Genomic DNA, 144,179 nt, shown 5'->3' with positions numbered 1-144,179 from the left:
GTAATATAATATTAGTCTTCACCATACGGCGTGTTGCACCTCCGCTCGGTGCCTTTGATGTGGCGGAGATTGTCGCGGTTTGGTGTCTGAACTTTGCTGCGATATAGAGTATATAACTAGTATTTTTGACTCGTCACTCGCAGGGAGGCTAGGTGGTGTGGATTTCTCTGCAGGGCACCCCTCTCTTCCCTGCTAGTACTTCCATCGCATTGGGGGATACTGGTGCAGTAAATGCTACCCTACAAGTGATAGAGGGCTTGATTCATGTTTGTAAGTAAAGCAAATTATCAAGCAGCTGGGCAAAACCATGCTGCACTGCAGGTGGGGCAGATGTAACATGTGCAGAGAGAGTTAGATTTGGGTGGGGTGTGTTCAAACTGAAATCTAACTTGCAGTGTAACAATAAAGCAGCCAGTATTTACCCTGCACAGAAACAATATAACCCACCCAAATCTCTTTGCACATGTTACATCTGCCCCACGTGCAGTGCAAAATGGTTTTGCCTAGTTGCTTGATAATTTGCTGTACTTACAAACATGACTTGGGCCCAGAGTGAGATAATATTTTGTCCATGGATTGTTCCACTTATCGCACCAAAATAAGTAATCCACCACATGTACAGTAGCAATTTTTTACTTCACTGTATCCATTTCTTTCACTGTATCATTCAAACCCTCCTCCTGTGCCCCACTGGGGCTCAGTCTACCCACGAGATGACAGTGCAAAGCGTCGGCGCTCTCCATGCACATACATCCTGCAAATAGGCACCAGCCGCCTGCATGACATTGCTCAGTTTTAAAACATATTTCTGGAATTAATTAGAAACCTCTAAATAGCAGCAATGACCTCATGTTAAGCCGCAAACAAACACAGTAACGCGAGTTGCAGACACACAGATACATTATAATGAAGTATACGGGCGGTTTGCAGAAGCAGTTTGTGATCTGAGCATTTGATATATTGTCACCAGTGCAGATAATGACTTACTCCCTGCTAGAGTGTTTATAAGCACAGGCGATGACTGCCCAGTCTCTTCTGGAAAGAAAGCCATTTATTTCTAAGCTAAATATGTTCTGCCGCTGACATTTCTACTAGATCTCGCCGCTCAGCCACTGATCAGGCTGTTAGAACGGAGCAATGTCACTCTTAGAAGCATCTTTGTACTACTGCCATAGATGTGAGAGACCATACTATGATCTTTTCAAAAACACTGGATACATAACACGCGTCAACAGGTTTTTATTCCACCGGACACCAGAACGCATTTGATTCAGGGTATTTAGCTAGTTAGTTTCATTTGAAATGCTACAAAACAATTGCTCAAATAAAAAAAAAACCTTAAACCATAAATAGCTGTTGTTTGCACATTTTGCTGTAAAACGCGTCAGTGCATAAAACCACTTTCATGCCAGTAGCCTTTGCAAAAAACACAACACAAAAAACCAGATAGTGGCAGTTAACACCCTTTTGCCTCCCCCCATATTGTGCGTGGTATGCTAGTGACAAAAAGCCCACTGCAGAAACCTACGCGTTTCACATCATTAGTATGGCTCAAAAGCAGTTTGCAAAGACCAGTGTTGACCTTGGAAGGTAACGGGTGCTGATGCCTTGCTCACTGCTCATTTGTCATATTTACAATCAGTCAGGATGTCACTTGTACTAATTGCTTCACACCAATTCCCCACAGGCAGATGGCACATGAAAACTCCTGAAACTAAGCATTTTGCAGATTTACACTTTGAAGTTTATTTATGCAGCAACAATTAGCATGCATCCTTCATCAACCTCATTCTCACTTCTATTCTGCTTGTTCTTACACGCAAAGCGCATTAATTAACCTTCCGATATTCCTTTCTTCCCCCAGTTTGCAGAACCTTCAGAGCTTGCTTAAATCCTGTTTACACTGGTGTGAGCTTGACTAATGAAGGCAGCAGTGTTTCTCATTGATCGCTATACGTCTTAACTTCACTAGGACACATTTTGCAGGGCGAGCGTAGAGTTTATAAGAACAAGCGCGGTACTTCACGGAAATGAAAGGCAATTTATGAGCCTTGTTTGGCAACAAAATCCCCTAAGGCTGGTTACTGCAATATGCTAAACTCCGGATATCTGTTTAGTCCTATCCCTGCATAAGATATCGGGAAATTGCTTCTTTGTGACCCCCGGATTATACAGTTACTCACAGCAGGACTATGGAAATATGTGTATGGTGAAGGAACTTCTTGGGCTATGTTCCCGTCTGGTTCCCACAGGTGGTCCCAGTGTGGCTTTTACAGCAGCAATCACCCATCCAGCAATTGTTTAACAGGTGGGACTTTCATATAACTAGGGATGTGCGCTGGCCCAAATCATGGGCTTTGGTATTGTATATGTATCTTCTTCATGTTTTGGATCTGTATTGGTTTTGCCCCAACCACCCTTGTGGGTTTTGGTTTTGGATCTGTATTTTTTTAGAAAAAATCATAAAAACAGCTAAAATTACAGAATTTTGGCCTGCTTTTGTTCCTACAGTATTACTAACCTCAAAGACATTCATTTCCAGTCAATTTTGACCACCTCACATCTCACAATATTGTTTTCATTGATTTTAGGCCAAAGGCTGCAGCAAGCTGGCTGGTTACTAACCGACAGAGCAGCGGCACAAACTTACGGCAGTTTATAGCACATCTATGAAACATTGCCACACAGCAGTGCAGATATGAAATGTGGTGCAAGATGGAATTGTCCTTGGACCCTCCCTCCCACCCTTATGTTGGTTATTAAAAAGGACATGCACAGTGTAACAAACCAAATACTTCATGTGAAAGGGACTGACACTTTTGTGGCTGAAGTGCTTGCTTTGTTTGGGCACCCACAAAACAATTTTTTGGAAGGACTACTGCCAATCACTAATGAGGAGGTTGATGATGATGTTGTTAATTACATTATAATCTTGTAAAATAAATGTCATGAATTTGATGCAAATGATGAAACATGGAGGAGGTGCCTAGATGGCTTCGTTCCTACCTCTACTAACTTTGTAGATGACATTGACGGACTTGTGTTGTCATGACTGGTGGCAGCAGCTGCAGCACTAGTATGTGCTTCCTGCTCTCCCTTCAGTTGTTAGTCCACCATATCTATCAAGTATCAACAAACACGAATGATGTGGGGTACAGCACACACCACAATTTGTACAGAAAATGTACCACCTACAGTGTCACAATATGTGTATGAGTCAGATATAGTAATCAAACACTGGGGTTTAATTTCACCAACAGTGTCGCACAATACGTGTATGAGTATGAAATAAAATATATTACTATGGTACCATCTTCACCCACAGTGTCGCACAATACGTGCATGAGTATGAAAATATTTTACTATGGTACCACTTTCACCCACAGTGTCGTACAATACGTGTATAAGTATGAAATAATAATATACTGCGATCTGACCGGCAGTGTCACAGTACTTATGAAAATAAAATAAAAATTGTATAGTACACTGGGGTACAGCACAAACACACAAAAATTGCGCCAATCACTAGGACCTTTATAGAATACAAACCCCACAAAAATCCAACAGCGGGATGATGACGTTTTCCCTCATTTTGGGATCCGAGTTAGGCGGGGAAACCCGAGCCGGACTTAGATCCTGGCACGTATCGGGAAGTTCAGGTGGGTCCGGTAATCGGAGAATTATAATATTGGGTGATACATTCATACACTTTACTTGCTGGACTCTCAAATGAGTCATTAGGAAATAAAGTTGTAACTTCTAATGGCTGCACTCACAGATCCTTGCATCACATTTACTACCGCAGAGGAAATCAATACATAAAGCTATTTGCCATTCTCGCCCAAACATCACTGAGCAGAAAATAATGACAGAAGGCCCTAATGTTATACTTTCCATAAGAGTATTAGGGGTACATTTACTAAGCAGTGATAAGAACGGAGAAGTGAACCAGTGGAGAAGTTGCCCCTGGCAACCAATCAGCACTGAAGTAACAGCTATAATTTGCATACTATAAAATGATACAGAGCTGCTGATTGGTTGATGGGGAAACTTCTCCACTGGCTCACTTCTCCGCTCTTATCACTGCTTAGTAAATGCCCCCCTTAGTGCCATATTTATGAAAGTTATTTGGGGGGAAACGACTGCTTTCTGGGGGTTCGCAGCAACAGCTAAGTAAATCCCGAATGTGGCAAACAGGGACCAGGTATATATCATACCTCCCAACTGTCCCGAATACAGTCAGTGGCGTAACTACTGCCCCCGCAGCCCTCGCGGTGGCTTGGAGGTGCAGGGCTGTGGAAGCCGCTGAGTGTGTTGGGAAGGCGGAGAAACGCGTTTTCGAAGGGACCTACTGGCAGTGACAATCACCTCCTGTTTGTTTATACGATCACCGGCTTCTGGCTACGATAAAACAGCCAGTCTACCTGCAATTGCGGTTAGCCACCAGCAGAGGGAGCCGGAGCACTGTGGACGGATTCCCGTGGATATTGTCTCTAGATATTCTGCAGTTAATGGACAAGCACCAGCAGAGGGAGTCTTTCCAATTGGGATGGTCCTAACAGATTGATCCAAAGAGGTGTATCAAAAGCCTATCGCTTATGGTAATTATCCATTCAAAAGCAATATATGTGTGCACACATTTTTTCGGGACATTAATTAATTGAAGACACATTTATGCAAGCAGTGTCCGTAAATGCCGAACTCATTGGTCTATTATTCAATCAAGTGGACAGTGTGAAAACTGTTTATTAAAATCCAAGCCTCAGATAATTAACGTATTTAAGTATATACATTTGTGTATGTGGAGCATTTACATTAAAAGCATCCACTATACACAATATGCATTTTTATGTATGTCAATTTTGCTGCAGCAATACATGTTAATAAAGTATGATTTATGTATTTTAATCTTAATAGCAATTTGCAATTTTAGTTATTTTTGATTGTCTCCGATAAATGGTGAGGACAGCGCTTCTGATTTTCCACAGAGGGTCACACCTGTGTGGGTAGTTTGTGTTTCTGTGGGAGCGCTGCCACTGATTTAGCGCAGATTGACATGCGGACGAGCGTCCACATGTCAATCTGCTGTGTCCCTCCTTCCCTAGCCGCTGCTGTAAGGGGGGACACGGAGGGCACAGCGCGCGCCTCTCCTGTGTCCCTCCTGCGTCTCCGGCGGGTCTATTGAATGAAGTGCCCGTTCGTGAGCTCTGATTGGCTCAGGAACCGTCACTTAATTTAACAGACACGCCGGAGACGCAGGAGGGACACAGGAGAGGCGCGCGCTGTGCCCTCCGTGTCCTCCTTCACAAAACAGCGGGGGGGGGGGGGGAGCTGTACCTGGACCTTGGGGACCATATGTGGCACTGGGGGAGGGGGAGCATATTTGGCACTTGGGGGGGCATATGTGGCACTGAGGGGGCATGTGTGACACTGGGGGGTATATGTGTACCTGGCACTTGGGGGGGGGCATATTTGGCATTGGGGCCATGTGTGTACCTGGCACTGTGGGGGAATATCTGGCACTGGGGGCATATGTAGCACTGGGAGCACAGCCCTAGCACCAAGCATTACCCCCTAGCAAGGAGCATGACACCCAGTGCATGAATCCCCTGGCAACGAGCATGACACCCAGTGCATGAAACCCCTGGCAACGAGCATGACACCCAGTGCATGAAACCCCTGGCAGCGAGCATGACACCCTGAGCATGAAAACCCCTGGCACCGTGCATGGAACCAAGAGCATGAAACCCCTGGCAACGAGCAGGTAATTTAAAAGTAATTAGAAGCCTTACTGTAGGACTTAATGTGTAATGGGCATTGCGGTGTGTGGCATAATGTATCACGGACATTGCGGTGTGTGGCATAATGTGTCACAGGCATTACGGTGTGTGGCATACTATATCACGGGCATTGTGGTATGTGGTATAATGTCTCAGGGGCATTGCGGTGTGTGGCATAATGTATAACGGGCATTGCGGTGTGTGTCATAATGTGTCACAGGCATTACGATGTGTGGCATACTATATCACGGGCATTGTGGTATGTGGTATAATGTGTCAGGGACATTGCATTGTGGCATAATGTATAACGGGCATTGCGGTGTGTGGCATAGGGTATAACGGGCATTGCGATATGTGTCACAGGCATTACGGTGTGTGGTATACTATATCACGGGCATTGTGGTATGTGGTATAATGTCTCAGGGTCATTGCAGTGTGTGTCATAATCTGTCACAGGCATTTTATGTGCTATAATGTATCAGGGGCATTGCAGACTAGTGTGTAGCATAATGTATAACGGGCATTGCGATTCCTGTCATAATGTGTCACAGGCATTACGGTGTGTGGCATAATGTGTCGGGGGCATTATGGTGTGTGCATATTGTGTCATGGGCATTATTGTGTGTGGCATAATGTCTAAGGGCCATTGCAGTATGTGGAATAATGTATACTGGGCATTACTATAAGGAGGAAAAATGACAAATAATGTAAGGGGCATGAATCAGGATTATGTTTTTTTTCCTGTGGTGGCCAACGTCTGGGCGTGCAGGTTGCAAAACTGGGGTATAAGGTAGTCTTTTCCTGCAACGCCACGCTTCTTTATGCGAAGCCATGCCCATTTCAACAAAGCCACGCCCCTTTGTTTGCGGCGCGCGGCGAAGGCGCGCGCAGGTTTATTCCTTTACTAGTGCCAATTATGGGGGATGGGGGGGGGAGCGCCGGAGAATTTTTTAGCTTGGGGGAGAAAAATTTCTAGTTACGCCACTGGAGACAGTCCCGCTAATTGGACACAGTCCCGCTGTACCTCCCGCAGGCATGACCAGACCATTTCCAAGCAAGTCCAAAAAAAAAGATGGTGCCGGACCACCTGCAGCGCAGCCAAGCTGCGCAGGCAGGGGTCATCCTCTGATCGATGAATTGCAAACGCAACGCGGGGGGGCGCAACACACATGCTGGGCAGCCTTGCCCTGTGCTGGGGGCAACCCCCAGCGTGTCAGTAGATGGACGCTGATCTGGCTGCGGAAGTAAGATCTGCGTCCATCTCTGAATAGCCTCCAATATACGCAATAGTCCGAAGCAGAGGGCACATTCTTTAGAAATTTAAAGTTAGGCTGAGGGAGGGAAGGGGAAGGCTGCAGGGATGGATGGTCAGCGTTAGGCTGCAGTGGAAGGGTTATATACTATGGTGAGGGTTATGGTTAGGCTGCAGGAGGGGAGGGTTAGGGATATACACTATGGTGAGGGTTATGGTTAGGCTGCAGGAGGGGAGGGTTAGGGTTATACACTATGGTGAGGGTTATGGTTAGGCTGCAGGAGGGGAGGGTTAGGGTTATACACTATGGTGAGGGTTATGGTTAGGCTGTAGTGGAAGGGTTAGGGTTATACACTATGGTGAGGGTTATGGTTAGGCTGCAGGAGGGGAGGGTTAGGGTTATACACTATGGTGAGGGTTATGGTTAGGCTGCAGTGGAAGGGTTAGGGTTATACACTATGGTGAGGGTTATGGTTAGGCTGCAGGTGGGGAGGGTTCGGGTTATACACTATGGTGAGGGTTATGGTTAGGCTGCAGGAGAGGAGGGTTAGGGTTATACACTATGGTGAGGGTTATGGTTAGGCTGCAGTGAGAGGGTTAGGGTTATACACTATGGTGAGGGTTATGGTTAGGCTGCAGTGGGAGGGTTAGGGTTATACACTATGGTGAGGGTTATGGTTAGGCTGCAGGAGGGGAGGGTTAGGGTTATACACTATGATGAGGGTTATGGTTAGGCTGCAGTGGAAGGGTTAGGGTTATACACTATGGTGAGGGTTATGGTTAGGCTGCAGTGGAAGGGTTAGGGTTATACAGTATGGTGAGGGTTATGGTTAGGCTGCAGTGAGAGGGTTAGGGTTATACACTATGGTGAGGGTTATGGTTAGGCTGCAGTGGAAGGGTTAGGGTTATACACTATGGTGAGGGTTATGGTTAGGCTGCAGGAGGGGATGGTTAGGGTTATACACTTTGGTGAGGGTTATGGTTAGGCTGCAGTGAGAGGGTTAGGGTTATACACTATGGTGAGGGTTATGGTTAGGCTGCAGTGGAAGGGTTAGGGTTATACACTATGGTGAGGGTTATGGTTAGGCTGCAGGGGGGAGGGTTAGGGTTATACACTATGGTGAGGTTTATGGTTAGGCTGCAGTGGAAGGGTTAGGGTTATACACTATGGTGAGGGTTATGGTTAGGCTGCAGTGGAAGGGTTAGGGTTATACACTATGGTGAGGGTTATGGTTAGGCTGCAGTGAGAGGGTTAGGGTTATACACTATGGTGAGGGTTATGGTTAGGCTGCAGTGGAAGGGTTAGGGTTATACACTATGGTGAGGGTTATGGTTAGGCTGCAGTGGAAGGGTTAGGGTTATACACTATGGTGAGGGTTATGGTTAGGCTGCAGGGGGGAGGGTTAGGGTTATACACTATGGTGAGGTTTATGGTTAGGCTGCAGGTGGGGAGGGTTAGGGTTATACACTATGGTGAGGGTTATGGTTAGGCTGCAGGTGGGGAGGGTTAGGGTTATACACTATGGTGAGGGCTATGGTTAGGCTGCAGTGGAAGGGTTAGGGTTATACACTATGTTGAGGGTTATGGTTAGGCTGCAGGTGGGGAGGGTTAGGGTTATACACTATGGTGAGGGCTATGGTTAGGCTGCAGTGGGAGGGTTAGGGTTTGGCACTATTATAAGGGTTAGACACTAGGGGAAGGGTTAGGCACTAGGGCAGAGGTTCCCAAACGTGGTCCTCAAGGCACCCAACAGTCCAGGTTTTAGGTATATCCATGGCTCAGCACAGATTGTTAAATCAAATTGACTAAGGTGCTAATTAAGTCACCTGTGGTCAAGCATGGATACATTTAAAACCAGGACCATTGGGGTGCCTTGAGGACCGCGTTTGGGAACCTCTACACTAGGGGAAGGGTTAGGCACTAGGAGAAGGGTTAAGCACTAGGGGAAGGGTTAGGCACTAGGAGAAGGGTTAGACACTAGGGGGAGGGTTATGGTTAGGCTGCAGGAGGGGAGGGTTAGGCAGCAGTGGGAGGGTTAGGGTTATGCACTAGGGGAGGGTTATGCTGAGGAAGAGAGGGTTAGGGTTTGGCACTATTGGAGAGGTTAGGGTTAAGGCACTAGGGGAAAGGCCAGGGTTAGGCACTAGAGGAAGGGTTAGACACTAGGGGAAGGGTTGGGCACTAGGGGAAGGGTTAGGCACTAGGAGAATGGTTAAGCACTAGGGAAAAGGTTAGGCACTAGGGAAAAGGTCAGGCACTAGGGGAAGGGTCAGACACTGGGGGGAGGGTAAGGCACTCGGGGAAGGGTTAGACACTGGGGGAGGGTTAGGCTGCGGGAGGGAGGGTATGGGTTTCACACATGGGGAGGGCTAGAATTAGGCTGTAGGAGGGTTAGGCTGCGGGAGGGATGGATTAAGGTTAGGCTGCATGGATGGGTGGTTAGGGTTAGGCTGCAGTGGGAGGGTTAGAGTTATGACTATTGTGAGGGTTAGGGTTAGGCTGTGGAATTGGAGAGATAGGCGGCAGTGGGATGATAAGGATTATCCACTAGGGGAGGGTTAGGCTGAGGAGGAGAGGGTTAGGGTTTGGCACTAGGGATAGGAATTAAAGGAAGGGTTAAGGGTTAGGCTGTGGAAGGGGAGGATTAGGGTTAGGCACTAGGCGAAGGGTAGGGGTTGGGTTAGGCACTAGGGGAAGGGTCAGGCACTAGAGGGAGGGTTAGGCTATGGGAGGAAGAGTTAGGGGTTGGCACTAGGGGGAGGGCTAGGACTAGGCTGCGGGATTGTTAGGGTTCTGCACTAGGGGGGTGGCTAGTATTAGGCTGCGGGACAGAGGACTAGGCTGCAGAAGGACCACAACACACTGACCACTGAACCACAAAACACCACCAAATCTACCAGAGTAGGTAAATGAAGCCGCTGTACCACAAGGCTGTTTTGTGGACATTCTAATATGTCAACATTTCATCAGTGTCGACATGGTTGTCATCATGCGCATACTGCATGTTGACATTAGAATAGTCTCATGTCGACTTCATGAATGTCGACAAAACAAAACAAAGCCCTTTGCATCAGCTCCATTATATGTTATTAAATGATTGCTCAGATGCATTCACCACATCATCTACAAAGAAAGGACAGGTCTGCAACTAGCAACACCTAGGAGAGCTGTGTGCTGATTGGACAATACATGGTCCAACCAGCACAAAGGTCTGCAACTAGGAACACCTAGGAGAGCTGTGTGCTGATTGGACGATGCATGGTCCAACCAGTTGACTGCAATAAAGTACTAACCAATCAGCTCCTAACTGCCATGTTACAGGCTGCAGTGGTGGATTTCCCTATAGGCACGTGAGGCACGGGCCTAGAGGCAGCACTTGCTGTGGGGCGGTACACCAGACTGATGAGGCAGGGTGATTTTTTTTATTTTTTATTTTATTTTGTCATTACACCTTTTATTATATATTTTATTTTGCAAGGTATAGTAGTGGGACAATGGGCAGCAAATGTTTTCAGAGAGGTGGTAGTAGGGCCGCTTTGTTGGTGGTCTCTAGGCTTCCGTACTGACCCCTAAATGAAGGGAGCAGTGACGTGATGGGGGTGGGGCGGCCAATAATGTGCTTAGAGATGGCCTGACCCCTAAATCAGCCCCTGACGGGCTGTCCTGGGATTATTTCCATTAACAATTCTAATAGTTTAACAGAAAATTATACCATGCATAAAAAGCTAAGCGGCAATAAGTACTTGATGTTAAGAGTATAAACGTGGGATCTGTAGCCCATGAAGCTTGCAGTCTATGTCACATCGGTTAAGGTGGCCGAGTGGGGCCGCAGTGACCAGATGAGAGGGACAGCTAGACCTGTGAGATTATTGGTAAAGTCATATACGTTATATCTAGCTGCAGGATGACTCTCCAGAGGTCACAAAGACACAATCATTATTGTCAATTGCAAAACCATGTCTCTATCATGTCCTGTCAGGCAGCAGGAGACCGGGCCCTCGGGACACTGTCAGGCAGAACCTGTGTGAGTAATTGGAGAGATCTGAAATGACACCTCTATGGTACAAGCCTTATGAGTGACACTACCTGCAACATCTAAGTGATCTTTCACTGGTAGCTCATCGTATATCTCAGGTATCATCACCTTACTGAAGCACTTATTCTTCAATATATAAAGTCCCTCGACTCGAAACATATTCTAATGACACTATGGTAATTTAATGTCTGGGAAGGAGCTGCAGTGAAGACATTGCGCAAAAAAAAAAAAAAATTAGTTGATGTCTGGTGCAATAGCGCCGCCTTGTGGTAGAAATAGCTAAATGCTGTCAGAAAATAAGTTTTTGGGTATAACTTCTTTAGGTGTTAAGGAAGCCTATGTTACTCCAACTGTTAGAGAAGTGCTAAGAATTAAAATTATTCCCAGGTGCTGAGAAGGAAAAAAATATAAATATTAGGCTATTCGTGGATATAAGAAGTTAAGGGCCTAATTCAGCATGAATTGCTATTCAGAGAAAGTGCAGTTGTCTGCGAGTAGAAAAGCGCCGCCCCGACAGGAAGAAAAAACGCCCCGTGCAAAATTGTGAATGCATCGCAGATCGCTATCCATATGCAGACGCATACTGAGATGGCCCGGAAGCGGTCTGCGCTGATGTCAGAGACCCTCACAAACACGCCTAGGCAAGCCTGCGTTTTTTCTGACACACCCAAAAAACATCAGGTTTCCGCCCAGAAATGCCAGCTTCCTGTCAGTCAAACAGCGGCTGCATTGCGATTACGATCTGTACGCATGTTCTGTTGCTTTTTAGGCCCTTAGAAGAGAATATCAGCTGCTGGATGGAGGTGTCACCATCTCTGTGGCCCATCCGACATCTGGGATTCCAGGAGCTTTCAGCAAGTGTTACTACTGCCAGAATATTAGCAGAGCTGTGAGTATAATTAAACAGCCAATGGAGATTTCTTTGAGAGCAGGTACACAGCGACAATTAACACATCTAGAATAGATCATAAAAGGGAAAGAGTGAGCTATAATAAGAAGACTGCTCCTCTTATATCCTGGGATGAATAGTTATAAAAAGAGCCAAATGCATATAGGTTTTAGGATTTGGGAGATTTCTTCATTCATCACCACTGACGTTGTTACTAGGAACATTTTCCTAAAATCCTATGAAGTGATATAGCTACATTTGCTCCAGCATAAGGGAGAACCAATACACTGGAGGAAAGTGGTAGAAATGTATAATTTGCTAACTTCCTCCAAGAGGACAGATAGGTCCGCACAAATCCGGGTTTGACATCCCTACATGTGCACCAACATGACATCCCCACATGTGCACCAACAAAGGCCGTCCCACCCTGAGCTAGGACCAAGTATTCTTACTTGTGATGGTCCCTGAGTCAGCGTAATAGGATAAAGTTTAGTATTAATGTAGTTCTAATACTTGAATAATTTAAGAGCTGCAGCCAGTTATACGGCAGAAAATGGTGTGGCTGTCTGCATCAATACGAAGCTGTCTCAGAGAGTTTTAAGATTTTCATTGGTCCTCTGCTCACAACCATCTCAGTATTCCTGGTGAACGCTGACACCCCCGGCTAACTGGGAGCATTGCTTTATAGCAGGTTCACATACATAGGTGCAGATTCAATTAAGCACAGAAGCCACTGACACGACACACGTTAAGTGACAGAAGGCTGATTCTGAACACATGAAGGTGTGAACAGAATCAACTCACCATAAATGTACTGCGCATGTGTATGGATCGTAGTACACATGCGCGAGGCCAAACAGCGAAAAAAAACATCAACTTTTTTGATCGCTAGCTGTATGCAAGCTGACAGGTAACAGGCATTTGGGGGTGGTAACTGGACGTTTTCTGGGAGGGTCAGGAAAAACGCAGGCATGGCTAAGTGTTTTCAGGGCTGGTGTGTGACGTCAGCTCCGGCCCGATCAGCCTGTTTGTATGGAGGAGTACTGCAGGAGTAGGTCCTGGGCTATGCATAGACTGACTATGGTGAGTGAGTTTCGAACGGATTTGTCGCTGCACGGCAATCGCCGAGATTTTCGCAAAGGTGTACGCAGACTTGCACTGGGCGGGTTTTCACTCTGTCTGGGTGTCGGCTATCTGATCTCAGACCCCTGCAAATTCGTAGAGGAGCGATCAAGTCGGAATAACCCCCTATGTCCAAACGAGCTAGTAATCTAAGTACCCCCAACAGGTCATGTTTTCTTTCTGTGAGAACAGGCGGGATAATTACTGAACCACAAAATAGATTAATTTACCTATGCGTGATTGAAGAAATCCAGAAAACATGACATGTTCAGAGTCCTTGAGATTTGGAGTTGAGAACCACTGGTCTAAGAGGTTGGGGGGATAATTAATGTGTACCTTAAATTAATGGAACAATTGTATCCGTTTGTGGGGACGCAGATACTGCGCTAGTTCCTGGCTTTGGGTAGTTGATAATCACGGACTGAGTCTTGTTCCGGCAGTCAGTAATTACAGGAACAGTGTTAGTTCCTGGCACTGAAGCTTATTATTTATAGCCAAATACTGATGGGTGTTTAGAATAAAACCAAAAATCCTTTCTCTGTCCCTCGAACAGGCAATATTACTCACATGTAATGTAATATTCCAAAAAGTTTCAAAAAGCAGAATATAGAAGTAAGTGTAATATCTGGATTTCTTTACCAGGGTTGGTAGTTTATTAGCCGATAGAATGTCGGTGGCATAATGTCAACCACAGAATGCTGACACAGTAGTAATGTTATTCTAAGCACTTTAACCGTGTTGACATTATAACTTTAAACCTGATATCATCTGTGTAAGGCTGTGTATTTGTGGTGCTCTTGAATACTGTGCAGATCTGGGTTGCTCTGCTTTGGCTACCGCTGTATTTATAAGACAGATTTGGAGGGTATTCAATTGCATTGCCAGAGCAATGAAATTACAAGGGATTGCCCTGCGTGGGAATCCCTGAAGTCTGCACAAAAATGGAAAATTGGGTTCATGTACGGGTAAAAAAAAAATAATTCTGCAGTTTTACGCAGAATCGGCGGGTTTCCGTGCCTGAATCCTGATTTTTAGAAGTGGGAAAAATGCTATTAAATTGAATAGCCTTTCCCCATGCTGTGGGGATTTTAGCCAGCAATTAGCTGCTGAGTAAACCCTGCGGCTAATTGCGGCCATATGTGTCGTATCTAAGAATAACACAATAATGAAAAAAATGCAAAAAGAAAGTATTCTGCACCTACTTATACGGCGACCTCTAAGTATGGAGGAAACTCGCAGACCTCTTAAGAATGACACATAAGACAAACGAGCTGCACTTAAGGGGAATTATCGGCTTCAAACAAACGACCGATTACATGTTCTACAATTAATTAATAAAAGTGTAAATGTTTGCAGTGAAAGTTAGCATGTATTAGAGCAAGCAATTAATTGTGTAGATATATATACATTTGCAAACAGTGTCCTGGTAACATTTAAGAGCTTAGGGGCCGTGTTCAGTGTCGCACGCAATCCGCACCTAAGGCCAATGTTCACGTAGTGGAGCGACTATTTGCAACTGCATATGTGCAAACATTTCTGATAACCTCTACGCTGCGTTACACATGGTGTGTGCACAAAGGTGCGTTTGCGACAGACGGCATCAGAAATTGGCCAGTACGGATGGTGTAATGGTTAGCATTACTGCCTCACAGCACTGAGGTCATGGGTTCGATTCCCAGCATGGCGCTAACTGTGTGGAGTTTGTACATTCTCCCCGTACTTGCGTGGGTTTCCTCCGGGTACTCCGGTTTCCTCCCACAATCCAAAAATATACTGGTAGGTTAATTGGCTCCCATGAAAAAAATTAACCCTAGCGTGAATGTGTGTGCGTGTATGAGATAGGTAATATAGGGGATCATTCCGAGTTGATCGCACGCTGCTGATTTTTGCTGCGATCAGGTCTCTACAGAGTATGCACCGCAATATGAACGTGCATCATACGGGTACAATGCGGATCATTGCTTAGCTATGGATTTAAGAAGAATCCATTCGCACAGCCGATCGCAAGAAGACTGACAGGAAGAGGGCGTTTATGGGTGGCAACTGACCATTTTCTGGGAGTGGTTGGAAAAACGCAGGCGTGTCCAAGAGTTTGCAGGGCGGGTGTGTGACATCAATTCCGGTACCGGACAGGCTGATGTGATCGCAAGGGCTGAGAATGTTCAGACCTACTCTGAAACTGCACAAAATGTTTTTGCAGAGCTCGGCTGCACAGGTGTTCGCACACTTGCAAAGCAAAAATACACTCCCCCGTGGGCGGCGACCATGTGTTTGCACGGCTGCTAAAATCAGCTAGCGTGCGATCAACTCGGAATGAGCCCCATAGAGCATACCGACGCCTGGATCCCGGCAGGGAGGGGCGAGTGCAGCAAGCCCCTTGCGGGCTCGCTGCGCTCGCCACGCTGCGGCCTCGGTGGCGACCATCGGGATAGTGAGGGGTCGGGATGCTGGTGGAGGTCATGTGACCGTCGGTCACCCGACCGCCGGTCACATGAATACCACCCATAAATAACTGGTAATAAATAAATAATAAATAAATAAATGTGACGGGCGGTGACTGGGAGGCGGCCAGTAGTGCACACAAATATGGGCCGCTCCGTGGGCGTATTATGGGAGGGCCGGGGGCGTGTCAGTGAAAGCGGCTGCGTACACAGGCGCACAGCCGCAGGCTTAGGAGGCCGTGGTCAGATAGAGAATCTGCACCTGTCCTAGAGCTGCTGCAGTGTAAATGGTGTGACCGATGGTGGCGTCTAGGGACGCATCAATCTGTATTACTGCACGGACGGGCGCTGACAGTTTGCGTCTCAGCCCCTGCACATTATACTGCATAGATGTACGCAAGGGGAGGAGTTTGCAGCTGCATTTGCATAAAGTCGCAGTCAGGCAATCACCAATAGTCGCTGCAAACGACTGAAGCAACTGCCTAGGGGCCTGATTCCAATATGTACAATAATGCCCAGTCGCAGGGAAGCAGCCGTGCATTACCGTCCAGCTAACAATCTAATGCACCCTGCGTGCATCTGCGATACGGGTCATGCATCCGAAGACACAACATCCGATCGATATCACGCCCATCGGTCGTGATGCTGCAGCCCTCTACCAGTCCGCGCAATCTGAAGCTTACTCAGACTGGCTGTCGGAACCAATTTGCCGGGTCCGGGATGTCTGCGTCACCATGGACTGACTTGCCTACAAAACAGGGACAGCACACCTCCATTTTGTATAATGGCCTCGGTCTATCATGCTGCGACTAAGCGGGGACTACAAGCCATCACGCAGAACTTGTCCTGCACATGCCGCGGTTCCCCCTGCATCGGATCTGTACCTAGACCATCGGGTTTTCCTTCTAAAACTGAATCAAGTCCCTAAGTCACATGAGGGTATTTAAAAACCATGAAATTAAAGTTGTCTGATGGTGGAAACCCTCCTTTAAACTTACTATATTATAACTGATGCCTAGAACATTAATTGCTATTAATACACTGGGTTACACCGCGCACTCAGCATGGATCCGGCCTGAGCCTAACCACTTCTGTCACCGTGCCTCCAGCAGGCTGACAGGTGATTGTGTTTCAGCCGTAGAGCAAAACATACGTCCCCGGCATTACATGATAATGGCGCGGTAATAATGGGCCCAAGCCACAAGCAATCACATAAACTGCCTGTATCGGCCGCCTGTGATTGATTCCACGCCGTTGTGCATTTGCATAACGAGTGTAACAGTTCAGCAACGCAGGAGCGAGAGAGAGAGAGTAAAGTTATTTTCTGCACAGCTCTCGGAGACTCCGTCTTACATTAAATGATGTGAGTGTTGGAAAGTCTGGTCCTGCATTTACATAATGGCTCCATCTCCCCCCAGCTCCCGGTGGGATCCCGACAGGCCTATTGAATCCAGTAACAAAGCCGTTATTGTATAGCCATTGCCGCTCGGCTGCCCTGCAATACAGCCGGTATGTGAATGGGTCTCTTACGTGTCTGTCTCAACTGGGGCCTGGTGTCCTGGTGCTATACCAGCGTCATGTTTACCCACTGCCAGCAAATTATTATTATTATTAATTATTATTATTATTTGGAAATGGGTTTTAAAATAAAACTTATGCTGAAGGAGGCTCAGCAGCGACGTTTCGGAGAAACCAACTCCTTTCTCAGCCTTTCTTATCGTAGTCACAGTTTTCCTTCAATGCTTGAGATCACACCCATTTTCATTTGACAAGCCAATCAACTTTAATTAACAATTAGATAAATATAAGATGAAAGGTAAAACAAATAGCAATCACAGATCGAACCATTCAGCCCAACTGTGGTGTTAGGTGCTGCCCTTTTCAAAATAAGATTATTATTACATTTTATTTATTGGGCGCCACAAGTGTTTCGCAGCGCCGTACAAAGGACAGTACAGGGAGACAAAACTTAGCATAACAGTAAATAAATAACAGAAATAGACTACAGGTAACAAGGAGCAGCACAATTCTCATACATAATACAGCTTAGATGTAAGTAGCGAGGGAGTAATCATTGTACTACTAGGGGCTGGCGGCCATATATGGAGATGAGCCTTTACCAGCAGGAGAAGAAGCGGGTAAAGATGGTCGCTGAGTAGGAGAGAGCTGCGAGTGAAATGTGTCGAGACGAGGGCTTAGATAACAAGTGGGAAGAGGGCCCTGCTCTGAAGAGCTAACAATCTAGTGGGGAGGGGCGACAGACAGATGACAGAGGTGTAAGCAAGCGGGAGGTAGCCTGATGGCAGGGTGTAAGCAAAGCAGAGATGTTCAAGGCATGAGGCAGGGGGATGGAGGAGCGGCCTCAGGACTAGGTTATGCATCGGAGGGGTACGCTTTGATGAATAGGTGGGTTTTCAGTACCCGTTTGTAGCTTTGCAAGGTCAGGGAGAGTCTAATGGAGCGGGGGAGCGCGTTCCACTGAAGGGGTGCAGCACAGGCAAAATCTTGAACTCGAGCATGGGAAGCAGTGACCAGGGTGGTGGAAAGTTGTCGGTCATTGGCCGGCCGTAGGGGGCAGGAGGGAATATGAAGGGAGAGGAGGTTGGAGATGTAGGGAGCAGTGGAATTAGAGATGGCCTTGTATGTGAGGGTGAGGAGTTTGAAGAGGATTCTGTAGGGGAACGGGAGCCAGGGTAGATTTTGTCGAAGGGGAGTGGCAGATGTGGAGCGGCGGGAGAGGAAGATAAGTCTAGCTGCGGAGTTCAGGACAGATTGGAGGGGAGCAAGATGGCAGCAAGCGAGGCCTGTGAGGAAAACATTGCAGATGGGTGTGATCTTAAGCATTTAAAGCAGGGATGGGGAACCTGCGGCCAGCATGCCCTGCAACCGTTTTAGCATGGCCAAATAGCAAAACTGTAGCAGGGCATGCTGGTATGTGAAGTTTAACAACAGCTGGAGGGGCAAAGGTTCCCCACCCCTGATTTAAAGTTTGTTAACTCTCTTTCTTCGAGGTCCATAGGGTCCACAGGGAGAACATCGGGTTATAGGTGGTAGGATCAGCTCCTGGGCACTCCTACTCAGCGACCATCTTTTCAGATATCCCAGGATGCTCCGGTCCCTCTCCCTATAACCCCTCCCCCTTGCTCAGGCAGGTCAGTTTTGGTAACAAGCCCAGAACAGGAAGCAGAGAGAAGGAAGACATGGTAGACATAAGAACACACTCTCACAGACAGGAGAAGGGAACCAGTGACCAAAGCCGCAAACCCATATAGGCCAGATGCGTCAGGGTGGGCACCCTGTGGACCTTGTAAAAAAAAGCAGCTTTTAGTTCCGCACTAGGTTAATGTTACAAACATGACCTCTCAGAGGGTATTTGTCTGATACCGACAATGGGTGAAATATACTGTGTTATACAGTGTATTATTCTGGTGTTGGTGGTGCTCCCAGAGTCAGTAGAGAATACACAAGAAAAAAAGAAAGACTCTTCGTTGGGGCACTCTTATGATGACCCTATGCACCTCAAAGAAAGAGAGTTAACAAAGGTAAGTCTAGCATAATTGTTCCATAGGGATCCACAGGGATAACATCGGGGATGTTCTAAAGCAGTACTTTAAGGGTGGAGACACGCCTAGTGGATAGTAGTACCCGGCGTCCAAATGAAGCATCCTGGGAGGCGAATGTATCAAAGGCATAGAACCTAAGAAAAGAGTGGATGGAAGACCACGTAGTCGCCTTGCAAAATTGTTCAGCAGACGTGCCACGGCACGCCACCAATGATGGTCCTACAGACCGAGTAGAATAAGCAGAGATAGAAGCTGGGACTTGAAGGTCAGCTTGAGAGTATGCTTGTGCGTTTGTCATTCTAATCCATCTGGTCAGAGTCTGTTTATTAACTGGCCAACCACATTTGTGAAAACCATAAAGGATGAAGAGGGAATCAGATCTCCTTAGTGAGCTGGTTCAGTCAACATAGATACGAAGGGCACGAACCGCGTCCAAAGAACGCTGTACATTTGAGAGGTCTGAGGAGATGAAGGCCGGAACCACAATTTCCTCATTCAAATTAAAATGGGAGACCACCTTAGGTAGGTAACCTGGTCTGGTATGAAGTACAGCTCTGTCCGGATAAAAAAAAATCATGAAAGGGGGGCAACAGGAGAGAGTGCCCAAGACATACACCCATCTGGCACATTCAATGGCCAGAAGGAATAAGGTCTTAGCTGTTAGCCATTTTTGGTCAACCGTTTCCAAAGGTTCAAAAGGATCCTGTTGCAGAGCGTCCAGAACCACAGACAGATCCCACAGAGTCACAGGAGGAACATAGAGAGGCTGAACCCGGATAAAACCTGGAGGAAGGTGTGGACAAGGCCGAAAAAAGTACTTTGAGAGAGGCCAGTTAAAGGCCGAGGCTCAATCCCCAATGTAGGAAGGCCAGTATTCTGGAAATCCGGTCATAGTGCTTGGAAGCACACCACTGGAAGTAAGTATTCCATATCCGGTAGTAGATGCAGGCAGAGGCTGGCTTACGGGCCTTAAGCATGGTTTGCACTACTGGGTGAGAAAAGCCTTTCGCCAAAGACAGGCGAGGTAGGTCCGGGTGCAGACGCGGTCCCTTAGACAAGAGGTCTTGGTGTAGTGGAAGTGGAACTTCCGCCTTGCAGGTCAGAGAATCAATGGCGTCTGGGCCACACTGGGGTTACCACAATGAGGTTGCCTCCTTTCTGTATGAATTTCCGTAGAACCAGTGGCAGAAGGGATACTGGAGGAAAGATGTATATGAGATGGAAGGTCCACTGGATGTAGAGAGCATCCACAAATGCTGCTTGTGGATCCCGTGATCGGGAGCCGTGCACCAGAACCTTGTGGTTGTGTCACGAGGCCATGAGGGTGATGTGTGGGAGTCCCCACTTGTCTACTAGAAGTTTGAAGACTTCTGGATGAAGGGACCATTCTCGCGCATGAACGTCCTGGTGAATGAGGAAGTCTGCTTCCCAGTTGAGGTTCCCTGGAATGTATATGGCAGAGATGGCTGGAAAGTGACGTACTGCCCACCTAAGAATGTGGGCCACTACCTGCATCGTCACCTGGCTGCGAGTACCACCCTGGTGATTGAGATAAGCCACAGATGTGGCATTGTTGGACTGAACCTGAACAGGTCTGCCATGAAGAACATTTGCGCCAGGGTGAAAGCTTTGTAGACAGCTCGAAGTTCCAGGACGTTGATTGGGAGATGGGACTCCGACAGCGCCCAACACCCCTGAAATAAGTGCTGTTCCATTACTGCCCCCAACCTCAGAGGCTTGCATCTGTGGTTAGCAGTAGCTAGTCCAGAATCCAAAAGGCTTGTGCTTTGTCCAAGTGGGTTGTGTGGAGCCACCAAGTGAGGGACAAGCAAACCCCCGGAGTGAGAACCAACATTTGAGATCTGATCAGATGAGGTTGACCATTCCACTTGACCAGGATCAGATGCTGTAGAGGACGAGAATGGAACTGAGCATACGCCACCATGTGGGGAACCTGCATGGCTGAGTGAATGTACACGCGGCACAGCTGGAGCAACTTGTGAATTCTGTGCTGTAGTTTGGATATTTTTTCTGTTGGCAGAAAGAGACGCTTACTCGCAGAGTCTAATAGGGTTCCCAAGTGTAACACCTGCTGGTACAGTGTGAGGGAGGACTTTTTCCAATTGATGAGCCATCCGTGTGACTGAAGGAAGGTCATTGTGAGTTGAAGATGTCTGTGCAATACTTCCTGTGAAGTAGCTAGAAGCAGTAAGTCATCCAGATAGGGAAGTATTCAGACTCCCTGACAATGCAGCCATGCTGCCATGACTGCCATAACTTTGGTAAAAATTCTGGGCCCTGCAGATAGTCCAAACGGCAGTGCCCAGAATTGATAATGCTGGTTGCCCATAGCAAAATGTAGCTATTGCTGGTGCGAGGGAGCAATAGGGATATGTAGGTAGGCATCCTGTATATCCAGGGACACCATAAAGTCCCTCAGTTCCATAGCAAGGACTGTGGATCGAAGGACAGAATTTGGGAACCTTGACAAATCTGTGGAGAGATTTGAGGTTGAAGATGGGTCGATGTGCCCCAAGGAAGTACAGATGGGTCCACCATTATCCTGAGTAGTTTTCGGTGTCTAGTCACAACATGACTTATTAGCATAAACCCTTCATCTATTGTTCTCAGCTGCAATACAATACAGAGAACAATACAGCAGGGGATTAAGTCATTACAGCAGGGGATTAAGTCTGACTGGCCAGTCACAGTTAATCCTATTAACGGTCAAGATAAATGTGGAACCATCTGTATAATAGCCCTTTCCGCGTTGAGACTGAGGAACCTGTATGATCACACCTGATTGCAGGAGTGATTGCACAACCTGTTACAGAATTAGAGCCTTTCGTGGGTCTAAAGAAAGACCTGTGCAAAGGAACTGCGGGGGGGAAAGGGGGGGGGGTGTCTTTTGAATGAGACGGCGTTCCCATGTGAGGCCATCTCTTTCACCAAGGCATCCGAGGTGGTCAGAGTCCAGACATACACAAAGTGAAGAAGTCTGCCTCTCACACTGGGGTCCCCCAGGAGAGGGCCTGTCCCTTCAGGCTGTGGGCTTGCCAGTTTTTGCTGAAGCTTGGCGTGCAGCCCAGAGATGCTTGGCCTTGGGCTTAACCTTAGTAGCAGAAGCTTGTCTGGGGAAAGCCCGTCCTTTCACTTTTCCTTGAGGACAAAAAGTATGAAAAGTAGAACTCCTAGCACACGAAGTTGGCATGGATGGTAGAAAAGCAGTCTTAGCTGCAGCCAATGCAGTGACAATTGTGTCCAATTCAGCCCCAAACTACACTTCACCAGTAAAGGGGAGAAATTCCAAAGTTTTCTTGGAATCAAGGTCAGCCTTCCAGGAATGAAGCCAGAGAATGCGCTGTGCCAGTATAGAGGTGGTAGACGCCTTAGATGCCAAGACTCCTGCATCAGATAAGGCCTTGCATATGTAAGCGGTTGCTTGTCGCATAAGAGCCAAGTATGATACGCAGACCTAAGGTATATCTGAAGGTAATTCCTCCTCTAGGGCCTGTAACCATGATTCAATGGTTTTCACAGCCCAGGAGGCTACCACAGTGCGTCTATTGATAGTACACGTGAGAGAGAAAATAGACTTCAGGCAATGTTCAATGCGTCTATTAGTGGGCCCATCCTGTACTACATCCTGCACAGTTAAGCCTGCAGAGCACAATCTACAGGGTGTCCCATAAGTCTGGAACCATAGGCTAAATCACTGGAACATGGAATGGCATATGGAATGATCGAATCATCGGTCCATTATTCTTTGCCAACACTGTGACCTGGAGAGAGATACCGGACGATGCTCCAGGAGGAAGTATTTCCCACAATACTCAACCCTGAAGGAGATTTGGGGACAGTTGAAGGCTATGGTTTATGCATAGAACATCCGAAGCCTGGCTCATCTGAGGGAACGTATCATGGCGTGATGTGCTGCCATTACTCCAGACATCTTTAATCGTGTCATGGAAAACTGGCAAAACCGTCTTGAATTATGCATAACAGTTAATGGAAGACATAGAGAACACATTTTGTGAGCCGGTCATAGCTGTGAGGATAGGTAGTCACCCACACACACAAGGGTGTGGCAGCCTGAATGTAATATGTGACAAAGGTTTGAGTAATATTACTGATGACTGTAAGAAACCCCTGAAAATACCTGATCACGGGGCTTGTAAGAGACAGGGACAGAAATAAACTGTGTATAGCTGAAAGGAGAAATTCAGACTGCAGAACTAGCACACAAAGCAGGAACTACAATAATATAACTGCAATGAGCATTTTATCAATTACTCCGCTTTGTTTGCCAGCAGGTAGGATAAAAGTGATGTAAAAACCTGGATCCTTGGAGATGTTTTTACAGGGAGACTGAACCCAGCGTTCCGGGAGACCTGTCTTACATGAGAGATGGCTGCCCGAGACTCTTAGGGTAGGAGGGTGTGAGGAAGCAGCTAAAAGGTGGGAAGTCTGTGGTGAACTGGTGATAAAAGCTTGGCGAGGGGCTGAAGGTTGGTGCTCCCTCAACCACCAGTACTGAGGGGCCCTTCATAGGGTATACCTGTGTCCCTATATGCCCTGGTGGTCAAGTAAAGTCCCTGATCAGGCGCGAGTATCCACAGCCAGTGCCGGCACCTGTCTCCTAAGATGCGCGGCGGACCGCAATTTAAGCGCGGGTCCCGGAAATTGGGGACTCTTAACTGCTTCCTCCGGTGATTGGCCATGCAGTCCAGGGGTTGCCCATCAACAGCGGTGCTTGTCGCAGTGTTGTGGACCACGCTGCATGTACACGTCTTGGCAGAGGCCATGCGGGAGTTTCGGCGCCAGTGGGGAGTGTCGGAGTCTGCAGTGCTGGAGACTGACAGACATCTAGTGATGACAAGCTCAGTGGAAAAGATAGAAAAAATAAATAAAATAAAAACAGTGAAAAAGCTTGTTGGGGCTGCAAAAGCAGAAACCTGTAAGAGGTGCATCCAGCTTTATGCTGGCACCATAAAAAAACTGACCTGCCTGAGCAAGGGGGAGGGGTTATAGGGAGAGGGACGGAGCATCCCGGGATATCTGAAAAGGCTTAACTGTATGGTGCCCAGGAGCTGATCCTACCCCCTATAACCCAATGTTATCCCTGTGGATCCCTATGGAACCTGAATAAGAAATGTCTCATATCTGGGTCTCAACAAGATCCTTAGCCATAGGGCGCAGTTCATTGCAATGCATCCTACCCCGCCTGTGTATTACCAATGATCTGCGCTGTATCTAACCAGGCATTACTTTGCTCCTGAGATCAAGTTAATTTTTTCTGCAGTTTTTACAAAGCAGAACTGTACAAATCAATAATTTGCAGAAGGCGCCGGATCTGTTCTTGTCGTCTGTGAAAATGACATTACAGGGAGAGAACTATTTATCACAGTCTCCTGCACAACAGTAAACTGCCGAGCTGGCAATACAACACCACAAACTAATTGTTCCTATTAAAACCGGTGGGATTTCATGTAACGCGCTGCCAGCAAAGCATTTCTACTCCTCTTTTTCTTTTTTTAGATAAATGTAGATTGTACAGTATTTCAGCAGAAAAATTATGTTTTGATCATTCATGTCTGTACACTACAATAAAACAGAATAAAACAGAAATTAAAAGTTTGAAATAACTTTTCTGGGTTTATTTAATGGAAGGAGAAAGCCTATTTCTAAGTTTCCGCTTCTCAGTATCCACTAAAGCCCCCACTCAGATATCGCCGGGACCCTCCAGTCATGGTTTAGCCATGCAAAGCATAGAGAAGCCTATTTAAGAAGGATTGTGGCAGGATATTTCAGGCAGATAATATCAGAGGATCATTACAAATCAAATGCTTTATCATTTAAATGTGTGGTAAGAGGGGTGGTCTCTCACCTGAATTGTCCACATTCTGGTGGGATCAGCTCCCTCCAAGGGAGAGGAAAACAAGACCGGCACATTCTGCAGCTGTTTGGAAAAAGTCTGGAATTCCAGGTTTTCTGTGCTGCACAGCACAAAGTGGAAATATGGAATTCCAGGTTTTCCAGATTGCCCAGAACCAGCAGGAAATCAGCAGTGGAGGAAGAGTTTAAAACTCTTATTCCCCTAGTCTTCCATGCACTGATGCCTGTTAGAGGTCAGATTGTTAGGTTCCTGGTGCTCAGAACAAGGGAGATGTTGCGTAGTGAGTCCCGAGCACCAGAACGTGACGCTGAAACGTGGTGTGGTGTGGAAATAGCCCCTAGCACCCTACCTCCGTTGTTTCACCCGTGTGATCCGTTCACGCCTGAGTGACTATGGTTTCTTGGGCCCACAGCAGCCGCGTTTGAAGGGCGGATTAGGTCTGCCCAACTCCGATGCCCCCAGGTCTTAGATTGAGACAAGGCGTGAACCGAGACAGGATAATAACAAGGGGACCTCTAGCTAAAACAAACAGAAGGCTAGGGGCTACTAACAACCCTAAACCTAAATATATGTGCGGCACGCCGCCAAAGGAAAAGAACAACAAAGGAAATGCTGTCCACTCGCCGACACAATACCGTTGTGTACCGGCGGTGACAGCACAAGCAGAACCCTCTACAAAACACCAGAAACAAATTATAACCAAAAGAATACTGCGGCCTGAGCCAACGGACGCGGCAAAGCCGCTACTCACGGAACCGGTACAAATACTGGCAAACGGACAGGAACCCCCAATGTAGCCGACACAGACTCTCAGAACTGGAGGACAGGCAGAATCCCAAACGACAGACCGGTGGATACCAAGAAGCCAGATATTCGACCAGGCACAGACAAAGCCACAGGACTCCTGGACAGGAACGCTTCACGGCAGGACACAGGATCAGATACTGGAATCGACACTGGAATCGACACAGGAACCGACACTCAAAGCAGCTAGACAGACACTGCTAGACAGGAGCTCAGGAACTGGCAGGGACTAGCTCAGAACTCAAGAACTCTGGAACCCAGGAAACCTAGAAATATCACCAGCGTCTGTGAATTGCACTGAGCCAGAATATAACAGAGTCTTAATTAATTATGTCGTGCAGCTTCCCTGCTGCACAACTGAGAGGTGCAATCAACAGACAGGTGAGGCCGAACACATGGGAACAAGCTGCAATCACACAGACTCACCACCGGCAGCAAACAAGAGTCTTCTAAAACCAGAGCAACGGGAAATCCTGGCCTGCAAGACAACTATAAACATAGAATAGGAATGAACCACTACCTGTGGTTCATAACAGTACCCTCTCCTTAAGGGTGAGCTACGAACACCCCATGACACCCACGGGGAACATAAACAGAAGTATAACATAAAATACATAACCAAAATGCAAAACAGGAATGAGCCACAGCCGTGGCTCATAACAGTACCCCCCCCCCCTTGAGGAGGGGCCAAAGGACCCCAAAATTCAGACTTTCCAAAACAAGGGATACAAAAAAAAAACTGACACACTGGTCTAACAGAAACAAGCTGTGGCAACAGCTTGTAACGGTGCCCCCCCCCCCTTGACGGTGGCCACTGGACACAAGACAAGGAAAAAAAATCTTTTTTTTTTTTTAATATACACCACAAGGCAAGAGTCAGCAATATTTCTTTTTCTTTTTCTTCTTTTTACCCTGTGCTTGCTTGGCGACACCAGGAAAGGAAGAAACCTCTGGCTCAAAAAATTCTTCAAAACATATAGGTCGAGCAATCAGATGCTTCTTCCGTCTCCTACCAGAGTGCCCCGGCATATAAGAAACCTCATCAGTTTCGGAATCTGAGAACAGACCATAGATTGGTTCCATTCCCCTAGGTACCGAAACTTTAGAAGATTTCCTGTAGGGAGAAGACAGGAAAGCACATCCAGTAGCAATGGTAATAGGCTGTGATCTTTGTGCCGAGTTTACGGTGGACTCTCAGCATATAAGACGGGTGACCTAGAGGAACCTGAACCAATTTCTTTGGAACCATATCTCTTAATAACTGCATCACTGAATGCCGGGGGATCCTGAAGAATGGGATCTTCAGCTTTCATTAGGCTGGTCGCCCACTCAAAAGGCTCTCCTCTAAAGGAATATATCAGATAGAGCACAAGGTTCTCTGAAGTGATGCCCAGAAATGGTCTAGACAACAAAATGGTGTAATAGTGTTTGTAAAGCGCCAGAAATTGGACTAAGTCCCCATCAAAGATTATAGATGTTGAGATATCAACAGAGTCAGGATCTGCTTCCTTCCCATCTGACTGACTAGAGTGCTTTGCTAGGACCTGGTCACTATTGACCTTACTCGAGGCTGAGACTTTCTGAACCCCACCTGGGGCAGTGACTTTCTGAACCCCACCTGGGGCAGTGGCCCTTGGAACCCCACCTGGGGCAGTGGCCCTCGGAACCCCACCCGGGGCAATGACTTTCTGAACCCCACCCAGGGCAGTGACTTTCTGAACCCCACCCGGGGCAGTGGCCTTCGGGAACCACGCTGGGGCAGTGGCCTTCGGGAACCCCGCTGGGGCAGTGGCCTTCGGGAACCCCGCTGGGGCAGTGGCCTTCGGGAACCCCGCTGGGGTCAGCACCTAGGATTCTTTTACTGGGACCGGGCCGTCGGCCTCCCTTTCTGGGGCCGGGCCGTCGGCCTCCCTCTGAGTCGATAATTATCGAAACTTCTCCCGGGACTATACTTCCGGGACTTTTGCTGAAGCTTTAACCTTCAGAACCTCCACTAACGCTATGCCTCTTAAGTTCTTTCCTGGGGAAGCGACCTCTAGACCCTTCTTTGGGGCTGCGTCTCTCGAGACCCCACTTGGGGATATTACTTCAAAGATCCCTTCTGGGGTTTTGCTTCTCGAGTTCCCTTCTAGAACTATGGTTTTAGATACCCTTTCTGGGGTTGCGCTTTTCAAGTCCCTACCTGGGGTAACAGCTTCTGAGACCCCTTTTGGTATTGACACCTGAGCTATAATATTCGATGTCCCTCTATAACCTAGAGCATCGGGTACCGCTCCAGGACTCTGGGCATCGGGTACCGCTCCAGGACTCTGGGCATCGGGTACCGCTCCAGGACTCTGGGCATCGGGTACCGCTCCAGGACTCTGGGCATCGGGTACCGCTCCAGGACTCTGGGCATCAGGTACCGCTCCAGGACCCTGGGCATCGGGCACCGCTCCAGGACCCTGGGCATCGGGCACCGCTCCAGGACCCCAGGCATCGGGCACCGCTCCAGAGGTTTGCAACTCTGCTTCAACAGGAAAATCAAGAGAGGAGAGAAACATTCTCCTTTGGTTCCTGAATCTATAATGGGGCTCCCTAGCCCAAGGACCCCAATTATAGGACAGAGTGCTTTTTAGTGTGGGTTGTGTGACAAGTACCTCTGCCACAGTAGAGACAGGAGTAGGTCTTGTATCCTGACTAAACTTGGCCAGAGGGCAGGACTTGTCGCCACACTTAGGCTTGCGCAACTCACAGGTCTGCAGATAGTGGCCTAAACCCCCACAATATAGTCATAAATCTAAGTTTCTGCGACGCAGACGCTCCTCTTCTGAGAGCCTGGGCCGCAGAAAACTTTCAAACTTTTTCTCTCTAATTAAACCTGAGGATTCACTTGTCACCATACTGTGAACAAGAGTCTCTCTAGAGAATGAACTCTCAACTACTTCTGGCAAAATAAGCAAAATTTTGGTCAGAAGGTTTTGCAGTTGCTTTAAGGATTGGTGCAAAACTTCCAGCCGCTCTGGTTTCAAAGCACTGAAAGCAGAGTTCAGGGCTGAGAGAGACGCCTGCAGGGCTTGCATAGTAGGCATAGGAGGATTTCAAACTAGACAAGACAAAACTAGACACGATTCTAAGACAAGATTCTAGACAAGATTCTTAGACAAGATTCTAGATACGATTCTAGACACGATTCTAAGACAAGATTCTAGACAAGATTCTTAGACAAGATTCTAGACAAGACTGGACTGGATTTTTAAACTAGACAAGACAAGACTGGACTGGATTTTTAAACACCGGACTGGATTCTGCACACTGAGTTCTAGACAGGACTGGATTCTAAACACCGGACTGGATTCTGCACACTGAGTTCTAGACAGGACTGGATTCTAAACACCGGACTGGATTCTGCACACTGAATTCTAGACAGGACTGGATTCTAAACACCGGACTGGATTCTGCACACTGAATTCTAGACAGGACTGGATTCTAAACACCGGATTGGATTCTGCACACTGAATTCTAGACAGGACTGGATTCTAAACACCGGACTGGATTCTGCACACTGAGTTCTAGACAGGACTGAATTCTTGACAGGACTGGATTCTAGACTAGACACTGGACCAAAAAAGAAAAAACTACTATTTAGCTTTGTTTCTTTTTTGTTGTATGGCTGGTGATGTTAGGTCCCTGGTGCTCAGAACAAGGGAGATGTTGCGTAGTGAGTCCTGAGCACCAGAACGTGACGCTGAAACGAGGTGTGGTGTGGAAATAGCCCCTAGCACCCTACCTCCGTTGTTTCACCCGTGTGGTCCGTTCACGCCTGAGTGACTATGGTTTCTTGGGCCCACGGGAGCCGCGTTTGAAGGGCGGATTAGGTCTGCCCAACTCCGATGCCCCCAGGGCTTAGATTGAGACAAGGCGTGAACCGAGACAGGATAATAACAAGGGGACCTCTAGCTAAAACAAACAGAAGGCTAGGGGCTACTAACAACCCTAAACCTAAATATATGTGCGGCACGCCGCCAAAGGAAAAGAACAACAAAGGAAATGCTGTCCACTCGCCGACACAATACCGTTGTGTACCGGCGGTGACAGCACAAGCAGAACCCTCTGCAAAACACCAGAAACAAATTATAACCAAAGAATACTGCGGCCTGAGCCGACGGACGCGGCAAAGCCGCTACTCACGGAACCGGTACAAATACTGGCAAACGGACAGGAACCCCCAATGTAGCCGACACAGACTCTCAGAACTAGAGGACAGGCAGAATCCCAAACGACAGACCGGTGGACACCAAGAAGCCAGATATTCGACCAGGCACAGACAAAGCCACAGGACTCCTGGACAGGAACGCTTCACGGCAGGACACAGGATCAGATACTGGAATCGACACTGGAATCGACACAGGAACCGACACTCAAAGCAGCTAGACAGACACTGTTAGACAGGAGCTCAGGAACTGGCAGGGACTAGCTCAGAACTCAAGAACTCTGGAACCCAGGAAACCTGGAAATCTGGAAATATCACCAGCGTCTGTGAATTGCACTGAGCCAGAATATAACAGTCTTAATTAATTATGTCGTGCAGCTGCCCTGCTGCACAACTGAGAGGTGCAATCAACAGACAGGTGAGGCTGAACACATGGGAACAAGCTGCAATCACACAGACTCACCACCGGCAGCAAACAAGAGTCTTCTAAAACCAGAGCAACGGGAAATCTTGGCCTGCAAGACAACTATAAACATAGAATAGGAATGAACCACTACCTGTGGTTTATAACACAGATAGTAGGGAAAGTGACTGTAGTGCCAGAGACCAAGGGCTATGCTGGGAGAGTATAGCCGATTGTGGCTGCAAGCCACTGCAGCGGACTGACTGCTGAGCATGAGGAGTGTTGGAACCCTTTTCATGTTTGTTTGTTTATTTATTGTTTGTTTATTTATTTTAGGTATGTACCTGTGTTTCCAGGCCTAAGCTGCCAGTAAAAAGACACTGTGTATTCACCAGAAGTCTGCCTGCAGAGTCCTTATTTCAAGTATGTGTTTTACATATGTCTTTTTTTTTTTTTCTTACAAATTTAAAAATAAAATCCTATTATATATTTTCTTTTAATGGAAAGTGGAACAGGAATCCTAAGCTGGGAAACACATTCAGAACTGAATGCCAGCTAGTATCACAGAAGAACTCTTTATAACTCAGCATCCCCTGGCAACTTTTATTAGTAAATTAAGGTGATTCATACATTTTATTGCCCCATTTACATTAATAAAACCTGTAAAGCTGCTTAAGGGGGCAGGGGGTGACTGCGCTCTGAGCCAGACCTATCACATGCTGTGTAGGCTGATGACCCCCTATGGGGGTGATTCAATTGCTTGCCGTGCCCCACGCTGGTTATCTAAAGTAATGTGCGCGCAATGGAGCAATTCAATTGTTACTCCGTTTGGGCACCCATTAGCAGTGGGAGACGCATTTCTTCTCGCAGCCTCCTTAGGTGCATGCAGAAATATGTGCACAGTCCGTGGTTTGGCTGCCAAAACAGTAGTTAGCTGGTCGTATACTGCTCTTCCGCGTTCAGTAATTTCCCTGGAGTTAATCTTAGAGTATCAGAACTCAACAGAAAAGGAAGTCAGGATGAACCACTAAGCTAAGAACCGAAAACCTTCCCTGCAATGGAAGGAGGCACTTTCTGGAGGAGCTTGCAATCAGGTGTACAGTAATAGTCTCTGCTAGTGAAGTAACACACTAGTGAAGATTGACACCTTGCTGGTGATGGATGGTTTTTACACACAGGTAATGGATGTGAATGATAATGCAGACAGATAATGAATGTGCGCTCTGCAGGCTGCGAGTGATATGCCTGTAGGTAGTGGATATGAGAATAATTAGCAGACCGGGAACTGCAGAGGGCAGCAGGGTTTAACTGCTCAGGCATTGCAAGCTGGAGATGATTCGCATTGTGGGAAATACACAGGATTGGCAGACGCAAGCTGGGAGAAGCTAAAGCAGTGAATAGGATTTGATGAACTCTGAACTTGAAAGTGCACCATGGATTGTGCACCAGACAGCAGGTAAAGCAATCCAATCAGGAAGCAGAGCTGCTGATACTGGAACAAGGAACTTGTAAGATACAAGTTGTACTGGCAATGAGCAGATGCAACTGAGGGGTTCAAATAAGGAGCTCTGGATTGTCATTGGTGACTTTGGTCAGGTGGAAGCTAGTACCTCTGCGATTGGGAGAAACCAGAGGCAGCTGATCAACCCAACATGATGGTGCCCATACAGTGCTGAAGCCATGAATAGGCGCCAAGTCACCAGCAGCTAATTGGGCTCAAGATGTTTATGTTTACGTAGTAGGCAGCGGGAGCGACCCAGTAGATGGAGTGACAGCGCCGGTTCCGATAAGAGGGAGTCAGAGTCTGTCGCATGACAGTGGGTCTGCACTGTGCAGTAGATAAGTCTGAGTTCTGCGGTCACAGATTGGGCCACGTTTATTTGCATACAATGGCCCTGATCCAGCCCTATAGTGTATTGTATATACTACATCATGTGAGTAGTCTGTCTCTATATAAAAGCCCATTGCTGCACAGGGGATCACGGGCAAGAGACTTAGCGCGCAGAGCACAAGAAAAAGAAGTAATACCCTCCTTACACCGTTGCAATAACCCAGGTTATTGCCTGGTCAACCGGGTCACGGCTCGGTGGAAGTGTCATCCGTTTATTCCAGGTAACGGGACAGTGTTAACTGGTGACCAGTTTATAGCATAGGAAGAGCCGGATCACCAGCGTTTGGATATATCATCTCAAAGCACCGGCAGAGCAGTTACCACTGCACCTCTTTGCAGTGTAAATGGAGCCGACACGGGAATAACCTGGGTTGAAGCAGCGGTGTAAATGGGGTCGGATCTGTTGTTTTTTTTTTGTTTAAAAGGAGTCCAAGGTCAAGGGTCACAGTAAGCAGGAATCCACCAATGTGACCTGTGGCATAATATGTGGTTTACTACAATGTATCATAATATGACCCAGGTGCATGACTGTGCTGCACAATATAAAGTGGGGGCATTGTGTTGCATAATGTGAAATGGGGCAATGTTTGGTAGGGGTGTGGCTCATGGGGTCTACAATACCTAGGTCGACGGTTATTAGGTCAACCACTATTGGTCGACAGTGACTATGTCGACACCTGAAATAGGTCGACACGGTCATTAGGGCGACATGAACAAGGTCAACATTCAAAAGGTCATTTTTTGGGGTGTCATTTTCTTTATAAAAAGTGACCGGGAACCCCAATTAGTTCACCGTGTTTGCTCGACATACTTCGGGTAAGGTGTCTCGCTCCGCTACCGCTGCTCTCGGCACAGGTTACCGTTCCCAATCGCAGTCCATGTGGATCGTAAAGTATGAAATAGTAAAAAAAAATGTAAGAAAAAAAAAAGGTGAAAAACTCATGTCGACCGTGTACATGTCGACCTAGTGACCATGTCGACCAATAGTGGTTGACCTAATGATTGCCAACCTAAGTGCAGTCGACCTAAAGACCGGATCCTGTTTGGTAGGTGGGGGGCCCAGCAGGTGGGGGAGCGGCGGGGGGGAGTGGCACTCAGAATGAGGACACACTGCACTGATCCCCCACCCAACACGCTGACGTTACACAGCGGCGGGGGGGAGGTGACTCAGTGGTACCAGGACTGAAGGTTGCTTCATGCAGGAGCTGCGGCCTGGGATGGTAACGTTGATCGGTGCTCATCACTGACTAGTGTAAGGATATAGGGGGTCATTCCGACCCGTTCGCACGCTGCTGTTTGTCGCAGCGGTGCGAACGGGTCGGGTCTGCACCTGCGCGGCAGCCGCAATGCACATGCTCATCGTTGCCCAGTGACGGCCATCGCCGGGCAACGACCAGAAGAACGAAGAAAGCGAACGCAAGAAGATTGACAGCAGGAAGGCAGATCCGGGCGGCAACTCACTGTTTTCGGGGAGTGGTGAGTCCAACGCAGGCGTGTCCAGGCGTTTGGAGGGCGGATGTCTGACGTCAATTCCGGGACCTGCATCGCTGGATCCGTCGCACAGGGTAAGTAGGTCTGACCCTGGTCTTCTTTTACAGGAAACTTTTTTAGCATAGCAGGGCTGCACGAGCGATCGCAGCCCTGCTATGCAGATATACACTCCCCCATAGGCAGCGTCTAGTTGATCGCACGAGCAGCAAAAAGTTGCTACGTGCGATCACCTCGGAATGACCCCCATAATTGCTTTGGTATTGCACCATGTAATGTGCAGACCCTCTGCCTCACGAGGAGCGGGTGTAAGTTGCACTCAGGCTTTTCGCTACTGTGTGTACCTAAAGGACTCAGGGGATACTAAACTTTATTTGGTGAATTAGAATTAGAGAACTTACATACAGATGTGTCTTCATACACCAATCCTCGATACGCCATACAGCGCAAGACGCGAAGCGGTATAGCTTAGCGACTTTTTCTTTAAATTTGCATCCTATTGGCTTTGCAGGTGCAGCAGAACGCCACCCAGTCTGTACCGGAGACGCTGGGCTGCGACTCTAACAACAGAAAGCAAATACTGTACTTATCTAACGTTACTTAGTACATCATTGCTCTGCCCGCTGGTCACCTTGTGCCAACGAAGACATTTAGCAGTACTTCCAGAGCCTCCGACAACTATAAGATACAACGCAGCAGCTCTCAAATCCAAACCCCCCCCCCCCCCCCCCCAGCCCCCTTCCGAGGCAAATCTGGGAACCTGCGTCTTTAAATTGAAGACCAGGACCAAAGAAAATCAAGATGGAAAGTTCAGCGAAACTTTAAGACAACAGCTGTTGCCATGGGAACCCCTTTTGTACAAACAGTCTCATGAGTTGGCCCAAGGCAGGCAGAAATCAAGGGCTTCCCAGTGAGTGGCAGCATGGGTATAAACAGCTCGGACGCCTGGCGCCTCTTCGCCGGTAACAGGACGAGCGGAGGGGAGAGGAGCGCGCAGGAGGACCTGCTAGGTGAGAGATTGCTTTCAGAGTTTCCAAACTTCCAGACAATACTTTCACATTCCTGATAAAGCGGAGAGAGATAGACTGACAACCAACCAGCTCCTGTCATTTTTCAAACACAGCCTGTGACATGGCAGTTAGGAAGCTCCTTGTCTGATACTTTATCACTCTCCAAGACTTGGTGCATCTCCCCGTGTGTTAATTGCAAGCCTCTCGTACGCTTTCTAGTTATTTGGTTCGCCAGCTGGAACGCCGGGCAGCTCTCACAGCGACGATAGCTGGAGAGGCGGATACTGGCAGCCAGAGGGTTACGATACATGTAAGAGCGCCGAGGGTTTCTGACTGCCCTTGCTTTGTGTATTCGGTGGCGTAAAGCGCAGCTCAATGAATGCCAGTCACAACGCGGCGAGCTAGTTATATACGCCAGTCCTGGCTCTAGCAGTCAATTAGCTGGGACAGAAAATGACACCACCCCCTCCTCCTCTGTAAGAACGACGGCTGCCCAGCTAAGAACGGGTCAGAATACGCAAAGGGCTGGATTTATTAACCCTTGGAGAGAGATAAAGTGCAGGTGGACAAAGTACTAACCAAACAGTAATAATAACAACTGCCATGTTCCAGGCTGGGTTTGAATAAAGGCAGATGGGAGCTGATTGGTGGGTACTTTATCTCTCTCTAGGCTGTGATATGCCTGCTACATTGTCTTTTTTTCTTGCGAGCTGCCCCATGGATTGAGAGTAAGACGCAAAGTTAACAGTCACTAGGTCGATACTGACATGGTTAACATTGGAAAATGGTCGACACATGAAAAGGTCGACAAAGCTTTTTTTTTTTTTTAAAAACTAGATTATTTTTTTTTTACTTTTTCATACTTTACCATCCACGTGGACTACGATTGGGAATAGCGAAGCGAGCCGTGTAAGGGGACGTGGTACACTAATTGGGGTTCCTGGTCATTTTACAGGAAAAACGACACCAAAAACAGTTGATAAATCCATGTCGACCTTTTCATGTGTCAACCTGTCCCGTGTCGACCATTTTCATGTGTCGACCATTTATCCCAGATTCAGATTTTCCCACTGCGCCTGTCTACTAGACGATCGCACACGTCTCCATTTGTCGCTGGATGGATGTAACGGTCACATTTGGGTGTTTGCATATAGACTAAGGGTTCTGAGGGTGTATCGTGGCCGTGTTGGCAGGAACTGAATGCTGTTTAGAGGTGTGCGTCTGATTTCAGATGGGTGTCTCGCACCAGGTATAGTGATTGGTGTAAATCGTACAGTATATCAATATATCTAGAACCCAAGTTTAACCAGTGAACCAAATTCGCAACCCAAAGTTCAGTTCTAAAAATTTAATTTTGACATTGTACCCATCTGTAAGATCTGCTGCCACCGGGCCGGATTCCAATGAGTACGCTAAAACTTACGCAGCTGCCATTTTTCAGGATATGGACTAGAGAAACATTGCAAGTGAAGCAGCCGCCCAAAGACGAACCGAGAAACGCCCACTGGAACTATTGCACAACTGCAGCATCGTTGCAACTCCAAGGAACATAGGGGGTCATTCCGACCCGATCATTCGCTGCAGTTTGTCACAGCGCAGCGATCAGGTCGGAACTGCGCATGCGCTGGCGTCGCAGTGCGCCAGCAGATGGCAGCCGTCATTGCCTAGCGATCGCCTCTGAGGCAGAGGCGGTTTCTGCGTGGGAGGGGGCTGGACGGCGGCGTCAAGCCGCCGTTTAGGGGGAGCGGTCCGGCCAATGCAGGCGTGGCCGGACCGTTGGGGGGGCGGGCCCGCGGCAGCTGCATTATGTCACACGCAGCCGCTGCGGGCTGGGGAGCGACAAGTAGCTCCCGGCCAGCACGCTAAAGCTACGCTGGCCGGGAGCTACTCTTGAAGTGCAAAGGCATCGCCGCTGTGCGATGCCTTTGCACTTCTGCAGGGGGGGAGGGGTGGCACTGACATGCGGGGCGGACTAGCCCCTAGCCCGGACTAGCCCTGTGCTGGGCGTCCCCCCGCCTGTCAGCGTGAATGTCAGTGTGAATGATCGTAGCTGTGCTAAATTTAGCACAGCTACGATCAACTCGGAATGACCCCCATAGACTCCCCGAGTCTGTGGTCTCGCAGATTGGCCACGAGAGCTGCGATGCTGGAGCCATGTTTCCTGCGCATGCAATTGCCAAAATAGGCAGAGGCACGCCCCGTGACTCCCCGTTACCTCTCTCAAGCGGTCTCAAGACAGTCAATCACTCCGAGAACAAATTCTCACGGCAAGCGGCATCGCAAAGGTACCGCGGCACATGTGCAGTCATCTAATTGTTCAGCGGCACTGCGTACAAATCGGAATCATTTATTCCCAGAAAAGCCATTTGGCTAAACTGCTACAGTAACGACCATTCTAGACTGCGCCAATTGCAATATTCTCGCAGCACTTTATATTAGGAGTCCTGTTTCCTTGTCTTCCAGCGCTCAGAATCTTCAGCATCACCGCCGTGTCCCTCGCCATCGTTATACTAATTACGTCAGCAGTCATATGCGGCGTCACCTATCACAAACGCAACAGGTGAGTTACCCGTTGGGTGTAAAATATTGTATGGATGTAATAGAAATGATTTGTGTATTGTTATGTCAGTTTAGCTCTATGATGTCATTTACAAGGTTATGTATTACTAAAAAATCGAAGGCGTTTGCGCGATGACCTAACTGTGGCTGCGGTGAACGCGCACTTTTGGAGTGATGTGTGCAACGCCGTGATGGGAACTAAGATGAATGGAAGACGGGGTCATGAGGGTGGCTGAGCGTATGAGTCCATTTACTTACTAGTATATAATATATATCAATAGTAAATCAGTTTATATAGGGCCTAATTCAGACCTGTTTGCTCGCTAGGGTTTTCTTGCAGTCCTGCGTTTGCTTAGTCGCCTCCCATAGGGGAGTGTATTTTAGCTTTGCAAGTGTGCGATCGCATGTATAGCAGAGATGTACAAACAGATCTTGTGCAGTCTCTGCGCAGCCCAGGACTTACTCAGCTAGGACCGGAATTAACATCAGGAACCCTCCCTGTCAACGCTTAGACACGCCTGCGTCCTTTCCAACCACTCCCAGAAAATGGTCAGTTGCCACCCACAAACGCCTTCTTCCTGTCAATCTTGCAATCGTCCGTGCAAACAGATTCTTCACACAAACCCATCGCTGAGCGGCGATCCGCTTTGTACCCATACGACGCGCCTGAGCATTGCGGTACATACGCATGCGCAGTTTAGACCTAATCGCCCGCTGTACGAAAACGCAGCCTAGCGATCAGGTCTGAATTAGGCCCATGGTTTGTTGTGTTCATGAGATCTAGGGGTCGGTGCAATTATTCGCAATGTGCTGTTGGAACGTTCGGAACGGCGGTACTGCATGAACGCAGTATCACTGATTTTTCCTCGCACACCCATAGGGGTGCACTGTAAAAAAGAAAGGTGTTTCTTTCACATAAGTATCTGTGGTTTGCTTTGCCACACATGGCGGATGACCAAGGGCCTCAACCATTGTGCTAGTTGGGGGGGGGTTCGGTTGCTCAATAATGTCACAGGACACATTTTCTTCTAAATATAAATATTTAAGCAGCTTCATAGATACCAAACACTAAGCTCACCACTATATGTTCAGCAGTGTGTATTGGAGTAGAATGCTGACAATTTCAAGGAGATGAACTGACATGCTATGCTTTACTACTTGAGCTTTTTGTTACAGACTACAACTCTTGTCACCTGCTAAGGGATATGAAATGCGTCTTTTGCCATTTTAAACAGAGGGGGGTAAATTCATTACACTTTTCTTTTTAACAAACTTGCGCCGATAAATCAGTAAAACAAAATTGTTTAATTTACCCCTATGACTTATGCAAATGTAACAAGTCACTTTTGGGGATATGTTATGCAGTGAATGCGTCATAGCTTGAAGTTTGGCCACAGATGGCAGACTACACGTCCTCCACTGTTCCAAGTGCAAACGTTCCTTCTAATCCACAATAAATACACCTACAGGTTGAGTATCCCTTATCCAAAATGTTTGGGACCAGAAGTATTTTGGATATCGGATTTTTCCGTATTTTGGAATAATTGCATACCATAATGAGATATCATGGCGATGGGAGCTAAGTCTAAGCACAGAATGCATTTATATTACATATACACCTTCTACACAGCCTGAAGGTCATTTTAGACAATATTTTTAATAATTTTGTGTGTGTGCACATTCAAACAATTAATTTATGTTTCATATAGGGGGTCATTCCGAGTCGATCGCTCGCTAGCTTTTAGCAGCCGTGCAAACGCATTGTCTCCGCCCACTGGGGAGTGTATTTTAGCTTTGCAGAAGTGCTAACGCTTGTGCAGCAGAGCGCCAGCAAAATAGTTTTGTGCAAAACAAGACCAGCCCTGTAGTTACCCTTCGTGTGCGTTGATTCTAACGACGGAGGGACGGCTTTTGAAGTCACACACCCGCCCAGCGAACGCCCAGCCACGCCTGCGTTTTTTCTTTGCCACGAATGCGTTTTTCCAAACACTCCATGAAAACGGTCAGTTGCCACCCAGAAAGGCCCTCTTTCTGTCAATCTCCTTAGGGCCGGCTGTGCGATTGGAATCGTCGCAAGTACCAGTGCAAAACCACAATGGACTTTGTACCCGTACGACATTGCGGAGCATACGCATGCGCAGATTAGCCGTATTTTTCACTGATCGCTACACAGTGAACAACGGTAGCTAGCGATCAACTCGGAATGACCCCCATACACCTTAAAAACACAGCCTGAAGGTAATTTTATACAATATTTTTAAGAATTTTTTGTATTAAACAAAGTTTGTGTACATTGAGCCATCAGAAAACAAAGGTTTCACAATCTCACTCAAAAAAATCTGTATTTCGAAATATTTGGATATGGTATACTCAACCTGTATATTTATTTTCAATGGCACAATTCACAACCGCCCCAATATTGGAACCTACCTGCATTCAGCCACAACACTCATTTCCCATAATAAAGTCTAGGAAGAAGCAGGGCAGACACCAGTCTCCCCCTGGTGGACACACAAAGCACTGCTTCGGCTAAGTGCCAAATTCACTGGCGGCTCTAGCCCATTTGACTCCTGTATTGTGTAGGTTTGGTTGTATGGGAAAAACCTATAGACCAGCGACAGAAATGCCAGCTCCTGCAAGCTATGGACTATCGCCTGACAACAGCTGCGATTCTTCTCTATGACAGCCGGGCAGGCATCCAAGTTACAAATACAATGCATCTTGATGTCAGTAGGCCTTGTTCCAAACCACTTTAAGAAGTCATCTCCCCTCCGTACCTCTTGCTGTGTGACAGCAAATTAGAGGCCCGAATTCCTATTACTCATGTAAGCCATTTAGCTGCCAGATTTCTCCTCTCCCACAGCTGCAAGAAGAGAATCTGTGCCACCGGTCACTTTATTTCCCCATCATGTAGAGCGATATTACTCTGGAGGACGAGTTAACCCCTCAGAAGACAGAAACCCAAGACCTAAATCTTGCTTGGTCCGGAGCAGATCTGTTATGTTCTTTTGGTAGGAAATCTCGCAGAAATGTATAATTCTTCTTTCTTTTCTGCAAATAAGAAACCCTCTTTTCCATTTTATTAAGCACATGGTCCAGTTTCCCACCAATGCTACAAGCCACGTTTGGTGCGTTATTAGGAAGCTGACAAATCAAAACTTAAATTGGAACTTTATTTGCAGGAGTGTTTCACTTTCTGCTCCCATTACCGGAGCCGTCGGACGCTCGAGGCGGACCCCCTGTATTCTGCGGCTACCCCAGTGAGCTCACAAGCTCCATCAAGTGACTCTCAGTAATGTCCTGGTCTGTGAGGCCTGGTTCTCCATTCTATCCAGGACCTTGAGTTCTTCTGTCTCACCGATTATCTCCTTGCACTGCCTGTGGTGGGGCCTGCTGGCATCTGGACAAATCTGCACTCCCTCCTACCTTTCCAGTCGTGCTCACCCTTGCCATTGGTTGCTGCTGGTGGAACACAGCCAAGACCTGTTGTTCCAGATCCGTGGACCTGAGCTCTGCTCCTCTAGTCAGTGCTAGTATATATATATATATCTTTACAGCTTCCCCTGTGTTTGGTGGCCTAAATCTGGTGCACACTGCTACTGACTGTGGCCTCTGTTGCAGGACTATCTGTGGCCTCACCTTGCTTACAGTGACAAGACCCAGTTCCTGGTTCAGCTCTACACTCCAGTACAAACAAGTCTTTTGCATGGTGATAATAGTCTGAAGATACATAAAGTGACCAGAGAGGACCGTAATGACCTATTTATTCCACTATGAAGTTGCAGACCAAGACTTCTCTCATGTTGTCGTCTCTCTCTCTATAGAGAAAATAACTTCCTTAGAGATGTTGGGGGATTGGGAAAATTTCGGCCACGGAAACGACCTCTACATTCGCAACATCCTGGAATTGGTGGACCATATACAGCTTGGCTCTCATTAACTACACATTAAACCTATGCATTTGTTCCTGCATTTTGGTGGAAAAGCTCTATTATCACGAAGCGTAGAAACACTCCGTCATTATTTGGGGAGGGTTCATTTGGCGATAGTCACAGACCTTGAGACAGCTCCACTCAATGACTCTAATGGCCAGCTAGCGTTGTGGCTACTGGCCCTCCTTTCGCTTTGGAAGTCTGTCACCACCCGCAATGCGTACATTTAAATGCACTTTGGGTTGGGTTGGATAGGAGATCTCGGCGGAGGGGATGCTGGCATTCAGAAAACAGACACCCGCATCCCGTTGTTGAAGATCCCAACTGGGGTGAGTTAAGGTTTCTAATAACCCTTCCTCCCCCCCCCCCCCCCTAACCCTCCCATACCACAGCCTAACTTTAACCTCCTCCCTTAGTGCCTAACACCAAATACCCCCCCCCCCCCTCCTCACAGCCTAACCCTAACCCCCTCGGTTGGCGGCTAGTGCTAAACAACCCCCCATACCCCCTGCAGCCTAATCCTAACCGTCCCGGCTATATTTATTTTCGGATTCCGGGTTTCAGGATTCCGGTGTCGAGATCCTCACCTTTTTCTGGATCCGGCATCGGTGTTCTGACAGCTGTCGGTATTTTGGCTGCTGGGATCCTGAAAGTCGGGATCTTGAACGTAACCCGATGTCTCGGTTAGCAACAATTTCATGGGATAAACTTCTCATGCTTTTTTACTTGGAATTTGAAATCAGACACAAGGGATTTATTTACTAGGAGCTGAGTTGTTATAAACCCGACACTTATTACCGTGTTTATGCCCCATATTTAAAAGGACAATACTTTTACTCACTCTCTGTCTTGCTAGCAAAAGCATTGCACTTTTAAAATTGCGTCATATACACGCCCAGAAGTGTCGATAACAACCCGACGCTTCGTAAATAAACCCCAAGATATCCAACGGCAACAACAACGACAGAGGAGAATACATCAGATGGAAGCATCTAACAAGCAGGAAGGCGGTGACTAGGCACAGATTATGGCGTTGCGTCATTGCCCGTCATATCAATGAGTTGGATTCATGATTTCATGGAGGATATTTTCCAATGTGATGTTCTGGGAAATTAAATGTCATCATCCTTTACATTTTCTTATATAATCTTTCATGAAGTCAGTATTACATAATATTTCTGTAGCTGGAATCCCCCCCTAGGTGTACAAATTGACAAAGGCTTGATTTTAAGATAAATTGGTCTTCACCTATGGCCCCACCTACGCCTCACCTACCACAGCTGCGACATTTCGCCTGGTTCCCCCCGCAGTGTGGAAGCCATTACTGGCAGTGGTGGGTGGAAGGCATGCTGATCTCAGGACATGCCATGACTGATTATTATACATACTCTGTGCCAGCCATGCAGCAATGACCCATCTCTCTCTCGCCCCCTGCAGGCAGTACAGGAGAGCGCGGCAGTACGAGAACATGGTAAAATACAACGACAGTACAAGTCCGGTCCACATTACCGGTGCCAGGCAGGTGATCAGCATCCACAAATCCTTAGTGCTGATGAGGAAACGCGACAGCTCCAGGCACCCTGCTCAGGTTTATTTTATCTACAACAACCCAGCTATGGATACAGAAGAGCGCGAGGTCCAGGAGGACGTTCTAGAGCAACCCAGCGACAAACCGCTTCCTGATCATTGCAGGATCCCCAATGACTGCAACTCCACCGGAATCATCCTGAACCCCTGTGTGTTCTTCATCTGACAACTGCATGTGCACATCAACACCACTAGGGGGGAAATCAGAATTTGGGGAACCACAAGTGTTTACAATACACTGTGGCATGCACTGTAAAACTATTCAAACTGAATTCAAGGGGTAGATTTATTAACCGGTGGTTCGTCAACGCCACGGATGATTGGCGGCTGTGACCAATGGACATTGGAGGTCATTCCGAGTTGTTCGCTAGCTGCATTCGTTCGCTGTGCAGCGATGAGGCAAAAAAACGGCACTTCTGCGCATGCGTATGTGGCGTAATGTGCACGCGGGACGTACTATTACAATGAACGATGTAGTTTCACACAAGGTCTAGCGAAGCTTTTCAGTCGCACTGCTGGCCGCAGAGTGATTGAGATGAAGTGGGCGTTTCTGGGTGGCAACTGACCGTTTTCAGGGAGTGTTCGGGAAAACGCAGGCGTGCCAGGAAAAAAGCAGGGCGTGTTTGTGACGTCAAAACAGGAACTGACCAGTATGAAGTGATCGCAAGCGCTGAGTAAGTTTTGAGCTACTCAGAAACTGCCCAAAAAAACTTTGTAGCCGCTCTGCGATCCTTTCGTTCGCACTTCTGCTAAGCTAAAATACACTCCCAGTGGGAGGCGGCATAGCGTTTGCACGGCTGCTAAAAACTGCTAGCGAGTGATCAACTCGGAATGACCACTATTATGCAGTAGCAAAAATACAAGCTAAACCAGACGTTTTTTAGCACTTATATCTGTTGCTGCTTAAATCCATTGGGAAAAGTTATTTGGCTTATAGTACAGTAAAGCAATATGCATTATATACTGTATGGCCTATTATTGCATTTATCCTGGGTTGTATGAACTGAAAAAAAATAAAGGCTTCTAAAGATATAACCAAGGGATGGTGGCATTTGCTCCCAACAAAAATAAAGAACATTGCAACCCATTATGATTGCAAGAACCATATATATCAATGGATCTCTATACCCTGCTGAGGTCGTCTGGAGACACGGCCAGTTTGCCGGGCGCTGCAGAGTTACATATAGTACAGACATAGCCGTCGCAGAGAGGCAGATTTAGCGGATTATAAATAGAAACAACTTTTATTTTGTAAAGTAGGAAAGTTACCAAAAAGTTCTTTGGTGCTACAGTATAAACTGAGCAGGGGAGGTGGGCGAGAACCCGGGATATCTTCTGAACGTCACTTGATATACATCGGCTGAATATTCCGGCGCACGAGCCGACACCACATTTAATTCTCAATTTTTCAACCAGCAAAATCCTTTTAAGCAGTGGTATCTAATTATATCATTTAATCAGTTTGTGCAGCACGAGCCCCTGTCTGATATAAAGGGGACAGGGTGTCTCAAGGGTGTCAGAAACTTACGATCCGCCCCAAAGTTCTGAACCCTGGAGGGCAGCCTGTGATCCCTCCCGGTTCCCTGCTAGACTATAACGGAGACTTTTAGTTGGATGGTAACATGATTTGGGACTAGGAGGCAGAGGCTCTCTGCAATGTGTCTCCTTTTCACCAATGTCAGGAACAAGAAGAAAAGCGTCTCCCCTCTCTCAGTGCCGACACGCCGGGAAGAGGGGACGTTTCCAGCCAATGGACAATCCACATACAAAGCAGTTTGGTGAAACGCTAATTTGTGAAGATACTAAATAATCCCCCAGGTGCTAAAACAGGGGAGAGATACAAGACTTTCCAAACCCAGGAACCGTGCCCTTATAGTAACACCTGCCCTATTTCTATACTAAAGTGACCAATAACTTTCATTAAAATGTATAGGAAAACGTTTCCGTACCTTAGCAGAAGTTGACATGTTTGCCTTACAGGTAACCAAACCAGTCCGTGCTCGTAGAGGCACAGGGAATATAATTCCGGAGAAAGTCCCGCGTTCTGTCGTCCAGTGGCCTTATAGGAGCGGAACCCTGCTGTGTATAGGACAGAAATATCCCCAAATCTCAACTCCCAATTATACAGTGGTTCAACCCATGGGGAGATTTACTGTATAAGGCCTTCTAAAGAGTGAAGGATAGGTCAAGTGTAGAAGTTGCCCATAGCAACTAAATCAGAAGCCATCTAAAACGATAGATAGAAAGCAACTGGTTGCTATGGGCAACTTTGCTCTTTGTAAAGCTAAATACATCTCTGCCCAAGTCACATACTGTATAGCGAAGGGCATCTCAATGGGGGAGCAGCCAATAGGGTTACCACTGCAATGACTGGTAGGAATGGAGGCTTGAATGAAAAGAAAACAGAATTAATTAATTTGCCTTTAATCATCTATGCTGCAATATCACTTTGTATAAATGCCAGGCCATTCCATCGCACACCTTATGGGGGCAACCACCCTCTACTTTTGTTAAGTCTTGATAATTGTAATAATATTCTTATAAACGTTGTTGATTTGAGGCTCCGCAATGCCAAACGGGGGCCAATAATAAACCAGATAAAAAGAGGTAGCCAGCTGGGTAGTCCACATTAGGTTCATCATTCGCAGTTAGAGGCAAATCCAGCTAAAAGGTTGAAAATTTCCACCCGGACAAACCACCCTGTGATGGAAAAGGTGCAAACGTAGAGATCACTTTGGCCCATGTTGTGCTTCGTACACAAATACTGGGCAACTTTCATTTTACACTGCGATTTAGAATTCAGCTGGGAGCCCTCCCCATTCCCAACTCTGAATCTGTCCATACGTTTTCAACTTGCACCTGCCTCAACACAACGTGCTTTTGCTAAGATGCATAATTGCATCTTCTAGGTGGACTTCCTCCTAACTGCAAATGAAGCCCTAAGTCATATGGCATCAGTTTAGTTTGAAGTAGAGAGTTAAAAAAACAAAAACAATCATGGATAAAAAATGGGTTAATGGGATTTGCAAATGGGCTGTGTTTCCTTGTTCAGCCACTGGAGGGCCTCGTCACGTCCCTGTTTCTTCAGCTCCGGCCCAATAACATCTCTGCACTTTTTGTGGTAATCATTTACCCAGTGTACCTGTAAAGCAAGGGGGAAAACAATAGATTTGAAATAGTACAGATGACATGAATAAAGAACAAGAGAAAACAAGACGTAAATGCCCCCATTGGGCCAGAAAAAGAAACATACATCCTACATAATAAGGAAATGCAGAGATCTCTGTTGCATACGTTTGCAAACATATGGTAAGTCACCAGCCACGACAAGGCGTCTCTGCTCTGGTGGTCCTACGCTACATGATAATAGCACCACTTTGGGTCATATGTTTATGTATTTCCAAATTGAGAGCCAACTCACCTGTGGCACCCCAAAAAAATAAGAATTTACTTACCGGTAATTCTATTTCTCGTAGTCCGTAGTGGATGCTGGGGACTCCGTAAGGACCATGGGGAATAGTGGGCTCCGCAGGAGACTGGGCACTCTAAAGAAAGATTTAGTACTATCTGGTGTGCACTGGCTCCTCCCTCTATGCCCCTCCTCCAGACCTCAGTTAAGGAAACTGTGTCCGGAAGAGCTGACATTACAAGGAAAGGATTTTGGAATCCCGGGTAAGACTCATACCAGCCACACCAATCACACCGTATAACTTGTGATAAACTTACCCAGTTAACAGTATGAATAACCAACAGAGCATCAACCAATGGATGCCAACATAACATAACCCTTTATCAAGCAATAACTATATACACGTATTGCAGAAAGTCCGCACTTGGGACGGGCGCCCAGCATCCACTACGGACTACGAGAAATAGAATTACCGGTAAGTAAATTCTTATTTTCTCTAACGTCCTAGTGGATGCTGGGGACTCCGTAAGGACCATGGGGATTATACCAAAGCTCCCAAACGGGCGGGAGAGTGCGGATGACTCTGCAGCACCGAATGGGCAAACACCAAGTCCTCCTCAGCCAGGGTATCAAACTTGTAGAACTTTGCAATGTGTTTGAACCCGACCAAGTAGCAGCTCGGCAAAGCTGTAATGCCGAGACCCCTCGGGCAGCCGCCCAAGAAGAGTCCACCTTCCTTGTGGAATGGGCTTTTACTGATTTTGGATGCGGCAATCCAGCCGCAGAATGAGCCTGCTGAATCGTGTTACAGATCCAGCGAGCAATGGTTTGCTTTGAAGCAGGAGCACCCAGCTTGTTGGATGCATACAGGATAAACAGCGAGTCAGTCTTCCTGACTCCAACCGTCCTGGCAACATAGATCTTCAAAGCCCTGACTACATCAAGCAACTTGGAATCCTCCAAGTCACGAGTAGCCGCAGGCACCACAATGGGTTGGTTCAGATGAAAAGATGACACCACCTTTGGCAGAAACTGCGGACGAGTTCGCAATTCTGCCCTGTCCATATGGAAAACCAGATAGGGGCTTTTACATGACAAAGCCGCCAATTCTGACACACGCCTAGCTGAGACTAGGGCCAACAGCATGACCACTTTCCACGTGAGATACTTTAGCTCCACCGTCTTAAGTGGCTCAAACCAGTGGGATTTCAGGAAAGCCAAGATCACGTTAAGATCCCAAGGTGCCACTGGTGGCACAAAAGGAGGCTGATTATGCAGCACTCCCTTAACAAACGTCTGAACCTCAGGCAGTGAAGCCAGTTCTTTTTGGAAGAAAATGGATAGGGCCGAAATCTGGACCTTTATGGACCCTAATTTCAGGCCCAAAGTCACCCCCGACTGTAGGAAGTGCAGGAATCGACCCAGTTGGAATTCCTCTGTAGGGGCCTTCCTGGCCTCACACCAAGCAACATATTTTCGCCATATATGGTGATAATGTTTTGCTGTCACGTCCTTCCTAGCCTTTATCAGCGTAGGAATAACTGCTTCCGGAATGCCCTTTTCTGCTAGGATCCGGTGTTCAACCGCCATGCCGTCAAACGCAGCCGCGGTAAGTCTTGGAACAGACAGGGCCCTTGTTGTAACAGGTCCTGTCTGAGAGGCAGAGGCCATGGGTCCTCTGTGAGCATTTCTTGCAATTCCGGGTATCCTTCTTGGCCAATCCGGAACAATGAGTATTGTTCTCACTCCTCTTTTTCTTACAATTCTCAGCACCTTTGGTATGAGAGGAAGAGGAGGAAACACGTAGACCGACTGGAACACCCACGGTGTTACTAGTGCGTCCACAGCTATCGCCTGAGGGTCCCTTGACCTGGCGCAATATCTTTTTAGCTTTTTGTTGAGACGGGACGCCATCATGTCCACCTGTGGCAGTGCCATTGCCACCCTGCTTCTTGTGCCGCCCTGGCGGTTTACATGGGCCACTGCCGTGATGTTGTCTGACTGAATCAGCACTGGTTGGTTTCGAAGCAGAGGCTCCGCTTGACTCAGGGCGTTGTATATGGCCCTTAGTTCCAGGATATTGATGTGCAGACAAGTCTCCTGACTTGACCACAACCCTTGGAAGTTTCTTCCTTGAGTGACTGCCCCCCACCCTCGGAGGCTTGCATCCGTGGTCACCAGGACCCAGTCCTGTATGCCGAATCTGCGGCCCTCGAGGAAGTGAGCACCTTGTAGCCACCACAGAAGAGACACCCTGGCCCTGGGGGACAGGGTGATCATCCGATGCATCTGAAGATGCGATCCGGACCACTTGTCCAGCAGATCCCACTGAAAGATCCTCGCATGGAACCTGCCGAAGGGAATGGCTTCGTATGACGCCACCATCTTTCCCAGGACTCGCGTGCAGCGATGCACCGACACCTGTTTTGGCTTTAGGAGGTCTCTGACCAGAGTCACGAGCTCCTGAGCCTTCTCCTCCGGGAGAAACACCTTCTTCTGGTCTGTGTCCAGAATCATGCCCAGGAAGGGCAGGCGCGTCGCAGGAATCAGCTGCGACTTTGGAATGTTCAGAATCCAGCCGTGCTGACGCAACACTTCCTGAGAGTGTGCTACGCTGATCAGCAACTGCTCCCTGGACCTCGCCTTTATGAGGATATCGTCCAAGTATGGGATAATTGTAACCCCTTGCTTCCGAAGGAGCACCATCATTTCCGCCATCACTTTGGTAAAAACTCTCGGTGCCGTGGACAGGCCAAACGGCAACGTCTGGAATTGGTAATGACAGTCCCGTACCACAAACCCGAGGTACTCCTGATGAGGCGGATAAATGGGGACGTGCAAGTAAGCATCCTTGATGTCCAGAGACACCATAAAATCCCCTTCCTCCAGGCTTGCAATGACCGCTCTGAGCGATTCCATTTTGAACTTGAATTTCTTCAGATAAATGTTCAGGGATTTTAAATTTAAAATGGGTCTGACCGAACCGTCCGGTTTCGGTACCACAAACATAGTGGAATAGTAGCCCCTTCCCCTTTGAAGGGGGGGGACCTCTACCACCACCTACTGGAGAAAAAGTTTGTGAATTGCCTCTAACACTATCTCCCTTTCCATGGGGGAAGTTGGTAAGGCCGATTTTAGGTAACGGTGAGGGGGCATCACCTCGAATTCCAGCCTGTATCCCTGAGACAAAATTTGTATAGCCCAAGGATCCACCTGTGAGCGAACCCACTGGTGGCTTTTTTTCCTCTACCCCTGCCTCTGGCAAGAAAGGACGCACCTCTGACCTTCTTGCTCCTCTGAGAACGAAAGGACTGCATTTGGTAATACGGTGCTTTCTTAGGTTGTGGAGGGACATAAGGCAAGAAATTTGACTTCCCAGCCGCAGCTGTGGAAACTAGGTCCGAGAGACTGTCCCCAAACAATTCCTCACCCTTATAAGGTAAAACCTCCATGTGTTTTTTAGAGTCGGTATCCCCTGTCCATTGCAGAGTCCATAAGACCCTTCTGGCAGAAATGGACATTGCGTTAACTCTAGAGCCCAGCAGGCAAATGTCCCTCTGGGCATCCCGCATATATAGGACCGCGTCCTTGATATGTGGCAGGGTCAGTAGAACAGTGTCCCTGTCCAGGGTATCTAACTCCTGAGACAGAGAATCCGTCCATGCAGCTACCGCACTACACATCCAGGCCGAAGCAATTGCTGGCCTCAGCAGTGTGCCAGAATGTGTATAAACCGACTTCAGGATAGCTTCCTGCTTTCTATCTGCAGGATCCTTTAGGGCGGCCGTATCCGGAGACGGCAGGGCCACCTTCTTGGACAAGCGTGTCAACGCCTTGTCTACCCTAGGGGAGGATTCCCAGCGTAACCTGTCCGTTGGCGGGAAAGGATACGCCATAAGTAATCTCTTGGAAACTATCACCTTCCTGTCAGGGGAATCCCACGCTTTTTCACATAATTCATTTAATTCATGTGAAGGGGGAAAAGTCACTTCATGCTTTTTCTCCCCATACATATAAATCCTCTTGTCAGGGACAGGATTTTCCTCAGAAATGTGTAATACATCCTTCATTGCTACAATCATGTAGCAGATGGCTTTAGTCATTTTAGGCTGCAACTTTGCCTCATCGTCATCGACACTGGAGTCAGATTCCGTGTCGACATCTGTGTCAACTATCTGGGATAGTGTGCGCTTTTGAGACCCTGACGGCCTCTGCGCTGTAGGATCAGGCATGGGTTGAGACCCTGACTGTCCCCCGGTTACAGTTTTATCCAATCTGTTATGCAAGGAGTTTACATTATCATTTAACACCTTCCACATATCCATCCAATCAGTTGTCGGCACCGTCAGCGGCGACACCACACTCAGCTGCACTTGTTCTGCCTCCACGTATCCTTCCTCATCAAACATGTCGACACAGGTTTCGTACCGACACACCGCACACACACACAGGGAATGCTCTGACTGAGGACAGGACCCCACAAAGGCTTTTGGGGAGACAGAGAGAGAGTATGCCAACACACACCCCAGCGCTATGTAACCCAGGGATTACACTGTACCTTAGTGTTTACCCTGTAGCTGCTGTTAATATATATATACTGCGCCTAAATTTATGTGCCCCCCCTCTCTTTTTTACCCTTTAATGCACCTGTATACTGCAGGGGAGAGCCTGGGGAGCGTCCTTCCAGCGGAGCTGTGAAGAGAAAATGGCGCTGGTGTGCTGAGGAAGAAGGCCCCGCCCCCTCAGCGGCGGGCTTCTGTCCCGCTTTAATGTGTAAAAAATGGCGGGGGCTCGGGCATATATACAGTCCCAGACTGTATATATGCCTCTTTTTGCCAAAAAGGTACTTAATTGCTGCCCAGGGCGCTCCCCCCTGCGCCCTGCACCCTACAGTGACCGGAGTGTGCGGTGTGCTGTGGGAGCAATGGCGCACAGCTGCAGTGCTGTGCGCTACCTTAAGTGAAGACAGGAGTCTTCAGCCGCCGATTTCGATGTCTTCTTGCTTCTGCTGCTTCTGTTCTTCTGGCTCTGCGAGGGGGACGGCGGCGCGGCTCCGGGAACGGACGATCAAGGTTAGGTACCTGTGTTCGATCCCTCTGGAGCTAATGGTGTCCAGTAGCCTAAGAAGCGCTACCTAGCTGCCGTGAGTAGGTTTGCTTCTCTCCCCTCAGTCCCTCGTAGCAGAGAGTCTGTTGCCAGCAGAAGCTCTCTGAAAATAAAAAACCTAACAAAATACTTTCTTTTCTAGCAAGCTCAGGAGAGCCCACTAGGAGCACCCAGCTCTGGCCGGGCACAGATTCTAACTGAGGTCTGGAGAAGGGGCATAGAGGGAGGAGCCAGTGCACACCAGATAGTACTAAATCTTTCTTTAGAGTGCCCAGTCTCCTGCGGAGCCCGCTATTCCCCATGGTCCTTACGGAGTCCCCAGCATCCACTAGGACGTTAGAGAAACTCCCAATACGGCCCTACAAGGATCAGCACACCCTCCAACTGCTAATCCTACTCATGCCTCTCAAAACAGTGAGACATGCAATGGTGTGCTGCCCTGGGATGGTTGGGCCCAAGACAGCTTTGTGGGGTCCGCACCCTGGACTTATACTTAGTATTAGGGACCTCCAGCAATAGAGACGCCTTGAAGTGGCACTGGAGGCTTACCAGATATTTTGCAAAATATATGTAACCAAGATCTCTAAATTCTCTATTACACGTTGAGTATCCCTTATCCAAAATCACACATTTTTGGTAACAAAAAAAACCTGTACACTATATGGTACCTGTACCATATAGTGTACAGGTTTTTTTGTTACTAATAGTCCTTAGGGTGCGTGGGAAAAACCCTTCTGTTTTTTTTCATTTTATGAAACCTAGACACGTACATACAGTGGAGGCATTTTATAGGCCTATTCAATATTCAAATTAATTATTATTGTTATTATTATTATTATTACTGATCTGTAAGAAGACACCGTGACACACAGCATAAGAACTAGTGACATCTTCGAGGCATGAGGCACACAGTACTATTTTGTTAGCTGAATTCCCCACCTTCTGCGTCAGTGTGTCCATACTCCATGTAACCGAGGCTCTTACCTCTTTCTCAGTCAGTAGGTCAACGTTGATCATTTTGGTCTGGATAGGGACGAGGGTAATAGGCTCGAAGGTCAGACTTCCCCGTTCCTGGAAGTTGTACTGAAACACAGGACAGACAGTTCAGCCCTCTCTCCCGGGGAGGCACATCCCTCAGGTGGGGTGTGCGTAATGTTACATTGACAGGTACAACCCAATATTGACTTTTACCCAGAGGAGTAACATAACGAGTTTTAGGTAGTCATCTCTGAGCTCACAGGGCCAGCATATTAAGGAACGCTAAAGTCTTACTAGTGTTTAGTTATGGTGGCGGAATCCGTCTCATCTACAAGTGATATGTAGGGGGCTCTCCCGGGAGACGGCTAATGGCAATAAAACGCCCTGCAACAGTCTAGTCCAGAGGTTCTCAAACTCGGTCCTCGGGGCACACACAGTGCATGTTTTGCAGTTAACCCAGCAGGTGCACAGGTGTATTAATTACTCACTGACACATTTTAAAAGGTCCACAGGTGGAGCTAATTATTTCACTTGCGATTCTGTGAGGAGACCTGCAAAACATGCACTGTGTGTGCCCCCGAGGACCGAGTTTGAGAACCTCTGGTCTAGTCTATAAACTTCAGCGCATGATTGGGATGTAATAGGTCTTCTTTATAAGTAGTCAGTTCCGGGATTGACCAAAAATAACTCAGAGCAGGAACATTATCCCACCTTGGTTTTGGCAGGGACCACAAGAACCAAACTCTCAATTCTGATCCCAAACGAACCATCTTCATAATAGCCGGGCTCTGGAAATTACAGGAAACATGTTCAAAGATTTGTGGAACAAGGAAAACGTTTTTTTCTAGAGAATACTGCAGAACATGGCGATGAGGCGCCGTACCGTCAGACAGAATCATCCCGGCTTCCAGGGGCTCATCTGTAAAGGTTTTGTTGCTGATGCCACAGGGACCTTCATGTACATTCAGGAAGGACCCCACTCCGTGTCCTGTTCCGTGGAGGTAATCCAGGCCGGACTCCCATAACGCAGAGCGAGCAAAGGAGTCCAAGAGGTGTCCTGCAACAGTCACAGCACCATGAGGTTTCCCAACCACCCAGAAGACATCCCGTACAGCGACAGACTCTCCACCACCCAGGAGACATCCCATACAGCGACAGACTCCCCACCACCCAGGAGACATCCCGTACAGCGACAGACTCCCCACCACCCAAGAGACATCCCATACAGCGACAGACTCCCCACGACCCAAGAGACATCCCATACAGTGACAGACTCTCCACCACCCAGAAGACATCCCATACAGCGACAGACTCCCCACCACCCAGGAGACATCCCGTACAGCGACAGACTCCCCACCACCCAAGAGACATCCCATACAGCGACAGACTCCCCACGACCCAAGAGACATCCCATACAGTGACAGACTCTCCACCACCCAGAAGACATCCCATACAGCGACAGACTCCCCACCACCCAGAAGACATCCCGTACAGCGACAGACTCCCCACGACCCAAGAGACATCCCATACAGTGACAGACTCTCCACCACCCAGAAGACATCCCATACAGCGACAGACTCCCCACCACCCAAGAGACATCCCATACAGCGACAGACTCTCCACCACCCAGAAGACATCCCGTACAGCGACAGACTCTCCACCACCCAGAGGACATCCCATACAGCGACAGACTCCCCACCACCCAGAAGACATCCCATACAGTGACAGACTCCCCACGACCCAAGAGACATCCCATACAGTGACAGACTCCCCACGACCCAAGAGACATCCCATACAGCGACAGACTCCCCACGACCCAAGAGACATCCCATACAGTGACAGACTCCCCACGACCCAAGAGACATCCCATACAGCGACAGACTCCCCACGACCCAAGAGACATCCCATACAGTGACAGACTCCCCACGACCCAAGAGACATCCCATACAGCGACAGACTCCCCACGACCCAAGAGACATCCCATACAGTGACAGACTCTCCACCACCCAGAAGACATCCCATACAGCGACAGACTCCCCACCACCCAGAAGACATCCCGTACAGCGACAGACTCCCCACGACCCAAGAGACATCCCATACAGTGACAGACTCTCCACCACCCAGAAGACATCCCATACAGCGACAGACTCCCCACCACCCAAGAGACATCCCATACAGCGACAGACTCTCCACCACCCAGAAGACATCCCGTACAGCGACAGACTCTCCACCACCCAGAGGACATCCCATACAGCGACAGACTCCCCACCACCCAGAAGACATCCCATACAGTGACAGACTCCCCACGACCCAAGAGACATCCCATACAGCGACAGACTCCCCACGACCCAAGAGACATCCCATACAGTGACAGACTCCCCACGACCCAAGAGACATCCCATACAGCGACAGACTCCCCACGACCCAAGAGACATCCCATACAGTGACAGACTCCCCACGACCCAAGAGACATCCCATACAGCGACAGACTCCCCACGACCCAAGAGACATCCCATACAGTGACAGACTCCCCACGACCCAAGAGACATCCCATACAGCGACAGACTCCCCACGACCCAAGAGACATCCCATACAGTGACAGACTCCCCACGACCCAAGAGACATCCCATACAGCGACAGACTCCCCACGACCCAAGAGACATCCCATACAGCGACAGACTCCCCGCCACCCAGGAGACATCATGTACAGTGACAGACTCCCCACGACCCAAGAGACATCCCATACAGTGACAGACTCCCCACGACCCAAGAGACATCCCATACAGCGACAGACTCCCCACGACCCAAGAGACATCCCATACAGTGACAGACTCCCCACGACCCAAGAGACATCCCATACAGCGACAGACTCCCCACGACCCAAGAGACATCCCATACAGTGACAGACTCCCCACGACCCAAGAGACATCCCATACAGCGACAGACTCCCCACGACCCAAGAGACATCCCATACAGCGACAGACTCCCCACCACCCAGGAGACATCCCGTACAGCGACAGTCACACTGACATCGCACAGCAACAGATTCTACAACATAAAGATACATGGACCACAGAAGTAATTAGACTCATTGCTTTGTTTTTAATGTGTCACATGATCACTGGCATAACTCATTATGAGCCAGATCATGTAGTCGTAGCCTAATTGGCAATAAACCTATATTGTTCAGGTGACTGAATTTCCTCCTACAGTTTAATTAGACCATGAGATACATTGTATACATGTGTCCTAATTAGGAAATAGGAAATTAGCTGAAGTCTCACCATATTTAGTCACTCAAATGCCAGAGGCAAAACAAGTGAAAGTCAACAGTAAAGAAAGTAAGAAAACAGCGTCTCACGCCCACCACGGGTGGCTGCCACGTGTCCTTATGGAAACATGGCGAGGATCTTAATGGGACAAACGAACAAGAACCCAATTTTGTTACAAGAGGCTGGAATCCCTCTGTGAAGCGTTAGATCACCTGATGAAATAAAACAGTTGCAATATTTACTAAAGTCTTCCAGGACTCACCAGATAGATGGAAGACAATGGTATTCTCTATAGGATAAAGATAGCAGCATGTCATCACATGATGCAGTCTCCAGCTCACATCCAATCACATCACACACTACATCCACACTGCCGCCACTGTCAGTCTTATCTCCAGCTCACATCCAATCACATCACACACTACGTCCACACTGCCGCCACTGTCAGTCTTATGCGCAGCTCTCATCCAATCACATCACACACTACGGCCACACTGCCGCCACTGTCAGTCTTATCTCCAACTCACATCCAATCACGTCACACATTACGTACACACTGCCGCCACTGTCAGTCTCATCTCCAGCTCACATCCAATCACGTCACACACTACATTCACACTGCCGCCACTGTCAGTCTCATCTCCAGCTCTCATCCAATCACATCACACACTACATCCACACTGCCGCCACTGTCAGTCTCATCTCCAGCTCACATCCAATCACATCACACACTAGGGCCACACTGCCGCCACTGTCAGTCTCATCTCCAGCTCACATCCAATCACATCACACACTACATCCACACTGCCGCCACTGTCAGTCTTATCTCCAGCTCACATCCAATCACATCACACACTACGTCCACACGGCCGCCACTGTCACTCTTATCTGCAGCTCCCATCCAATCACATCACACACTACGTCCACACTGCCGCCACTGTCAGTCTTATGCGCAGCTCCCATCCAATCACGTCACACACTACATCCACACTGCCGCCACTGTCAGTCTTATCTCCAACTCACATCCAATCACATCACACACTACATCCACACTGCCGCCACTGTCACTCTTATCTGCAGCTCACATCCAATCACATCACACACTACATCCGCACTGCCGCCACTGTCACTCTTATCTCCAGCTCACATCCAATCACATCACACACTACATCCACACTGCCGCCACTGTCAGTCTTATCTCCAGCTCACATCCAATCACATCACACACTACATCCACACGGCCGCCACTGTCAGTCTTATCTCCAGCTCACATCCAATCACATCACACACTACATCCACACTGCCGCCACTGTCAGTCTTATCTCCAGCTCACATCCAATCACATCACACACTACATCCACACTGCCGCCACTGTCAGTCTTATCTCCAGCTCACATTCAATCACATCACACACTACGTCCACACTGCCGCCACTGTCAGTCTTATCTCCAGCTCACATCCAATCACATCACACACTACGTCCACACTGCCGCCACTGTCAGTCTTATCTGCAGCTCACATCCAATCACATCACACACTAGGGGGGTCATTCCGAGTTGATCGCTAGCTGCCGTTGTTCGCAGCGCAGCGATCAGGCAAAAAATTGGCACTTATGCGCATGCGTATGATGCGCAGTGCGCACGCGCGACATACTTTCACAGAAGCCGATGCAGTTTCACACAAGGTCTAGCGACGCTTTTCAGTCGCACTGCTGATCGTTGAGTGATTGACAGGAAGTGTATGTTTCTGGGTGGTAACTGGGCGTTTTCGGGGTGTGTCTGAAAAAACGCAGGCGTGCCAGATAAAAACGCAGGAGTGGCTGGGGAAATGGGGGAGTGGCTGGCCGAACGCAGGGCGTGTTTGTTACGTCAAAACAGGAACTAAATAGTCTGAAGTGATCGCTAGCTAGGAGTAGGTCTCGAGCTACTCTGAAACTGCTCAATTTTTTTTTGTAGCAGCGCTGCGATCCTTTTGTTCGCACTTCTGCTAAGCTAAGATACACCCCTAGAGGGCGGCGGCCTAGCGTCTGCACTGCTGCTAAAAGCAGCTAGCGAGCGAACAACTCGGAATGAGGGCCTACGCCCGCACTGCTTCCACTGTCAGTCTTATCTCCAGCTCACATCCAATCACATCACACACTACGTCCACACTGCCGCCACTGTCAGTCTCACATCCAATCACGTCACACACTACGTCCACACTGCCGCCACTGTCAGTCTTATCCCATGAGTCCTGGAAGATTGCAACAAATATACCAATCAGCTTTTATTGGGATGGAGCAAAATTAGCATTTTACCACAATATTTCCCTGATAATTAGCCTAATTAATAATTTCACCACATTTACAGCCAAGACAGAGTCAGAAGTAAAGAAAGCTATATATTCTGATCATACCTTTTGTTCCATTGGGGAATACGGCTGAGCTGACGGCTATGTGTCCTTTTAACACGTATGTGAAACATTCCTAAAGAGAAAAGTTTGTGTCACATAGGAAAACACACCTGACACACCTGTTATAGGTACAGACGCAGGAAAACACACCCGGGCTGTGGTTATAGATACAGACCTGGGAGAATACACCTGGTTATGGGTATAGATACAGACCCAATAGAACACACCTGGCTGTTGTTATAGATACAGACCCAATAGAACACACCTGGCTGTGGTTAAAGGTACAGACTCAATAGAACACACCTGGCTGTGGTTATAGGTACGGACCCAATAGAACACACCTGGCTGTGGTTATAGGTACGGACCCAATAGAACACACCTGGCTGTGGTTGTAGGTACGGACCCAATAGAACACACCTGGCTGTGGTTATAGATACGGACCCAATAGAACACACCTGGCTGTGGTTATAGGTACGGACCCAATAGAACACAGCTGGCTGTGGTTATAGGTGCGGACCCAATAGAACACACCTGGCTGTGGTTATAGGTACGGACCCAATAGAACACACCTGGCTGTGGTTATAGGTACGGACCCAATAGAACACACCTGGCTGTGGTTATAGGTACGGACCCAATAGAACACACCTGGCTGTGGTTATAGGTACGGACCAAATAGAACACACCTGGCTGTGGTTATAGGTACGGACCCAATAGAACACACCTGGCTGTGGTTATAGGTACGGACCCAATAGAACACATCTGGCTGTGGTTATAGGTACAGACTCAATAGAACACATCTGGCTGTTGTTATAGGAACAGACTCAATAGAACACATCTGGCTGTGGTTATAGGAACAGACCCAATAGAACACACCTGGCTGTGGTTATAGGAACAGACCCAATAGAACACACCTGGCTGTGGTTATAGGTACAGACTCAATAGAACACATCTGGCTGTTGTTATAGGTACAGACCCAATAGAACACACCTGGCTGTGGTTATAGGTACAGACCCAATAGAACACACCTGGCTGTGGTTATAGGTACAGACCCAATAGAACACACCTGGCTGTGGTTATAGGTACCGATACAGGAGAACACATCTGGCTGTGGTTATAAGTACGGACCCAATAGAACACACCTGGCTGTGGTTATAGGTACAGACCCAATAGAACACACCTGGCTGTGGTTATAGGTACAGACCCAATAGAACACATCTGGCTGTGGTTATAGGTACAGACCCAATAGAACACATCTGGCTGTGGTTATAGGAACAGACCCAATAGAACACACCTGGCTGTGGTTATAGGTACAGACCCAACAGAACACACCTGGCTGTTGTTATAGGAACAGACTCAATAGAACACACCTGGCTGTGGTTATAGGTACAGACCCAATAGAACACATCTGGCTGTGGTTATAGGAACAGACCCAATAGAACACACCTGGCTGTGGTTATAGGTACAAACCCAACAGAACACACCTGGCTGTTGTTATAGGAACAGACTCAATAGAACACACCTGGCTGTGGTTATAGGTACAGACCCAACAGAACACACCTGGCTGTGGTTATAGGTACGGACCCAATAGAACACACCTGGCTGTGGTTATAGGTACAGACCCAACAGAACACATCTGGCTGTGGTTATAGGTACAGACCCAATAGAATACACCTGGCTGTGGTTATAGGAACAGACCCAATAGAACACACCTGGCTGTGGTTATAGGTACAGACCCAATAGAACACACCTGGCTGTGGTTATAGGTACAGACCCAATAGAACACATCTGGCTGTGGTTATAGGAACAGACCCAATAGAACACACCTGGCTGTGGTTATAGGAACAGACCCAATAGAACACACCTGGCTGTGGTTATAGGTACAGACCCAACAGAACACATCTGGCTGTGGTTATAGGAACAGACCCAATAGAACACATCTGGCTGTGGTTATAGGAACAGACCCAATAGAACACACCTGGATGTGGTTATAGGTACAGACCCAATAGAACACATCTGGCTGTGGTTATAGGAACAGACCCAATAGAACACACCTGGCTGTGGTTATAGGTACCGATACAGGAGAACACATCTGGCTCTGGTTAAAAGTACGGACCCAATAGAACACACCTGGCTGTGGTTATAGGTACAGACCCAACAGAACACACCTGGCTGTGGTTATAGGTACAGACTCAATAGAACACACCTGGCTGTGGTTATAGGTACAGACCCAATAGAACACACCTGGCTGTGGTTATAGGAACAGACCCAATAGAACACACTGGCTGTGGTTATAGGAACAGACCCAATAGAACACACCTGGATGTGGTTATAGGTACAGACCCAATAGAACACATCTGGATGTGGTTATAGGTACAGACCCAATAGAACACATCTGGCTGTGGTTATAGGAACAGACCCAATAGAACACACCTGGATGTGGTTATAGGTACAGACCCAATAGAACACATCTGGCTGTGGTTATAGGTACCGATACAGGAGAACACACCTGGCTGTTGTTATAGGAACAGACTCAATAGAACACACCTGGCTGTGGTTATAGGAACAGACTCCATAGAACACATCTGGCTGTGGTTATAGGAACAGACCCAATAGAACACACCTGGCTGTGGTTATAGGAACAGACCCAATAGAATACACCTGGCTGTGGTTATAGGTACAGACCCAACAGAACACACCTGGCTGTGGTTATAGGAACAGACTCAATAGAACACATCTGGCTGTGGTTATAGGAACAGACCCAATAGAACACACCTGGCTGTGGTTATAGGAACAGACCCAATAGAACACACCTGGCTGTGGTTATAGGTACAGACCCAACAGAACACACCTGGCTGTGGTTATAGGTACAGACCCAATAGAACACACCTGGCTGTGGTTATAGGTACCGATACAGGAGAACACATCTGGCTGTGGTTATAAGTACGGACCCAATAGAACACACCTGGCTGTGGTTATAGGTACAGACCCAATAGAACACACCTGGCTGTGGTTATAGGTACAGACCCATTAGAACACACCTGGCTGTGGTTATAGGTACAGACTCAATAGAACACACCTGGCTGTGGTTATAGGAACAGACCCAATAGAACACACCTGGCTGTGGTTATAGGAACAGACCCAATAGAACACACCTGGCTGTGGTTATAGGTACAGACCCAATAGAACACACCTGGCTGTGGTTATAGGTACAGACCCAACAGAACACATCTGGCTGTGGTTATAGGTACAGACTCAATAGAACACATCTGGCTGTTGTTATAGGTACAGACCCAACAGAACACATCTGGCTGTGGTTATAGGTACAGACTCAATAGAACACATCTGGCTGTTGTTATAGGTACAGACTCAATAGAACACATCTGGCTGTTGTTATAGGTACAGACTCAATAGAACACATCTGGCTGTTGTTATAGGTACAGACTCAATAGAACACATCTGGCTGTTGTTATAGGTACAGACTCAATAGAACACATCTGGCTGTGGTTATAGGTACAGACCCAATAGAACACACCTGGCTGTGGTTATAGGTACAGACCCAACAGAACACATCTGGCTGTGGTTATAGGTACAGACTCAATAGAACACATCTGGCTGTTGTTATAGGTACAGACTCAATAGAACACATCTGGCTGTGGTTATAGGTACAGACCCAATAGAACACATCTGGCTGTGGTTATAGGTACAGACCCAATAGAACACACCTGGCTGTGGTTATAGGTACAGACCCAACAGAACACATCTGGCTGTGGTTATAGGTACAGACTCAATAGAACACATCTGGCTGTTGTTATAGGTACAGACTCAATAGAACACATCTGGCTGTGGTTATAGGTACAGACCCAATAGAACACATCTGGCTGTGGTTATAGGTACAGACCCAATAGAACACACCTGGCTGCGGTTATAGGTACAGAGAACACTGGTAGGATGGGCAAGACCAACTTACCTTCTCATACTCTGTTGGGGTTCCAAAATGCACCGTCCTGGTGACATCCGTTGTACCATCCCTTTGAATAGATACAAATAAATAGTGATAAGAGAATCAGAACTTATTCCACAAACCCAGCTAATATTTTCAAAGGGGGTTTATCATCCCTAGCAATAACGGTCAACTGCGCTAATTTCTTATGGGAGGGGGAATTATGTGACCTACAATAAAACTCAAAGGGCGGTATTCAATTCTTTTCACCCCCTTCCACACCCGTTCTGTTTCTGCTAACGGGCTGGTATAACCATTTCAGCTCACTACCCCCAGAGTAGAGAGGGCGTCCAACTCTTTATGCAGCTAAACCTGTATACTATGGGTGCGATATGCGCAATAACGGGAACACTTTAGAAAGGAGATTGGGTGTGATATATCATTTGAATACCGCCCAAAGTCTTACAAAATGTGGCATCCCTGTACTTTAACAGAACCAGCTATACACCTAGTTGAACCCGATTTCTCACGCCATCTGGTCCAGCATCGAACATTTTTTCCTTTCAGATTGTTTTCTGCTGAAAATATCATCACTAACGAAACACAGGAGGAGCACAGGGCCCCTCAAACAAGAGCGCAAGCCCCTATGCCACCCAGGCTGTGTGTAGCTAGCCACTCCGACCTGTGGTGCTGACGCCGAGGCTGCCCCTATCCAATCACAGAGCCGGTTCCCTTACTTGTACTGAGCGCCGGAATCCAAGAGGTAGATCTCATTTACACTCAGCTTTCTGTCGGTCTCTGGAACTGGCCTGCGGGAAACAGAAACACAATGCAGCGGCTTTATATGAGAAGTCTCACAGCACGTGCAGGAGAACTACGCGGGGAGACTTACTTATAATGGATGATGGCGCCGTTCGGTCCTATACTCGAAATTGAAGGAAAACTGAGCTCAACAAAATCTTCTTGTTGGCTGAAATACACAAAATAACATTGAAGGAAACCTTGATACATTGTATTCATACCAGTTTACCATGATAACAGCTGCAGGAAACACACAAAGTATGAATATTGTGTCCAATACGGCTAGTATATACCTGCGGAACACCTCTGCTTTGTCAGAGGCGGATATTTCTGTAACTGTATCACTGCGGATCTGCGACGGGAAAGAAATGTATTATCTGTTACACAATGCTGCGAGTGTAGCGCAGAGCCCTGGCCCCTCCCCTCACAGCTTTCATTCCCTGCCTGCCAGACACACCCATAGCATCACTTCAACTATAGCCAGCATGGACCCCACATAAAGGCAACACCCACTGTGACCCACCCCACTGGAGCAGCTGGAGAGACACAGGGGGTGGCATGAGGCCAGAGAGACACAGGGGGTGGCTTGAGGCCGGAGAGGCACAGGGGGTGGCATGGGGCCGGAGAGGCACAGGGGGTGGCATGGGGCCGGAGAGGCACAGGGGGTGGCATGGGGCCGGAGAGGCAAAGGGGGTGGCATGAGGCCGGAGAGGCACAGGGGGGTGGCATGAGGCCGGAGAGGCACAGGGGGGTGGCAAGAGGCTGTAGAGACACAGGGGGATGGCATGAGGCCGTTGAGACAAGGGGTGGCATGAGGCTGGGGAGACAAGGGGTGGCATGAGGCCGGAAAGACACACGGGGTGGCATGAGGCCGGAGAGACACGGGGGGTGGCATGAGGCCGGAGAGGCACAGGGGGGTGGCATGAGGCTGTAGAGACACAGGGGGGTGGCATGAGGCTGTAGAGACACAGGGGGATGGCATGAGGCCAGAGAGACAAGGGGTGGCATGAGGCTGGGGAGACAAGGGGTGGCATGAGGCCGGAAAGACACGGGGTGGCATGAGGCCGGAGAGACACAGGGGTGTGGCATGAGGCCGGAGAGACACGGGGGGGTGGCATGAGGCCGGAGAGACACGGGGGGGGGTGGCATGAGGCCGGAGAGACACGGGGGGGGGTGGCATGAGGCCGGAGAGACACAGGGGGGTGGCATGAGGCCGGAGAGGCACAGGGGGGTGGCATGAGGCCGGAGAGACAAGGGGTGGCATGAGGCTGTAGAGACACAGGGGGTGGCATGAGGCCGGAGAGACACAGGGGGGTGGCATGAGGCCGGAGAGGCACAGGGGGGTGGCATGAGGCCGGAGAGGCACAGGGGGGTGGCATGAGGCCGGAGAGGCACAGGGGGGTGGCATGAGGCCGGAGAGGCACAGGGGGGTGGCATGAGGCCGGAGAGGCACAGGGGGGTGACATGAGGCCGGAGAGGCACAGGGGGGTGGCATGAGGCCGGAGAGGCACAGGGGGGTGACATGAGGCCGGAGAGGCACAGGGGGGTGGCATGAGGCCGGAGAGGCACAGGGGGGTGGCATGAGGCCGGAGAGACAAGGGGTGGCATGAGGCTGGAGAGACATAGGGGGGTGGCGGCATGAGGCTGGACAGACACAGAGGGGTGGCATGAGGCCGGAGAGACACAGGGGGGTGGCGGCATGAGGCTGGACAGACACAAAGGGGTGGCATGAGGCCGGAGAGACACAGAGGGGTGGCATGAGGCAGGAGAGAAAGAGAGGGGTGGCATGAGGCTGTAGAGAGACACAGGGGGATGGCATGAGGCCGAAGAGACACAAGGGGTGGCATGAGGCTGTAGAGAGGCACAGGGGGTGGCATGAGGCCGGAGAGGCACAGGGGGTGGCATGAGGCAGGAGAGGCACAGGGGTGGCATGAGGCTGAAGAGACACAGGGGGTGGCATGAGGCCGGAGAGACACAAGGGGTGGCATGAGGCTGAAGAGACACAAGGGGTGGCATGAGGCCGGAGAGGCACAGGGGGTGGCATGAGGCTGTAGAGACACAAGGGGTGGCATGAGGCCGGAGAGGCACAGGGGATGGCATGAGGCCGGAGAGACAAGGGGTGGCATGAGGCTGGGGAGACGAGGGGTGGCATGAGGCCGGAAAGACACAAGGGGTGGCATGAGGCCGGAGAGGCACAGGGGCTGGCATGATGCCGGAGAGACACAGGGGCTGGCATGATGCCGGAGAGACACAAGGGGTGGCATGAGGCCGGAGAGACACAAGGGGTGGCATGAGGCCGGAGAGGCACAGGGGGTGGCATGAGGCCGGAGAGACACAGGGGGATGGCATGAGGCTGGAGAGACACAGGGGGTGGCATGAGTCTGGAGAGACAGAGGGATGGCATGAGGCCGAAGAGACACAGGGGGTGGCATGAGGCCGGAGAGACGTAGGGGGTGGCATGAGGCTGGAGGCACAGGGGGTGGCATGAGGCCGGAGAGGCACTGGGGGTGGCATGAGGCCGGAGAGACACAGGGGGTGGCATGAGGCCGGAGATGCACAGGGGGTGGCATGAGGCCGGAGATGCACAGGGGGTGGCATGAGGCCGGAGATGCACAGGGGGTGGCATGAGGCAGGAGAGGCACAGGGGGTGGCATGAGGCCGGAGAGACACAGGGGGATGGCATGAGGCCGGAGAGACACAGGGGGATGGCATGAGGCTGGAGAGACACAGGGGGTGGCATGAGGCTGAAGAGACACAGGGGGTGGCATGAGGCCGGAGAGACACAAGGGGTGGCATGAGGCTGAAGAGACACAGGGGGTGGCATGAGGCCAGTGAGACGTAGGGGGTGGCATGAGGCTGGAGAGGCACAGGGGGTGGCATGAGGCCGGAGAGGCACAGGGGGTGGCATGAGGCTGAAGAGACACAGGGGGTGGCATGAGGCCGGAGAGACGTAGGGGGTGGCATGAGGCTGGAGAGGCACAGGGGGTGGCATGAGGCCGGAGAGGCACAGGGGGTGGCATGAGGCTGGAGAGGCACAGAGGGGATGAAGCTATATGGCAGCCACACTATGCAGTGACCCAGCAAAGAAGAGCCAACAATACTAGTGAGAACTTAAGGTTCTGAAACACACAGCTCAAATTATGAAAAGGACACGTCTGGGGATTTGGTGTATTGGTGATGAGAAAAACTCGCCGAATTTCTTGCCCTCAAGTACGGGCACTGTGGCAATCATGTTTTTACTTCGCACTGCGTGTGTTTTACACTATTACAGGGTACGATGCCGGGAGTTTGCTCAAAGTGACACATATTATGCGTGTGCTGTTTTATGCACCATGGGGGTAATTCAGATCTGATCGCAGCAGCAAATTTGTTAACAGTTGCCAAAAACCATGTGCACTGCAGGGAGGGGGGGGGGGGGGGGGGGGGGGGGGGGCCAGATGTAACATGTGCAGAGAGAGTTAGATTTGGGTGGGGTGAGTTCAATCTGAAATCTGAATTGCAGTGTATAAATAAAGCAGCCAGTATTTACCCTGCACAGAAACAAAATAACCCACCCAAATCTAACTCTCTCTGCACATGTTACATCTGCCCCACCTGCAGTGCACATGGTTTTGCCCAACTGCTAACTAATTTGCTGCTGTGATCAACTCGGAATGACCCCCCATGTGTGTTTTCTCCTGGTTAATGTTGCATTGTTCTTCCCATTTTTCCTGCAAAATGATGCATTATACATTCACGGGCTGGTGCGGATGAATGCAATGTAATCAGTACTACGCATTCTTATGCTTGATACGTAGACTCATACTACATGGGTAAGAGAAACGTACAGAGCTGTAACTATTCTGCTGGTGCCTGTGTAATGAGAAATACATTGCCAGGCTGTTACCCTGCGTCTTGCTGAGGTCACAGTGCCCCGCCCTGCGTCTTGCTGAGGTCACAGTGCCCCACCCTGCGTCTTGCCGAGGTCACAGTGCCCCAGGTGCTTAGCAGAGCCCAGAGCAGCTCTGACCTGTGTGACAACTGTGCAACTGTCTGAGAAGTGCTGTCGGGGATGGGGGAGTGGGTTCCTGGTATGTGACACAAGGGTTGAGTGGTCTGCCATGACAGAGGGGAAAGGTCAATGCGCACTCCACTTAAATAGGGACAAGGCCTCATGGGAATGAGCGTGGCCTGGCAGCCATACCCCTGTTATCACTCCGTGAGTCCCGGAGATGCTGGGCTGCATAATGAATTAGGCCCATTGATTGTCAGATAATAGCTAAGGGGGGGCCGCGAAATTTGAAGGAGCTGAGTCCCCATTTTTATATGTGGGGGCCCACAAAGTTGCCAGTGTCATTATGGAGGGTGAGAGGGAATAGTTCCTTTTTTTTTTTTACTTTAAACTGACATTGGTGTTCATACCCTGGGACTGGGCACCAACGTCAGAGTCTCGGGACACCACCCCGGTGAATAATGCCCAGTGGGGGGAAAGTAAGGCTGGGGTGTGCAGCCGTCACCTGCAATTAAGGTATATGCCAACGACCAGTCTACTTTTTCTTTATTTCACTGCGTATCCTCCAGTTGCTAAAAGGAAGATTTGTGAAACCTGTGTATTTATTTTTGCTGGTTTAGTCTAAACTCCAACCATCCCAGAAATAACTTCTAATAAGATGCCCCCTGCTGTTCACCGCCATTGCAGACACGCTCTTGTTGGTCATTTTACCTCTTTTTCCAGCCAGTTGAAAAATTCACAAAGAGCCACAGCGTCCTTTACCTGCAGATGACACAGAGATTAGACTTCTAGAGAGTTCGATGAGAAACAATGAACTGTTCGGTGGCAGAGCAGTAGCATCAAAAATATATATATCTCTGAGAAACCATTGCCACAATCCCACACGGAAGATGATCATTCACCCCACGATGATATTTTGTAGGGACAAGGGAACGTCACCAGTCTAAGGGGGAGATTCAAATGTTTGAAAAGTCAGTTGGGAGTCTGTTTTTTCCTATCTAATAGACAGGAAAAAAAAGACACCCAACCAACTTTTCAAACATTTGAATCTCCCCCTAAGTGTCCTATTGAACTGCTTAAAATAGATGTAACATAATCTCTCATCCTCCAAGTTATCAAAAACAGATTTCAAATGTTTAACTGGTCCATTAATAATTATTATCTTTTATTCATGGCACAGTCAAGGGTCCGTAGCACTCTATAAGGAAAATGGCAAAAAGACACACAATTAACGCAATATAACAAGGCTAAAACAGACAGTATAAGGGAAAAAATAGAGAGCAATAGGGGCAGATGTACTAAGCCATGTAGAGTGATAAAGTGGAGAGATAAAAACTCCCAACCAATCAGTTACTGTGATTTTTCAAACACAGCCTGTAACATGGCAATTAAGAGCTGATTGGTTGGCACTTTATCTCTCTTCACTTTATCACCGTTAGTATATCTCCCCCAAAGTCAGTAACAGCAGAATTAGTGACCAAGATCCCTGGGATGTGCGGCCAAAACAGCCGTTGACTGAGTGGTAGAGTACTGGAGACGAGGAGAGGAGAGGAGAAGGGGAGGGGAGGGGAAGGAGAGAGGAGAGAGGAGGAAGACCAGAGAGTAAGAGGTTGCAGTAGTCCAGACGGGAGATAAAAAGGGCGTGAACAAGATATATAGAAGCCTCGAGGATGAGTTAAGGTGGAATCCAGGAGAGGATGCAGAGGTGAAACTGACCAGATTAAAGGATAGCATGTATCTGGGAGGTGGATGAGATGGAAGAGTGGAGGATGACACCCAGGCAGCGGGCTTGAGGCACAGGAGAGAGGAGAGAGTGTTATCAACTGAAAGAGAGAGGGGTGAGGGAAAAGGGACCAGAGAGAAGGGAAGGGGAAGGAGAAGGGGGGTGAAGACAATAATCTCAGAGATGGAAGAGACACAGGATGCGAGAGAGGGTGGATGAGGAGAGGTGACGGGAACATACGTGATGCAATAAATAACATTCTGCTGCAGCGATACATACATGGGCCCTCCTCATGCCTTCAATCTCGGAAGCATTTTTCACTGCCTTAGCCAGGCATATTGGGGTGTTCTGCGACAGGTACCTCTGCGTCTGTGGGGATACATACAGACGGTCACTTAGATCAATGTAAACACAAATCTGCCTCACAGAGACATAAGCTGTTCTCTGCTGGGAATGAGAACAGGACTGCTGTAGAAAGAGCTTTAACTCCAGCAAATGCCATTTACACGACTGTCCCGTCAGTCAGCGCGTTACTCCGTGGTTATTCCCTCTGCAGATCCATTACCATCATTACTATACTCCTCATTCTTCTGCCATTGGATCATTACCTTTTATGTCGCTGTAAGGCGGTAGGTGGGCATTTTTTTTCCCGGAGGGCAGCGTGTGACGTCATACAGTCCCCTTGAAAACCCTCCCGACGCGCCCCATTCAGTACACCCCGCCCCCCCGATGGCCGACGCTTTCAATCACACTGCGGCAGTATCCTTCCTGGATGCGGCCGCAATGTGTAAGGGCGCGAAGGCACACTGCGGTCACTGTATGTGCGCAGACCAGATGGACACGGCCGCTGCGAGTGACCGAGCAGCTGCGTCCATCTTTGAATTATGACAATCGCCGTTATACACATGGGGCCTATTCAGACTGGATCGCTGCAGCGATCGCAGTCTGAATCCCTATGTGGAGTGCGCAAGCGCAGCGGACGCACGGCGCGTGCGCACCCCGGGAGCCCAGCGAGATGCTAAAAGCATCTCTGGGCTACGATTGCCTCTGTCTGATTGACAGGCAGAGGCATTCGCGAGGCGGGAGGGGACGTGCCAACGGTGTTAGTCAGATCTGAATTACCCCCATTGCCCGTTATTAGCAGCTGAGCGGCTGTTATACACATTGCCCGTTATTAGCAGCTGAGCGGCTGTTATACACATTGCCCGTTATTAGCAGCTGAGCGGCTGTTATACACATTGCCCGTTATTAGCAGCTGAGCGGCTGTTATACACATTGCCCGTTATTAGCAGCTGAGCGGCTGTTATACACATTGCCCGTTATTAGCAGCTGAGCGGCTGTTATACACATTGCCCGTTATTAGCAGCTGAGCGGCTGTGATACACATTGCCCGTTATTAGCAGCTGAGCGGCTGTTATACACATTGCCCGTTATTAGCAGCTGAGCGGCTGTGATACACATTGCCCGTTATTAGCAGCTGAGCGGCTGTTATACACATTGCCCGTTATTAGCAGCTGAGCGGCTGTTATACACATTGCCCGTTATTAGCAGCTGAGCGGCTGTTATACACATTGCCCGTTATCAGCAGCTGAGTGGCTGTTATACACATTGCCCGTTATTAGCAGCTGAGCGGCTGTTATACACATTGCCCGTTATTAGCAGCTGAGCGGCTGTTATACACATTGCCCGTTATTAGCAGCTGAGCGGCTATTATACACATTGCCCGTTATTAGCAGCTGAGCGGCTGTGATACACATTACCCGTTATTAGCAGCTGAGCGGCTGTTATACACATTGCCCGTTATTAGCAGCTGAGCGGCTGTTATACACATTGCCCGTTATTAGCAGCTGAGCGGCTGTTATACACATTGCCCGTTATTAGCAGCTGAGCGGCTGTGATACACATTGCCCGTTATTAGCAGCTGAGCGGCTGTTATACACATTGCCCGTTATTAGCAGCTGAGCGGCTGTGATACACATTGCCCGTTATTAGCAGCTGAGCGGCTGTTATACACATTGCCCGTTATTAGCAGCTGAGCGGCTGTGATACACATTGCCCGTTATTAGCAGCTGAGCGGCTGTTATACACATTGCCCGTTATTAGCAGCTGAGCGGCTGTTATACACATTGCCCGTTATTAGCAGCTGAGCGGCTGTGATACACATTGCCCGTTATTAGCAGCTGAGCGGCTGTTATACACATTGCCCGTTATTAGCAGCTGAGCGGCTGTTATACACATTGCCCGTTATTAGCAGCTGAGCGGCTGTTATACACATTGCCCGTTATTAGCAGCTGAGCGGCTGTTATACACATTGCCCGTTATTAGCAGCTGAGCGGCTGTTATACACATTGCCCGTTATTAGCAGCTGAGCGGCTGTTATACACATTGCCCGTTATTAGCAGCTGAGCGGCTGTTATACACATTGCCCGTTATTAGCAGCTGAGCGGCTGTTATACACATTGCCCGTTATTAGCAGCTGAGCGGCTGTTATACACATTGCCCGTTATTAGCAGCTGAGCGGCTGTTATACACATTGCCCGTTATTAGCAGCTGAGCGGCTGTTATACACATTGCCCGTTATTAGCAGCTGAGCGGCTGTTATACACATTGCCCGTTATTAGCGGCTGTTAGACACATTGCCTGTTATTAGCAGCTGAGCGGCTGTTATACACATTGCCCGTTATTAGCGGCTCATTGTCTGGTAAACGGATAAGCAGAAGGAATAAGCCGTGACTGACATCTCTGAATACGCGTCTATACAGTAAGTAACAACACAGATCACTGATAAAACAATCTCACAGAGATATTAATACATTCCACACCTTGGGGATGGCCTCTGTGAGCGCGTGGCTGGCCTTCTCACTGATCCACACTTTCTCCTTGGGGGACAGTCCGGCGCAGACACTCTGCAGACCGCTCAGTACAGACTCGTAGGGCTCCAGCTGAACGCGGAACGGAGCCGGAGGGGCGGAGTCCAGTAGAAGGTGCTGCCTGACAGCGGGATCCGCCAGCCGGTCACCACTGATAAACAGCCTAAAGCGCGGAGGCAGGAAACACGTCAGTAAATGCCAACATATTCTGAGAACAATTTTCTGGATCAATGCGATATGAGCAACCAAAGTTTATGTTTCAGCCTCACAGAACTGGAAGTGACTACGCAATGTGCTTCGTGCAGAATAACCAGCACACACTACCCCTCTGTAGTGGCTATAGACAGCTTTACGGAGGCAATGTGTATCTGCTCTGTCCCTGCTGTCATCACTAGACCTGCCCACGCTCCAGAGATCTAGTGCACATGAAGACGTCTGCAGAGGACCCAGAGAGGCATCAGGAAGCAGAGACTAAAACTTGCTGTGACGTAGACGTTTGTGACCCCAATAACCAGATGTACAAAACCACCTGCATCACAGGTCATATATAGTTTACCTACTGAAGGGGGGCACCAATAGACACCATTTTTGTGAACAGTCGGATTCTAATATAATATATCCAAAAATAAAAGTAACAATTTAACCCATCATCAGAGACATTGATGTTATTTACATTGTCTTCCAGTGCTGATATAGACTGCTTGCTTTTTTTATCTTTGTGGTTCCGTGTCCTGTTTATGTATCTAATGTTGCCATGGAGAAAAAGAAACTATCGGAGAGGACTTCCGGTGCTCATTCTTGATAATTGGCCGAATTCAATTACCCACAGCACTTACAGGGGGCTTGTAGCTCCCAAGGTTGAAAGTGCCCGGGGCTATTCAATTACAGCCCACAGGCTGCACTTAATGCAGTCTTCTGTTCGCACCCTTCAAAAATCTACGGTAAGTGGAGCTTTTGGGGCTTACCACGGGTGACCGCGTGACAAAACAAGCTGTTAATTAAATAGCTCCGAGTGTTCTACCCAGGAGCTGCAGTCACACAGTGGGGGAGATTCAAATGTGTGAGAAGTCGGTTGGGTGTCTATTAGATAGGACTCTCAACTGACTTTTCAAACATTTGAATCTCCCCCAGTAAGTCTAGCTGCTAATTGAATTCCCCCCTCCAAGTATGAGTGTTTTGTGTTTGTACCTAGCCCTGATGATAGTATCAAATTTCTGAAATACCGGTTTATCCGCTGGCTGCATTTAGGACTATCCTTCCCTCTCCACAAAACAGCTGAGCTTCGTCAGAGGCCCGTCCTTCTAACCCAAGCCTGGCCATCCGGTGGCTCTCCAGCTGTTGTAAAACTGCAAGTCCCAGCATGCCCTGCCACAGTTTTGCTGTTAGGGAACGGTGGCAGGGCATGCTGGGATGTGTAGTTTCCCAACAGCGGCAAGCCACAGGTGGGCCAGGCCTGTTCTACACCATCATAAATTGCATTTAGCACAGCGCTGTGAAAAGACAGACAACCCCAGTATAAAGGTCTCACTTGATGGAATCCAGTCCAACAATGGCGTAGGCGAAGAAGATTGGATTGTACGCCACATCTGATCCTCGGAGATTGAACAGCCCTACGGAGAGACGGGGAAAGATCAGGTCATTCCCTATAGCTCGGGGTGTACTGTGCAAAGACAGAAACAGACCATTCAAAGCTTCCTTCATCTTCACCAAATATTTTAATATAATCTATAATTAAACTAGATCAAAGGTTATTCAATATGGGTTCCTCCAGCTCCTGTGGAACTACACATATCAGCATGCCCTGCCACAGTTTTAGCATGCCCTGAAAGTGAAACTGTGGCAGGACATTCTGGGATGTGTAGTTCCACAGCAGCTGGGGCCGTCTGACCTAGACTAACACAGAAGCCTAATTAACTAACTACTACACGTCAGGCTGGTTACCAATATGTACCTGTAACATCCCAACCTACACGTGCGTCTGTGTCAGAATCTCAGCAGTAGTGACGTCTGTTTTTTGCAGTACTAGAATACCTGCTCAATCTGTCCACTGCCTCCATGTACACAGACGTCCGCTGGCGTTAAGGAGGAGTTATCAGCGAGACAGATGGAAGACAGATTCCTGCCCCCTGTGATAGTATAAGACATAGAGGATCCTTACATGCCACCTCATCCAGCGCAGTCAGGACGATCCACGAGGCTTTTCTTTCTGTCATCTTCGCCCGTAGCGCTAAGATCTTCTCCTGCCAGGACAAGCCTGTGAAGACAGCGACGTAGTCATATCACTGGCATATACGATATGGGCGATTTTACCTGGACCCGTCCTTTTTGTGAAAAATTCATGAGAACGGATCCCGTTAATGGACTGGCAACTAGTGATGTCCCTGGACCCTAGTGAGCTGATAGGCTGCAATGTAACACGTTATGTACCAACACTAACTACAGATATCTCATAAATTGCACCAATATGAATTCTCAGCCATACAGATGGAACCACGCTTATCTTGGCGTCTCTGCTGCACCTAGGTGCACCAAGCTTGATTAGCATAAGCCTTTCATCTATTGTTCTCAGCTGCAATACAATACAGAGAGTACAATACAGCAGGGGATTAAATCATTACAGCAGAGGATTAAATCCGACTGCCCTGGCTCAGTTAATCCTATTAAAGGCATAGATGAGCAGGGCTCCATCTGTACATAGGGGGTAATTCCAAGTTGATCGCAGCAGGAAATTTTTTAGCAGTTGGGCAAAACCATGTGCACTGCAGGAGAGGCAGATATAACATGTGCAGAGAGAGTTAGATTTGGGTGGGGTGAGTTCAATCTGCAATCTAAATTGCAGTGTAAAAATAAAGCAGCCAGTATTTACCCTGCACAGAAACAAATTAACCCACCCAAATCTAACTCTCTCTGCACATGTTATATCTGCCCCCCCCCCCCCCCCCCCCCCTGCAGTGCACATGGTTTTGCCCAACTGCTCAAAAATTTCCTGCTGCGATCAACTTGGAATTACCCCCATAAACCTATGATATGGGCCAGACTATACTACTGTGAAATAGCCCTGAAGCTTTAATGGTTCCATTAGGTAGTGTGCATTCTAGCACCCTGCACCTTTCAAAATCCATGCAGTTCTTCTTTGCTGCCTGGGTTATCGCTCTCTGCTCTGGTGCTTCTCAGAACACTCTGGTCTGTATCTCAGCACTGAAATACAGACCAGAGTGTGCCGAGAAGTACCAGAGCAGAGAGCGACACCCCAGGCAGGAGAGAGGAACTGCACATGTTTTGAAAGGTGCAGGGTGCTAGAATGAAGACTACATTAGGTATTTCCAACATTGTAGCAGGGAGACAAAAGTAAAAAGGTCAGTGTCACACATATGGCATTTATGTGATAACTGCGCCATCATCGCAGTAATTCGTCCACAATAAAATGCGCAGCAAGGCTTCAGCGTTGAGCGTCCGGTAACTCGGCGAGATAATCTGCTGCTGTAGTCACATACAACATGAAGACGGTTATGCAGACCTGTGTAGTTCTGCCCCAGGGTTATAAGCGGTTTACACGGCCTCTGCGGGCGGTCTGTCCAGATGGCGTCTATGAGGTTGTCTTGCACAGCGACCAGGAGGTGACCGGCGTTCTTCAAGGCGAGAGACAGGTTCTTCCACTGGTCTGCAGGAGAGAACGCAGCATTGTAACAATGGGAATCCACCTGACGTGACTACAGCAACCTGCCTTTACTCAGCGTGACGGGGCCGGAGAGTGTGGACCTGTTCTACGTAACGCATGCGCCGTATAGGGATATTTGTGCACATGTTCACCACTCCGTGAACATCGCACTTTGTGCGCGGCTCTGTATCATGCCCCGTGGGTTGGTCACAGAGTGAGAGAGAACAGCCCACTACTCACAGCCGGGCACCGCCAGTCTATAACTGCTCTGCGTCTGTCAGACAATTGATCCCTGTACAGAAAACATACTGTAAATATTATTCATTTGTCTCAGACAATTAAATGGGAAACTGATCATCTTTTATACACCTAACAATGCATATTGTGCCTGATTCAGAGTAGTATGACAGTTGTACGGGTACGAATGCGCAGAACGGGTCCTGAGTTGTCGCTCGCAGATCCCCCGAGCTGCAGCAGGCAGGCTGCGACTGTTTTGGGGAGGAGCAGGGGTATAAGTCCGTATATACACACACAACAGACACAAGTCCATATATACAGCACACATGACCGTTACAAGTCTGTCTATACATTACAGAACGAGTCCCTGATTTTCTGCGTTTTAGTTTAATTCTCAGATATATTTCAGAACCTGTCAATTACAGAGTGAGGGAGAAAGTAACGTGACTTATTATACCGGACGGAATGATAAAAGGATCTACTCCAACACGTGAGCCCTCGGGGAGCACGCTGATCAGCCAGTCCTCCTGCGTGGGGGTGTCCTTCAGCCCTGCAACAGATAACATATTAGTATGCGGACAGAGGCGGCAGGGTAACACTACCACAGAGTTACCCTTTACTAGTGTGCGGAGAAATAAAAGGTGGGGTTTTTGCTCTCACGTTCATTTTTCCCCCCACCTTACTCATTTGGGGGACACTGGATAGCATGGGGGGTGTACCGTATTGTGACAGGAACTGGGGCACTTTAACCTTAGCAGCAAGAGCTCAAGCCCTCTTGGTGCCCCTATGGGCAGTATGGGAACCTTTAAAACTGAACAGGAAGCACATACACAGGAGAACACACTGCTCAGCCGCTAATAACGGGCGATGATATATCTGCCGCTATCCCTCCACTCCCGCCGGTAGCCGCAACCTCCTTAGGTTTCTAGGGGGGGATGCGAAGCTGCCGTATCTGTAGCCGATGGGCTATACATTGCAGATGTAACCAGTGGAAGGTTCCCCCGGAACCCTCAGCAGCAATGGCCACCGCGTATGTGTGGTCAGCGGGACGCACAAGGGCACCCAGAGCACATCGCAGGGACCTGCTCATTAATACATCCTGCCGGAAGAATCTCATCCTTCAATGCGATCACGGGCACCAAGATTGCAGCCAGATCGCACTGGAAATGTAATTTATTATAAACTACCCCCTAAGGGAGATGACACTTCCTAGTAAAAAAGAAAATCTACCATGGAGATCCCCTGTGAGCTTCTAACAATACATTTATATTTCATCTTTAGTCATTTTCCGAGACCTTTGTCAGATACGATTTCAGCCCCAGCTACAGACAGCGCGCCCCTATCTGCTGCACCACATGGGAACCAAGGGGAAGGAATGCAGATCATTTATTTATGTATCCCACATACATTAACATTTCCAGACAGTAAATGAGACAGAGAAACTTTGGGAGAGAGGTATAAAATCTTGGAGAGAGAGATAAAGTGGAGAAAGAAAAAGTACCAACCAATCAGCTCCTGCCGCTGTTCAAGCCGCAGCTTGTAACACGGCAGTTAGGAGCCGATTTGTTGGTACTTATCTCTCTCCAAGATCTGATGAACCTCCCCCTGTACTGCTGTCATTTATCGGGATACGTTTAATTTACCGGCTGTCGCGATCCCGGCTGAACAGGGCTATTCTCTCTTGTGGGTGTCCACAACACCCACAGAGTGGGAACAGTTCATGTGGCCAGCGCATTCTGGTGGGTGGGATACCGCTGTCGGGATATGGACAGCCGGCACCCCGTCCGCCGGTAATCCATACTGATCCCCATTTATTACTAGTCATGTGTAACTGTGGCCACTAGAGAAAGGCCTTCGGTTTATGCTCCTGTCTTGGAGAATCTAGTGGTGGTCTGCCGCCTTTACTCACACAGAACTCGTCTTATTGCGCCTTTATTCTGGAACAAGTCCAGCTCACATCCTCCAAATCAGCTACACAGTATACACCATCATGGGCGTCGGAATGGGGTGGGGGGGGGGGGGGCAATAAGGGCACCATGCCCCCCCAAACATGTCAGAGGCGAAGGGGTGGGGAGGGGGAGTGCTTACACCCCAGATCACTCCGGAGACTCTGACTTTAAAACTCCGGCGCCGCTGCGTGCTGCCCCGTGTCCTGTCCAGCCGGCTCTTCGCAGGAGGCATTACTGGGAGGAGGCGGGGATGTCCCAGCAGACTCAGCAAGGCCACGCCTCCTCCCAGTAATGCACTGGAGAGCTGGCTAGGACAAGAGGACACGGGGCAGCACGCTGTGGCGACAGAGTTTTAAATTCAGAGTCTCCGCTGTGATCTGGGGGGTAAGCGGTCCCCGCATGGGGTGTGTGTGTGTGTGGGGGGGATGGGGGGGAGCGCCAACATTTATTTTTATATACGCCCCCCCAACAACAACACGTTCTGGTGCCCCTGTACACCATGTAGAGTCTGATTCTAAGTTGGGAGCAAAGCAAAGTCAGCAAGTAACTTTGCACCTCTGTGCAGGTGCAGTGGATGTAACATGTGCAGAGAGAGTAGATTTGCACCTGGGTTAGACCATGCTGCACTGCAGGTGGGGCGGATGTAACGTGTGCAGAGAGAGTAGCTTTGCCCTGGGTAACACCATGCTGCACTGCGGGTGGGGCGGATGTAACGTGTGCAGAGAGAGTTAGATTTGCACTTGGGTAACGCCATGCTGAACTGCAGGTAGGGCAGATGTAACGTGTGCAAAGAGTTAGATTTAGGAGGGGTGTGTCCCAGCAACAAAATAGAAATAAAGACTATGGGGTAAATTTACTAAGATTCGTATTTTCCCGTTTCAGGTCAAAGTTCAATCACGAATGACATCGAAAGTGTAAAACTGCAACTTTTTGAATTGATTACGACTAATTTACTAAGCTGTCGTATTCGGGTTTTTCTTTTGTTCCGATGTCGATGTCATTCGTGGGTTTTTTTCTATTTTTACGGCAGTGATTAGCAAAACACTGCCGACTTTTTTTACAATCAATCTCGGCCGGATCTGTGTGATCCGTGCTGGGGTTTATTTTTTATTTTTTATTTAATTAAACACTGTAAAATAATAAAAAAAAATGCGTGGGGTCCCCCCTCCTAAGCATAACCAGCCTCGGGCTCTTTGAGCCGATCCTGGTTGCAAAAATATGGGGGGAAAAATGACAGGGGTTCCCCCATATTTAAGCAACCAGCATCGGGCTCTGCGCCTGGTCCTGGTCCCAAAAATACGGGGGACAAAAAGAGTAGGGGTCCCCCGTATTTTTAAAACCAGCACCGGGCTCCACTAGCTGGACAGATAATGCCACAGCCGGGGGTCACTTTTATATAGTGCCCTGCGGCCGTGGCATCAAAAATCCAACTAGTCACCCCTGGCCGGGGTACCCTGGGGGAGTGGGGACCCCTTCAATCAAGGGGTCCCCCCCCCCAGCCACCCAAGGGCCAGGGGTGAAGCCCGAGGCTGTCCCCCCCATCCAATGGGCTGCGGATGGGGAGGCTGATAGCCTTTGTTGTAAAAGAAAAGATATTGTTTTTAGTAGCAGTACTACAAGGCCCAGCAAGCCTCCCCCGCATGCTGGTACTTGGAGAACCACAAGTACCAGCATGCGAAGGAAAAACGGGCCCGCTGGTACCTGTAGTACTACTACTAAAAAAATACCCAAAAAAAGACAAGACACACACACCGTGAAAGTATAATTTTATTACATACATACACACATACATACATACTTACCTTAAGTTCCCACGCAGGTCGGTCCTCTTCTCCAGTAGAATCCAAGGGGTACCTGTTGAAGAAATTATACTCACGAGATCCAGGGGTCCAGGCTCCTCGGGAAATCCAGGGGTAATCCACGTACTTGAAAAAAAAAAAAAACGGTGTCCCGACCACGAACTGAAAGGGGACCCATGTTTGCACATGGGTCACCTTTCCACGAATGCCAGAAACCCACTTTGACTTCTGTCTAAGTGGGTTTCTTCAGCCAATCAGGGAGCGCCACGTTATAGCACTCTCCTGATCAGCTGTGTGGTCCTGTCCTCACTGACAGGCAGCACACGGCAGTGTTACAATGTAGCGCCTATGCGCTACATTGTAACCAATGATGGGAACTTTCTGCTCAGCGGTGACGTCACTTTAGGTCAACCGCAGGGCAGAAAGTTCCCATCATTGGTTACAATGTAGCGCATAGGCGCTACATTGTAACACTGCCGTGTGCTGCCTGTCAGTGAGGACAGGACCACACAGCTGATCAGGAGAGTGCTACAACGTGGCGCTCCCTGATTGGCTGAAGAAACCCACTTAGACAGAAGTCAAAGTGGGTTTCTGGCATTCGTGGAAAGGTGACCCATGTGCAAACATGGGTCCCCTTTCAGTTCGTGGTCGGGACACCGTTTTGTTTTTTTTTTCAAGTACGTGGATTACCCCTGGATTTCCCGAGGAGCCTGGACCCCTGGATCTCGTGAGTATAATTTCTTCAACAGGTACCCCTTGGATTCTACTGGAGAAGAGGACCGACCTGCGTGGGAACTTAAGGTAAGTATGTATGTATGTGTGTATGTATGTAATAAAATTATACTTTCACGGTGTGTGTGTCTTGTCTTTTTTTGGGTATTTCTTTAGTAGTAGTACTACAGGTACCAGCGGGCCCGTTTTTCCGTCGCATGCTGGTACTTGTGGTTCTCCAAGTACCAGCATGCGGGGGAGGCTTGCTGGGCCTTGTAGTACTGCTACTAAAAACAATATCTTTTCTTTTACAACAAAGGCTATCAGCCTCCCCATCCGCAGCCCATTGGATGGGGGGGGACAGCCTCGGGCTTCACCCCTGGCCCTTGGGTGGCTGGGGGGGGGGGACCCCTTGATTGAAGGGGTCCCCACTCCCCCAGGGTACCCCGGCCAGGAGTGACTAGTTGGATTTTTGATGCCACGGCCGCAGGGCACTATATAAAAGTGACCCCCGGCTGTGGCATTATCTGTCCAGCTAGTGGAGCCCGGTGCTGGTTTTAAAAATACGGGGGACCCCTACTCTTTTTGTCCCCCGTATTTTTGGAACCAGGACCAGGCGCAGAGCCCGATGCTGGTTGCTTAAATATGGGGGAACCCCTGTCAATTTTTTCCCCATATTTCTGCAACCAGGATCGGCTCAAAGAGCCCGAGGCTGGTTATGCTTAGGAGGGGGGACCCCACGCAACTTTTTTTAATAAAATAACAACTTTCCCACCCCTTCCCACTGATATACATGCACGGATCTCATGGATCCCTGCATGCCTATCCAATCACGGAAAAAAAAAGTAGGTCTGTTTTTTTTTAGCACTTTTTTACGAGTTGTAATTTTTCACGGCAGTGTTTGTTTTTTTTTTTGCTGTGCACTTCTTAGTAAATGACCGAGATTCATACTTAAACAGCCGCGTTTTGACCGATGGTGTATTCATTCGTGATTTTTTTCTTGGACTTCAAAATATTACGAATGCCCTCATCACTGCCGTGATTATTGCTTAGTAAATTACCGAGATGACACTTTGATGAAAAAACGGCATCTCGGTCAAAATCGGGAGCTTAGTAAATTTCCCCCTATGTGCTCCACTTGTATTGCAGCACGGTTGGTCCAGGTGCACCTACTTGCTTTTGCTCCCACCTTAGAAACAGCCCCATAACGAGCAGCGATCCACCTCAGTGACCTCACCCATCTTCATGAGCGTCCAGTTGTTGTCCATCTGCTGGGCAGCCTGCAGGAAGTAGCGTCCATCAGTCCATAGCGCCGCGCTCTGCTCAGTTACTACGGCAGTGCCTGTTCATACCAAACACAAAGAAACTCAGCGAGCCTGGCCGCAGAGGCTTAACAAACAAAACGTTTCCATTGAAGAACAGTGTCGGTAGCCTTCAATAAGATGGCGCAGTCTGCATGTATGTGCTGTAGCCAATAGAATTACAGCTCTCGTTTTCCTAGCACCGTTTAGACCCTGAAAGCGGATAGGTTGATGTGTAGTGTGCTACATTATAAGATAAGCCTCAGACCTAGCTATACAATGTTTATTTGCTGTCTGAGGAACATTTTAATTCCATGAGCTACATTTTATCAATGCACAATTAGCTTAGAACAAAGGTGGTCATTCCGAGTTGATCGCTCGCTAGCAGTTTTTAGCAGCCGTGCAAAAGCATTGTCGCCGCCCACTGGGAGTGTATTTTCGCTTAGCAGAAGTGCGAACGCTTGTGCAGCAGAGCGCCTGCAAAACCATTTTGTGCAAAACAAGACCAGCCCTGGACTTACTCTTCGTGTGCGTTGATTCTAACGTTGGAGGGTTGGCTTTTGACGTCACACACCCGCCCAGCATTCGCCCAGCCACGCCTGCGTTTTCCCTGGCACGCCTGCGTTTTTCTAAGCACTCCCTGAAAACGGTCAGTTGACACCCAGAAACGCCCCTTTCCTGTCAATCTTCTTGCGGCCGCCAGTGCAAAAGAAAATGTCGCTAGAACCTGTGCAAAACCACAAAGGTCTTTGTACCCGTACGTTGCGCGAGCGTAATGCGGTGCATACGCATGCGCAGAAATGCCGATTTTTAGCCTGATCGCTGCGCTGCGAACAACAGCAGCTAGCGATCAACTCGGAATGACCCCCAAAGACACTAATGACAAAACAAGAGAATAAAAACAGCGTTTACTATCAGAGCTACAGTTTGGAAACAAATTTAATCTTCTACAATGGCCGGCTGCCGGGACATAGAATAAAAGCCAAACTAATGGGCCCTACACACTGGCAGATAAAACATAACGATATGAACTCGTTCATATCGTTCTGTGTGTAGGCACCAACGATTAACGATGCGCGCCCCCACGCTGGTTAATCGTTGGTGCCCCGTCGCTTATGTATGCAGGCCAATATGGACTAGATTGTCCATATTAGCATGCAGTGCTACGGAGCCGGGTGACGGGGGGAGTGAAGAAACTTCACTCCCCCCGTCACCTCCCCCCGCCGCCGGGTCGCCCGTCGGCCGTATCCGCCGTCGGGCAGCTCAGCGGCGGATCGGTATGTGTGTAGGGCCCTTAACTGTATTTACTAGATGTAAGGTCCCCACAAACAGTAATGGTTCTGGGACAATGGACGCAGCTTCTCTTGCAGACACCTAAAGCAGCAAAATATAAATGTTGGACTGCTAATTAGACCACTGGCACAAGGCAGATCTGGATGTGTACAGTTTTTTAGAGAGTATCTACATAATGCAGGGACTGCTATATAACCTTTAGGGTTTATTAAACTTAACTGATGTTAAACAGAACCAGCTAGAATTCCATGTAACATGAGGCGGTCAATAATTCTTCATATGAAGAAAACCTCACACAGATAAAGGTGAAAGGGTGGGAATTATGTCTCAGCAATGGTAGGTGTGATGTTGCGAGTACGGATCACCATCTATGCGATGGACCCTGCACCCAACATCGGTACCCTCTGTATGAATGCTACCAGGTGGAACAGTTGAATGAGGACGACAGTTCTCGGGATCCACCATTGTGTTAATTATTAATGCCCCAGAATTTCTGGTCTTGGAGCAATAGTTCTCCAATTTGTGGTTCAGTCGGAATGCCATCATCTTGATGCCCAGCTGATTCCACTGGTCTACCAGGCATTGGGAAACCTCTGGATGGAGAGGACACTGCCTGGGGTGAAGGTCTTGTCTGCTGAGGAAGTTCCCTTCCCAGTTGTTGAAACTTGAGATGAACACTTCTGCAATAGGTGGAACATTTTTTTTTGACCAACCACATGATCTATCTGTTCTCCTTCACGGCCTGGGCAGGCTTGGTGCCCCATTACAGTAGATATGGCAATGCTGTGATTACCTGGTTTAATCTTCTTGACCAGTCCTCTTAGAATGAGCAGAGTCCACACATGTTGGGATTGTCACCCTTCAACCACCAAAGGAACAGCTAGCGAACTCTTGGAGACAGTCTGATGCAGAGTGGTCAGCGCAAATGATATTTGCTCCTCTTCAATATGAGCGCTCTTCTCAAGCAACCTCAAGTGCGACAAAGCGAACTAGACAGCCTTGAAAGTGATTAGCATTTTTCCCAACACTATCATGCAGAAGTGCACCAACACTACCCGACTAGTCCCTCTATGGAGAGCATCTTGTCCTCTGGCAGAAACACCCGCTGTTGTTAGGCTTCAAAGAGCAGTCCCACGGTGACGACTCTCTGCGAAATAATAGGGTTGGATTCCTCGTAATTTATAAACCAACCGTGTGATTGCAGGAACTATGCTGTTACCTTAAACTGGATGTTGGGGGCACAAGGTGATCATCAGGTCATCCAAGGGGATGACTGTCACCCTTGTTGTTCTCAAGCAGCCATGACTGCCATCATTTTTATTAAGTTTTTCAGCACTATATACAGGAATGAGGTTAGGGCATGAATGGAAAATGCTGAAATTGAATAGCAAATCTGTAGAGGCATGATCTTGATCTTGTCTATCCTTATGTAGACATTCAGACAATTAAGCTGAGACTGGGACTGAAGGACCTGTTAGACTTCTGTACCAGAAAGAGGTTAGAATAAAACCTCAAACCCCTCTGGTCTTCTGGGAAGAGAATCATGACTCACGATAAAAGCAATGCTTGAGTGGCTCCCCTCGCCAAATACTTAATGGTAGGGAGGCATATAAGGTTTTTGACATTTCACCTCGTGACGATTCTCACCAAGTGTCTGAAGTGTAAAGCACTATTCCCGAAGCAAAGTAGATGGGCTCCAACCCAGGTAGTTGAACGGCCAGTAATACGGACTTCTTCTCTGCATGTCTGGGAACTGGACACCCAGGACTGCTTACTTTTCTGTCTGCCTCCATGGGAAGCGGGTGTATTACCGCTGGAGAAGGCTTGACTCCTAGGCTCATATAGGAGTGAAAACGGAGCCCCTTAGTTCTAGGGGAAGTGGTTGAAAGAAAGGAAGTACATCTCCCTGTTGCCAAAGAGATAATTTAGTTCAACTCAAGGCCAAAGAAAACGTCCCATGTAAAGGGTAGGGACTAGGGAGGCCAATCCTGGGATCAGCGGGATCCCAGGATTTAGGCCCAAAAACGGCCGAGATTCAGTCCCAGGATTGGAAGCTCCAATCCCGGGGATTGAGGGATCAGCGTTGAGCGTCCTCACGATGCTCAGATGCTGCCCGGCTCCACCGCGCAGAGTGATGTGCAGTCACAGGTCACGCTGCACCGTCGCCGAGTGAGACACGGATGTTTCTCACCCACACGTTGTATGGCGAGTTGTGTGTGCGGGGCGGGGTAGGGCGAGGGGGGCGGACACTTAGGGAAAAGCAAATCCTGGGTATCCCGGGACTGATTATTTTTCAATCCCAATACCCGGAATTGAAAAAAATGGCCCGGGACTGGCCTCCCTAGTAGGGACACCAGATGGCGTGTCCTCCTGCCAAGAAAACCGCCAAAGAGCATGATATTGCTGAGGCAAAGATTTTTGCCTCAACCAGTCCCACATCAGTGTTTCCATAAGGTGATCTCAAGCCTCATGGATGTGCTCATCGATATTAGCAAATTCGATCGGAACTGCGTTGTTCCTCCAGATGATCTGACCTCTTCTTTACTGCCTTGTTGGACAAGGCTGAAGCCAGTATAGGTGAGGCTCCTCCTGCTGTGAAGTTAGTTTTCTGCGTGACCTGAATCTTCCCATCTGTGGTATCCTTAAGGGTAGCAGTGCTGAGGATAGGAAAGGTGGTGGTCTTGGACAGGCAGCCTATGCAAGTAGATTCCTTGTGAGAGGTCTTTCATTTTGGCATGTCCAAACCTAGGTAGAGAGACTGCAACTGGCATGAAATCTTAAACCTACAATAAGGGTGAACCCGCGGCTCAGAGAGGAGATCTTGAGGAAAAGAAACAAAAATAGGATTTTAATTACCTACCGGTAAATCCTTTTCTCGTAGTCCATAAGGGATGTTGTGGGAGACTTAGTACGATGGGGTATAGACTGGGTCCAAATGAGCCAGAGCACTTTAAATTTTCTTCACTGGGTGTGCTTGCTCCTTCCCTCTATTCCCCCTCCCACAGGCAGTTATTGGTAAAAACATGCCCGAAGGAGAAAGGACATATATGAGACAAGGAAAATATGAGAACAAAGAGTGGTGAGATTGATATACAGTATCAGCACACCACGAACATAACGACCAGCAACAGCTGGTAACAACTACAGCAGCAGCTGAACAGGTAACCACAGAAAAGAGAACCTGCAGAAAAGTCACCGCACTGAGGCGGGCGCCCAATATCCCTTATGGACTATGAGAAAAGGATTTACCGGTAGGTAATTAAAATCCTATTTTGTCTAGCATCCATAAGGGATATTGGGGAGACTTAGTACGATGGGGACGTCCCAAAGCTTCCAGAATGGGCGGAAATGTGCGGAGACTGCTGTAGCACCGCCTGCCCAAACTGGGTATCCTCTTTGGCCAGGGTATCAAACTTGTAGAACTTGACAAAAGTGTTATGCCCCCACCAGGTAGCAGCTCGGCATAGTTTCAAGGCCAAGAGTCCACGGGCAGCCGCCCAGGAAGAGCCCACCGATCTCGTAGAGTGGGCCTTCAGAGACTTAGGAACAGGTAAGGCTGCCGACACACAGGCCTGTTGGATAGTAAGCCTAAGCCAACGAGCAATGGACTGCTTTGAAGCAGGACAACCTTTTTTCTGCGCATCATAGAGCACGAACAAGGAATCCGTCTTGCTGATCCGAGCCATTCGCTTGACATAGATCTTCAAGGCATGCACAGCATCCAATGCCTCCGGAGGAGCAGAAGCATCAGAACTGGACGGAACCACAATAGGCTGATTCAGGTGAAACGCAGAGACAACCTTCGGCAAGAACTGCTGTCTAGTCCGTAGCTCTGCTCTGTACTCGTAAAAGACCAAGTAAGGACTTTTACACGATAAGGCCCCCAATTCGGAGACACGACGAGCAGAAGCAAGGGCCAGTAACATCACCATCTTCCATGTGAGGTACTTGTCTTCTACCGTCCGCAGAGGTTGAAACCAGGAGGACTGTAGAAATTCCAACACTACATTCAAATCCCAGGGTGCCGTAGGCAGCACAAAAGGAGGTTGTATGTGGAGTACCCCTTTGAAGAAGGTCTGAACTTCTGACAACACTGCCAATTTCTTCTGCAAGAAAATGGAGAGAGCTGAAATCTGGACCTTAATGGAACCCAGACGTAAGTACTTATCCACACCAGCCTGCAGGAAACGTAAGAAACATCCCAAGTTGAATTCCGCAGGTGGATACATGCATTCCTCGCAGCAAGAGACATATCTTCTCCAGATATAATGATAGTGTTTTGACGTCACATGTTTTCTGGCCTGAACCATGGTAGCAATAACCTTCCTGGAAAGGCCTTTGTGAGCTAGGATGTTCCGCTCAACCTCCATGCCGTCAAATGAAGTCGACGCAAGTCCGGGTAGACGAACGGTCCTTGTTGAAGGAGATCTCTTCTGAGAGGTAGAGGACAAGGGTCTTCTACGGGCATGTCCAGAAGATCCACGTAACATGCCCTCCGAGGCCAATCCGGGGCAATCAGAATTGCCTGGACTCCCTGATCTCTGATGTGCTTGAGCACCCTTGGGAGCAACAGAATTGGAAGAAACAGGTAGACCAGCCGGTAAGGCCAAGGCGTCATCAGTGCATCTACTGCCCTCGCCTGAGGGTCCCTGGTTCGTGAGCAATACCAATGAACCTTCTTGTTGAGACGAGAAGCCATCATGTCTGTCTATCTGTGGGCAGCCCCACCGGTGGACGATCTGTTGGAATACCTGCTGGTGGAGACCCCACTCCCCCCCCATGGATATCGTGACGACTCAGGAAATCCGCTTCCCAGTTCTCCACACCCAGAATGAAGATTACCGACATTGCTCTTGCATTTCTTTCTGCCCAGACGAGTATTTTTGACACCTCTCGCATGCAGGCTCTGCTTTTGTTCCTCCTAGTCGATTGATGTACGCCACTGCTGTGGCGTTGTCCGATTGTACTTGGATCGTGCGATCCTTGAGCAGAGGAGAGGCCCGAAGCAGAGCATTGTAGATCGCCCCAAAGCTCCAGAATGTTGATTGGTAGGAGGGCTTCGTGGGCTGACCACCTGCCCTGGAACTGCGCCCCTTGGGCGACAGCTCCCCATCCTCTCAGACTCGCATCCGTTGTGAGGAGAATTCAATCCTAATTCCCGAAATTCCAGCCACCCAGGAGATTGGAGGATTGCAGCCACCACAGGAGGGAAAACCTGTCTGGAGGCGACAGCCGTATCATCCGGTGCATCTGAAGACGTGATCCGGACCATTTGCTCAGGAGATCCAGCTGAAAAGTCCTGGCATGCAACCTCCCATATTGGATCACCTCGTATGAGGCGACCATCTTTCCCAACAATCTTATGCAAAGATGGATGGACACTCGAGTAGGTCGGAGCACCATGCGGACCATCTCCTGAAGTGTTCTCACCTTGTCCTCAGGTAGGAACACCTTCTGGGACACGGTATCCAGCAACATCCCCAGGAACAGGAGCCGCTGAGACGGCTCCAGATGGGACTTCTGTAAGTCGAGAATCCACCCATGGTGTATCAAAAGGTGGATAGTGCGGTCGATATGGAGCAGCAAAAGCTCCCTGGATCTTGCTTTGATCAGAAGATCATCCAGGTAAGGAACAATATTGACTCCCTGGACCTGAAACTGGAACATCATCTCCACCATCACCTTCATGAACACCCTCGGAGCTGTGGACAGGCCGAAGGGTAGTGCCTGGAATTGGTAGCGATGGTCCAGCAGGGCAAACCTCAGGTACACTTGATGAGGTGGCCAAATTGGAATATGGAGATAGGCATCCTTGATATCCAAGGAAACCATGAATTCCTGGTCTTCCAGGCCCGCAATCACTGCTCGCAAGGATTCTATTTTGAACTTGAACACCTTCAGGTAAGGATTCAAGGACTTTAGATTCAAAATGGGCCTTACCGAACCATCCGGTTTCAGCACCACAAACAGGTTGTAGTAATAACCCTTGCCTCGTTGTGGAATTGGTACTGGAACAATGACGTGTGACTGGACCAACTTTAGGATGGCCTGTTGCAACGTAACCCGCATATCCTCCAAAGCTGGTAATAATAAAATAATAATAATAATTTTATTTATATAGCGCTCTTTCTCCAATAGTACTCAAGGCGCTTAACAGATACATAGCATAATATAGTGCAGAAAATAATGAAGTACATTTTCATAAAATACAGAAGCATGAAGATACTAAAAGGGACACTATGGAAATGGTTTAGTAAACAGGAAAGTCTTGAGTCTACTTTTGAAGGATTCTATAGTTGGGGCCTCTCGCACTGTGCGGGGAAGTGAGTTCCATAGAGTCGGAGCCGCATGACTAAAAGCTCGACCCCCAGATGAATTACGGTAGATTCTAGGTACTGCTAAAAGTCCTTCATCTACAGATCGCAGTAATCGAGTGGGGCAGTATGGGGTCAGAAGCTGTTTCAGGTACCTTGGGCCTTGGTCATGTAATGCTTTGAAACTCAGTAAGCCAATCTTACAGGCAGCCAGTGAAGGGAGTAGAGGATGGGTGTTATGTGGCTAGAATGGGGCTGGTGGGTTAAAAGCCTGGCAGCTGTGTTTTGCACCAGCTGTAAGCGTTGCAATTCTTTTGCTGGTAGACCAAGGTAGAGGGCATTACAGTAGTCTAATCGAGATGATACAAATGCATGTATGACTTTTGGCATATCATCTGAGGGAATTAAGTGCTTGATTATGGCTATGTTCCTCAGGTGAAAGAATGAGGATTTGATTGTGGCTGATATCTGATGTTTAAGTGTCAAGCCACCATCCAGGACAACGCCAAGATTCCACACACGATCACTGGTCTGTAATTCTGAATCCCCGAGTGTAAGTCCAGTTGGTTGGCTATGCTGCAGTCTTGTCCTTTGATGTTGCGGTCGTATCATAAGGACCTCTATTTTATCCGGGTTCAGTCGCAGCCAACTGGCGCTCATCCACTCCTGTAGTTAAGCTAGACAGCCATTTAGGGTTGCTATTGGGTTATCAGTTCCCGGAGCAAAGGACAAGTACAGTTGTGTATCATCTACATAGCAGTGGTAGACCAGGGCATGGCGCCTGATTATTTCGCCCAATGGGAGCATGTATACTGCAAAAAGCATGGGGGATAGTATAGAACCTTGTGGCACACCACATGGCAATGGCACTGGTGGTGATAAGTATAATCCAGACGATACTCTCTGTGACCTGCCTGTGAGAAATGATTTGAACCAGCTTAGGACTGTGCCATCCAGACCACAGAAATGTATCAGTCGCTCAATCAGAAGCCCATGGTCCACGGTATCAAATGCTGCTGAGAGATACAGAAGGATTAATATTGAACAGTCACCTCTGTCTTTTGCCATCAGAAGATCATTTAACACACACACACCAGGGCTGTTTCTGTGCTATGTCTTCTCCTGAATCCTGATTGAAATGGATCATAAATATCATGGGTTGTCAGGTGGGTTTCCAGTTGATTTGCAACCACTTTCTCAATAACCTTTCCTAGGAAAGGAAGGTTTGATACCGGTCTGTAGTTGGTCATGCAGTCGGGATCTAAATTAGGTTTTTTAAGAAGCGGTCTAACAATTGCTTCCTTTAGGGGTCCAGGAAAAATGCCTGTCTGCAAAGAGCATTGAACAATTTTTGCAAAGACAGGACCAATTATATCCATACAACCTATTAGAAGCTTGGTTGAGGCTGGGTCCATATCACAGGTGGTGGGACGCAAAATCCGAACAATTTCAGCAGTGTCCTTTACATCCACTGGGTCAAAGCTGGTCCATGAAGGCAGGTAGCTTATATTGGCAGGCTTTGTAGTCTGCAGGCATGCTGGCTTGCAGAGCATCTACACTGTGCGGAAAAGTTGAGCTGGCCTATTGTTTGCTGCTGTGATCTCATTTGACAGGAACTGTGATTTCTTACGAGTGATTGTCGATTGATATTCTTCGTTATGCTTTATTAGTTTTATTTTGTCATCCACTAGGTTAGTCTTCCTCCATCGTCTTTCCAGTCTACGCCCCCTTTTCTTGAGCTCACTAACACTGTTGTCGAACCATGGAGCTTGACGTTGTGGTTAACAAGGTCTTATATGCACAGGGGCGATAATATCAATTGCAGCCATAACATCCCTATTATAATAACGGACTAGGGAACAGGGATCTTCACAGGCACCCAGTATAGCAGAGAGATCCAGATTTGCTGCAAGAGCCTGGGGAGTCATACCCCTCCTTGGACGATACCTGGTCAACTCCACGGGCAGAGATCTTATTTGAGGGGTTGCAACTGAGAACCAGAGGGAGTAGTGGTCTGACCAGATGACTGGGTTTATTTTTAGGTCAGTGACTTCTAATCCAATCTGAAAGACAAGATCGAGAGTGTGACCACTTTTATGTGTGGCAGTGGGAATGACCTGTGTGAAGCCCAGACCATTCATTGTGCACAGGAGGTTTTGGCCAAGGCGTGAGAGCTCATCATCCACCCATGCATTGAAATCCCCGAGGATGAGCCATCTTTGATGTTTCAGAACCAGGCCAGCAACAGTGTCTGCAATTTCTTGTAGAAACATCTTTCCATCTCCAGGTGGCCGGTAAATGAGAAGTACTCTGAAACCTAATCCTGTCGAACTCCGGGCAGCAATGCACTCGAATGAGCGAGTAATTTCAATAGGGTGGACCCTAAGTTTAAGTTCTTTTTTTAAGCAGAAAGCCACCCCGCCACCCCTGCGGTCCAGTCTTGGGTTGTGGATGACAGAGTAGTTTGTTGGTACTGCAGCCTCCAATATAGGTGCTGCATTTTCATCTAGCCAGGTCTCTGTAATACAGGCTAGATCTGCAGATTCAATAAGGTCAGCAATTGTTGCAGTCTTGTTTCTTATAGATCTGGCATTACAAAGGACTGACCTGATTGGGCATACCAGAGGGCCTTCAGTTTTCTTTATGTTAAGTGCAGGAGCTCTGGGTATGGGGGTCACAAAGCGAGAGTTGACAGTTCTGTCCTTCCAAACACAGGGCCGTCTTTTGGGTATCACTTCTATTTGATTGTTCTTTGAATATGGGGGTGAGCAGGTGGGCAAAGGACTTAGATGGTTACCGGGGGAAATACAATTCCGGCCTGCTCGCTTCCCACGAATGCGCCTGTGTTTTCTTTTTAAAATGCCAAGGGATTGGAGAATAGAAGCCTGTGATGGTGTGTTAGGAACTGCAGAACGTGGTGGGCGGAGTGAAAGAATGAAGCTGGAGCAATACGTATACATTTGGTCATCAATGACAGATTACTATAAGTTTGAGCTGCATATGATGATGAGAGAGGGAGAGAAAGCAGTGTTTTGGGGGTTTTTTGTGTTTTTTTTCCTTTTTGTGTTTTGTTTTCCCCCAATTCGGTATGTGATCCAAAATTGTAATGGGTTTATGAACAAAGTTATTGCTATAACCTATTGGGTATATTTGAAGCAAGTTATAAATAAAATAACTGCTGATTTAGTCAATTATCCTAGGATAGGCAGTCTTTTGGAAAGGTGTTAGAAGCCAATTCCTACTGTGTAGGTGTGAAAAGTCTCAGTGTGAGAGGCCTTTGAAGTAGATTTCTTGTGGGGGTAGTGATAACGTGTCCTGGAAATGGATCCTCATTTGAAACAGTGAGCCTTCAGCAATTCAGAGCCTGAATATACTGATATTAGTAGATTAATGCAATAAGTCAGTTATTTGTTGCTCAGAGAACAGAGGTGGATGATGTCTAAGTGAGGGGCTGGATGTAGCCAAAGATAGGTTGTAATCCACAGTACCTTATCTGGGTAAAGTCCTTATCTGGTAAGCTTGATTTGAAAAATCGTTGGGGAGAGCACTGTTGAACTCCAGCTCGTAGCCTTGAGAAACGAGATTCCTGACCCAGGTATCCTGGCAGGAAGTCTCCCAGACGCGGCTGAAGTGACGCAGTCGAGCTCCCACCTCGAGATTCCCTTCGGGTGGGTGGGAACCGTCATGCTGAGGCCTTAGTGGAAGCAGAACTGGCAGTCTGTTCCTGAGAGCTGGTACAGGTAGGTTTTCTTGACTTACCTCTGGTGCCTCTAGCCGCATTGGAGGCACTTCTGGCCTTAGATCGAAATCTATTAGATCGAAAGGACTGAACAGACGGCCCCGGGTAGGAGCGTCTCGCCAGCGGGGCCCCAGAGGGGAGAAAATAAGATTTTAAACATATCGATAAATCTTTTTCTCGTAGTCCGTAGAGGATGCTGGGGACTCCGTAAGGACCATGGGGATAGACGGGCTCCGCAGGAGACATGGGCACTTTAAGAAAGACTTTAGGTATGGGTGTGCACTGGCTCCTTCCTCTATGCCCCTCCCCCAGACCTCAGTTAGAGAAACTGTGCCCAGAGGAGACGGACAGTACGAGGAAAGGATTTTTGTTAATCCAAGGGCAAGATTCATACCAGCCACACCAATCACACCGTATAACTTGTGATATACTAACTAGTTAACAGTATAAAAACAACATAGCATCAGTCCAAGACCGATGAAAACTATAACATAACCCTTATGTAAGCAACAACTATGGGAGTAATTCCAAGTTGATCGCAGCAGGAAATTTTTTAGCAATTGGGCAAAACCATGTGCACTGCAGGGGAGGCAGATATAACTTGTTCAGAGAGAGTTAGATTTGGGTGTGGTGTGTTCAATCTGCAATCTAATTTGCAGTGTATAAATAAAGCAGCCAGTATTTACCATGCACAGAAACAAAATAACCCACCCAAATCTATCTCTCTCTGCACATGTTATATCTGCCTCCCCTGCAGTGCACATGGTTTTGCCCAATTGCTATCAAAAATCCTGCTGCGATCAACTTGGAATTATCCCCTATATATATAAGTCTTGCAGAAGTAGTCCGCACCTCTACGGACTACCAGAAAAAGATTTACCGGTAAGTTTAAAATCTTATTTTCTCTTACGTCCTAGAGGATGCTGGGGACTCCGTAAGGACCATGGGGATTATACCAAAGCTCCCAAACGGGCGGGAGAGTGCGGATGACTCTGCAGCACCGATTGAGCAAACAGGAGGTCCTCCTCAGCCAGGGTATCAAACTTATAGAACTTTGCAAAGGTGTTTGAACCCGACCAAGTAGCAGTGCCGAGACCCCTTGGGCAGCCGCCCAAGACGAGCCCACCTTCCTAGTGGAATGGGCCTTGACCGATTTTGGTAACGGCAATCCAGCCGTAGAATGCGCCTGCTGAATCATGTTACAGATCCAGCGAGCAATAGTCTGCTGTGAAGCAGGGGCACCAACCTTGTTGGCCGCATATAGGACAAACAGTGCTTCTGTTTTTCTGGCTCTAGCCGTTCTGGCCACGTAAATTTTCAAAGCCCTGACTACATCAAGGGACTCGGAATCCTCCAAGTCACGTGTAGCCACAGGCACCACAATAGGTTGGTTCATATGAAAAGATGATACCACCTTAGGCAAGAATTGAGGACGGGTCCGCAATTCCGCTCTATCCATATGGAAAACCAGATAGGGGCTTTTATGAGACAAAGCCGCCAATTCCGACACTCGCCTAGCCGAAGCCAAGGTTAATAACATGACCACCTTCCAAGTGAGATATTTTAACTCCACCGTTTTAAGTGGTTCAAACCAGTGCGACTTAAGGAAAAACTCAACACCACGTTAAGGTCCCAAGGCGCCACCGGAGGTACAAAAGGAGGCTGAATATGCAGCACTCCCTTCACAAAAGTCTGTACTTCTGGGAGAGAAGCCAATTCTTTTTGAAAGAAAATGGATAAGGCCGAAATCTGAACCTTAATGGAGCCTAATTTTAGGCCCAAATTCACTCCAGTTTGTAGGAAGTGAAGGAAACGGCCCAGATGGAATTCTTCCGTAGGAGCATTCCTGGCCTCACACCAAGAAACATATTTTCGCCATATACGGTGATAATGTTTAGCGGTCACGTCCTTCCTAGCCTTTATCAGCGTAGGAATGACCTCATCCGGAATGCCTTTTTCCGCTAGAATCCTGCGTTCAACCGCCATGCCGTCAAACGCAGCCGCGGTAAGTCTTGGAACAGACAGGGCCCCTGTTGCAACAGGTCCTGTCTTAGAGGAAGAGGCCACGGATCTACTGTGAGCATTTCCTGCAGATCCGGATACCAGGTCCTTCGTGGCCAATCTGGAACAATGAGAATTGTTCTCACTCTTCTTTTTCTTATTATTCTCAACACCTTGGGTATGAGAGGAAGAGGAGGAAACACATAGACCGACTGGAACACCCACGGTGTCACAAGGGCGTCTACAGCTACCGCCTGAGGGTCTTTTGATCTGGCGCAATACCTCTGTAGCTTTTTGTTGAGGCGGGACGCCATCATGTCTATCTGGGGCAGTCCCCACTGACTTGAAATCTGTGCGAAGACTTCCTGATGAAGTCCCCACTCTCCTGGATGCAGGTCGTGTCTGCTGAGGAAGTCTGCTTCCCAGTTGTCCACTCCCGGAATGAACACTGCTGACAGTGCGCTTACATGATTTTCCGCCCAGCGAAGAATCCTGGTGGCTTCCGCCATTGCCACTCTGCTCCTTGTGCTGCCTTGGCGGTTTACATGAGCCACTGAGGTGATGTTGTCTGACTGGATCAGAACTGGTTGGTCGCGAAGTAAGGTCTCCGCTTGACGTAGGGCGTTGTATATGGCCCTCAGTTCCAGGATGTTGATGTGCAGACAAGTCTCTTGACTTGACCAAAGACCTTGGAAGTTTCTTCCCTGTGTGACTGCTACCCAACCTCGGAGGATCGCGTCCGTGGTCACCAGGATCCAGTCCTGAATGCCAAACTTGCGGCCCTCTAGAAGGTGAGCACTCTGCAGCCACCACAGGAGAGATACCCTGGCTCTGTGGGACAGGGTGATCAACTGATGAATTTGTAGATGTGACCCAGACCACTTGTCCAGTAGGTCCCATTGGAAAGTCCTTGCATGGAACCTGCCGAAGGGAATGGCCTCGTATGATGCCACCATCTTTCCCAGGACTCGAGTGCAGTGATGCACTGACACCTGTTTTGGCTTCAATAGGTTCCTGACCAGAGTCATGAGTTCCTGAGCTTTTTCTATCGGAAGATAAACCCTTTTCTGGTCTGTATCCAGAATCATGCACAAGAAGGTCAGACGAGTCGTAGGAACCAACTGCGACTTCGGGATATTGAGAATCCAGCCGTGTTGCTGTAACACCTTCAGTGAAAGTGATACGCTGTTCAGCAACTGCTCTCTTGATCTCGTTTTTATGAGGAGATCGTCCAAGTACGGGATAATAAGATTTTACTCACCGGTAAATCTATTTCTCGTAGTCCGTAGTGGATGCTGGGAACTCCGAAGGAGGCTGGGCACTCTAGAAAGATTTATGACTACCTGGTGTGCACTGGCTCCTCCCACTATGACCCTCCTCCAAGCCTCAGTTAGGACACTGTGCCCGGACGAGCTGACATAATAAGGAAGGATTTTGAATCCCGGGTAAGACTCATACCAGCCACACCAATCACACCGTACAACTCGTGATACTATATCCAGTTTGACAGTATGAAAACAACTGAGCCTCTCAACAGATGGCTCAACAATAACCCTTTAGTTAGCAATAACTATTTACAAGTATTGCAGACAATCCGCACTTGGGATGGGCGCCCAGCATCCACTACGGACTACGAGAAATAGATTTACCGGTGAGTAAAATCTTATTTTCTCTGACGTCCTAGTGGATGCTGGGAACTCCGAAAGGACCATGGGGATTATACCAAAGCTCCCAAACGGGCGGGAGAGTGCGGATGACTCTGCAGCACCGAATGAGAGAACTCAAGGTCCTCCTTAGCCAGGGTATCAAATTTGTAGAATTTTGCAAACGTGTTTGCCCCTGACCAAGTAACAGCTCGGCAAAGTTGCAAAGCCGAGACCCCTCGGGCAGCCGCCCAAGATGAGCCCACCTTCCCTGTGGAATGGGCTTTCACTGATTTAGGATGCAGCAGTCCAGCCGCAGAATGCGCCTGCTGAATCGTGTCACAGATCCAGCGAGCGATAGTCTGCTTAGAAGCAGGAGCACCCAGCCTGTTGGGTGCATACAGGATAAATAGCGAGTCAATTTTCTTGACTCTAGCCATCCTGGAAACATAATTTTTCAAGGCCCCGACTACGTCCAGTAACTTGGAATCCTCCAAGTCCCTAGTAGCCGCAGGCACCACAATAGGTTGGTTCAAGTGAAAAACTGATACCACCGTAGGGAGAAACTGGGGACGAGTCCTCAATTCTGCCCTATCCATATGGAAAATCAGATAAGGACTTTTATATGACAAAGCCGCCAATTCTGATACACGCCTGGCCGAAACCAAGGCCAATAACATGACCACTTTCCGCGTGAGATATTTTAGATCCACGGTTTTTAGTGGTTCAAACCAATGTGATTTTAAGAAACTCAACACCAAGTTGAGATCCCAAGGTGCCACTGGAGGCACAACCGGGGGCTGAATATGCAGCACTCCTTTTACAATGTCTGAACTTCAGGTACTGAAGCTAATTCTTTCTGGAAGAAAATCGACAGAGCCGAGATCTGTATCTTAATGGAGCCTAATTTTAGGCCCATAGACACTCCTGCTTGTAGGAAATGCAGAAATCGACCTAGTTGAAATTCCTCTGTTGGGGCCTTTTGTGGCCTCACACCAAGCAACATATTTCCGCAATATGCGGTGATAATGTTTTGCAGTTACATCTTTCCTGGCTTGAATCAGCGTAGGAATGACTTCCTCCGGAATGCCCTTTTCCTTTAGGATCCGGCGTTCAACCGCCATGCCATCAAAATGTAGCCGCGGTAAGTCTTGGAACAGACAGGGCCCCTGCTGCAGCAGGTCCTGTCTGTGCGGCAGAGGCCATGGGTCCTCTGATATAATTTCTTGAAGTTCTGGGTACCAGGCTCTTCTTGGCCAATCCGGAACCACGAGTATCGTTCTTACTCCTCGCCTTCTTATTATTCTCAGTACCTTTGGTATGAGAGGCAGAGGGGGGAACACATAAACCGACTGGTACACCCACGGTGTTACCAGAGCGTCCACAGCTATCGCCTGAAGGTCCCTTGACCTGGCGCAATATCTTTTATAGCTTTTTGTTGAGGCGGGACGCCTTCATGTCCACCTGTGGCCTTTCCCAATGGTGTACAATCCTTTGGAAGACTTCTGGATGAAGTCCCCACTCTCTCGGGTGGAAGTCGTGTCTGCTGAGAAGATCTGCTTCCCAGTTGTCCACTCCGGGAATGCACACTGCTGACAGTGCTAACACATGATTTTCCGCCCATCGGAGAATCCTTGTGGCTTCTGCCATCGCCATCCTGCTTCTTGTGCCGCCCTGTTGGTTTACATGGGCGACTGCCGTGATGTTGTCTGATTGGATCAGGACCGGCCGGTTTTGAAGCAGAGGCCTTGGCTGACTCAGGGCATTGTAAATGGCCCTCAGTTCCAGAATATTTATGTAGGGAAGTCACCTGACTTGACCAAAGTCCCTGGAAGCTTCTTCCCTGTGTGACTGCCCCCCAGCCTCAAAGGCTGGCATCCATGGTCACTAGGACCTAGTCCTGTATGTCGAACCTGTGGCCCTCTTGAAGATGGGCACTCTGCAGCCACTACAGTAGAGATACCCTGGTCCTTGGAGACAGGGTTATCAGCCGATGCATCTGAAGATGTGATCCGTACCACTTGTCTAACAGGTCCCCCTGAAAAGTTCTTGCATGGAACCTGCCGAATGGGATTGCTTCGTAGGAAGCTATCATTTTTCCCAGGACTCGCGTGCAATGATGCACCGATAACTGTTTTGGCTTCAGGAGGTCTCTGACTAGAGATGACAGCTCCTTGGCTTTCTCCTCCGGGAGAAACACTTATTTCTGGTCTGTGTCCAGAACCATCCCCAGGAACAGTAGACGTGTCGTAGGAAATAGCTGTGTCTTTGGACTGTTTAGAATCCAACCGTGCTGTTGTAGCACTTTCCAAAATAGTGCTACCCCGACTAGCAACTGCTCCTTGGACCTCGCCCTTATAAGGAGATTGTCCAAGTACGGGATCATTAAAAACTCCCCTTTTTCGAAGGAGTATCATCATTCCGGCCATTACCTTGGTAACACCCTCGGTGCCATGTACAGTCCAAACGGCAGAGTCTGGACTTGGTAATGGTAATCCTGTACCACAAATCTAAAGTACTCCTGGCGAGGATAGTAAATGGGGACATGCAGGTAAGCATCCTTGATGTCCCGGGATACCATGTAATCCCCCTCGTCCAGGCTTGCAATAACCGCCCTGAGCGATTCCATCTTGAACTTGAATTTTTTTATGTATGTGTTCAAGGATTTTAAATATAAAAAAGGGTCACACCGAACCATGCGGTTTCGGTACCCCAAACCGTGTGGAATAGTAACCCCGTCCTTGTTGAAGTAGGGGCACCTTAAGTATTACCTGATGGGAATACAGCTTATTAATTGCCTCTAGCACAGCCTCCCTGCCTGAGGGAGTTGTCGGCAAGGCATATTTGAGGAAACGGCGGGGAGAAGACATCTCGAATTCCAGCTTGTACCCCTGAAATACTACTTGAATGAAACAGGGATCCACCTGTGAGCGAGCCCACTGATCGCTGAAATTTTTGAGACGGCCCCCCACCGTACCTGGCTACACCTGTGGAGCCCCCGCGTCATGCTGTGGACTCAGAGGAAGCGAGAGAAGAATTATGATTCTGGGAACAGGCTGACTGGTGCAGCTTTTTCCCTCTTCCCTTGTCTCTGTACAGAAAGGAAGCGCCTTTGACCCGCTTGCTTTTCTGAAGCCGAAAGGACTGTACCTGATAATACAGTGCTTTCTTAGTCTGTGAGGAAAACTGAGGTAAAAATATTTCTTCCCAGCTGTTGCTGCGGATACGAGGTCCCAGAGACCATCCCCAAATAATTCCTCACCCTTATAAGGCAGAATCTCTATGCGCCTTTTAAAGTCAGCATCACCTGTCCAGTGACAGGTCTCTAATACCCTCCTGACAGAATGGACATTACATTCATTTTGGATGCCAGCCGGCAAAATATCCCTCTGTGCATCCCTCATATATAAGACGACGTCTTTAATATGTTCTCATGTTAGCAAACTAGTATGTTTGACAGGGTCACCGACCACGCTGCAGCAGCACGCTCTGCAGGTTTCAGTCTAGTACCTGAGTGTGTAAATACAGACTTCAGGATAGCCTCCTGCTTTTTATCAACAGGTACCTTCAAAGTGGCCGTTCCTAAAACGGCAGTGCCACCTATTTTGACAACCGTGTGAGCGCCTTATCCACCCTAGGGGATATCTCCCAGCGTAACTTATCCTCTGGCGGGAAAAGGTACGCCATCAGTAACTTTTTAGAAATTACCAGTTTCTTATCAGGGGGAACCCACGCTTTTCACACACTTCATTCATTCATCTGATGGGGGAACAAAACACTGCCTGCTTTTTCTCCCCAAACATAAAAACCCATTTTTAGAGGTTAATGTCAGAAATGTGTAACACATTTTTTATTGCCGGGATCAAGTCACGGATGTTCCTAGTGGATTGTGTATATGTCTCAACCTTGTCGACACTGGAGTCAGACTCCGTGTCGACATCTGTGTCTGCCATCTGAATGAGCGGGCGTTTTTGAGCCCCTGATGGCCTTTGAGACGCCTGGGCAGGCGCGGGCTGAGAAGCCGGCTGTCCCACAGCTGTTACGTCATCCACCCTTTTATGTAAGGAGTTGACACTGTCGGTTAATACCTTTCACCTAACCATCCACTCTGGTGTCGGCCCCACAGGGGGCAACATCACATTTATCGGCATCTGCTCCGTCACTATATAAGCCTCCTCCTCAAACATGTCGACACAGCCGTACCGACACACCGCACACACACAGGGAATGCTCTGACTGAGGACAGGACCCCACAAAGCCCTTTGGGGAGACAGAGAGAGAGTATGCCAGCACACACCAGAGCGCTATATAATGTGGGGATTAACACTATAACTGAGTGAATTTTCCCCCATAGCTGCTTGTATATACAATATTGCGCCTAAATTTAGTGCCCCCCCTCTCTTTTTAACCCTTTGAGCCTGAAAACTACAGGGGAGAGTCTGGGGAGCTTTCTTCCAGCTGCACTGTGAAGAGAAAATGGCGCCAGTGTGTCTGAGGGAGATAGCTCCGCCCCTTTTCCGCGGCCTATTCTCCCGCTTTTTTCTGGATTCTGGCAGGGGTATTTACCACATATATAGCCTCTGGGGCTATATATTGTGGTATTTTTGCCAGCCAAGGTGTTTTTATTGCTGCTCAGGGCGCCCCCCCCAGCGCCCTGCACCCTCAGTGACCGGAGTGTGAAGTGTGTATGAGGAGCAATGGCGCACAGCTGCAGTGCTGTGCGCTACCTTGGTGAAGACTGATGTCTTCTGCCGACGATTTTCCGGACCTCTTCTTGCTTCTGGCTCTGTAAGGGGGACGGTGGCGCGGCTCCGGGACCGAACACCAAGGACTGGGCCTGCGGTCGATCCCTCTGGAGCTAATGGTGTCCAGTAGCCTAAAAAGCCCAATCCGGCTGCAAGCAGGCGAGTTCGCTTCTTCTCCCCTTAGTCCCTCGCTGCAGTGAGCCTGTTGCCAGCAGGTCTCACTGAAAATAAAAAACCTAATTCTATACTTTCTTTCTAGAGGCTCAGGAGAGCCCCTAGTGTGCATCCAACCTCGGCCGGGCACAAGATCTAACTGAGGCTTGGAGGAGGGTCATAGTGGGAGGAGCCAGTGCACACCAGGTAGTCATAAATCTTTCTAGAGTGCCCAGCCTCCTTCGGAGCCCGCTATCCCCATGGTCCTTTCGGAGTTCCCAGCATCCACTAGGACGTCAGAGAAAATTGTGACACCTTGCTTGCGCAGGAGCACCATCATTTCCGCCATTACCTTGGTGAAAATCCTCGGGGCCGTGGAAAGCCCAAACGGCAACGTCTGAAATTGGTAATGACAATCCTGTAACGCAAATCTCAGGTACGCCTGATGAGGTGGATAAATGGGAACATGAAGGAATGCATCTTTTATGTCCAGAGATACCATAAAATCCCCCCCTTCCAGGCTGGCGATGACCGCTCTTAGCGATTCCATCTTGAACTTGAACCTTTTCAAGTATAGGTTCAGGAATTTTAAATTTAAAATGGGTCTGACCGAACCGTCAGGTTTCGGGACTACAAACAGGGTTGAGTAATATACCCTTCCTTGTTGAAGCAGGGGAACCTTGACCACCACCTGTTGAAGATACAATTTGTGAATTGCATTTAACAGTATCTCCCTTTCCGGGGGAGAAGCTGGTAGGGCCGATTTGAAAAATCGGCGAGGAGGCACCTCTTCGAATTCCAGCTTGTAACCCTGAGACACAATTTCTATTGCCCAGGGATCCACCTGTGAGTGAACCCAGATGTGGCTGAAAATTCGAAGACGTGCCCCCACTGGGGCGGACTCCTTTAGCGGAGCCCCAGCGTCATGCGGTGGATTTTGTAGAGGCCGGGGAGGACTTCTGTTCCTGGGAACTAGCTGTGTTGTGCAGCTTTTTCCCTCTGCCCCTACCTCTGGCAAGAAAGGACGCACCTCGTACTTTCTTGTTTCTTTGTGATCGAAAGGACTGCATTTGATAATGTGGCGCTTTCTTAGGCTGTGAGGGAATATAAGGCAAAAAATTTGATTTACCAGCTGTAGCTGTGGAGACCAGGTCCGAGAGACCTTCCCCAAACAATTCCTCACCCCTGTAAGGTAAAACCTCCATATGCCTCTTTGAGTCGGCATCACTTGTCCATTGCCGGGTCCATAGGACTCGTCTAGCAGAAATCGACATAGCGTTGATTCTAGAACCCAGTAGACTAATGTCTCTTTGAGCATCTCTCATATATAAGACAGCATCTTTTATATGCCCTAGGGTCAATAAAATGGTATACTTATCTAGGGTCTCAATTTCCGCTGATAAGGTATCTGTCCATGCTGCTACAGCGCTACAAACCCAGGCCGACGCAATCGCCGGTCTGAGTAAGGTACCAGAATGTGTGTAAATGGACTTCAAGGTAACCTCCTGCTTGCGGTCAGCAGCATCCCTGAGGGTAGCCGTATCTTGAGATGGCAGCGCTACCTTTTTGGATAAGCGTGTCAATGCTTTGTCCACCCTAGGGGAGGATTCCCACCGTATCCTGTCCGTTGGCGGGTAAGGATACGCCATAAGAATCCTTTTGGGAATCTGCAGTTTTTTGTCTGGAGATTCCCAAGCTTTTTCACATAATTCGTTCAACTCATGTGAGGGGGGAAAGGTTACCTCAGGTTTCTTTCCCTTATACATGTGTACCCTCGTGTCAGGGACAGGGGTTTACTCTGTGATATGCAAAACATCTTTTATTGCAATAATCATATATCGAATACATTTAGCCAATTTTGGCTGTAACTTTGCATCATCGTAGTCGACACTGGAGTCAGAATCCGTGTCGGTATCTGTGTCTACTATTTGGGATAGTGGGCGCTTTTGAGACCCCGAAAGTCCCTGCGACATAGGGACAGACATGGGTTGACTCCCTGGCTGTTCCCTAGCTTCAGCTTTGTCTAATCTTTTGTGCAATAAATTTACATTAGCACTTAAAACATTCCACATATCCATCCAGTCAGGTGTCGGCGTTGTCGACGGAGACACCACATTCATTTGCTCCCCCTCCTCCCTAGGAGAGCCTTCTACCTCAGACATGTCGACACACGCGTACCGACACACCACACACTCAGGGAATCCTCTTATCTGAAGACAGTTCCCCCACAAGGCCCTTTGGAGAGACAGAGAGAGAGAGTATGCCAGCACACACCCAGCGCTATATGACCCAGGAAAAAACACAATAAAATAAGAATTTACTCACCAGTAATTCTATTTCTCGTAGTCCGTAGTGGATGCTGGGAACTCCGTAAGGACCATGGGGAATAGACGGGATCCGCAGGAGACTGGGCACTCTAAAGAAAAGATAAGGTACTATCTGGTGTGCACTGGCTCCTCCCTCTATGCCCCTCCTCCATACCTCAGTTAGGGAAACTGTGCCCGGACGAGCTGACATTACAAGGAAAGGAAATTTGAATCCAGGGTAAGACTCATACCAGCCACACCAATCACACCGTACAACTTGTGATAACCTTACCCAGTTAACAGTATGAACAACAACTGAGCCTCACTCAACGGATGGCTCATAACAATAACCCTTATATAAGCAATAACTATATACAAGCATTGCAGAAGAAGTCCGCACTTGGGACGGGCGCCCAGCATCCACTACGGACTACGAGAAATAGAATTACCGGTGAGTAAATTCTTATTTTCTCTGACGTCCTAGTGGATGCTGGGAACTCCGTAAGGACCATGGGGATTATACCAAAGCTCCCAAACGGGCGGGAGAGTGCGGATGACTCTGCAGCACCGAATGAGCAAACACAAGGTCCTCCTCAGCCAGGGTATCAAACTTGTAGAACTTTGCAAATGTGTTTGAACCCGACCAAGTAGCCGCTCGGCAAAGCTGTAAAGCCGAGACCCCTCGGGCAGCCGCCCAAGAAGAGCCCACCTTCCTTGTGGAATGGGCTTTTACTGATTTTGGATGCGGCAATCCAGCCGCAGAATGAGCTAGCTGAATCGTGCTACAGATCCAGCGCGCAATAGTTTGCTTTGAAGCAGGAGCACCCAGCTTGTTGGGTGCATGCAGGATAAACAGCGAGTCAGTCTTCCTGACTCCAGCCGTTCTGGAAACATATATTTTCAAAGCCCTGACTACGTCCAGTAACTTGGAGTCCTCCAAGACCCAAGTAGCCGCAGGCACCACAATAGGTTGGTTCAAATGAAACGATGATACCACCTTTGGGAGAAATTGGGGACGAGTCCTCAATTCTGCCCTGTCCATATGGAAGATCAGATATGGGCTTTTACATGACAAAGCCGCCAATTCCGACACACGCCTAGCCGATGCCAAGGCCAACAGCATGACCACTTTCCACGTGAGATACTTTAGTTCCACGGTCCTAAGTGGCTCAAACCAGTGGGATTTCAGGAAATCCAACACAACGTTAAGATCCCAGGGTGCCACTGGTGGCACAAAAGGGGGCTGAATATGCAGCACTCCCTTAACAAACGTCTGAACCTCAAAGCAGTGAAGCTAGTTCTTTTTGAAAGAAAATGGATAGGGCCGAAATCTGGACCTTTATGGACCCCAATTTTAGGCCCATAGTCACCCCTGACTGTAGGAAGTGCAGGAATCGACCCAGCTGGAATTCCTCTGTAGGGGCTTCCTGGCCTCACACCAAGCAACATATTTTCGCCATATACGGTGATAATGCTTTGCTGTCACGTCTTTCCTAGCCTTTATCAGCGTAGGAATAACTTCATCCGGAATGCCTTTTTCAGCTAGGATCCGGCGTTCAACCGTCATGCCGTCAAACGCAGCCGCGGTAAGTCTTGGAACAGACCGGGCCCTTGTTGCAGCAGGTCCTGTCTGAGAGGCAGAGGCCATGGGTCCTCTGTGCGCATTTCTTGCAGTTCCGGGTACCAAGTCCTTCTTGGCCAATCCGGAACAATGAGTATTGTTCTTATTCCTCTCTTTCTTACTATTCTCAGTACCTTGGGTATGACAGGAAGAGGAGGAAACACATATACCGACTGGTACACCCACAGTGTCACTAGGGCGTCCACAGCTATCGCCTGAGGGTCCCTTGACCTGGCGCAATATCTTTTTAGCTTTTTGTTGAGGCGGGACGCCATCATGTCCACCTGTGGCAGTTCCCATCGCTTTGCGATCTGTGTGAAGACTTCTTGATGAAGTCCCCACTCTCCCGGGTGGAGGTCGTGTCTGCTGAGGAAGTCTGCTTCCCAGTTGTCCACTCCCGAAATGAACACTGCTGACAGTGCTTGCACGTGATTCTCCGCCCACCGAAGAATCTTTGTGGCTTCCGCCATTGCCATCCTGCTTCTTGTGCCGCCCTGGCGGTTTACATGGGCGACCGCCGTGATGTTGTCTGACTGAATCAGTACTGGCCGGTTTCGAAGCAGGGGCTCTGCTTGACTCAGGGCGTTGTAAATGGCCCTTAGTTCCAGTATATTTATGTGTAGAGTAGTCTCCAGACTTGACCACAGCCCTTGGAAGTTTCTTCCCTGAGTGACTGCCCCCCACCCTCGGAGGCTTGCATCCGTGGTCACCAGGACCCAGTCCTGTATGCCGAACCTGCGGCCCTCGAGAAGGTGAGCACTCTGCAGCCACCACAGAAGAGACACCCTGGCCCTTGGGGACAGGGTGATCAGCCGATGCATCTGAAGATGCGATCCGGACCACTTGTCCAACAGATCCCACTGAAAGATCCTCGCATGGAACCTGCCGAAGGGAATGGCTTCGTATGAAGCCACCATCTTTCCCAGGACTCGCGTACAGTGATGCACCGATACCTGTTTTGGTTTCAGGAGGTCCCTGACCAGAGATGCTAAGTCCTGGGCCTTCTCCACCGGGAGAAACACCTTCTTCTGTTCTGTGTCCAGAATCATGCCCAGGAAAAGCAGACGCGTCGTAGGAATCAGCTGCGACTTTGGAACATTCAGAATCCAGCCGTGCTGTTGCAAGACTTCCTGAGAGAGTGCTACGCTGATCAACAACTGCTCCCTGACCTCGCCTTTATGAGGAGATTGTCCAAGTACGGGATAATTATAACTCCCTTCTGCCGAAGGAGTATCATCATTTCGGCCATTACCTTGGTAAATATTCTCGGTGCCGTGGACAGGCCAAACGGCAACGTCTGGAACTGGTAATGACAGTCCTGTACCACAAACCTGAGGTACTCCTGGTGAGGTGGGTAAATGGGGACATGCAAGTAAGCATCTTTGATGTCCAGCGACACCATAAAATCCCCCTCTTCCAGGCTTGCAATAACCGCTCTGAGCGATTCCATTTTGAACTTGAATTTCTTTATATAAGTGTTCAAGGATTTTAAATTCAGAATGGGTCTCACCGAACCGTCCGGTTTCGGTACCACAAACATTGTGGAATAGTAACCCCTTCCCTGTTGAAGGAGGGGGACCCTGACAATCACTTGCTGGAGGTACAGCTTGTGAATTGCCGCCAATACTACCTCCCTTTCCATGGGGGAAGCTGGCAAGGCTGATTTGAGGTAACGGCGGAGGGGAGTCGCTTCGAATTCCAGCTTGTATCCCTGAGATACAATTTGTACAGCCCAGAGATCCACCTGTGAGCGAACCCACTGGTTGCTGAAGTTTCGGAGACGCGCCCCCAGCGCACCTGGCTCCGCCTGTGGAGCCCCAACGTCATGCGGTGGACTTAGTGGAAGCAGGGAAGGACTTTTGTTCCTGGGAACTGGCTGCATGGTGCAGCTTCTTACCTCTACACCTGCCTCTGGCAAGAAAGGATGCGCCCCTGACCCTCTTGCCTTTTTGGGAACGAAAGGACTGCATTTGATAATACGGTGCTTTCTTAGGCTGTGAGGAAACCTGAGGCAAGAAAGTCGACTTTCCAGCTGTCGCTGTGGACACGAGGTCCGTCAGACCGTCCCCAAACAATTCCTCACCCTTATAAGGCAAAACCTCCATGTGTTTTTTAGAATCAGCATCTCCTGTCCATTGCCGAGTCCATAAGACCCTCCTGGCAGAAATGGACATAGCATTAATTCTAGAGCCCAGCAGGCAAATGTCCCTCTGAGCATCCCGCATATATAAGACAACGTCTTTGATATGGCCCAGGGTTAGCAAAACAGTATCTCTGTCGAGGGAATCTATGTCGTCTAACAGAGTATCTGTCCACGCTGCTACAGCACTACACATCCAGGCTGAAGCAATAGCAGGTCTCAGTAGAGTACCAGAGTGTGTATACACTGACTTCAGGATAGCTTCCTGCTTTCTATCCGCAGGCTCCTTTAGGGCGGCCGTATCCTGAGACGGCAGGGCCACCTTTTTAGATAAGCGTGTCAGTGCCTTGTCCACCCTAGGGGATGTTTCCCAACGTAACCTGTCCGTTGGCGGGAAAGGGTACGCCATCAGTATCCTCTTAGAAATCACTAATTTCTTATCAGGGGAACTCCACGCTTCTTCACACAATTCACTTAATTCATCAGATGGGGGAAAAGTCACTGGCTGCTTTTTCTCCCCAAACATATAAACCCTCTTGGTATTAACAGGGTTAATCTCAGAAATGTGTAATACATCTTTCATTGCAATAATCATGTATCGGATGGCCTTGGTCATTTTAGACTGTAAATGTGCCTCATCATCGTCGACACTGGAGTCGGACTCCGTGTCGACATCTGTGTCAACCATCTGAGATAGAGGGCGTTTATGAGCCCCTGACGGTTTCTGAGTCGCCTGGGCAGGCGCGGGCTGAGACCCCGGCTGTCCCAAGGCTGCAGCGTCATCAAACCTTTTATGTAAGGAGTTTACATTGTCATTTAAGACCTTCCACATATCCATCCAATCAGGTGTCGGCCCCGACACCACACTTATCTGCCCTTGCTCCGCCTCCACGTAACCTTCCCCATCAAACATGTCGACACAGCCGTACCGACACACCGCACACACACAGGGAATGCTCAGACTGAGGACAGGACCCCCACAAAGTCCTTTGGGGAGACAGAGAGAGAGTATGCCAGCACACACCACAGCGCTATGTAACACAGGGATTCTCACTGATAATAAGTGATTTACCCAATAGCTGCTTTATATGTCTTATTTGCGCCTAAATTTATGTGCCCCCCCTCTCTTTTTAACCCGTCTTGTACCTGGATACTACAGGGAAGAGCCTGGGGAGCTGCTTCCAGCGGAAGAGAAAATGGCGCTGGTGTGCTGAGGAAGAAGGCCCCGCCCCCTCAGTGGCGGGCTTCTGTCCCGCTTTCTGTGTGAAAAAATGGCGGGGGTTTTTACATATATACAGTGCCAGACTGTATATATGTATTTTTATGCCAAAAGGTACTTCAATTGCAGCCCAGGGCACCCCCCCCCCCCCCAGCGCCCTGCACCCTAAAGTGACCAGAGTGTGTAAGTGTGCTGGGAGCAATGGCGCACAGCTGCGGTGCTGTGCGCTACCTTAATGAAGACAGGAGTCTTCAGCCGCCGATTTCGTCGTCTTCAAGCTTCTGTTCTTCTGGCTCTGCGAGGGGGACGGCGGCGCGGCTCCGGGAACGGACGATCGAGGACAGGTGCCTGTGTTCGAACCCTCTGGAGCTAATGGTGTCCAGTAGCCTAAGAAGCACAAGCTAGCTGCAATCAGGTAGGTTTGCTTCTCTCCTCTTAGTCCCACGTAGCAGTGAGTCTGTTGCCAGCAGAAGCTCACTGAAAATAAAAAACCTAATAAATACTTTCTTTACTAGTAAGCTCAGGAGAGCCCACTAGGAGCACCCAGCTCTGGCCGGGCACAGATTCTAACTGAGGTCTGGAGGAGGGGCATAGAGGGAGGAGCCAGTGCACACCAGATAGTACCTAATCTTTTCTTTAGAGTGCCCAGTCTCCTGCGGAGCCCGTCTATTCCCCATGGTCCTTACGGAGTTCCCAGCATCCACTAGGACGTCAGAGAAATATATGGTTACCCAGTAGCGCTGTTTATATATATATATATATATATATATATATTTATATATGCGCCAAATTATGTGCCCCCCCCCCCCCCCCCCCTTCTGTCCTTCTTTAAAACCCTCCTTCACCGTGGAATAAGCAGGGGAGAGTCCGGGGAGCTTCCTCTCAGCGCTGTGCTGTGGAGAAAATGGCGCTGGTGAGTGCCGAGGAAGAAGCCCCGCCCCCTCGGCAGCGGGCTTCTGTCCCGCTCAAATATACTAAAAACTGGCGGGGGCTCTTTATATATACAGTGCCCAGCTGTATATATACATATTTTTGCCAAAAAGAGGTTCATATGCTGCCCAGGGCGCCCACCCCTGCGCCCTGCACCCTTACAGTGACTGCCGTGTGTGAGGTGTATGGGAGCAATGGCGCACAGTGTTACTGCTGTGCGTTACCTCAGTGAAGATCATGAAGTCTTCTGCCACCTCTGAAGTCTTCTTTTCTTCTCATACTCATACCCGGCTTCTATCTTCCGGCTCTGCGAGGAGGAGGACGGCGGCGCGGCTCTGGGACGGACGGCGAGGGTGAGACCTGCGTACCGATCCCTCTGGAGCTAATGGTCTCCAGTAGCCTAAGAAACAGAGCCTAGCATTAAAGTAGGTCTGTTTCTCTCCCCTCAGTCCCTCGATGCAGGGAGTCTGTTGCCAGCAGTGCTCCCTGAAAATAAAAAACCTAACAAATATACTTTCTGTCAGGAAACTCAGGAGAGCTCCCTGTAATGCACCCAGTCTCCTCCGGGCACAGTAGTAAACTGAGGTCTGGAGGAGGGGCATAGAGGGAGGAGCCAGTGCACACCCAGACCTAAAGTCTTTCTTAAAGTGCCCATGTCTACTGCGGAGCCCGTCTATCCCCGTGGTCCTTACGGAATCCCCAGCATCCTCTAGGACGTAAGAGATACATGGATTTCCCAGCCGTAACTTTGGAAATCCATGTATCCAACTCAACCCAAAAAGCCATTCCCCTGAAATGGGGAGGGTTTCCACACTGCGTTTGGATTCCGCGTCCACTATCCACTGACGCAACCACAATGCCCTGCGCGCCGACACTGCCATGGCAGAAGTCCTAGCATTATTGTTCCCCATCTCCTTAAGCAAATCACACAGGACGCGTGTACTGTCCTGAATGTGTTTAGGAGGGTCACCGTAGTGACCAGAGGCGTAGCCCCGGAGAGGCCCCCCTGAATTTGAGTGGCCCAGGAATGAATGGCATGGGTCATCCAGCAACCTGCATTGACCGGTCTCTGCGAGACACCCGCTGCCATGTAAACAGATTTAAGCGTAGCATCTATTTTCCTATCTCCAGAATCCTTTATGGTAAAGGAGCCCGGAGCAGGCAGCACCGCCGAGAGACTGACACATCAACCCCCGGGGGTTGCTCCCAAAATTTCCTACCTTCAGGAGCAAATGGGAAAGTGCGCAAAAACTTTTTTGACACTTGAAATTTTCTGTCTGGATTTGTCCAGGCCAGCTTGAATAGGTCATATAACTCTGCAGAATCAGGGAAAGTGACATTAGGCTTGTTTTGTGTAAAGAAAAACGACTGCTGTGACGAAGCGTCCTCTAGAGGGAGCTTTAACACGTCCTGAATAGCCAGAATTAGGGGTTCAATACCCTGAGCAGAATCAGGATCCCCACTAACGGGGTCCAAGTCCCCCCCATCCTCCTGTACATCCTCACCTGTCAGATAGTAAAGCAAGTAACCCACGCTTCTGTGGACCTGCATGAGAGAGGGGGGCTGTGCTGCATCTGCCCTAGCAGCTAAATCTGCAACAGCCTGTTGTAGTAGCTGAGTTTTCTGCACATTAGCAGTAGTTGTGATGACATATCAGACATCATACTTTTAAGAGACCCTCGCCATGTGGGCTCTGAACACTCTCCCTCCAGCACCTGCACTAAGCTGTGAAGATTGGCTGCATTGTTCACATGAAACAGAATCAGATGATAATAGGGAGAATCTGGTGTGGCATACACTGCACAGCTTTTGTTTACCCATGTTTCACAGTAAACACAATAACATACTGTACACAGAGACACAGAGAGAGAAGGACACCAGCACACCTTTTAGCTGCACAGCCCCAGTGAGTTTGTCAGCTCATTATATCACAGTAACACTTATACCCCTTTTCCACTAGCTCAAAAAACACTGGTAAATGCACGGGGGCGCGCTTTTACCCGTGTTTTTTGCTAGTGGAAACGGCTCCCTCTGCAAAAACCCGGATCAAGTGATCCGGGAATCCTACCCGGGTAGCTTACCGGTTTGAACACGAGTTCAACCCGGTAAGCTGTGCAATGTAAACGGAAGCAGTGTCGATGCGACACGGCTCCCATTCACAGTGTATGGAAGGGCGGCGCTGGGAGATCATGTGATCTCCCAGCGCCGCCCCTGCCGCGACACCAGCAGCGTCACCAACCCGGCAATATGCCAGGTTGGTGAGTGCAGTGGGAAAGGGGGCCCTGATGCGGGTCGCAGCCGAGTAGCAACCGTGTCAGGCTCCCGGCTGCGACCCGTATAACTAGTAGAAAAGGGGTATAAGAAATTCTGGGGCAGATGTATTAACCTGGAGAAGGCATAAGGAAGTGATAAACCAGTGTAAGATGATAAAGGCACCAGACAATCAGCTCCGATATGTAAATTAACAGTTAGGATCTGATTGGCTGGTGCCTTTATCACCTTACACATATCACTGGTTTATCACTTCCTTATGCCTTCTCCAGGTTAATACATCTGCTCCTCTGTCCTTCAGGACCCAGATAGTGTACAATAGCGGCTCTCCCCCTTTGCTACACCCTGTACCAGATCTCCAGCGTGTCTTGTGAGGCAGGAAGCGCTGTGTGTGTGCGCGCTGTCTGTGGCTGCATTAAGTAGAGGAAGGCGCCAAAACGCCTCTGGTCTGGCTCTGAGGTAGCTCCGCCCCCCTCGACCCCCAATGGCGCCGGAGCTACAGTGAATATTTATACTGGCAATGTCTCCGTTTTGCTTAAAATCATCACACAAGTGCTAGTTTAAGCAATTTATAGCCAGTCTACACTGGGGGCTCTAGTGGGGACCCCCCCCAGGAGGGTCCCGTATGCCGCGCCCGCGTTCAGCCACACTTTGAACCAGGGGACCCCCGGTTTGTACTCACCACCGATGTCACCTTCAGGCAGTGTTTGGGGTGTGCGGTGTGCTGCGGCTGTGACAGCCAAGGCGCAGTGCCTCGCTGAACAACAACCCCTCAGGACGGTGGTCCTGTAGCGGGGAAGCAGCTCTGCACCTCGCAAGGCCGGTGACCGTCCCGCACTTAATCCCACGGTGCAGGTATGCTGTTGCCCAAACAGCATACCGGAAATAACAAACAATAAAAAGAAATTGAAGAAAAGTCTCTGGAGCTCAGAGATGTGCATCCTCTCCTGAGGGCACTTTTTTCTAAACTGCCTGTGGGAGGGGCATAGAGGGGAGGAGCCAGCACACCCAGTGAAGAAAATTTAAAGTGCACCGGCTCCTTTGGACCCGTCTATACCCCATCGTACTAAGGGGGTCATTCCGACCCGTTCGCACGCAGCGGTTCTTCGCTGCGGTGCGAACGAGCCAGAAATGCGCATGCGTCGCCGGGCAACGACGCCGCCAACGACAAATGCGATCGCAGCGGCGATCGCAAGAAGATGGACAGGCGGGAGGCGTCCCGGGGCAGATACTCACCGAGTGGTAAGAGAAACGCAGGCGTGTCCAGGAGAACAGAGGGCGGATGTCTGACGTCACAGCCGGGACCTTCATCGCAGGATCTGTCGCACAGGGTAAGTAGCTGCAGGGCTAGTCTTGTTTTGAGTGAAACTTTTTTAGCATAGCAGGGCTGCACAAGCGAACGCAGCCCTGCTATGCTAAAATACACTCCCCCATAGGCGGAGATTAGTTGATCGCACCAGCAGCAAAAAGTTGCTTGGTGCGATCAACTCGGAATGACCCCCTAAGTCTCCCCCAATATCCCTTATGGATGCTAGAGAAATAAATTACTTTTTTTCCCCCTCATAAACAGCGACGTGTCTGGTCTTCCAGATTTCTCTCTGTCCTGAGAGTGTACAACACGTTGGACAGCCCATACCAACGTTTCCACACACCCCCAGTCACTACCAGGATCCTCATCAGCGAGCACGGAAAGGTCTTTTATATTACAGAAGTCCCGTTTTGCATTACGGCTCAATATAAACTCCAATACATCAGAATGCTGATTAAATGAATGTCCTCATGTGATTGCTGCAGCTCATTGTTTCAGTGGCCCGGACAGGAGAGTCTTAAAGTGGCGCCAGATTCCGCTTCATGGCCCTCATTCCGAGTTGTTCGCTCGCAAGCTGCTTTTAGCAGCATTGCACACGCTAAGCCTACTGGGAGTGAATCTTAGCTTATCAAAATTGCGAACTAAAGATTAGCAGAATTGCGAATAGACACTTCTTAGCAGTTGCTGAGTAGCTCCACACTTACTCGGCATCTGCGATCAGTTCAGTCAGTTTCGTTCCTGGTTTGACGTCACAAACACACCCAGCGTTCACCCAGACACTCCCCCGTTTCTCCAGCCACTCCCGCGTTTTTCACAGAAATGGCAGCGTTTTTTCACACACTCCCATAAAACGGCCAGTTTCCGCCCAGAAACACCCACTTCCTGTCAATCACACTCCGATCACCAGAACGAAGAAAAAACCTTGTAATGCCGTGAGTAAAATACCAAACTTCTTAGCAAATTTACTTGGCGCAGTCGCAGTGCGAACATTGCGCATGCGCAAATAGCGGAAAATCGCTGCGATGCGAAGAAAATTACGGTACCGAGCGAACAACTCGGAATGAGGGCCCATGTACATTTACTGAGCCCTTTAACAATCACGGAACAGGGCGTCTGCCCCAAGATTTATTTCTACAAGGGTTGATGCACCTTCCAAGTACATACAGTAAGTCACTAAGCAGTTCTGTGACTAGTAACGGTTGACCATAAAACCACCTGCAGATGGAGAGTATAATGCAGGCCACCGAACTCCGTAATTCATCTACAGAGGGACTGTTATTTATAATACAAAACTTATTATAGAAAAGAGTAGCATAAACTTCTAGAACACAAAAGATGTAGGTCAAGGATACAGTAAATTACCATTTTAGGTGAATCTGGTGGTTCCTACGGGTATGGGTCGTTGGGTCGACTCAACTTAGGTCGACAGTCATTAGGTCGACATGCTTTAGGTAGACAGGGAAAATAGGTCGACATGGCTTTTTTTACTGTTTTTGGCGTCGTTTTCTTCCTAAAGTGACGGGGAACCCCAATTAGGGCACCATGTCCCCTCGCAGTGGTCGACCTAATGACTGTCGACCTAAGCTGTGTCGACCTAACGACCGTTTCCCGTTCCTACAATCACAAAGTTACCAGCAATGAGTATGTGACGTGTTCATTTGAATCCCCACTTTTAGTTCCATAGGAAAAGGCTGCAGGTAAATTACTGATATTTTTTACACAATTTGAGGACTGATGATTGGAGCGACAGGGAGGGGGGGTCACTAAGGTCCCAATAAGAGTCATGATCAGGGACTGCAGATAAAATCATTGAAAACTGATTGAATCATTATGGGGTATTTTGAGGAACGCAGTCAGGAGATGACCAGCGATCAAAGCCTTCCTTTAACACTATCCCCACCCCTACCCCACCCCCAGGTCACGGCGGAAGTGTCTGTGGCAGTCATCTCTGATTTCCATGCGAGTCTTAGAACATCCATTTAATTACATTTAAAAAAACAAATTTAAAAAAATAAGAATTTACTCACCGGTAATTCTATTTCTCGTAGTCCGTAGTGGATGCTGGGAACTCCGTAAGGACCATGGGGAATAGCGGGCTCCGAAGGAGGCTGGGCACTCTAGAAAGATTTATGACTACCTGGTGTGCACTGGCCCCTCCCACTATGACCCTCCTCCAAGCCTCAGTTAGGACACCGTGCCCGGACGAGCAGACATAATAAGGAAGGATTTAGAATCCCGGGTAAGACTCTTACCAGCCACACCAATCACACCGTACAACTCGTGATACTATATCCAGTTTGACAGTATGAAAACAACTGAGCCTCTCAACAGATGGCTCAACAATAACCCTTTAGTTAACAATAACTATTTACAAGTATTGCAGACAATCCGCACTTGGGATGGGCGCCCAGCATCCACTACGGACTACGAGAAATAGAATTACCGGTGAGTAAATTCTTATTTTCTCTGACGTCCTAGTGGATGCTGGGAACTCCGTAAGGACCATGGGGATTATACCAAAGCTCCCAAACGGGCGGGAGAGTGCGGATGACTCTGTAGCACCGAATGAGAGAACTCCAGGTCCTCCTCAGCCAGGGTATCAAATTTGTAGAATTTTGCAAACGTATTTGCCCCTGACCAAGTAGCTGCTCGGCAAAGTTGTAAAGCCGAGACCCCTCGGGCAGCCGCCCAAGATGAGCCCACCTTCCGTGTGGAATGGGCCTTTACAGATTTTGGCTGTGGTATGCCTGCCACAGAATGTGCAAGCTGAATTGTACTACAAATCCAGCGAGCAATAGACTGCTTAGAAGCAGGAGCACCCAGTTTGTTGGGTGCATACAGGATAAACAGCGAGTCAGATTTTCTGACTCCAGCCGTCCTGGAAACATATATTTTCAGGGCCCTGACAACGTCTAGCAACTTGGAGTCCTCCAATTCACTAGTAGCCGCCGGCACCACAATAGGCTGGTTCAGGTGAAACGCTGACACCACCTTAGGGAGAAATTGGGGACGAGTCCTCAACTCTGCCCTATCCATATGGAAAATCAGATAAGGGCTTTTACATGATAAAGCCGCCAATTCTGACACTCGCCTGGCTGAAGCCAAGGCTAATAACATGACCACTTTCCACGTGAGATATTTCAGATCCACGGTTTTAAGTGGCTCAAACCAATGTGATTTTAAGAAACTCAACATCACGTTGAGATCCCAAGGTGCCACTGGAGGCACAAACGGGGACTGAATATGCAGCACTCCTTTTACAAAAGTCTGAACTTCAGGTACTGAAGCTAGTTCTTTTTGAAAGAAAATCGACAGAGCCGAGATCTGTACTTTAATGGAGCCTAGTTTTAGGCCCATATCCACTCCTGCTTGCAGGAAATGCAGAAATCGACCTAGTTGAAATTCCTCTGTTGGGGCCTTATTGGCCTCGCACCATGCAACATATTTTCGCCATATGCGGTGATAATGCGTTGCCGTAACATCTTTCCTGGCCTTAATAAGCGTAGGAATGACTTCTTCCGGAATACCCTTTTCCTTTAGGATACGGTGTTCAACCGCCATGCCGTCAAACGCAGCCGTGGTAAGTCTTGGAACAGACAGGGCCCCTGTTGTATCAGGTCCTGTCTGAGCGGTAGAGGCCACGGGTCCTCTGAGAGCATCTCTTGAAGTTCCGGGTACCACGCTCGTCTTGGCCAATCCGGAACCACGAGAATTGTGTTTACTCCTCGCTTTCTTATTATTCTCAATACCTTTGGAATGAGAGGCAGAGGAGGAAACACATAAACCGACTGGTACACCCACGGTGTTACTAGAGCGTCCACAGCTATCGCCTGAGGGTCCCTTGACCTGGCGCAATATCTTTTTAACTTTTTGTTGAGACGGGACGCCATCATGTCCACCTGTGGTTTTTCCCAACGGTTTACCAGCATCTGGAAGACTTCTGGGTGAAGTCCCCACTCTCCCGGGTGGAGGTCGTGTCTGCTGAGGAAGTCTGCTTCCCAGTTGTCCACTCCCGGAATGAACACTGCTGACAGTGCTAGTACATGATTCTCCGCCCATCGGAGAATTCTTGTGGCTTCTGCCATCGCCATCCTGCTTCTTGTGCCACCCTGTCGATTTACATGGGCGACTGCCGTGGTGTTGTCTGACTGGATCAGTACCGGCTGGTGTAGGAGCAGGGATTTTGCTTGACTTAGGGCATTGTAGATGGCCCTTAGTTCCAGAATATTTATGTGAAGGGAAGTCTCCTGACTCGACCATAGTCCTTGGAAGTTTCTTCCCTGTGTGACTGCCCCCCAGCCTCGAAGGCTGGCATCCGTGGTCACCAGGACCCAGTCCTGTATGCCGAACCTGCGGCCCTCTAGAAGATGGGCACTCTGCAGCCACCACAGTAGAGACACCCTGGTTCTTGGAGACAGGGTTATTAAGCGATGCATCTGAAGATGCGATCCGGACCACTGGTCCAACAGGTCCCACTGAAAGATTCTGGCATGGCACCTGCCGAAGGGAATTGCTTCGTAAGAAGCCACCATCTTTCCCAGGACCCGCGTGCAGTGATGCACTGATACCTGTTTTGGTTTCAGGAGGTCTCTGACTAGAGATGACAACTCCCTGGCTTTCTCCTCCGGGAGAAACACTTTTCTCTGGACTGTATCCAGAATCATACCCAGGAACAGTAGCCGTGTCGTCGGAACCAGCTGTGACTTTGGGATATTCAGAATCCAGCCGTGCTGGTGCAGCACTTCCTGAGATAGTGCTACTCCCACCAACAACTGTTCCTTGGACCTCGCTTTTATTAGGAGATCGTCCAAGTACGGGATAATTAAAACTCCCTTTCTTCGAAGGAGTATCATCATTTCCGCCATAACCTTGGTAAATACCCTCGGTGCCGTGGACAGTCCAAACGGCAGCGTCTGAAATTGGTAATGGCAATCCTGTACCACAAATCTGAGGTACTCCTGGTGAGGATGGTAAATGGGGACATGCAAGTAAGCATCTTTGATGTCCAGGGATACCATGTAATCCCCCTCGTCCAGGCTTGCAATAACCGCCCTGAGCGATTCCATCTTGAACTTGAATTTCTTTATGTATGTGTTCAAGGATTTCAAATTTAGAATGGGTCTCACCGAACCGTCCGGTTTCGGTACCACAAATAGTGTGGAATAATAACCCCGGCCTTGCTGAAGTAGGGGTACCTTGATTATCACCTGCTGGGAATACAGCTTGTGAATTGCCGCTAGCACCGCCTCCCTGTCTGAGGGAGCAATCGGCAAGGCAGATTTTAGGAACCGGTGGGGTGGGGGCGCCTCGAATTCCAGCTTGTACCCCTGAGATACTATTTGCAGGATCCAGGGATCCACCTGTGAGCGAACCCACTGATCGCTGAAATTTTTGAGGCGACCCCCCACCGTACCTGGCTCCGCCTGTGGAGCCCCACCGTCATGCGGCGGACTTGGAAGAAGAAGCGGGGGAGGACTTTTGCTCCTGGGAACCTGCAGTTTGTTGCAGCCTTTTTCCCCTACCTCTGGACAGAAAAGACCCGCCTTTTCCACGCCTGTTTTTCTGGGTCCGAAAGGACTGAACCTGATAAAACGGCGCCTTCTTAGGCTGTGAGGGGACATGGGGTAAAAATGCTGACTTCCCAGACGTTGCTGTGGAAACTAGGTCCGAGAGGCCATCCCCAAATAATTCCTCACCCTTATATGGTAACACTTCCATGTGCTTTTTTGAATCCGCATCTCCTGTCCACTGGCGAGTCCATAAGCCTCTCCTAGCAGAAATGGACAATGCACTTACTTTAGATGCCAGTCGGCAGATTTCCCTCTGTGCATCTCTCATATATAAGACTGAGTCTTTTATATGGTCTATGGTTAACAGGATCGTGTCTCTGTCTAATGTGTCAATATTTTCTGACAGTTTATCTGACCACGCAGCGGCAGCACTGCACATCCAATCTGACGCAATAGCTGGCCTAAGTATAATGCCTGTGTGTGTATATACAGACTTCAGGATCGCCTCCTGCTTTCTATCAGCAGGTTCCTTGAGGGCGGCCGTATCCGGAGACGGTAGTGCCACCTTTTCAGACAAACGTGTGAGCGCTTTATCCACTCTAGGGGGTGTTTCCCAACGTGACCTATCCTCTGGCGGGAAAGGGAACGCCATTAGTACCTTCTTAGGAATTACCAATTTTTTATCAGGGAAAGCCCACGCTTCTTCACACACTTCATTTAATTCATCTGATGGGGGAAAAACTACGGGTAGTTTTTTCTCTCCAAACATAATACCCTTTTTAGTGGTACCTGTAGTTATATCAGAAATGTTTAACACCTCTTTCATTGCCTCAATCATGCAGTGAATGGCCTTAGTGGGCATCAGGTTTGACTCATCATCGTCGACACTGGTGTCAGTATCAGTGTCGACATCTGGGTCTGCTTGAGGTAGCGGGCGTTTTAGAGCCCCTGACGACCCATGCGACGCCTGGGCAGGCACGAGCTGAGAAGTCGGCTGTCCCACATTTGGCATGTCGTCGATTTTTTTATATAAGGAGTCTATACGTGCACTCATTACTTTCCATAAGCCCATCCACTCAGGTGTCTGCCCCGCAGGGGGTGACATCCCTTCTAAAGGCATCTGCTCCGCCTCCACATCATTATCCTCATCAAACATGTCGACACAGCCGTACCGACACACCGCACACACACAAGGAATGCTCCGAATGAGGACAGGACCCACAAAAGCCCTTTGGGGGGACAGAGTGAGAGTATGCCAGCACACACCAGAGCGCTATATAATGCAGGGACTAACTGAGTTATGTCCCCTATAGCTGCTTTTTATATTATATATATATATATTGCGCCCAAATTTAGTGCCCCCCTCTCTGTTTTTACCCTGTTCTGTAGTGTAGACTGCAGGGGAGAGCCAGGGAGCTTCCTTCCAGCGGATCTGTGAAGGAGAAATGGCGCCAGTGTGTCTGAGGGAGATAGCTCCGCCCCTTTTCCGCGGCCTATTCTCCCGCTTTTTTCTGGATTCTGGCAGGGGTATTTTCCACATATATAGCCTCTGGGGCTATATATTGTGGTATTTTTGCCAGCCAAGGTGTTTTTATTGCAGCTCAGGGCGCGCCCCCCCCAGCGCCCTGCACCCTCAGTGACCGGAGTGTGAAGTGTGCATGAGGAGCAATGGCGCACAGCTGCAGTGCTGTGCGCTACCTTGGTGAAGACTGATGTCTTCTGCCGCCGATTTTCCGGACCTCTTCTTGCTTCTGGCTCTGTAAGGGGGACGGCGGCGCGGCTCCGGGACCGAACACCAAGGACTGGGCCTGCGGTCGATCCCTCTGGAGCTAATGGTGTCCAGTAGCCTAAGAAGCCCAATCCGGCTGCAAGCAGGCGAGTTCGCTTCTTCTCCCCTTAGTCCCTCGCTGCAGTGAGCCTGTTGCCAGCAGGTCTCACTGAAAATAAAAAACCTAAAACTATACTTTCTTTCTAAGGGCTCAGGAGAGCCCCTAGTGTGCATCCAACCTCGGCCGGGCACGAAATCTAACTGAGGCTTGGAGGAGGGTCATAGTGGGAGGGGCCAGTGCACACCAGGTAGTCATAAATCTTTCTAGAGTGCCCAGCCTCCTTCGGAGCCCGCTATTCCCCATGGTCCTTACGGAGTTCCCAGCATCCACTAGGATGTTAGAGAAAAGGAAGAAATATTTATGGCTTTAGACATTTTAGGAGAGTTACAAAAGTGTGACCTATTATTTGATGATCGAATGTATGAACCCTGCTAAAGAGTTAAGAAGTGGTCCATTCCGTAAATAGATTGTAGCCGATTGGTTACTATGGCAACATCTGCACTCGTCCACTTCTGCAAGCTTTAGAACAGAGGTGGCCAAAAGGTCGATCGCGATCTACCGGTAGCTCGCGGAGCTCCCGCCGGTAGATCGCGACCAACTTCTGCATTCCAGTGTAACTTGCCACCTCTGTGAGTCCCGTTCCCAATGAGGCATTGCGCGGGTGACGTCATGACTTCAGCCGCGCACCCGCGCTATGCATCATTGGGAACGCGAACTGAGGAGCCTCTGCGCCTGTTGGATCATGTTGGATCTTGGCGGGAACAGGCACACTGACAGTGCCAGCCAGCGATCCAGCCACCGGGGATCCAGCAGACCAGGCAGTTCAGGTACATTGTCTTGGAGGGGAAGGCTCAGCACGAATGGAATCATTAAAGGAGGTCTTATTATAAGTGTTGCTACTTGAGCAGGGCATCACTCATGGCAGTTTGCATTGAAGGGCAAGTGGAGCCATTGCTATTCCTCCTGGAATTTTGCCATAACCTGTAATATTTTTATATACAGGTTGAGTCTCCCTTATCCAAAATGCTTGGGACCAGAGGTGTTTTGGATATGGGATTTTTCCGTATTTTGGAATAATTGCTTACCATAATGAGATATCATGGTGATGGGACCTAAATCTAAGCACAGAATTCATTTATGTTACATATACACCTTATACACACAGCCTGAAGGTCATTTTAGCCAATATTTTTTATAACTTTGTGCATTAAACAAAGTGTGTGTACATTCACACAATTCATTTATGTTTCATATACACCTTATACACACAGCCTGAAGGTCATTTAATACAATATTTTTAATAACTTTGTGTATTAAACAAAGTTTGTGTACATTGAGCCATCAAAAAACAAAGGTTTCACTATCTCACTCTCACTCAAAAAAGTCCGTATTTCGGAATATTTGGATATGGGATACTCAACCTGTATGTGTTATTACTGACTTGTCTAATTTGACATATCATTTTTTAGCCTGCCTGCAATGAATTTGCTAATAGCTCCCCACTCAGTTCCTGTCCTCAGCATGTGATGCAGAGAATGACCATATCTGTAATCTGGCACTGTGGGGGCATATCTGGCACTGTGGGCACATGGCACTGTCGGGGCATATCTGGCACTGTGGGGGCATATCTGTATCTGGCACTTTGGGGGCATATGTGTATCTGGCACTGTGGGGGCATATCTGTATCTGGCATTGTGGGGGCATATCTGGCACTGTGGGGGCATATGTGTATCTGGCACTGTGGGGGCATATCTGGCACTGTGGAGGCATATCTGGCACTGTGGGGGCATATCTGGCACTGTGGGGGCATATGTGTATCTGGCACTGTGGGGGCATATGTGTTTGAGGTTTTTACCTGTGGGGGCCAATGTGTTATTTCGTGCGAGACAGTCATTACACTCTGTGCAGCACGGCTACGTCCCTTTTTTCGTTATACCACACCCACTTTTTTGTTATGCCACGCCCCTTTTTTGGGCACGCGCTGTTATTCCACCTAGGTAGATCACAAAAGCTTTTCAGTTTTCAAAGTAGATCGCCGACTCCAAAAGTCTGGTCACCCCTGCTTTAGAAGATTTGATACAATTCCACCACAGTACACAAGATACACGTAAAAGTGTTTATCCCCTTGTGTACCCACCTGCAGAGCCATTGAATCCGCATATAAATTCCCTCCGGCAGTCACAGGGAGCATTATATTCACTCTGAGAATAAGAGAGTGACACAGGATTAGAGACACTGCACTCTATACAACACCTGATATACAGCACTTACCTACACTTACACAGGCTTAGAGAGGACACACTGCACTCTACACAACACCTGATAGACAGTACTTACCTACACTTACACAGGCTTAGAGAGGACACACTGCACTCTATACAACACCTGATAGACAGTACTTACCTACACTTACACAGGCTTAGAGAGGATACACTGCACTCTATACAACACCTGATATACTTACCTACACTTACACAGGCTTAGAGAGGATACACTGCACTCTATACAACACCTGATATACAGCACTTACCTACACTTACACAGGCTTAGAGAGGACACACTGCACTCTACACAACACCTGATAGACAGTACTTACCTACACTTACACAGGCTTAGAGAGGACACACTGCACTCTACACAACACCTGATAGACAGTACTTACCTACACTTACACAGGCTTAGAGAGGACACACTGCACTCTATACAACACCTGATAGACAGTACTTACCTACACTGACACAGGCTTAGAGAGGATACACTGCACTCTATACAACACCTGATATACAGTACTTACCTACACTTACACAGGCTTAGAGAGGATACACTGCACTCTATACAACACCTGATATACTTACCTACACTTACACAGGCTTAGAGAGGATACACTGCACTCTATACAACACCTGATATACAGCACTTACCTACACTTACACAGGCTTAGAGAGGACACACTGCACTCTACACAACACCTGATAGACAGTACTTACCTACACTTACACAGGCTTAGAGAGGACACACTGCACTCTACACAACACCTGATAGACAGTACTTACCTACACTTACACAGGCTTAGAGAGGACACACTGCACTCTATACAACACCTGATAGACAGTACTTACCTACACTTACACAGGCTTAGAGAGGATACACTGCACTCTATACAACACCTGATATACAGTACTTACCTACACTTACACAGGCTTAGAGAGGATACACTGCACTCTATACAACACCTGATATACTTACCTACACTTACACAGGCTTAGAGACACTGCACTCTATACAACACCTGATATACAGCACTTACCTACACTTACACAGGCTTAGAGAGGACATACTGCACTCTACACAACACCTGATAGACAGTACTTACCTACACTTACACAGGCTTAGAGAGGATACACTGCACTCTATACAACACCTGATATACTTACCTACACTTACACAGGCTTAGAGAGGACACACTGCACTCTATACAACACCTGATATACAGCACTTACCTACACTTACACAGTCTTAGAGACACTGCACTCTATACAACACCTGATATACAGCACTTACCTACACTTACACAGGCTTAGAGACACTGCACTCTATACAACACCTGATATACAGTACTTACCTACACTTACACAGGCTTAGAGACACTGCACTCTATACAACACCTGATATACAGCACTTACCTACACTTACACAGGCTTAGAGACACTGCACTCTATACAACACCTGATATACAGCACTTAGCTACACTTACACAGGCTTAGAGAGGACACACTGCACTCTATACAACACATGATATACAGTACTTACCTACACTTACACAGGCTTAGAGAGGACACACTGCACTCTACACAACACCTGATAGACAGTACTTACCTACACTTACACAGGCTTAGAGAGGATACACTGCACTCTATACAACACCTGATATACAGTACTTACCTACACTTACACAGGCTTAGAGAGGATACACTGCACTCTATACAACACATGATATACTTACCTACACTTACACAGGCTTAGAGAGGACACACTGCACTCTATACAACACCTGATATACAGTACTTACCTACACTTACACAGGCTCAGAGAGGATACACTGCACTCTATACAACACCTGATATACAGTACTTACCTACACTTACACAGGCTTAGAGAGGATACACTGCACTCTATACAACACCTGATATACTTACCTACACTTACACAGGCTTAGAGAGGACACACTGCACTCTACACAACACCTGATAGACAGTACTTACCTACACTTACACAGGCTTAGAGAGGATACACTGCACTCTATACAACACCTGATATACAGTACTTACCTACACTTACACAGGCTTAGAGAGGATACACTGCACTCTATACAACACCTGATATACTTACCTACACTTACACAGGCTTAGAGAGGACACACTGCACTCTACACAACACCTGATAGACAGTACTTACCTACACTTACACAGGCTTAAGGGCCCCATACACTAGAACGATTATGCCCGATTTCAGCTTAATTCGGGCATTCGGGCCGATATATTGGGTGAAATCGGGCATTTTGGCTGTGTTTCCGATCCGATCCACTGCCCCGTGAGGGTCGGATCGGCTTCCCTAGATCGTTAGTGCTGAACTCGTGATATGTCGGTTCCTGTACGCAGGCACAGCTGAGATCGCATATGATATATTGCATGCAAAATGTACCAAAACGTATGGAATCGTATGGAACCACTCCCGGGAGAGTTTAAGGGAAATCGCCCCCGACTCCAGCCTCAGACATATCGCTGTAGTGTATGGGGCCCTTTAGAGAGGATGCTGCACTCCATACAACACCTGATATACTTACCTACACTTATACAGTATCAGCTCAGAGATTACCTGTGCCGCAGCATACACATACACGTATTACATCTTAAGTTGCTGACCTGTCTGAGCATTCATTATAAAGGGGAACTCTACCTATAATCATTTTTATATTCTAGACAGGTTTGTTCTGTTTTGTCGCCCTTGAACACAACAGTGACGTCCCAGCACCACCGGCACCTGACGTCCCAGCGCCACCGGCACCTGACGTCCCATCACCACCGGCACCTGACATCCCAGCGCCACCGGCACCTGACGTCCCAGCGCCACCGGCACCTGACGTCCCAGCACCGCCGGCACCTGACGTCCCAGCACCGCCGGCACCTGACGTCCCAGCACCGCCGGCACCTGACGTCCCAGCACCGCCGGCACCTGACGTCCCAGCACCGCCGGCACCTGACGTCCCAGCACCACCGGCACCTGACGACCCAGCACCACCGGCACCTGACAGATGTGGCCAGACGTGTAGGCGGACAAGAACCTAGGACATTTAGAGCTGACCAGACAGGGCACCATTAGAAGAAGATACACATGCACGGAGAGAAGCCATCAAGTCACATCTGGAGGGGACATCTCTTTAGGATTTGCCGCTTTTTGAGACCCATAAGTCCCGCTAATGTGTTGCCAATTAGGTTTAAAATCTCCTCAATGGGCACCTTAAGGCAACAGACAGGGATAAATCTATCTGTATAAACACAGAGGGTGGAGATCCCCCTTCACTAATCTCAGATCCATTTCCTATCGGTCATAGATTTCCCGGGAAACAAATCTGTAGCTACGAGTGTTCTAGGACAGGTCAATCACAGAGGTAACATGAAGCACGTGGCCCTGACGTGGCAGCAGGCTGACCCTCGCGGTGACCAATTACATGGAGCATCAGCATTGTATTTCATATATACGGCTCATCTCATCATATAGTAATATATTAATGACAAATAGGGGAATTATATAGCTTCCATCGCTGCCCCATTCATATTACCTGCATTGTGGAGGCAGCCGCTGCGGGATGAACCGACATAAATGACAATTCAGCTTATGGACTCATTAGTAAGCAGTGACATTAGGGAGGTACGAGGCACTTTCGGCCTGATTAAGAGTTGGACGCACAGTGAACGTATGTCTTTGTGTAAGGCTGTGAGATGCCGTACAGGTAACGCGAGAGTCTGTGCACCCCGGCAGGAAGCTGCGCCGCCCAATGATGTTATGTCAGCCACCCAGAGAGCCAGCTGAATGACAATCTATTATAGGAACACAAAATTGCATACATTAGCTAATGCGGGTGCGCTGTAGGCTGACACTCGGTGTTTGCGTCCGCTACAGAAGATACGTCGGAGTCAGAATCAGGCCCTTCTTGTGGACAGCTGGAGCACTTTACAGACATGTACGGACGGAGCTAGCATTTGGCAGGAATACCTGGTGTGCGTCCCCGGAAGGCACGATGTAGGCTTGGATTGGCTCGCTGACACTCTTGGTGGCTCTAAGGCTCAGTCTCAGCTGCCGCAGGAGCTCTGTCGTTATCTTTGGAGCCATTATTAATGCCTAGAGTGTAAAAGGCAGGTTATTAACAATATGTATCATACAGTATGCAGACAATGTGCAACATTATCAGAGCCTGTTACTAGAGCCTGCGATATGCCCATCAGAGTCTGTTACCGGAGCCTGTGATACCCCCATCAGAGCCTGTTACCAGCACCTGTGACACCCCCATCAGAGCCTGTTACCAGAGCCTGTGACACCCCCATCAGAGCTGTTACCGGCACCTGTAACACCCCCATCAGAGCCTGTTACTAGAGCCTGTGATACCCCCATCAGAGCCTGTTATCAGCACCTATGACACCCCCATCAGAGCCTGTTACCGGAGCCTGTGATACCCCAATCAGAGCCCGTTACCAGCACCTGTGACACCCCCATCAGAGCCTGTTACCAGCACCTGTGACACCCCCATCAGAGCCTGTTACCAGCACCTGTGACACCCCCATCAGAGCCTGTTACCAGAACCTGTGACACCCCCATCAGAGCCTGTTACCAGCACCTGTGACACCCCCATCAGAGCCTGTTACCGGAGCCTGTGATACCCCCATCAGAGCCTGTTACCAGCACCTGTGACACCCCCATCAGAGCCTGTTACCGGAGCCTGTGATACCCCCATCAGAGCCTGTTACCAGAACCTGTGACACCCCCATCAGAGCCTGTTACCAGCACCTGTGACACCCCCATCAGAGCCTGTTACCGGAGCCTGTGATACCCCCATCAGAGCCTGTTACCAGCACCTGTGACACCCCCATCAGAGCCTGTTACTAGAGCCTGTGATACCCCCATCAGAGCCTGTTATCAGCACCTGTGACACCCCCATCAGAGCCTGTTACCGGAGCCTGTGATACCCCCATCAGAGCCTGTTACCAGAACCTGTGACACCCCCATCAGAGCCTGTTACCAGCACCTGTGACACCCCCATCAGAGCCTGTTACCGGAGCCTGTGATACCCCCATCAGAGCCTGTTACCAGCACCTGTGACACCCCCATCAGAGCCTGTTACTGGAGCCTGTGATACCCCCATCAGAGCCTGTTACCAGAACCTGTGACACCCCCATCAGAGCCTGTTACCAGCACCTGTGACACCCCCATCAGAGCCTGTTACCGGAGCCTGTGATACCCCCATCAGAGCCTGTTACCAGCACCTGTGACACCCCCATCAGAGCCTGTTACTAGAGCCTGCGATATGCCCATCAGAGCCTGTTACCGGAGCCTGTATACCCCCATCAGAGCCTGTTACCAGAACCTGACACCCCCATCAGAGCCTGTTACCGGAGCCTGTGATACCCCCATCAGAGCCTTTTACCAGCACCTGTGACACCCCCATCAGAGCCTGTTACCGGAGCCTGTGATACCCCCATCAGAGCCTGTTACCAGCACCTGTGACACCCCCATCAGAGCCTGTTACCAGAACCTGTGACACCCCCATCAGAGCCTGTTACCGGAGCCTGTGATACCCCCATCAGAGCCTGTTACCAGCACCTGTGACACCCCCATCAGAGCCTGTTACCAGAACATGTGACACCCCCATCAGAGCCTATTATCAGCACCTGTGATACCCCCATCAGAGCCTGTTACCAGAGCCTGTGACACCCCCATCAGAGCCTGTTACCGGAGCCTGTGACACCCCCATCAGAGCCTGTTACCAGAGCCTGTAACATCTCCATCAGAGCCTGTTACCGGAGCCTGTGATACCCCCATCAGAGCCTGTTACCGGCACCTGTGACACCCCCATCACAGCCTGTTGCCGGAGCCTGTGACACCCCCATCAGTGCCTGTTACCAGCACCTGTAACACCCCCATCAGAGCCTGTTACCAGCACCTGTAACACCCCCATCAGAGCCTGTTACCAGCACCTGTAACACCCCCATCAGAGCCTGTTACCAGCCCCTGTGACACCCCTATCAGAGCCTGTTACCGAAACCTGTGACACCCCCATCAGAGCCTGTTACCAGCACCTGGGACACTCCCATCAGAGCCTGTTACCAGCACCTGTGACACCCCCATCACAGCCTGTTACCAGCCCCTGTGACACCCCCATCAGAGCCTGTTACCGGAGCCTGTGCCACCCCCATCAGAGCCTGTTACCGGAGCCTGTGCCACCCCCATCAGAGCCTGTTACCGGAGGCTGTGCCACCCCCATCAGAGCCTGTTACCGGAGCCTGTGCCACCCCCATCAGAGCCTGTTACCGGAGCCTGTGCCACCCCCATCAGAGCCTGTTACCGGAGCGTGATTTCTCAATGAATCCTGCATCTCTGTGCATTAACCCACAAGCATGCTCAGCTGTGTATTCAATGTATGTGATTTCTCATTGAATAATACTGCAAACTACAACTCTTAATCTGAATCCACACTAATGTATAATTTAACAGTGTATGTAAATGTATTTGTATAAATTAGTTCTTTTTGTAGCTGATATTATCTCTTCTGAAGATGTTGTTCAGTGGAGTGTAGTTTATTAGCATACATGGACTGGTGTTTACTTAACACAGGGTAATTTAAGACCTTTGATTGGGTGGTATTCATGTGACCGGCGGTCTGCTGACCGACAGTCACATGACCTCCTCCACCATTCCGACGGCTGACTATCCCGATGGTCGGCATGCCGACCAACAGGGACTATTTCCACTCGTGGGTGTCCACGACACCCATAGAGTGGGAATAGAACCCGTGGCGACCGCAGGTCGCCACCGAGCCCGCAGCTCCTCCCCACCGGGATCCCGGCATCGGTAAGCTGCCGGGATCCCGGCTTCGGTAAGCTGACCGCCGGTCAGCCGTACTACACCCCTTTCATTAGATGTCCAATTGGCTTTATCTGTACCCTGTTAATTAGACCTAGTATATGTTTGCTATCAGTTATGGGGCAGTTGTACAAGTTCAGAAATACACAAAGTTCGGAAATTGCAAAGTTAGGACATTTTGAAAAGAACAGTTAAACCCATAGTTGAACAAACATTGAAACACATTGGCAACCAGGTAATTTCACCATTTAACTTGCATTTTCCTTAAGCACTTACCTATCTATAGTTTTACCTTTAAAAACACCATGTTCCACAAAGTGTTTTTCCTAATAGCACTTCATGGTATCCTCTATAAAATGGCAACATCCTTCACTATTCCTGTTATCCATCTCTCTGTACACACTGCATCCTCATTAATCCCCTCCCCTCTGATTAACACTCATGAGCTTTTAACCTAACTATGGGGGTAATTCTGAGTTGATCGCAGCAGCAAGTTTGTTAGCAAATGGGCAAAACCATGGGGGTCATTCCGAGTTGATCGTAGCTGTGCTAAATTTAGCACAGCTACGATCGTAAACTCAGACATGAGTACGCCCCGCATGTCTTTGCTGGCCCCCCGGCACAAATACAAAAGCATTGCACCTTTGTATCTGTGGAGTAACTCCCGGCTGGCCGGGAGTTGTGTCTCGCTGCCGCTGGCCGCAGCGGTTACGCCACGTCCCCCCAACGGTCCGGCCACGCCTGCGTTGGCCGGACCGTGCCTACTAAACGCCCCTTCCCGCCCAGCGACCGTCTCTGTCCTACCCGAACGCTGCGCTGCGACAAACTGCAACGAGCGTTCGGGTCAGAATGACCCCCCATGTGCACTGCAGGGGGGCAGATGTAACATGTGCAGAGAGAGTTAGATTTGGGTGGGTTATTTTGATTCTGTGCAGGGTAAATACTAGCTGCTTTATTTTTACACTGCAATTTAGATTTCAGTTTGAATACACCCCACCCAAATCTAACTCTCTCTGCACATGTTACATCTGCCCCCCCCTACAGTGCACATGGCTTTGCCCAACTGCTAACAAATTTGCTGCTGCGATCAACTCTGAATTACCCTCTATGTACACTAACTGTAACATCCTCAACCTGTCACCATAAGAAACTATCACATACCTCCCACAGCTATACCTACCGCTCTCTTCTTCTGCTTCTACTAGCTGGTGACATATCGCCAAATCCAGGTCCCATCCACATACCACGCTCACATTCAGCTGACTCACAACGGAATATAAATCAAACAAACCTTATCAACATCACATGTCTCCCATCTGCCTCCAAGTCACTAAAATGTGCTTTATGGAATGCAACAAATTAACATCTATTCATGACCTTTTCATAGCAAAAAAAACTCAATATGCTAGCTATAACAGAAAGGGTGGTCTTCAGTTTGCCGGCTGTCGGGATCCCAGCGCACAGTATACCGGAGCCGGAATCCCGACAGCCGGCATACCGACACTTTTTCTCCCTCTTGGGGGTCCACGACTCTCGTGGAGGGAGAATAGATAGCGTGGCGTGCGAGCGCGCCACCGTGCCCGCAGCGTGGCGAGACCGCAAGGGGCTCATTTGCGCTCGGCCAGCTGTCGGTATGCGGGCAGTCGTGATTCCTGCATCGGTATGCTGGTCGCCGGGAGCCCGGACGCCGGCATACACTACTACACCCAACAGAAACATGGCTCACACAATCAGACACTGACTCCCCTGCAACACTGTCACATGGTGGCCTCCACTTCACACTCACCCCGAGGTCTGGTAACAGTAAAGGAGGTGGGGTTGGAATATTACTGTCCAAATCTTACACTCACATCGTTTTACCACCTGTTCCCTCACTCGCATTTACATAATTTGAAGTACACTCTATTAGGATTTTCACCCCTTTTTCTCTGCGTGTTGCAGATATCGCCCACCTGGGAAACCCAAAAAGTTTCTGGAGGATTTTTCTGCTTGGCTCCCTCACTATTTATCCTCTGACATCTCCACCATCATTATGGGCGATTTCAATATCTCTATTGACAGTCCACAATCTCCACATGCCTATAAAATACTCTCTCTAACCTCCTCTCTTGGCCTCTCCCAATGGACTGACTCAGCTACTCATCAGGAGGGCCACTGCCTTGATCTTGTATTCACCAGACTATGGGGGTAATTCCAAGTTGATTGCAGCAGGAAATTTTTTAGCAGTTGGCCAAAACCATGTGCACTGCAGGGGGGGCAGATATAACATGTGCAGAGAGAAATAGATTTGGGTGTGGTGAGTTCAATCTGCAATCTAAAATGCAGTGTAAAAATAAAGCAGCCAGTATTTATCCTGCAAAGAAACAATAAAACCCACCCAAATCTATCTCTCTCTGCACATGTTATATCTGCCCCCCATGCAGTGCACATGGTTTTGCCCAACTGCTAAAAAAATTCCTGCTGCGATCAACTTGGAATTACCCCCTATGCTCTGTTTCTGAACTCACTAACACTCCTTTCCCTCTCTCAGATCACAACCTTATCAACCTGCATGCTCTCCTCCATTACTTCCAACTCAATGTCCCTGAAGTCTACCAAGCCTCCTCTAACCCGCAGAAATATTAACGCTATTAATTTTCAACAACTATCTACCTCACTGCAACCACTGCTTTCACCAATTTCTACATTCACCTCCCCTGAGACTGCTGTATCACACCTTAACCAAACTCTAGATACAGCGTTCGATGAAGTGGCTCCGGCTACCCATCACACTCCACGTAGACTTAGATGTCAACCATGGCACTCTAAATACACTAGACACCTACAAAAACTCTCACGTAAAGTAGAATGCCAGTGGCGTAAATCTCGTAGCTCAAGTGACTTTCTCACATATAAGACCGTGTACCACTCTTATCGTAGTGCTCTGGACACTGACAAACATATTTCCAATCTCTCATCTCTGCTCAAGCGTCTAACCCCGACTTTTTAATACATTTAAATCACTTCTTGTCCCTCCATCACCCAACTCACCAGCCATTGTCAATGCGCAAGATCTTGCTTCCTATAATTGAAAAGATCTGAAATGAAATGGTATGCTCTTCAACAGCCAGTGACCTGCTCAATTCCCTGCCTGGACCCTCTAACACCTTCTCTTCATTAGATCATCTTCATTTGTAGGAAGTATCTGCACTCTTTTCATCTGCCTACTCTACGACCTCTTCCCTTGACTCTATACCCTCACAAATTAGTAAAGCTCTGTCTGCTGTGCTCATCCCAACCTCAGCTAAAATCTGTAATCTCTTTCAGTCTACTGGTATCTTTCCTTCTCTATACAAGCATGCAGTGATTACTCCCATTCTGAAAAAAACAAAACTCTGACCATAACTCTCTCTCAAACTACCGTCCCATCTCTCAGCTCCCATGTCTCTCCAAATATACTCAAGAGTTTGCCTACACTCACCCCACACACTTTTTTAACTAACAGAGCCTACTGGACCCATTCAGTCAGGATTTTGTGCCCAACACTCCACAGAGACAGCATTAAGGTAGTGAATAATCTGGTCACTGCTAAATCTAAAGGCCATTACTCACTACTTATTCTCCTTGAGCTCTCTGCTGCTTTTGTCACTGTTTTCTTCTCATACAAACACTACAATCCCTAGGGATTCAGGACACAGCCCTTTCTTGGTTCTCATCCTACCTATCTAATCGCTTCTTCAGTGTCCATTTCTCTGAATCCACCTCCTCTTCGCTACCTCTCTCAGTTGGAGTACCGCAAGGCTCAGTCTTGGGTCCTCTGCTTTTCTCTATCTATACCACATCTCTTGGCAAACTAAACTCTTTCGGATTTCAGTACCATCTGTATGCGGATGATACTCAAACCTACCTATCCTCCCCTGATTTGTCACCATCTGTATTGGGCCGTGTCATTGAATGCCTTTCTGTTGTTTCACCCTAGATGTCATCTCGCCACCTCAAACTTAGTACAGGTTGAGTATCCCATATCCAAATATTTTCCGAAATACGGAATACTCCGAAATACGGAATGTTTTGAGTGAGACAGAGATAGTGAAGCCTTTGTTTTCTGACGGCTCAGTGTACACAAATTTTGTTTAGTACACAAAATTATTAAAAATATTGTATTAAATGACCTTCAGGCTGTGTGTATAAGGTGTATATGAAACATAAATGAATTATGTGAATGTACGCTTACTTTGTCTAATGCACAAAGTTATTAAAAATATTGGCTAAAATTACCTTAAGGCTGTGTGTATAAGGTGTATATGAAACATAAATGCATTCTGTGCTTAGACTTAGGTCCCATCACCATGATATCTCATTATATTATGCAATTATTCTAAAATACAAAATAATCCAATATCCAAAATACTTCTGGTCCCAAGCATTTTGGATTAGGGATACTTAACCTGTATTTCCAAAACAGAATTAATTATATTTCCACCGGCCAATAGTAGATCCCAACCTGATATCTCTATCACTGTTGAGAACTCGGCAATCATCCCTACCACACAAGCTCGCTGCCTAGGTGTCATTCTTGACTCTGAACTGTCCTTTGTTCCCCACATTCAATCTGTCTCAAGATCATGTTACATACATCTAAGAAACATATCCAAAATACGACCATATCTTACACAAGACACAGCAAAAACTCTAATCCATGCTCTCATTATCTCCCGCATTGATTATTGTAATAGTCTCCTGACCGGTCTTCCCAAACATAGGCTCTCACCACTACAAAACTATTCTGAATGCAGCTGCGAGGCTAATCTTCCTCGCAAAACGTTCATCGTCTGCAGATCCGCTCTGTCAGTCCCTCCATTGGTTACCGGTATTCTACCGTATTCAATATAAAATACTTTTACTGACATTCCAGGCTATTAAGCAAACTACACCAACATACATCTCCTCACTCATCTCATAGTATCTCCCAACCCGACCTCTTCGCTCTGCACAAGATCTACGTCTCTCATCCACACGCATTACTTGTTCACACTCAAAATTACAGGACTTTATCCGGGCTTCACCCACTCTGTGGAATGCCCCCCCACGCACAATAAGACTCACCTCTAGTCTCCAAACCTTTAAACGTTCCCTGAAAACTCACCTTTTCAGACAAGCCTATCAAATTCCAGACCCACCCACATAACCTTCAGTGCTTCCCTATCTAATTACATCCTCTCTGTACAGTATTCATAACATCACATATCTTGTCTTTCTTTACTCTCACACCCTCCTGACCCTTGGCCAACATTGCTGGGTGATCATATCATACAACCCATTAAGAACCTAGCAATCTGGTGGACCATTATGCAATAGGTCGCATCTATCCTTGTGTATCAATGTCTATTTCCCTATAGAGTGTAAGCTTGCGAGCAGGGCCCTCCTACCTCTATGTCTGTCTGTTTTACCCAGTTTTGTTTTATTACTGTTGTTCTAATTGTAAAGCGCAACAGAATATCCTGCGCTATATAAGAAACTGCTAATAAATAAATAATAAATAAATAAATGTGGTATCCCCATCAGAGCCCGTTACGGGCACCTGTGACACCCCCATCAGAACCTGTTACCGGCACCTGTGATACCCCCATCAGAGCCTGTTACCAGAGCCTGTGCCACCCCCATCAGAGCCTGTTACCGGAGCCTGTGACACCCCCATCAGAGCCTGTTACCGGAGCCTGTGACACCCCCATCAGAGCCTGTTACCAGCACCTGTGCCACCCCCATCAGAGCCTGTTACGGGCACATGTGACACCCCCATCAGAGCCTGTTACCGGAGCCTGTGACACCCCCATCAGAGCCTGTTACCAGCACCTGTGCCACCCCCATCAGAGCCTGTTATGGGCACATGTGACACCCCCATCAGAGCCTGTTACCGAAGCCTGTGATACCAGCATCAGAGCCTGTTACCGGCACCTGTGACACCCCCATCAGAGCCTGTTACCAGCACCTGGGACACCCCCATCAGAGCCTGTTACCAGCATCTGTGCCACCCCCATCAGAGCATGTTACGGGCACATGTGACACCCCCATCAGAGCCTGTTACCGGAGCCTGTCACACCCCCATCAGAGCCTGTTACCGGCACCTGGGACACCCTCATCACAGCCCATTACTGACAGCGGGGATACCCCCATCACTGACAGCGAGGATAACTCCATCGCTGACAGCGGGGATACCCCCATCACTAACAGCGGGGATACCCCCCATCACTAACAGCGGGGATACCCCCCATCACTAACAGCGGGGATACCCCCCATCACTGACAGCGAGGATACCCCCATCACTGACAGCGAGGAAAGCCCATCACCGACAGCGAGGATACTCCCATCACCGACAGCGAGGATACCCCCATCACCGACAGCGAGGATACTCCCATCACCGACAGCGGGGATACCTCCATCACTGACAGCGAGGATACCCCGATTACTGACAGCGAGGATACCCCCATCACTGACAGCGAGGATACCCCCATCACTGACAGCGAGGATACCCCCATAACTGACAGCGAGGATACCCCCATAACTGACAGCGAGGATACCCCCATCACCCCATCGCTGACAGCGAGGATACCCCCATCACTGACAGCGAGGATACCCCCATCACTGACAGCGAGGATACCCCCATTACTGACAGCGAGGATACCCCCATCACTGACAGCGGGGATACCCCCATCACTGACAGCGAGGATACCCCCATCACTGACAGCGAGGATACCCCCATCACTGACAGCGAGGATACCCCCATCACTGACAGCGAGGATACCCCCATCACTGACAGCGAGGATACCCCCATAACTGACAGCGAGGATACCCCCATAACTGACAGCGAGGATACCCCCATCACCCCATCGCTGACAGCGAGGATACCCCCATCACTGACAGCGAGGATACCCCCATCACTGACAGCGAGGATACCCCCATTACTGACAGCGAGGATACCCCCATCACTGACAGCGGGGATACCCCCATCACTGACAGCGAGGATACCCCCATCACTGACAGCGAGGATACCCCCATCACTGACAGCGAGGATACCCCCATCACTGACAGCGAGGATACCCCCATCACTGACAGCGAGGATACCCCCATCACTGACAGCGAGGATACCCCCATCACTGACAGCGAGGATACCCCCATCACTGACAGCGGGGATACCCCCATCACTGACAGCGAGGATACCCCCATCACCGACAGCGAGGATACCCCCATCACCGACAGCGAGGATACCCCCATCACTGACAGCGAGGAAAGCCCATCACTGACAGCGAGGATACCCCCATCACTGACAGCGAGGATACCCCCATCACTGACAGCGAGGAAAGCCCATCACCGACAGCGAGGATACCCCCCATCACTGACAGCGAGGAAAGCCCATCACCGACAGCGAGGATACCCCCATCACTGACAGCGAGGATACCCCCATCACCGACAGCGAGGATACTCCCATCACCGACAGCGAGGATACCCCCATCACTGACAGCGAGGATACCCCCATCACTGACAGCGAGGATACCCCCATTACTGACAGCGAGGATACCCCCATCACTGACAGCGAGGATACCCCCATCACCGACAGCGAGGATACCCCCATCACCGACAGCGAGGATACTCCCATCACCGACAGCAAGGATACCCCCATCACTGACAGCGAGGATACCCCCATCACTGACAGCGAGGATACCCCCATTACTGACAGCGAGGATACCCCCATCACTGACAGCGAGGATACCCCCATCACTGACAGCGAGGATACCCCCATAACTGACAGCGAGGATACCCCCATCACCCCATCGCTGACAGCGAGGATACCCCCATCACTGACAGCGAGGATACCCCCATCACTGACAGCGAGGATACCCCCATCACTGACAGCGAGGATACCCCCATTACTGACAGCGAGGATACCCCCATCACTGACAGCGGGGATACCCCCATCACTGACAGCGAGGATACCCCCATCACTGACAGCGAGGATACCCCCATCACTGACAGCGAGGATACCCCCATCACTGACAGCGAGGATACCCCCATCCACCCATCACTGACAGCGAGGATACCCCCATCACTGACAGCGAGGATACCCCCATCCCTGACAGCGAGGATACCCCCATCACTGACAGCGAGGATACCCCCATCACTGACAGCGAGGATACCCCCATTACTGACAGCGAGGATACCCCCATCACTGACAGCGGGGATACCCCCATCACTGACAGCGAGGATACCCCCATCACTGACAGCGAGGATACCCCCATCACCGACAGCGAGGATACCCCCATCACCGACAGCGAGGATACCCCCATCACTGACAGCGAGGATACCCCCATCACTGACAGCGAGGATACCCCCATCACTGACAGCGAGGATACCCCCATCACCGACAGCGAGGATACTCCCATCACCGACAGCGAGGATACCCCCATCACTGACAGCGAGGAAAGCCCATCACTGACAGCGGGGATACCCCCATCACTGACAGCGAGGATACCCCCACCACTGACAGCGAGGATACCCCCATCACTGACAGCGAGGATACCCCGATTACTGACAGCGAGGATACCCCATCACCGACAGCGAGGATACCCCCATCACTGACAGCGAGGATACCCCCATCACTGACAGCGAGGATACCCCCATCACTGACAGCGAGGATACCCCCATCACTGACAGCGAGGATACCCCCATCACTGACAGCGAGGAAAGCCCATCACTGACAGCGGGGATACCCCCATCACTGACAGCGAGGATACCCCCCATCACTGACAGCGAGGATACCCCCATTACTGACAGCGAGGATACCCCCATCACTGACAGCGAGGATACCCCCATCACTGACAGCGAGGATACCCCCATCACCGACAGCGAGGATACCCCCATCACTGACAGCGAGGATACCCCCATCACTGACAGCGAGGATACCCCCATCACTGACAGCGAGGAAAGCCCATCACTGACAGCGGGGATACCCCCATCACTGACAGCGGGGATACCCCCATCACTGACAGCGAGGATACCCTCATCACTGACAGCGAGGATACCCCCATCCCCCCATCACTGACAGCGAGGATACCCCCATCACTGACAGCGAGGATACCCCCATCACTGACAGCGAGGATACCCCCATTACTGACAGCGAGGATACCCCCATCACTGACAGCGAGGATACCCCCATCACCCCATCGCTGACAGCGAGGATACCCCCATCACTGACAGCGAGGATACCCCCATCACTGACAGCGAGGATACCCCCATTACTGACAGCGAGGATACCCCCATCACTGACAGCGGGGATACCCCCATCACTGACAGCGAGGATACCCCCATCACTGACAGCGAGGATACCCCCATCCACCCATCACTGACAGCGAGGATACCCCCATCACTGACAGCGAGGATACCCCCATCACTGACAGCGAGGATACCCCCATTACTGACAGCGAGGATACCCCCATCACTGACAGCGGGGATACCCCCATCACTGACAGCGAGGATACCCCCATCACTGACAGCGAGGATACCCCCATCACCGACAGCGAGGATACCCCCATCACCGACAGCGAGGATACCCCCATCACTGACAGCGAGGAAAGCCCATCACTGACAGCGAGGATACCCCCATCACTGACAGCGAGGAAAGCCCATCACTGACAGCGAGGATACCCCCATCACCGACAGCGAGGATACTCCCATCACCGACAGCGAGGATACCCCCATCACCGACAGCGAGGATACCCCCATCACCGACAGCGAGGATACCCCATCACCGACAGCGAGGATACCCCCCATCACCGACAGCGAGGATACCCCCATCACCGACAGCGAGGATACCCCCCATCACTGACAGCGAGGAAAGCCCATCACTGACAGCGAGGATACCCCCATCACCGACAGCGAGGATACTCCCATCACCGACAGCGAGGATACCCCCATCACTGACAGCGAGGATACCCCCCATCACCGACAGCGAGGATACCCCATCACCGACAGCGAGGATACCCCATCACCGACAGCGAGGAAAGCCCATCACCGACAGCGAGGATACCCCCATCACTGACAGCGAGGAAAGCCCATCACCGACAGCGAGGATACCCCATCACCGACAGCGAGGATACCCCATCACTGACAGCGAGGAAAGCCCATCACCGACAGCGAGGATACCTCCCATCACCGACAGCGAGGATACCCCCATCACCGACAGCGAGGATACTCCCATCACCGACAGCAAGGATACCCCCATCACTGACAGCGAGGATACCCCCATCACTGACAGCGAGGATACCCCCATTACTGACAGCGAGGATACCCCCATCACTGACAGCGAGGATACCCCCATCACTGACAGCGAGGATACCCCCATAACTGACAGCGAGGATACCCCCATCACCCCATCGCTGACAGCGAGGATACCCCCATCACTGACAGCGAGGATACCCCCATCACTGACAGCGAGGATACCCCCATTACTGACAGCGAGGATACCCTCATCACTGACAGCGGGGATACCCCCATCACTGACAGCGAGGATACCCCCATCACTGACAGCGAGGATACCCCCATCACTGACAGCGAGGATACCCCCATCACTGACAGCGAGGATACCCCCATCCACCCATCACTGACAGCGAGGATACCCCCATCACTGACAGCGAGGATACCCCCATCACTGACAGCGAGGATACCCCCATCACTGACAGCGAGGATACCCCCATCCCCCCATCGCTGACAGCGAGGATACCCCCATCACTGACAGCGAGGATACCCCCATCACTGACAGCGGGGATACCCCCATCACTGACAGCGAGGATACCCCCCATCACTGACAGCGAGGATACCCCCATCACTGACAGCGAGGATACCCCCATCACTGACAGCGAGGATACCCCCATCACTGACAGCGAGGATACCCCCATCACTGACAGCGAGGAAAGCCCATCACTGACAGCGAGGATACCCCCATCACCGACAGCGAGGATACCCCCATCACTGACAGCGAGGAAAGCCCATCACTGACAGCGAGGATACCCCCATCACCGACAGCGAGGATACTCCCATCACCGACAGCGAGGATACCCCCATCACCGACAGCGAGGATACTCCCATCACCGACAGCGAGGATACCCCCATCACTGACAGCGAGGATACCCCCCATCACCGACAGCGAGGATACCCCATCACCGACAGCGAGGATACCCCCATCACCGACAGCGAGGATACCCCCATCACTGACAGCGAGGATACCCCCATCACTGACAGCGAGGATACCCCCATCACTGACAGCGAGGATACCCCCATCACTGACAGCGAGGATACCCCCATCACTGACAGCGAGGATACCCCCATCACCGACAGCGAGGATACCCCCATCACTGACAGCGAGGAAAGCCCATCACTGACAGCGGGGATACCCCCATCACTGACAGCGAGGATACCCCCATCACTGACAGCGAGGATACCCCCATCACTGACAGCGAGGATACCCCGATTACTGACAGCGAGGATACCCCATCACCGACAGCGAGGATACCCCCATCACTGACAGCGAGGATACTCCCATCACTGACAGCGGAGATACCCCCATCACTGACAGCGGGGATACCCCCATCACTGACAGCGAGGATACCCCCATCACTGACAGCGAGGATACCCCCATCACTGACAGCGAGGATACCCCCATCACTGACAGCGAGGATACCCCCATCACTGACAGCGAGGAAAGCCCATCACTGACAGCGGGGATACCCCCATCACTGACAGCGAGGATACCCCCCATCACTGACAGCGAGGATACCCCCATTACTGACAGCGAGGATACCCCCATCACTGACAGCGAGGATACCCCCATCACTGACAGCGAGGATACCCCCATCACCGACAGCGAGGATACCCCCATCACTGACAGCAAGGATACCCCCATCACTGACAGCGAGGATACCCCCATCCCCCCATCACTGACAGCGAGGATACCCCCATCACTGACAGCGAGGATACCCCCATAACTGACAGCGAGGATACCCCCATCACAGCCCATTACTGAGATACTCCCAGCCGGAGGTTGTATTATTACAGCCTCAGACCAGAAGTTGTTACAATAATATTACCTATCACTCACTGTTACTGTAACCCCCGCCTCACAACAGGGTGACCCCCTGCCCTCACCCTGCCCCACACCAGGGTGACCCCCTGCCCTCACCCTGCACCACACCAAGGTGACCCCCTGCCCTCACCCTGCCCTACACCGGGGTGACCCCCTGCCCTCACCCTGCCCCACACCGGGGTGACCCCCTGCCCTCACCCTGCACCACACCAAGGTGACCCCCTGCCCTCACCCTGCCCTACACCAGGGTGACCCCCTGCCCCACACCAGGGTGACCCCCTGCCCTCACCCTGCCCCACACCAGGGTGACCCCCTGCCCTCACCCTGCCCTACACCAGGGTGACCCCCTGTCCTCACCCTGCCCCACACCAGGGTGACCCCCTGCCCTCACCCTGCCCCACACCAGAGTGACTCCCTGCCCTCACCCTGCCCCACACCAGAGTGACTCCCTGCCCTCACCCTGCCCCACACCAGAGTGACCCCCTGCCCTACACCAGGGTGAACCCCTGCCCTACACCAGGGTGACCCCCTGCCCTCACCCTGCCCCACACCAGGGTGAACCCCTGCCCTCACCCTGCCCCACACCAGAGTGACCCCCTGCCCTCACCCTGCCCCACACCAGAGTGACCCCCTGCCCTCACCCTGCCCTACACCAGGGTGAACCCCTGCCCTCACCCTGCCCTACACCAGGGTGAACCCCTGCCCTCACCCTGCCCTACACCAGGGTGAACCCCTGCCCTCACCCTGCCCCACACCAGGGTGACCCCCTGCCCTCACCCTGCCCCACACCATGGTGAACCCCTGCCCTCACCCTGCCCCTGCAATACCTACACCTGAGCCTGTTGCCGGCAGCCCTCCTGCCTGCCCGTGCTCTTCCCCAGTGAGACCCTCTCCCACCTGAGCCCGCTACCGGCAGCCCCCTTCCCTGTCCGTGCCCCGGCAGATAGCACCCCACCTGACTTCCCGTCCTGTGGCCGTAGCTCTATCAATGGAGCCGCTCAGTCAGTGCTCAGCCGGAGCCGCAAGTGCTGCCGGGAGTTGTAGTCTCCGCTCCCACCTCCTCCCGCTCCCCGCCCATAGGTACTGAGCAGAAGACCTGTGCGAGGACTACACCTCCCAGCAGCCCCCGCGGCCGCTCTGCCTCCTCTGGTGCCACACTAGCACTCAGCAGTGTGATACATCCATCTGTCTGTCTGTGCCTCATGTCACACTGAGAGCCGGGCAGCGGGGATGAGCCGTGGGCTGCACTATACACATGGGCTGCACTGACCTGGGTTACACATTCACAGGGGCTGCAGTGGTATATACACAGGGGCTGCACTGCACTGGTACATACACAGGGGCTGCAGTGGTATATATACAGGGGCCGCACTGCACTGGTACATACACAGGGGCTGCACTGGTATACACACAGGGGCTGCACTGGTATATAAACAATAAACATGGGCTGCTCTGGTATATACACATGGGCTGCACTGGTACATAACACAGGGGCTGCACTGGTATATATACAGGGGCTGCACTAGTACATACCCAGGGGCTGCACTGGTATATACACAGGGGCTGCAGTGGTATATAAACATGGGCTGCTCTGGTATATAAACATGGGCTGCAGTGGTATATATACAGGGGCTGAACTAGTACATACACAGGGGCTGCAGTGGTATATATACAGGGGCTGAACTAGTACATACACAGGGGCTGCAGTGGTATATATACAGGGGCTGAACTAGTACTTACACAGGGGCTGCAGTGGTATATATGCAGGGGCTGCACTGGTACATACACGGGCTGCAGTGGTATATATACAGGGGCTGCACTGGTACATACACAGGGGCTGCACTGGTATATACACAGGGGCTGCACTGGTATATACACATGGGCTGCTCTGGTATATACACATGGGCTGCTCTGGTATATACACATGGGCTGCTCTGGTATATACGCAGGGGCTGCAGTGGTATACACACATGGGCTGCACTGGTATATACACAAAGGCTGCACTGGTATATACACAAGGGCTGCAGTGGTATATACACAAGGGCTGCACTGGTATATACACAAAGGCTGCACTGGTATATACACATGGGCTGCAGTGGTATATACACAAGGGCTGCAGTGGTATATACACATGGGCTGCAGTGGTATATACACATGGGCTGCATTGGTATATACGCAGAGGCTGCAGTGGTATATACACAGTGGCTGCAGTGGTATATACACATGGGCTGCAGTGGTATATACACATGGGCTGCACTGGTATATACACAGGGGCTGCACTGGTATATAACACAAGGGCTGCAGTGGTATATACACATGGGTTGCAGTGGTATATACACAGGGGCTGCACTGGTTTATACACATGGGCCCTCATTCCGAGTTGTTCGCTCGTTATTTTTCATCGCATCGCAGCGATTTTCTGCAAACTGCGCATGCGCAATGTTCGCACTGCGGCTGCGCCAAGTAAATTTGCTAAGAAGTTTGGTATTTTACTCACAGCATTACGAGGTTTTTTCTTCGTTCTGGTGATCGTAGTGTGATTGACAGGAAGTGGGTGTTTCTGGGCGGAAACTGGCCGTTTTATGGGAGTGTGTGAAAAAACGCTGCCATTTCTGGGGGAAACGCGGGAGTGTCTGCAGAAAAGGGGGAGTGTCTGGGCGAACGCTGGGTGTGTTTGTGACGTCAAACCAGGAACGAAACTGACTGAACTGATCGCAGTGGCAGAGTAAGTGTCGAGCTACTCAGAAACTGCTTAGAAATTTCTATTCGCAATTTTGAGAATCTTTCGTTCGCAATTCTGCTAAGCTAAGATTCACTCCCAGTAGGCGGCGGCTTAGCGTGTGCAATGCTGCTAAAAGCAGCTAGCGAGCGAACAACTCGGAATGAGGACCATGGGCTGCACTGGTATATACACATGGGCTGCAGTG

At 49.2% G+C, this 144,179-nt stretch overlaps 1 protein-coding gene across 4 annotated transcripts; it reads right to left on the bottom strand.

Moving 5' to 3' along the window:
- Nucleotides 1-45,254: 45,254 nt before the first annotated feature.
- On the bottom strand, nt 45,255-142,312 carry XPNPEP1 (X-prolyl aminopeptidase 1). Of its 4 annotated transcripts, none has more exons than XM_063962646.1 (20): nt 142,208-142,312; nt 126,279-126,404; nt 122,143-122,206; nt 80,919-81,023; nt 75,680-75,772; nt 74,845-74,988; nt 73,486-73,581; nt 72,856-72,937; nt 71,280-71,490; nt 68,737-68,826; nt 67,446-67,496; nt 63,037-63,095; nt 62,835-62,912; nt 62,680-62,751; nt 61,970-62,030; nt 58,006-58,075; nt 53,223-53,396; nt 53,051-53,127; nt 52,346-52,444; nt 45,255-45,988 (listed from the first exon to the last, which is right to left on the bottom strand). In XM_063962646.1, exons 2-20 carry the CDS (start codon nt 126,393-126,395, stop codon nt 45,860-45,862), a joined length of 1,872 nt encoding a protein of 623 aa, XP_063818716.1. In that variant the 5' UTR covers nt 126,396-126,404; nt 142,208-142,312; the 3' UTR covers nt 45,255-45,859. The 4 variants fall into 4 exon arrangements, with proteins under 4 accessions (XP_063818716.1, XP_063818718.1, XP_063818717.1 ...); XM_063962648.1 differs by lacking the exon at nt 142,208-142,312 and adding an exon at nt 142,150-142,205; XM_063962647.1 differs by lacking the exon at nt 142,208-142,312 and adding an exon at nt 142,084-142,170.
- Nucleotides 142,313-144,179: the final 1,867 nt, after the last annotated feature.

This window comes from Pseudophryne corroboree, chromosome 3 (assembly GCF_028390025.1).
Source record: "Pseudophryne corroboree isolate aPseCor3 chromosome 3, aPseCor3.hap2, whole genome shotgun sequence".
NCBI classification, from domain to species: Eukaryota; Metazoa; Chordata; class Amphibia; order Anura; family Myobatrachidae; genus Pseudophryne; species Pseudophryne corroboree.
Note: the sequence above shows the minus strand (reverse complement) of the source record. Positions and strands in the feature narration are given on the sequence as shown.

Coding starts and splice junctions, on each gene's coding strand:
- XPNPEP1 (XM_063962646.1), bottom strand. CDS start 126,395: ATGGCTCCAAAGATAACGACAGAGCTCCTGCGGCAGCTGAGACTGAGC. Junction 67,497..68,736: donor AAGGCATGAGGAGGGCCCAT/GTATGTATCGCT, acceptor TGTCATCTGCAG/GTAAAGGACGCTGTGGCTCT. Junction 58,076..61,969: donor CCCCAACAGAGTATGAGAAG/GTAAGTTGGTCT, acceptor TTTTCTCTTTAG/GAATGTTTCACATACGTGTT.